Source organism: Sorghum bicolor, chromosome 4, assembly GCF_000003195.3.
Source record: "Sorghum bicolor cultivar BTx623 chromosome 4, Sorghum_bicolor_NCBIv3, whole genome shotgun sequence".
Lineage (NCBI taxonomy): Eukaryota > Viridiplantae > Streptophyta > Magnoliopsida > Poales > Poaceae > Sorghum > Sorghum bicolor.
In genome coordinates, this window is record NC_012873.2 from 53,920,203 (window position 1) to 54,038,101 (window position 117,899).

Consider the following 117,899-nt stretch of genomic DNA (forward strand, 5'->3'; position numbering starts at 1 on the left):
AGAACACAGCTGAAGAGTAATTTGAGAGATGAATCTTTTAAGTCTAATTAGTCTATGATTAGATAATAATTTTCAAATAAGATAAAACTGCTATAGTACCTATTAAATTGTAACACCTAAACCAAACACCTCCTTAGCCTTGGGGCTCGCTTGAGCTTATTAGCCGTTAATGAACAAGGATAAATGTTTGGATTGAAGGGACGGTTCATCTCTGGTGACGATGTTCTTGTCACGGAGTTGCGGTTCTTTCAGGTAGTCAATTCCTGCAGATGCAGGAGCTAGCATGGATGCAAACTGACGCCGGCGGCAGTGCATCAACTGCTGGCTTGCGCCCGTGGCCGTGTGAGTGTGACTGCGAGCAGCACGACGAGAGGCGACAAGGATGAGAGCGAAGCTGCGGGGAGCACGCTACAAATGTGTCGCGGTCGATGCCCGTAGATAAGCGCAAGCGCAACGCCAAGCCCAGGAGCTAGCCGACGGTTCTGGCATATGGTATGGTACTATAGTATGGTATGGATGGCGCCGACAGGGACGCCGTACTGACCATCCACCAGCAACTCTTCCATACAGTACCCTTCCTTCCTTGTTGCTTTGTTGGACGCACTTCGTTCGTGCATACACTATTACCATGTGAAAACACTCACTGCTGCCGTGCTCGTGCATCACCAGAGGGCAGAGGCAGAGGCAGGCGCTCACCACCGTCCTCTGAAAGAGAAACATTCAGAAATCAGGACTCAAAACAAGTTGATTTGCATGGTTGAGGTTGAGGCCCTGGCCTGTTTCCATCGCCGGCGTTTTAACCCTCTTCTTAAACAACAGATGTCAACATGGCAAATGCAGATGCAGCACAGCGGAAAGAGAAGAGGTCACTATGCCTTGTGGTTTGGTTCCAATCTCGAAAAAACTCCATGAGAACTCTACTGCATGCATGAAAATGGGTGCTGCTACAAGTTACTTAGGCCGCCCGGCCGTCTCCCCCCTACTCTGCCTCGCTACGAACGAAGCTGATGTGCTCCGGGCTCCGGCTCTGCTCGCTTCTGCTCACGAGATGGAGTTTCTCCACCTCCGCGGCTTCCTCGGCGTCTCTCCGGGCACGTGGCCGTCCTGCCCCGCCCCGTCGCCGCCGCTCATCTTGGCCAGCCTGCCCAGCTTCTTCCACCCGCTGCTCCACGCCGAGGGCCCCTGGCTCTGGTTCTTTCCAACGACACCAACCCCGCCGGTGGCCTTGGCCCCCACCGCGGGCGACGGCGCGCCGCCGCCGCCGCCGCCGCGCTCCACCACCTTCTGGAGCGTCTCCATCTCGTGCTGCAGCTCCAGGTACTTGGCCTTCATGCTCTCCAGCTCGAACTTGAGCGTGTTGATGTCCTTCTTCGCCGCCGCCCACCCTTCCTGGAACGACTGCGGCGTGCCGTCCAGCATCTGCCGCCGCGTCGGCGGCGCCACCATGACGGCGTCCGCCGCTTTGTTGTTGTTGCTGCTGCCCAGAAGCGCCGCGGCGGCGGCGGAGGAGGAGGACGCGCTGGCCGCCAGCGCGTTGCTGATCTTCACCTGCTCCGAGAAGAGCACCTGCACCACCACCCGCAGCGGCAGCCGCTCGTTCTGCGCCGCGTGCATGCACGCGTCCAGCGACAGCTTCTGGCAGTCCATCACCCTGCACAGACGCTTCCGCTCGTGCTCCGTCAGCGTCGGGTGCGCCTGATGTGTGATGATCAACAGCAGAGCAGTGCATCATCGTCGTCGTCGCCAAGATTACAACGAAGGAAGAAGAACCAAATCAACAGCAGCACCATACGAATTACCAAGCAGCTGATGATCTTGATCGATCAACCAGTTACCTGGCTACAACAATGCATACCTTGAGGTACGAGTCGACGGCGCGGTAGAGGCCGTCGTCGCAGGTGCGCGCCGACTCCGGGAGCGACTCGGCCAGCACCTGGAACTTGGTCAGGGACAGGTTACGGTCGCGGGACACCTCGGAGAGGTAGCTGTCGAGGAGCCGGGCGACGCGTGCCTTGGCGTTCAGCCCGGCCGACGCCGACGCGGCGGCGGCCGTCCTGGCGCCGTAGTACTCGGGCAGCACCGACGACGGCTGGTGGTCCCCGGCGCGGCCGGGGGGGCTGGACGACGACGCCATCAGCAGCTCCGTCTGCTCCTGCACCAGAAAGTGCTCGACGAGGCGCTGCACGAGGTCGACGTCGTAGGCGGTGTCGGCGCGGCCGTAGGACGGGATGAGCAGGTCGGCCAGCACGGCCTGCTCCAGCTGCATGCCCACGCGCTTCTCCAGCTCCGTCACCAGCGCCGGCGCCGCCTTGAGCATGATGGCCAGGCGGAGCAGGCGGAGGAGGAAGCCGCAGGAGACGCTGTCCCGCTGCGGCGGGATGATGCTGATCAGGCTCTCCACCACCATCCGCTGCTCCCGCGCCGGCGCGCTCGCCGTGGTGTCGTCCCTGCCGCCGCCACCACCGCCGCCGCCGCCGCTGCCGCTGGCGATGATCATGTGGAGCCCGCCGCCCGGGGACGCCTGCGCCTGAGCCCACGGCTCGTCCAGCGCGCCGCCGTGTGGCCCGTCCTTGGTGAGCCCCGGCAGCCATTTCGACGCGTAGTGGGTGATGGACGCGCCGATCAGATCGAACCGCATGCCTACCCATAAAGAGAAAAATTGTTTCAATTAGTAGTTTTTCACAGCTGATAATGCAATAATGTTCTGAAACATGAATAATTCCTCTTCATCAGTTTCATCTCTAAAATCAGATTCATACAACCCATCTCCCAACTCTCAAGTCTCAACTGATGCAAATTATGTCCAGGGTTTTGTTGGTTTATTAGTCGTGAGCAACTCCAATAGTTTGCTAAAACTCACTTGGCAAATCTATAGTTTTGCTAAGTCTCAAAACCAAATGCCAAGTGAAAAAAGAAGCTTTCTCCAACAATTTGTTATTTGAACTTGGCAAAAGAACTTGGCATCTTAGGATTTTTGCCAAAATCACAAAATTGAGCCTCTAACAAGTTGGCAAAACTAGTTGGCAAATTGGGATACACATAATGCCAAGTGATGGAGGACTTGGCATATTTGCCAAGTGAAGGGGGAATTTTACCAAGCTCACAAAATTGCCAAGTAGCAGTTTTGCCAACTTGTTGGAGGCTGTTTTTTATGGTTTTGGCAAAAATCCTAGGTATTTTACCACATAATCTCTGCATTCATCCAGCAACCAGCATGTCGCCAAGAGAATGGAGAGGACGATGTGACGACTTGTCAGTTGTCACTCAAAAAAGCGATGTCACGGCTCGAAACCAACATTCCAACATCACACGAGACCGCCAATGAAAACAACAGTTGGCGTAATTTGCACTGGTTTTCAAAGTAGTTTTGGCTTGGTTTTTCCGGAGAAGAAGATGGATCAAAATCGACCGTACCCTTTGGTTAATTTTACAGGATTCATCAAATCTAGCAGATAGAATTGCTACTGTCAATGTAACTTTTACCATGCAATTTCAAGAAGCAGAGGATATGTATGTGACTAGTGATTTGGTAAAAGGGAAAATATAGCTTAAAGCCGGGAACGTAACGGCCGGCTGGGTCACTACTGGGAGAGTAAAGTTTGATTTGTCCCTATCCCCCTGCAGGCCCAGCTTCACTGTCGGCAACTAATGTGATTGTGGCAGTGTCTTGGCACAACTTGAACAATGTACACTGTGCTTCACTGTTCATGACACTTCCATCATAAAATATTTTGTTTCTCTCACATGCACACAGCACACACAGATAAAAATGTTGTTTTCTCGACAGGAGGAGGAACATTGAACGAGACTAATAATCCGGGCGGGCTGCACTGCATGCACTCATGTAGCTGTGATCAGAACGTGCATGCATAGTAGTGTATCGTCCATCGATCTAATTAAGCACTGCTAGGGCTAGCTACTAATCACAGATAATCAACTAGGAGCAGTAGCATAAACAGTAGTAGTAATTGATGATAAAACCTACTACAGATACAGTGTGATTAAGCAAGCGGTTGGTATCATTATTGGTACCTTTGACCTTGATGGCGGTGACGACGCGCACGAAGTGGTCGATCCGGAGCACGGACACGTCCTCGAACCACCAGTCCGGCGGCGGCACGGCCTGCTGCCTGCCGGGGCTCGACTCCTTGGAGTCCCCGCCGCCGAGGTTCCACCGGGGGCTCGCCGCGCCGCCGCCGGCCCGGGGCGGCCTCCCACCACCACCACCACCGGCAGTCGCCCCTGCACCACCACTGGCGCCGCCGGTGTACGCCCACCGCACGCCGCGAGGGTTGGCGCAGGCCTTCCATGCGATGGACTCGCTGCATCGGCGCACGATCTGCAGGTTCTCGGCCCATGGCGAGAGGCCCTCGCAGGTCTTGAGCACCACGATGGAGTCCCGCCACGACGACAGCACCACGTAGCTGAGGAACGCCTCCGTCTTGAAGATGAGGTTGCCTTCCTCCAGGTCCTCCGTCATCTCCAGGTACTCGGCGGCGCAGCGGAGGCCCGAGATGTTGCCCGCCGTCAGGTCCACCGCCATGCCGTAGCAGAACCGCGCCGCCAGCTCGAACGAGCCCGCGCCGCCCGGGACGTCGTGCAGATCCACCACCACGGCCGCCGCCGCCGTGTCGCCCGCCGCCGCCGGGTCCGTGGACGACGACGACGCCGCCGTCTCGTAGATCGCGCGGCTCATCCGCCCGCTCCGGGAGATCATCGGGTACTGCATGGAGTTTAATTTGGGGGGTTAGCTGAATTAGTGTCACATGGCAAGCGTGTGCATATATGCATGGAATTAGTTTAGCTTCATCAATCCATGGCCCATTTCGTGCCAGAAATGTACTGTATGTATCGTTGTTGCAATGCAACCCGTACGAGAACAAATCAGGAAATATCAAAGCCTGTGTTTTTAGACAAAAGTAGAAACTCTACACTCCCTCAACTTTGAACGCTTAATTAATTAAGCATCATACATAAGTACTAGCTACCTTGTGAAGATGGAAGCTGACATCTCCAACTTTGACAAGCAAATCGCTGGGAATATCACTGTTAACATACCTGCTCAAATAATCATTCAGACACAGTTAATAAACTTATCTTGGACAAGATCGAGCAAATGATAATCAAATCAAACCAGGATTATACATGGATGGATGAAGGAAGTATGTGTATACCAGGACTGGTCTCTCCGAACGAAGCCGTCATTCTTGAGCGCCTCGTGCCGTCCCGACGAGCCGCCGCCGACGGGGACGAGCCCGCGCTCGCCGGCATGGCTCTCGCTCTCCGACTCCCACATCGTCTTCTTCTTTTCGATCTAGCGCTCGCCTCGCGTCGACTGAACGACGACAGAGCTTATATATGTATATATATAGCCACTCGCGTGCTATGTGTGATGATGATATTCATGAAAAAAAAAAGGATGGACACACGAGCAAGTTTATTAGCTAGTAGTACCACGTATGCATGCTAGCTAGTGCGATTTAAGAAATCTAGATGGTTGCTTGATAAGGAAACTGCGCGTAGTGCGTACAACAACCTTGAGCACGTACGGGGGAGGGGGGAGATGATGAAGGAGCAGCAGGTACTGCAGCAGTCCCTACTACTCTTGCTGTCGTCCTTGCAGCAGCTGTGTACGTACGTAGTACGCACTGATTGACGACACTGGCAGAGCAGTAGAGTACCACCAGCAACAGCAGCAGCTGCTAGCCGCTATAGCAGCGAAGAAGAAGAAGAAGAAGAAGAAGAAGAAGAAGAAGAAGAGCAACGACGATGCTGATGAGCTGGGTTAGCTTCTAGCTAGGCTTTCTAGCAGATAGGGAGGGGGGGCGGATGGATAGGCGGGGAAGAGGGAGACGGGGGATCGATGGTGTATGGGGCGGGGGGTCGTCAAGGAGCTAGCGATCGATCGAGACCACATGGGGTGTTTGCTCTCGGCGTTGGACCTAGCGAGCTAGTATACTCGGATCGATATGGTTACTCACCACGCTCACCAGCAGCTGCACCGTCGTCCGTGCCTGCTTCTCCTCCTCCTCGTCGCCGTCGTCGTTACCTGCAGACAAATAGGTAGCCAGCAGACGAGGCCTCGGATCAGCCAGCTAGCTAGCCTCGATTACCTCCGGTATATGCGCTCGGCCATACATCGCTAATCCGTTTCGCCTCTCCCAAGCAAGGATTATACTCGATCTTCATGGCTTTCGCAAACAGGATTGTATATATATATATATCAATTGCATTGCTTTGCTTTGTGGGATCATATCCATATCGATCGAGATTCCCTTGTCTCCTTCACATTCTATGGGGGCTCGATCTCATCGTTGCTGCTGCCTGCGATTGTACGTGTGCTAACTACACGTACACGTGTTACGTTCAATCGTGTTGCCGCCGGAATAAATTAAACAAGCATGAGTCAGATACTTGGCCCTTGTTTATTAATTAGGAGGGTTTCTCCTCACAAAACGCTTATGATTTCTACTTGCATTTGCTAAGCTATGTTACAGTCTCATCATCAATGGCTCTGGAATTCAAGTTGTTTATCAAAGAGGAAAGTCTCTTTTTAGTTAGCTCTGAATGATCGCCTAAGCACGAGAGAGCTCCTAAGAAGAAGGAATATGGATCTACCGAGCTATAATTGCGTGCTATGTCTCATTTGAATGCTGAAGAATCTTTACAACACCTCTTTCTAGATTGCCCTTTTGTAATTTCTTACTAGAACATTCTTGGACTGGCTCAGCTGATTCAGGATAATCTAATTGATACAATATCCCTCTTCAGATTACAGATTAACAAACCTTTCTTCATAGAGATAATTATTGTAATGTTCTGAAAAATCTGGTCTGCTAGAAATGATGTCATCTTAAGAAATTGCAGTCACTCTTTGCAAGTTGTTAAGTTCATCTTCAAACAGGAGTTAGCTTGGGTTAAGCTAATAAGAGCTAAGAAGTTTTTTAGTTCCTAGTGGCAGCTATAGCTAGACAACTTTGTGTAATCCTGATTCTCTAAAAAAAGAATACTCTGCACTATTTTTCTCTCTTTCAGAAATAGACTAGGAGCGAGAAGCAAAAGAAACCCTACCAAACAAGATCTTTATGTGTCCCCAACAGAGTAGCTATATGTCGCTAGCTCAGGGCTTTTTTTTTTGCTGGCCTGAAGGTGAGAGACTAAAGAAAAACAGGACGCTATGACTGAACCTTGTAATCCTGGTGTTATTTGATCAATAGAAGCTCATTGTCGCAAAAAAAAAAAGGAGCGAAGCGCTGCGGTCGCATACTGCTGATACTTTTAGTGTTTTGCATGCAATTTCTTCACTTTCTTCTTTACATCCTGTTTGCTTTATTTATTTTGTTTCACTGTCAACTCAGCTAGCTAAGTCTACAGACTCCAGCACTATTGAGGACGTCCTTGTTCAGGTATATTGTCAATACACGAAAAAGGAAAATGTACAACTCCTTTATTTGTTAACTTTCAATAGTATTTCAGGCGCATCCCCACTTCGGTGTTTGTCGGGTGTTTCCCCTTTTTTATTGAAATAGCTTATTCTATTATACTCCTATATAAAGTTAGGCTTTGTTTAGTTCCCAAAAATTTTGGGAAATCGACACTGTAGCACTTTCGTTTGTATTTGACAAATATTGTCCAATCATGGACTAACTAGGCTCAAAAGATTCGTCTCGTCAATTTCGACCAAACTGTGCAATTAGTTTATATTTTTGTCTATATTTAATACTTCATGCATGCGTCTAAAGATTCGATGTGATGGGGAGATGTGAAAAATTTTGCAAAATTTTCTGAGAATTAAACAAGGCCTTACTTCTTCTATCACAAAATAAATATTCATCACACATTTCGAGAAGTCAACTAGTCTCTTGTATGACAAGATTTCTCAAAGTAGTATCAAGACCTATATGTCCAAAAATAGTATCAACACGTGGCATGGTTAATATAATAATTCTTATTTGGTATCATACTAATTAATACTTTTTAATATATATCTAATCAAATTTGATATTGCTTGACTCTTGGAAATGTGAGATGTATTTACTTTTGTGAAGGAGGGAGTCTTCGTCATTATATGTGTCACATCACAACTATAAATCTCTCCCTCTTGAAAGGATGTCGTTGCCTCATAGTTGATTTTTTTTATCTGCAGTATATTAGTACACACCATACATAGCACTTGTACTCCTTTCTATGAATAAATCAATTCTTAAAGTATTCTTAAGTCATTTTTTCACATGTGATCAAGTTAATAGAATAACACAATAATATTTATGATAATAAACAAATTAACAAATTGTGAAAAAATATTTCATAATGTGTCTAATGATTAGTGCCATATAACTTGGTGCTCTTTCATGTAAATTCGATCAAACTTATTTTTTTTACTTAGACACTTATAGAAATTGATTTATTTAGAGACAAAGTGTAACACCCGGCCTAGGGTTTAATAGGATTAATAGGAGACTCATATTAACAAGTTGTAACTTCTTTTTCAGGAGCCTAACTCTAAAGAACTCTAAAGTTAAGCGTGCTTAGCCTAGAGAAATTTTGGGATGGGTGACTGACTGACAAATATTTCCCGGGTTGTAACACCCTAAAAATTCCCTATTTAATTAATTACTTTTCTATAGGAAAATCTTAGAAAATTCATATCTTCTCCGTTTTAGCTCCGTTTCGATCCGTTCAAGTTGTGTTAGTTTCATAATTTCATAAGCTTCGCGCTGGTACCATTGTTGTCTAGGTTCACCACTGTGAGGTTTCCTAGATAATTACAAGTCCGTAGATAGCCTTTGTAGTCCCGTTTAATGCGTAAATTTCGCGTCGTAACTCTGTTTTCCGTGAATTTCTCGTTGATGTGAACGTAGCAGCGTGTAGATGATTTTGGAAAACTTTTATTTACATTTATTTATTGCTGGTGTACTGTTCTAATTGTAATCTTGTTTGCTTCGTGTATGTCTGTCTCCGATTGTTTGTGTGTTGATGATCGATGATCGAGATTAGACAGTGGGCATTACTTCGGTGATCAAGATCAGAACCTTGGAAGCAAGTTAGATCAGCAGGACCAGCAGGAGCAATTGGATCAAGGCAAGTATAGCATTTGGGTTTTAATTCTATGATCATGATCTTGTGACTAGATTAATATAAAGCAACAAATGATAATAATGACTTTTTAGCAACTCGAGGATTTATTCGTAAGTGATAACCGGGATGAAAGTGCAACCATGAGGGCTATGATGGCTCTGGCTTTAGTCAAGTATGAGTAACTTTTCTAGCTGGTTAGAGGTTACCCGTGTGGCGCAAATGGGGGATAGCAAACCGTGGATTCCCTGCGGGGTAGAATCACACGGGCTGACTACCGAAACCAAGCGGCCCTAACTTGTTAGACGAACCTTTAAAAGACTTCATTGTGATCCCTGCCGGCCTCCCTTGGAAGGGGGTTAAGAGGTTAGCTACCCGGGCGAAAGGGTAAATCATGACTCATGGGTAAAGATGTACGACCTCTGCAGAGTGTTTAACAAACTGGTATACTAGCCGGGCTCACGATCACGAGCGGCCTTGGGGATTCTTACATTATGGGTGATGATTCTTGTTGTGTAAATATGCTCATGTTTATTGTTTAATGCTCTATATTATTTATGTCATATTGATCATGAGATTGTGAGATCTATACAATCTAGTTGTTATACTTGCGGAGTTCGTCTTGGACTCACTCTTGCTATCTCTCCCACACCTCAGGAGAAGTATTGGGCTTGTGATCAACCAGTCAGTTGGATCCTGTAGAATGAAGTTAATACCCGAAGTTTGGAGTCATCTTCCGTGGTTTGCTGCCTAAGGTTGTTTCTGATTTATTATGTACGCTATATAAATTATGCATTGTCCTTTGATATTACCCCTTATTTGTAGCTATATGTGAGGTTTGTCTTCTAAAACTCACATATGGTGCATATCTAATTTTGTCCTTAAAATCGGATGTTACACGGGTGCACATGAGTGAGGATAAAGTGTGCAGAAAAGACTCGTGTTGGTGTGTGAGGGCTAACTATGTCCTAGAAAAGCTGCCAGATGTAAGTGGACTCGGCCTCGTGGAGGCGGAACGTTACATAATGGTATCAGAGCTGACTCTCGTGGTTTCACGAACGCGTGTGTCACAGTTGCGTAGGCATGATGTGCATGGTTGACTCGTGTTGGTGTGTGAGGGCTGACTATGTCCTAGAAAAGCTGCCAGATGTAAGCGGACTCGACCTCGTGGAGGCGGGACGTTACATAATGGTATCAGAGCTGACTCTCGTGGTTTCACGGACGCGTGTGTCAACAATTGCGTAGACATGATGTGCATGGCTGGTGTGGACCCAGAGTGGGGGACATTTCTGGCTTGGGGTTGACTGACGAGGACGTCAGTCTCCTAAGGGGGTGAGGATGTAACACCCGGCCCAGGGCTTAATAGGATTAATAAGAGACTCATATCAACAAGTTGCAACTTCTTTTCTGAGAGCCCAACTCTAAAAAACTCTAAAGTTAAGCGTGCTTGGCCTAGAGAAATTTAGGGATGGGTGACCGACCGGGAAGTATTTCCCAGTGCACATGAGTGAGGACAAAGTGTGCAGAAAAGACTCGTGCTGACTATATTCTAGAAAAGCTGACAGATGTAAGCGGACCCGGCCTCGTGGAGGCGGGACGTTACACAAAGGGATCCGGCCTCGTGGAGGCGGGACCTTACACAAAGGGAGTACTATTAGTATTTCCCGGGTGCATATGAGTGAAGACAAAGTGTGCAGAAAAGACTCGTGTTGGTCTGTGAGGGCTGACTATATTCTAGAAAAGCTGCCAGATGTAAACGGAACCGACCTCATAGAGGCGGGACCTTACACAACGGGAGTACTATTAAACTTTGGACCGACTATATTCTAGAAAAGCTGTGAGATGTAAGCGGACCCGGCCTCGTGGAGGCGGGACGTTACACAAAGGGAGTACTATTAGTATTTCTCGGGTACATATGAGTAATGACAAAGTGTGCAGAAAAGACTCGTGTTGGTCTGTGAGGACTGACTATGTTCTAGAAAAGCTGCCAGATGTAAACGGACCTGGCCTCATAGAGGCGGGCCGGGACCTTACACAAAGGGAGTACTATTAAACTTTAGACCTGATGTTAAAACTGTCTAGCTTCCTTCTTCCACATTCAACCTGTTGTATCTTGTTTCCTTTCCCTCTTCTTCTTTCACCACCCTCTCTCTTCACCCCTCTTGTTTTCCTGCCGCCCTCTAGCTCTCTTCGTTAAATGAAGCTCCAACGGTTAGACATGCAATCTAGATGTAAATTTATGGACTTATTTTAGGTTATTCAATAATGGCAATTTCTGTAATAATTTTGGGTGTAGATTTAGAGTGTTATTTTATTTTTTTCATAATAGCACAAGTGGATAATTTAGATGAAGTTTAGGGGTTACTTTAGGTTACTTTTCACAACGTTAAATGTTGGTAATTTGTGTACATATTTAGAGGTTAATCAGATTATGGTGGATGTGGGTATTTTTATCTAAAAAATAGAGTATATTCCAAGACAATTGTTGTCAACAACAAAAAAATCGTTTATGGTGGCAAATAATAATACTCCCTCCATCCCAAAGTATAAGTCATTTCAAGAATCTTGGAGAGTCAAACCATCTTAAGTTTGACCAAATTTATATGGTAAAATAATAATATTTATGGTGTCAACTTAATATGATTACATTGTTCATTAATTATATTTTTTATATTATACCTATTTGATGTTATAAATCTTTGTAATTCTCTCTATAATTTTGGTGAAAATTGAGATGCTTTGACTCTCTAACATTCTTGGAATGACTTACAATTTGCGATGGAGGGAGTATATTCAAAATCCTCCACTCCCATCCATACCATAGCGGCACAGCCCTTTCAAATGTGTTCCATCTATGTACTATAGGAAACTTATACATATTAAGGCTTTGTTTAGATCCATTTTTTTTTTTTGGATTTTGATACTGTAGCACTTTTATTTTTATTTGACAAACATTGTCCAATCATGGAGTAACTAGGATTAAAAGATTCGTCTCGCTATTTACAAGCAAACCGTGTAATTAGTTTTTGTTTTCATCTATATTTACAGGTAAAACATTGTTCATGCATGTGCCGTAAGATTCGATGTGATAGGAAATCTTGAAAAGTTTTTGGTGTTTTGGGTGAACTAAACAAGGCCTAATAACTCATTCATATAATCTCACTCTACTTTGTTTGTTTGCGTATGCATATAGGTTGGAACGAAAAGTTTACTGAAACCAACATGAAGGTGTGTACCGTTGTACCTATGAATTGCCGCCCTTTTCATTCTCTCCCTGAAAATAAACGTTTTTTTTTTTAATCGCGTGTCTCTGTGTACGGCTGTAGTAGGCCGTACGTGAGGCAAGCAGAGGCCACACGGTCGCCCACACCGTCAACGAGGAGCATTGCAACGTAGCGCGCGGCATCGCCATTCCTCCCTCCCCCGGCGCAGCCGCCCATGACCGCGCCACATGGCTACAGCGACGTGGTTCCGCGCAACCCCAGTCCCCACCCCCCACCATCGGCGAAACCGATGGATCGGCCTCAAATATCTGGCGAAATACGACTGATGGCAACGGGGAGAGAGCGCTGTACGTATTAGCTTGACCGTCACCGGATGAAGAGAACGAAGCAGCAGTGACCTGAATGGGCGTCGCGGTCTGGAGTGAAGTCTGGCTCCGTCATGGAACTTCCTGTGTCTCGGCAAATGATTAGCTCCTAAACAGTACTTTGTCTTTTGAAGCTTTGTGGTCCTTGCAACTTTACCATGCTAGTGATCTGCTGCTGCCTGCTGGAAGTGTGGCTTTATCCTAGTGATAGATCGATGTGTGTTGCCACCCGCCATCTCCCAGCAGCGCCACCGTACGTCTCCCCATCGCAGCCACCTGCAGTCCCTCACTCTGGCCTCGTGTAGTTGCCGAAATGAAAAATTTTTGGCAATTGTAGCACTTTTATTTGTTTGTGACAAATATTGTTCAATTATGGACTAACTAGGTTCAAAAGATTCATCTCGTGATTTACAGACAAACTGTGTAATTAGTTTTTATTTTTGACTGTATTTAATGTTGCATGCATATGCCGCAAGATTCGATGCGACAAAAAATCTTAAAAAGTTTTTGATTTTTAGGTGCACTAAACAAGACCTCTCTTTGGGCACGGGGCACGGGGAAGAAGCGCCACATGTTCAGCGGTTGCTCCTGCACTACCTGCAGCATCCCCTCACCCCTCACGCAGCTACATGCAGTTCTCTATACCAAAAAAAAAAAAAAACAGCTGGGGCAAGTTGTCCCATCTGGAACTTCTGCAGGGAGAGAGAAAGACGAGCATATGAGGCCTTGTTTAGTTCCCAAAAATTTTTAAAATTCCCCATCACATCAAATCTTTGGTCGCATGCATGAAATATTAAATATAGATGAAAATAAAAACTAATTGTACAGTTTACCTATAATTTGTGAGATGAATCTTTTGAGCCTAGTTACTCCGTGATTAGACAATGTTTGTCAAATAAAAACGAAAGTTCTACAGCTAAACAAGGCCTGACAAAGGAAGGGCAAGAAAGACGGGATCCAAAGGGAGGTGAAAAATGGTACAACATGTTCGATGGAAATTATTGTTGGCTGATTTATTGTGAGAGAAAAACACTGCTGACTAGTAGAAAAAGTACGGCCGATAAGAGAAGCGAACAGATTGGAACATGAGATTTTTTTTTTACTATTCTTATATGGTTTTCCTGCAAATTTAATCAAATTCTTGAAGTTCCTAGTGAAGTTTCAGCATTAGAAACAAGTCTTTAGGGTTTTAGAGTGGTGTAAGAGGATTGTATTGTAATCGGAATGGTTGTTGGGATGCGCTGGGGTAGCTAGCACTCACTCTATTTGATCTCCTTGTTAGATTGAGACCTGGGAAATATGATCGTTCGGCCTGCTCGGTGTACTGGGCTGCATAGGTTTTTCACTATTTTTTCTTTCTATTAGTTGGCCTGTCAAGTTAGCATATGGGCTAATTTTGGCCCATCTTAGACCCAAATTTTGCACTGGGTTGAAAATTATGGCCCACATCCACCTAACACACTGATTCCATTCTACTCCCTTGATTAGACGCTAGCAGCTCCAATTAATCGACCCCCCCCCCCCCCAAAAAAAAAAAGGAAAAGGAAAAAAACTCCAATTAATCGATGGCGTGCCCCGTTCCTCTTCCATAGGAACTTTTTTCATGAAGTGCAGGTGGATACTTTTTCTTTTTCCTATACTTTTCTTATGAAAATTAGGCCAGGTTTACAGGAATTTCATGTAAAAAATGGAGGATTCCTTTTCCTATAGGATTCGACACTTGTGTTTAGCATGCAGATAAATGTACTAAAAATTGCAGATAGACAATATAATGGGGAATCTGTACTGGCATGACCATGATGCATGCTGCCTCGTATTTTTTTTCTCTGTATGCAATGCACACAGGTAGTTATTTACTAATAAATAATAATAAGCGCACGCACAAATGGCCTAGGAATAACAATAGTAGTAATCAATCATGACTCATGAGAGCGTGGGCACGGTGGCCGTCTCCTTGCTCAGTTCCGCTGGCCCAGGAATGGCACGTCGGCGTTGGCGTCGCTGCAGTAGAGGCAGGGGTGCTGCTGGAACCCCTGCTCGCCGAGCACCTCCCTGGCGCGGCGCACCACCTCCCGGTTGCTCATCGGCGCCGGGTGCGCCGCCAGCACGGCCTGCAGCGCGGCGGTGAACGCCCCGCACGCCGCCTTGCCGCCGCCCGCCGGCACGTCCGCCGACAGCTCGTCCTTCTGGCACCCGCTCAGCAGGATCCCGGCGTCGGCGTCGGCGTCGTCGGCGCTGCTGTTGCCGTGGCGGTGGAAGTGGAACTTGGCGCTGGCGTCGGCGCCGAATAGCGCCACGAGGTGGTCGGCGACGTGGTGCGACGCGCCCAGGCCTGACGCGCCCGACAGGTGGCCGAGCACCGCGGCGTACGGGAGGAACCGGCCGACGGCGTGGAGGTCGCGGTCAGCGGCGTCGGCGTCGGGGCCGATCTGCTCCTTCTCCTGGTCGATGAGGCCGCCGCTGTGGCACGAGTCGGACACCATGGTGAAGGTGGCGCCCCGCGGCACGCGGTCCACCAGCTCCCGGAAGTCCACGTCTGCCGTCCGGCACCGACGACGTCGCGCGCGCGAGCGTGCATGCATGCAATGCAAGCATGTCAGTCAGATGTCAGAAACGACGTCGACGCGCCCAGCCAAGCATGCGTGCATGGGATGTCAGCGTAGACAGACACAGACCTGTGATGAGGTTGAAGTCGCAGGGCACGATGGCCTCGTCGTCGTCGTCGCGGCCGCCATAGCCGGCGGCGCTGACTACGGGCGGGACGAGCGTGCCGTGCCCGCTGAAGTGGAAGAAGAGCACGTCCCCGGGCGCCGCGCGGGCCACCATGTCGGCCAGCGCTCGCCTGACGCCGGCGCCGGTCGGGAGCACGCCACCGGCGGCGCCGGGCTCGTCGGTGAGCACGGTGACATCGCCCGGCGCGAAGCCGAAGCGGTCGAGGAGGACGGCGCGGATGGCGTGGACGTCGTTGATGCAGCCCCGCAGCTCGTTCTCCGTGCCGGCGTAGTTGCACCCCACCAGGGTGGCCAGCATCTTCTTCTTCTTCCCCACCTCCATTGCTGTCTTCGTTCTACTTCTTCTAGCTCTAGCTCTACCCGTACCTCTGATGTGTGCTTCAGTGAGACAGAGACATCGATCTCTGCGGCCTCTACTATAAATAGGCTTGGTGATCACCAGTGTTCAGTTATGTTAATTGAGTACGAGCGTTGTTAAGGTTTATTTGTTGCTTGCCTAGTGGATGCAAGCTAGCTAAGGACAGGGATTTGCCTTTGGACTTTGTAGTAAAGCAAGCAGCTGGACTGCATGCAGGTGGTGGCTGGTTGGCTGGTTGCCATGCACAATTGCCATATCCCAACCGAGAGCTGCTGCGTGATCGGCATGCACTTGCAGACTTGCAGTCAGATCAGATGCAGATGGATGAACCATCACGCACAAAATTCATCCCAACGAGGCAAAGACGTAGAGATGTAAAAGCTTAAGAATGAATGTTTAGGCGAGAAAGATTTCATAAAGAGGACGACTCGTGTCGTACCGAGAAGGTACAGGATAACAGGAAGATAACGAACATCGACCGTCCGTTCATCCTAGCTGACCAGAGCCTGATGAGGACGTACGTGAAAAATGCAACTAGGTCGTCAACAATCGTTCTTTGAAGCCGGGGAGCTTGCGTGCAAGGATGATTGTATCCCAATACCTAAAGATCACTACCATAATATGCTTTATTGAACTTTTCATGGCTACAGTGTGAAACTTCTGTCACTACATTGGAGAGGGTCTGAGAATCTTTGTAAATCTTTATTGACCTCCTAGAGCGATGTGTGTTGTAGCGAACTTCTCCCCCTTAATATAATGATACGTAAATTTTTTGTGTGATTGAGAGAAAAAAACAATGTGAAGCTCCTTTTTGTAGGTAATAATTATGATTTGATTCCTCATTTAGTCATTTGTGAGGACGGAGGCGAAAATTGTTTTCCATCATCTAAAAACTATTATATAAATTATATAATGTTTTCTTTTTGAGAATATATATTCCTGTCATGTAATTAGTGTGAGACTAATGGTAGTTAGTGTCCTTGCCTTGAGTTTGCTTCTACGCCAGGCTAATCCATCTTTCTTCATTGTAACGACGACTAATAACTTAATAAGGTCTTGTTTGGGAGGCCTGGCCATGTTCCCACCGGCATTGACTTGTGTACTGTAGCATGCATAAAATAGCAGGTGCAGCCCAAGTCGAAATACATATTTTTTGGGGGAAAAGGTGCTGGGTGGCACACGCTCAACCTCCACCCCGCCTGTAACGCCATATCAGAACAACTATTATAGCAGGCTGTAAGCCAGCTAAATTCTGAGGTGGAGGAGAGAGAAGAGGAGAGAGAGTAAAAGCGGACTGTAAGCTTACAGCCGGCTTAGACACAAAAACCAAGAAAATCTGTAAGACAGACAAGTGGGTCATACATTAATAGTGATAAGCTAACCATTATATGAGTGGGCTGTAAGAAGGTTGTAAAGAAATCTTATAGCCAGCAACTGGCTGTATTATAATACTTGCTCTCACTCGGTGCCGCCGCCACCGCCACTGCAGCTCCCGTCCCCACTATCATTGGTCCTCTAGCATATCGCTGGAGGCCAAAGGGACCGGAGATACATTGTTTTTAGGCCCTGTTTAGTTAGACCCTCAAAAATTTTTCATCCATCCCATCGAATCTTTGAACAAATGCATGAAACATTAAATGTAGGTAAAAAATTAAACTAATTACACAGTTTGGTTGAAAATCATGAGACGAATTTTTTAAGCTTAATTAGGGAGTGTTTGGGACTGCTTCACAAACTCTGCTCCACAAACTCTACCATAGAGCAGCTCCACAAAAAACTGGAGTTTGTAGAGTACCTCTTTAGGTGCTTTCACAACTCCACCATTTTTCCTCAAACTGAGTGCGTGGAGCTGAAACTGTTTGACTAAAAAATGTGGAGCAGAGCTGAAAAATATGGAGCAGAGCAGTCCCAAACACCCCCTTACTCCATGATTAGCCTTAAGTGCTACAGTAACCCACATATGCTAATGATAGATTAATTATACTTAATAGATTTGTCTTGCAGTTTTCTGACGAGCTATGTAATTTTTTTTTATTAATTTCTAAAAACCCTTCCCGACATCCTTTCGACATATCCGATGTGACACCCAAAAAATTTTTCTCCACCATCTAAACAGAGCCTTAATAAATTTTTTCTTAGTAAATCAAGTAAATCAAATCTTTAGGTTTAAGGTCTATCTATACCAAGTTTCTTAGTTTTGGGGATTTATTTCCTCCTCCTCCTCCTCTATGACGACAGTGAGAGAGCAGGGTGGAATCGTTTTCTCCTTGACGGCTCTGTTGAAGATGACGGCAACAACTGCGATGTCAGCATCCTCACTGGTTTGACGACATGAAGACTTTTATATCGGACGGCGACATTAATGTGGAGATAGTGTCGTTGGCATGGAATAATTTTCTCTGGTCTCTTCTCCATTTTATTGTGGTTAGATCTGGTTAAGATGAAGGACTAGGGAGAATAAGTTTCAGATCATTCTTCCTTATTCATCGGTGACAGAAAGAAGAAGAAGGAAGGTACCAGAAAGAGGAAGTTTCTCAACTCCGCCTACATGAATATTGGCCATCGTTCGTTGGACATATGTTATCAGGCCTATTGCCGAGTGTTTGCCTGTGCGGTCATCCATACTGCAAAGTGTCATACATGTTTGGTTTTGAGATCTAGAGCTATTTACAGCATGGGCACAATTTAGATAAAAAACATTTTCTAGATATTTATGTAATCAAGGGTACTTGTAACGTGTTCATGTATCAAGCTATTATTTAATATAATTCTTCTTTTATCGTAAAAAAAGTTATTTTTAAGGAAAAAAAGGGAGAAAAATAGTTTCTGCTACTGTCCTCGAATAATTCTGCTGTAAATATGTGCGAAGCTAAAGCCCAGTTGTAGGCATGTCAAAACATACCTAATTAAAACAATAAATTCGCGACGCTCATTTCTCATGTAGCCAGCCTGCTAGTTGCTAGGCAGAGTTACTTAAAGGCCTCCTTCGGAACGCAAGATTCTCAAAACACAGGAATAGAAAGCAATAGGATTAGAATTGCATGAAACTTGCAATCCTATATAAATCTATAATGTAGGAAAAAATTTTAAATGTAATATTTGGATGAAACACATGAAAAACAGGAACTAGAAGAGAGACATAGACACAAATAGAAGTTTCCATGAGGTCCATATCATGTTATTTTCATACATCCTATGGCAACCTAAGGAATTTCATAGGGTTCAATCCTTGTTCCAAAGCGGTGTATAAAAATTTTTCCTGTAGGATTGAAATAATCCTCTCTATGTTTTTCTTTTGTTCCAAAGGAGGCCTAAATTTCCTCCAAGATACTTATGGATTGATCTATTCCATAGGGATGTTGTAGAGAATGACCATTCTTTTATTCCAAAGGGATATGTAGAAAAATTCCTATAGGTTTATAATCCTACAAAGTTCCTTTTATGATCCTATATTCCGGCCACTTCAGTTATCACTACACCTCTTAGTGTTTCCTTAAGAAGAATATTAGTAGGTAACAAAGTGTTAAACTGCAGCAACTAGTAGCAAGAATTGCGAACATTGGATTACATGTACAAAGAGATATCTTTTTTATCCACTTAAAAATAATGGTTCCTTCACAGTAAACTCCATGTATAGGGCCTTGTTTAGCTCCAAAATATTTTGCAAAATCGACACTGTAGCTTTTTCGTTTGTATTTGACAAATATTATCCAATCATAGACTAACTAGGTTCAAAAGATTTGTCTCGTCAATTTCGACCAAACTGTGCAATTAGTTTTTATTTTTATCTATATTTAATATTTCATGCATGTGTCTAAAGATTCGATGTGACGGGGAATCTGAAAAATTTTGCAAAATTTTTTGGGAACTAAACAAGGCCTAGATATCTTTCAACACAGGGATAAAAGGTTTCCTAGAAAGTTTGGTGGTTAAAGATACCACTTAAAATTAACTTTTTTTGTGTGGTTCTTACTGGTGTTATTCTAACTAAAGATAACTTAGTTAGACGAAATTGAAACAGGATCAAAATGTGTGCCTTTTGTTTTAAAGACGAAACAATTGAACAACTCTTCTTTGATTGTTTATATGCTAAATTTCTCTGGAGAATGGTTCATTTTGTACTAGGTTTGAAACCCCCAAAAGATATCTTTGATCTTTTTTATAAGTGGTACAAACAAGAGTGAGCTTCAAACCAATCCTTGTTCTTGATAGGATGTGCAACCATTTGTTGGAGGATATGCTTATAAGGAATGAAGTTGGTTTTGACAAGTGTTGATCTAAAACTTTTTTGCAAGTTATATCGAGAGAAACATACTAGCTAGGCGAATGGGCACAATTACAACAGGTTGAAGCCAATAAATAACATATTCTCCAAGTCTGTCAAGTGCTACAGGCAGCGGCAATAATTTTTTTTGCTTCCTTTGGATGGCCTCGTAATGTTAGAATTGAGTTTTGAGTAGAACATTTGTCTGGTTACACATTTTTGTAATAAGTGGTTTGATTCTCTTTTATACAAGAGATGAAATCAGATATATTTCCATATCTAAAAAAACGAGTGGGCTAAACTTAATTCATCTAGTCAAACTAGTTAGTGTCGGTACATGATATATCCAAGCAACACGTGACTAAACTTTAATCGCCTAAAGTTTATCTAAAATTTAGTTAGATTAACAACTAGTCTAGGTGATCTAATTAGGCCTTAAGAAGAAGTTTTTTTGGTTGAAACGTGCAGTCAATCCACGAGCTGGGCCTTTTGTGTTATTTTCTTTTGTTTATTTGTTTGTTTATTATTTAAGTATATCATAAGACCTGTTGGGCTAATTTAAGGAAGACTCTTGAAGATGTTTTTATTGTACCTTATTCTACATACCTATACCTATCCCTAATAATAAAGAAGTAAATTTTCGCCTATATCTTTTGTCCATCTATTTTTTTGTCTGTTTTTCTCTAACTGCTGGACAATAGAGAGTTTCTTCCTTCCAAATTAATAGAGTGTTTATACGAGTTAGAATAGGTAGAAATTCTAATCCGAATAAAACCCTTCGACCGTGAGTAAGCTGAATAAGAATCATATTCTAATTCAAATAGAACCTCTACCTTAATATTAAAGAGCAAAGTGTTTTTTCCAACCCACTTTTTTTATTTCTGCTAAAGTACTCTGTCCTTATTTGCTTTTATTACCTCTGCGCTTGTTATTTTCGCTTTTTCCAATTTTGCATCTCTTACCAATCTTTGTTTCCATCAATTCTTTCTTTCTAATTTGAGTTTTGTCTTTTCCTGTGTTTCATATTTTGGGATTTTATTTGTTGCACCTGGTCCGTTTTCTTGGTTTGAATTTCCCCTGTTATTTCTTACTTTTTCCGCTTGGTTTATTCTATTTCTGATTTTTACTCATATGATTTGTGCCTATATATTATAGATATGAGTTACAACAACTCACATATAGTGATGATAGATACAAAGTCCGATTTCAAAACTGATCATCTGTATCTTGTTTGTGACCTAGACTCATAAGTATGCTCATACGAGTTAGAACAACTTACACCTAGCGATGATGCATAGTCTGATTTTAATATGTATTGGGTTCCAATACAACACAGAGAGGTATTTGCAATCTATCCTAATATTATATCACAAATGTTTCTTTTGTCATCCTATTTCTATTCTTTTTTAATCTTTCTCGCGCTTCATCTCCGTTCCATCTACCTGGCACAACTCCTGTTGGGCGAGTCCGTTCAGGAGTTTTTCTGTTTTTCTGGATTTTTTTGTTTTCTATTCTGTTTTAATTTTTTCCATGCCTTCCCCCCTCCCTTGTTTTCTCTTTTCAAATTACATTTCATTGTCTCCGTTTATGTTTCCCTTTTTTATTTTTAAATTTTTGTCGTCTCTTTTCTTCTGGTGTTTTTCTATTTTCTTTTTCTTTAGACTAGAAAGCTACCAAGTTATCGTATAATAGGTTAAACATTTAGGTGTATCGCACAGAGTATTTTCTAATCAATTTTTCCTACTTTTTGCAGTACACCCTTGTACTTGTGTATATAATCAAGACTCACAATTCGTCTTCAAACAAGTTAGAACAACACGCGTATGTTGACAATGAGGAGTCTGATGTCAAGATGTGTCCAAAGATGGTATGAAGTTCACTTCTAGATGATAAGATCATTAAGGGCTCGTTCGTTTCGAACCGTATTAAGTCAGGATTCATTCCGGTTGATGGAATCTTATACAAATATAAACTAACTATCCAGCTAGAACTATTTCTGGATGTCGATACCCCAGAAACGAACGGACGAACGGAGCCTAAATAAATCCCTAGATTTTTTAGATAATGGATAACAATCCGGCCTCTACATCCGAGGATGTACACAACCCAAAATTACAAAACTAGGATCAAATAAAAAAAAAGAGAAAGCCACAGTCTTATAAAATGACCAGGACGCTAGTTCAGACAATATAAATATTTCCATCCTTTATTGGATCTCTAAAGCAATGACTTCTAATTTCTTGCTCATCATCGACAACGCGTCCTTGGCTTGCTCTTCATGCTGCAGTTGGGCGCAAAAGCGTTAAATAAATCTCTAGATGATTCAAATGAATATATAACAAAAGCATATATTATTATGTTGCAGCGCGCGAGTATATTTGTTAGTAAAGAATAAACATCGATTTTATATGGCTATAATTATGCACTTGTTTGAAAATTAAAACTAAGGATTGATATGTTAGCTAGGAAGCTGTGGGCCAAACCGTTTTGCCATTACCGGAAAAAGGAAAAATCAGGCTAGGAGATTTACCTATATGCCCCTCATGGTCTAGCCGTCCACGCACGGCACGGCAGGGTAGTCATCAGCCCATCACACGCTCTTACTTTCATGAGCAGTGACAAAGCCACCACACACATTTTACACGTATCGACGACACATCCCGACGTTAAAGTCTTCGGTTCCTCGTGTCATGCATGAAAGGTACCCTTCCTTCCAGCTCTCCTATCCTCTCCTCCTCACCTCTCACTCGTCGTCCGCGAGGACCGACGACCCACCCAGTGTGCAAGTCTTGAAGTCTATCATCACACGGCCATATCTCCGTCCACTTTTTTACTTTCACTCGATCTCATCCCATCCGTCGTCTATATCTCAGTGCGTCGTCTAGGCTAGCTCTAGCTCGACATTATATATATTCCTCCAATCTGGATCCTTGGTCCGATCCCATGTCGTCTCCCGGTCCCGGCTCCGACGATGGAGTCTCCGCCGCCGCCGCCGCCGTCGTCTGCTGCATGTGCGGCGACCATGGCCTGCCGCACGAGCTGTTCCGGTGCAACCTCTGCCGCCTTCGTACACAGCACAGGTACGACCATCAATCTATACTCCGATCGATAAATGAGACGGCCGCTCTCGGCAAGATTTATTTTGATTTTTGGAGGAGTGTCTTCCTCTGAGTGCTGACAAAGGAACGCACCCGTGGTCAGATACTGCAGCGACCTGTACCCGAGGGTGGCGGGGCCGTACCGGAGCTGCAACTGGTGCCTCAAGCAGGGCGGCGCCGCCGGAGGGGGCGACTCACGGTCACCGGCTAAGGCACCGGCGGCGGCGGCGGCTGGGACCAGATCACGGAGGATCAACGATTCTCGTGGCGACGACGACGACCGCGATAGTGACGAGAGCGCCCCCTGCTATGGGTGCTCCAGGTCAGCGTTCTCGGCGGACCCCGGGAAGCCGATCAAGAAGCCTAATAAGAAGGGCGGCCGTGAAAGAGCGGTGCAGCGGCCGGAGGAGCCGGTGGTGACGACGACGGTGGTGCCTAAGAAAAGACGACGGGAGGTGCAGCCTGGGACGCCGCGGTTCAAGGCGAAGGTGCGGCGGTACAAGCTCCTCGCGGAGGTGACCTGCTAGTCGTTTGCTGGAGAGTAGATACATGGCTATGCTGCCTATTATGCAAATAAAAGGCCAGCGACGATGGAGAACAAGCCGTCGTCTCGTCTGTGTTTAGTTAACTTGGTTACGTACCCACACAATGAATGGTGTTGATGCATAGACTGGGCAATGGTAATTTTTGTGTTCTAATTAAGGCCGAGTAAAAAAAAAGGTGGACCCTTGTTATTGTTGTACCCACAATGGCTATAGTAGAAGCTAGCACTGAGTGGGCCCATTTTCTAATAAAAAAAACACCAGCCATGTGCAGGTTGTACACTCTCCAATCCTAAAATATTTCAAAAATAAATGTTACAATTATTAGAAAATATATTTGTACAGAACTAATGTTTATGGAACCATATAAGTATTATTAGAAAGGGTGTATTTTATATACTCCTGGGAGTAAGGTTGAAAACAGAACGGAAATATCCCGAACCGAACCGCATCGTTTTCTAAATTTGACCCGATCGATTCCGTATTTTTCGGACAAATTCGGATTCGGTTCGAAATTCGGAGTAGTAAATTCGAACTCGGAGCGAAATCGGTTTGGGGTTTGTTCGACCGGTTTCCATATTTCTATATTATATTCGGAATTTGATCGAATTCAAATTCGGTCAGAACCGAATTTGCAAACCCAGCAGGCAGCAGCCCAGCCCACGAAAGCCCACCAGCCAACCCTAAACCACCCTCAGACCCTCTCGGTTCTCTCCTGGAGAGTGGTGGAGACTGGAGTCCTCTGTCCTCCTGGCGGGCGGCGGCGCATCCTTCCTGACGCCACCTCGCCCGCGTGCACCTGCCGCTCGCGCCTCGCGCAAGGCCGCCGCGCCCGCCCCGCGCAAGGCCGCTGCGCCCGCGCCCCCGCGCAAGGCCGCCGCGCGCCCGCGCCCGCGCTCGCCCGCGCCAGCGCCCGCGCTCGCTCGCCCGGCCGCGCGCCCGCGCTCGCCCGGCTCCGCGCCCGCGCTCGCCCGCGTCGTCCAGTGACCGGTAGATGGCGCCCTCTGGACATGGAGATGGTGGTTCTTCTGCAGTGAAGGGCAAGGCAACCAAGGCCAAGACAAAGAGTATCCGTCTGCTTCATGCGCCGCCGCCAGCAACTTCTCAATCTCAAGGTGCGGATCTGTGGTTCTTTAGTTATTTGGAACATTTTACAGATTTAGTAATGTACTGATTATTTGGTAATATGTAGGATCAAGAAAAAGACCTTCAGCTCAAAGTGTTGAATCTAGTGGAACTTGTGAAAGTCCAGCTACAGCAGCATCAGTAGCAGTCTCGGCGATTGGTTCTTCTATTCCAGTTCCAAATGTTGACACTAATTGCAGTGGGGGCAGTGGCGCTGGTGCACCAGCAACATGTCCCACTAACGTAGTGCCAATCAGTGTTGCTGATGATGGTGATGACGACGATGAAGAGCAGGCTCACCTTTCTGGCAAGAGGCATAAGAAATTGACATCATGGGTGTGGAAGTATTTCACCAAGAAAAAGGAATATATAGAGGTGCAAGGACAGGAGATTGAAGAGATATGGGGATATTGTAATTTCTCTAGGTGCAACCAGAGGTACAGAGCTGAGGGCGTCTGTGGGACAACTGCATTCAAGAACCATTTGAGGTCGAAACACAGTATTGTGAAGGGACAACAACAGCTTCAAGTTGGTAAGCAACCTGGTTCTGAAAATACTCTTGTGCAGCCTTTCAAATATGATCAAGATGTTAGCTTGAAGAAATTGAATTTGGCAATAACCATGCATGAATATCCTTTCAATATAGTTGAGCATGAGTATCTTGTAGATTTCATAAAATCTCTTCGTCCTAGCTTTCCAATAAAATCTCGTGTCACTGTTAGAAAAGAAATCATGGACAAATATCTTGAAGAAAAGGAAACTTTGTATGCACACTTGAAAACTATGAAGTGTCGGTTTAGTGCAACAATGGATATGTGGACCTCATGCCAAAATAAAGGATACATGTGTGTTACTATTCATTGGATAGATGAAAGTTGGTGTATGCAAAAGAGGATTATAGCTTTCTTCAATGTAAAAGGTAGGCATACTGGTGCAAAGTTATCACAGACATTCACTGAAGTTATGGTTAAATGGTACATTGAAAATAGGCTGTTTGCTTTGACCTTAGATAATGCTAGTTCCAATGAAGTGGCTGTCAATGATATAATTTCAGATCTGAAAGAGAATGGTAATGGTTCCCTAGTTTGTGATGGGATGTTTTTTCATGTTAGATGTGCCTGCCATATTCTCAATTTGGTTGCTAGAGATGGGTTGAAAGTCATTTCAGGGACACTCAAGAAGATTAAATCACTTGTGCTAGCGGTGAAAGGGTCTCCACTGCAGTGGGAAGTGCTTATGAAGTGTGCCACAGAAGAGGGGTTGGATACAAAGAGAGGTATTCAAATGGATGTTTCCACAAGGTGGAATTCTACCTACCTAATGCTGAGAGATGCTTTGTATTACAAGGATGCATTTGTTAGGCTAAAGTCTTCAGATCGCCGTAGGTATTCCAATATCTCTCCATCCTCTGCTGAATGGGACAATGCAAAGACAATTTATGTCTGCTTGAAGAAATTTTATGATCTCACTGAAATTCTCTCTGGCACTTCATACCCTACTGCAAACTTATTCTATAGAGGTTTTTGTGATATTAAGCTCATGCTTGATGATTGGTGTTGTGGTCAAGATGATACAATTAGAAAAATGGCAGTTGCTATGAATGATAAATTTGACAAATATTGGGACCAATCCAACAAAGCTCTTGCTGTAGCCTGTTTTCTTGATCCTAGGTACAAGAAAAGGCTCATAGAGTACTACATGAAAAAATTCTATGGTGATAATTATAAAGCTGAACTTGATGAGTTTGTGAGTGTCATAAAGAAACTGTACAACTTCTATGTTAGTGCTGCTGCATCATCAAGGCATACCAGTAAAGGGGCTGCACATGGACCTAGTACCACATCTGACATATTTATGGAAAATGTAGACCATGACCTAGAAGAATTCTTGTATGATGCAAATGAACCAGATATGGTTGAGTCAAATGAGTTGGATAGGTATCTTGGAGAGCCGCTGCTGAAAGTTGCTGAATTTGATATCTTAGCATGGTGGAAAAATAAGAGGGAACAATATCCTATCCTTTCACAAATTGTTAGGGATGTAATGGCCATACAGGTATCAACGGTAGCATCTGAGTCTGCTTTTAGTGCTGCTGGTCGTGTTATTGACCCATATCGCAGTCGTCTTGAGCCTGAGATGGTACAGGCATTAATTTGCACAAAGGATTGGGTTGCTGCAGCAAGTAAAGGTACTTATTTAATTTGTTTTTTTCATGTTGGACACTAGATATTGCAGCAGACTAATGCATTGTTTTTTTTCTTTTCATTTTTTTTAGATTCTAAAATGCTTGGATCAATTGTGACTGATCTTGAGGTAGATGCTTTGACTAATGTTGTGGCTAAACTCAAAATTGAGGTATGTTCATTGACTTGCTTGGTGCTTGCTATCCTTAACTATACTAGTTGCTACATCTAATTTTAATTAACTTTGCAATAGGAAAATAACGAGGAAGATGAGCACTATGCGGAGGACAGGGACAACGAGGAAGCAATAGACATTGACGGTGATGCGGACGTCATGAACAATGCTGATGAACTTTAGACATGTATTTCATAATAATTGTTCTAGACTTATATATTTGTGTATCGGTGTGATGACACTTGAGAGTTTATGCGGTCATGCACTTGTTTGGCTATTGACTGTTATCGGTATTCCGTATTAATCCCGTGTACCGACCGTGTTCGATATAATTTCGCTCGAATTGGTTCGTGTTCGAGATTCCGTATGTTCGAGTTCGTGTTCGGCTTTACCGTTTTCGTTTCCGTATTCGTATTTAAATGTAAAAATAGAAAACAATTGAGCAGTTTTTCGACCGAGTTCGACCGTTTTCAACCTTACCTGGGAGTAGTTTAGTCCATAATCAATAAATCATGTTGCGTATATGTAATAATACTCATTTATGAGTTTGGGTACGTTGATATACATATTAAGATACTCTATATCTTTACTACGTGATTCTTTATAAAAGACTCCATGTGTATTTAATACTATGACAATAACATATAAAATAAGTATAAACATATACTCTAAACATACTTGCATACTTGATATATTTAGTACCCTAGATGGTCTAATATGATGATATACTCCGTCTACATAATTAAACTTCGTCAGGCCATATACGCCATAAATCTAGAGATATACATACGTGAGTAACTACTTCCTAAGTAGGAAATAATTTCCCTTATTAAAAGTATGTATGTATATATATTATACCTATTTGGTCTCATAATGTTGATGCTCTTGTGTATACGTTTGATCAAATTTAAAATGGTTTTATATAGGACTAACCTAGAACAACAGTTTTTTGAGAACTGACACAACAGGAGCTCGGTCCTTTGCCGAGAGCCAGCAAAGCCAACTTTGCCCTCGGCAAAGGCTTTGTCGAGAGCTCCGCTCGGCAAAGGGCCATCGGAAGAGGTCCTATCAGCAGCAATTTCTTTGCTAAGAGTTGAATATCGGGCTCTCGGCAAAGTCTTTGCTGAGAGTCCAGTTGGCTCTCGGCAAAATCTTTACCGAGGGTCCAGTTGGCTCTCGGCAAAAAAAAAGACATCGTGACGGTGTAGACCCGTTAACGGCAGCCTTTGCCGAGAGCCCGAGATGACTAAGAAGATTTTTTTAGTTAGTTCTTTCCCTAGAGTCTAGATGAGGCCGTCGGCGAAGAGATTTTAATTCTTTTTAATAAATTCTTTGCGGAGAGCTGCCATTGGGCTCTCAGCAAAGATTTAGATTTGCTGAGTGCTGGGCCTCCTGAGCTCTCGGCAAAGCTAGGATTCTAGTAGCACAGGTGCCCAGCTTTGTCGAGCACTATGGTCATTACGTTCGGCAAAGCTGGGCTAATTTTTTTTGTTTTTCGTGTTTCAATCCAAACAAACATAACATATATAATATATCCATCACGAGTATAACACAAGTAGCACCACCATCACATATATATATCATGAGCGACCACATTTGTCACAGTATATCACAAACCGAAAGCCACAAGTTCAAATGTTGCGCTTAACAAGTCACAAGTTCAGAATCCACAAGTGCAACATATCACAGCCAACATAGAAACATATCCAAGCTGCTCATGGCGACGGTCCTGGTTGAGATGGCCCAACATGCGATCTGGGTGTCCCTGCTAGGTCAGAAGGCACCTCATTTTGCACCACCACTGACAGACGCTGCACAAAGTAAAGGAGATTGCATCTATGAGATAATATATCCAACTTGTACCACTTCTACTTCTACTACCCCACGACCACCACTTCCACCACCACCACTGCACCCACCGTCACACCACCACCATCACCACCACATCACCACCATCAGCATCATCGTCACCACTTCTACTTCAAATGTTGCATCGACAAGTAGAAGTCGGTTGGAAATATCTTCTCCAACTCTGATCCGAGACAAAAATTTTGCAGCACCTCTCCGTTGTTCTCCCGATACATGTCCTGGCAGGCAGAGCATATCTAGAGAACAACAGGAAGGTGATGTCAAAATTCTGTCTCAAATCGGAGCAGAGCATGGAAACTAACCCATCTATACATCTGCGGGCTATCCAAAAAACATGGACAATCTAAAATAGATACGGTCATAGATACGCAAAGACCTACATACCTCCAACCTTATCTCTTTCGGACGAGATACGACTAACTAGGTTACGCGATCTATGACCATGATACAAGGAGAGGGGTTATATCTAGGGTGGCAGTGGAGTCAGGCTAGCGAGGCTATAGAGAGTCGGTGCAGTGGTGAGGCAACACGGTGCAGGCAAACCTGCAACACCGAGAAAGACGATCAGGGTCATCGAGGTGCTCTAGCTCTGCTCCAAACAGGCCCTCCTGCATAAAAACCAAAGAGATTAGTTAAAATTGAAAATTTTGGTAGCATCTCCCCTACACAGGGAGGTTTCCAAACCTGCAAAAACAATGGCATGAAGGCCGATAATCACAATGGCACAAATGCTGACATGCACAACATCACGAGCGATATACCTTAAGCATGCTCGTAGCCCATGTGGTTGTGGCAGGGGAGTCAGTGGGACGGGCGCGCGAAGAACATGGCAGGATGGGATGAGGCAACAGTCGAGGTACCTCCCTTTCTCCTCCTCGTTCCTCCTTTCTCTCCTCCTACTTCTCTTCACCTTCCTCCTTCCTCCACCACCTCCTCCTCTACTTCCTCCTACTTCCACATCTCCTTCTCTTCCTCCTCCCTCCTTCTTCCTCCTACCTCCACCTCCATCTCCTCTTCTTCTTCCTCCCTCCCTCTTCTTCCTCCCTCCTCCTTCCTCCCTCCTCTTCTTACTCCCTCCCTCTTCTTCCTCCCTCCTCCTTTCTCCCTCTTCTTCTTCTTCTTCTTCTTCTTCTTCTTCTTCTTCTTCTTCTTCTTCTTCTTCTTATTCTTCTTCTTCTTCTTCTTCCTCTCCTCTTTCCCCCTACAACCAATGACGGTGGTGCTCTGGTGGCCAAGAGCTGGGTGGGGCAGGGCTGGGCGGGGGCAATGGTGCGGCGAGGCCGTGCCGGCACTGACACGGGTGGGTGCGGCGGCCCGGGGAGGGGAGCAGCTGTGATGGCCCAAGAAGGGGCGGTGGTGGTGAGGTGTGGAGAGGGGAGGGGCTTTGGCAGTGGTAGAGTGCGGGGGATGAGCGGCGCAGGCGATAGGGTTAGGCTAGGTGAAGGGTCGAGATGGCGGACTAGAGGGGGGGTGAATAGTCCTTTCTAAAACTTATCGCGCCTGCTAACCGAAACAAATGCGGAATTAAAACTATCGGTCTAGCCAAGACTACACCCCTCTATCTAAGTTCTCTAGCACCTTGAAAAGATCCTAAACAAGCAAGCAAGGTGCTACCTTAGCAAGAGCTCACCTAATCAAATCTAGGAGCAAGGTCACACAAATCTATGCAACTAGTACTTTACAAACCGAGGGAGCTCCTACACAAACTAGTGAGGCAAAGCGCGCAAAGCCTAAGCTCACTAGCAAGCTCAATAACAAGGCAACTAATGCCAAATTAGAGAGTGCAACTTACTTAGCTACACAAACTAAGCAATGTGACTAACAAGGTTACACAAACCAAATTAGTCACGTAAGGGAACTACTTCTAGCTACACAAGCAAGAAGGTAACTAGCAAGCTACACAAGCTATTACAAGAGCAACTACACAAGCACAAGTATATGAATGTAAGAACAAGCTTGTGTTAGGGACTTTGCAAACCAACGGGAAGAACAATGTTGACACGATGATTTTCTCCCGAGGTTCACTTGGTTGCCACCAAGCTACGTCCTCGTTGAGACAAGCTCCAAGGTTGCCGCCGGTCCTCTTGCTAGTGGTGACCCGCAAGTCACACTCTCCCACGTGGAGTGCTTACCACAAGCTCTAGCACTTGACCCGGCCGGACCACTTGTCGCTCTTCACGTCTCGCTCAACTAGAGTTGCTCTTCGCGATCCCCATGGGGTGAGCACCGTACCCCTCACAATCTCTTCTCCGGAGCACCGCACAATCTCCTTGCGTGCTTCGACGGAGTCACAAGCCACCAAGCCATCTAGGAGGTGGCAACCTTCAAGAGTAACAAGCACCACCAGCTTGCAACACGAACACCTAGTGCCACTCGATGCAATCTCTCAATGCAACGCACTAGAATCACTCACTCACACAATCGGATGATTACTATCAAGCATATGTGAGTTAGAGGCTTTACTAGCACTCCCCAAGCATGGACACTAAGTCCCAAGGGTGCTTAGCACCAGCCAAGGCTGCCACCACTTCTATTTGTAGCTCCAAGGGCTAAACTAGTCGTTGCCCCTTTACTGGGCAACACACGTGGGCACCGGACGCTCACAGGGAGCCACCGGACGCTCAACCCTCAGCGTCCGGTGCTCAGGCGTCTGCCACGTGTCACTAGCCGTTTGAATTCGACTGTTGCCGCCAACGGCTACTGCGCACGCGCGCCTGCACAGCACCACCGGACGCTCTACTGAGTCACACCGGACGCGTCCGGTGCACACCGGACCTGTGCGCAGAGAGCTCCGCAAACTTGCACGGTCACCGGACGCAAGCCACCGGACGCACCCTGAGCGTCCGGTGCTCACTGGACTCAAGCACAGAGAGGTTCGCCAAACCGCCCGCACACCGGACGCTGAGCACTGGACTCACTCCGGTGCGTCCGGTGCACACCAGCGCCACAGACACCACACCGGACGCTCTGGACCAGCGTCCGGTGCTGCCAACACCAGCGTCCGGTCTAAGAAACACTCCCGTGACTTCTCCAAACTTCCCACCGGCGCAATAGAAAATGTACACTTAATTTTCTCAAAAGCGCTGAATCCCGCCTCGCAAGCTCGGCGGGAGAGAGAGAGGAACCCACACCCCTCTCAACCCTAGGAACTCCACCTCTTTGTAAATGTGCCAACACCAACAAGAGTACACCACTATGTGCAAGTGTGTTAGCATTTCATAAATATTTTCCCAAAGGAGTTAGCCTCTCAACTTGCCACGCCACTCGATCCTAACACGTATGCAAAGTTAGATCGCTCAAGTGGCACTAGATGACCGATATGCAAACAAGTTTGCCCCTCTTAATAGTACGGCCATCTATCCTAAATCCGGTCATAAACTTCTCTACACACCTATGACCAGTGAAATTGAAAAGCCCTAGGTTATACCTTTGCCTTGCGCTTTCCATTCCATCTCCTCCAATGTTGATGCAACACATGCACCAACCAATCACCAAATGATATGATCCACTTCATATCATCACGTGACTGTATTGGTTCATCGATCTTCACCTCACTTGCTCTTCACCGTTGCCTCGGTCCATCGGCGCCAAGTCTTGCTCAAGCTTCACCGTCACACGTGGTCCCTCGCTTCAAAGCCTCCGACTTGCCCTTCACTCTTGCAACCGGTCCATCGAGCCAAGCCTCATCTTGATCTTCTCCACCTTGGTCACATGACTCCATGTCATATCTCATGTGCAATGAGCTCCTCCATCATCACATCATCACCTGTGGACTAATCCTCTATGTATCTCACATAAATACTATTAGTCCACCTAAGTTGTCACTCAATTACCAAAACCAAACAGGGACCCCTTTCACTAGGCCAATGCTGCGATGGGCCTTATTCAAATGGGGGGTGGGGGCCTTTGCCGAGCGCCCCAAATTTGGGCGCTCGACAATGCTAAAGTTTTTCCTTTGCCGAGAGTTGGCGGGTTGGGCCCTCGACAAAGTGCACGTTTGCCGAGTGCCTCCTGCCAGCTCTCGGCAAACATCTTTTTTTGTTTTTGGCCCCCAAACTTTTTGTGCACCTCTCCTATAGTAACTTGAGGTACTTGTCCAAATTTAAAACTTTTCTAGGATATTTTGATATATTTGCTTCATTTTTTGTTTACTTCAATTTATTTTTATAATTCAAATTTAAACTACAGGTGTGTCCATTAATGAAATTGAGTTATTCAAAAAATGATAGTCATACTTTTAAGTGTATTTTGAGTCCATGTCTAGGGACTGGTGCAAAATTACACACATCTTGTTCTCGAAACATGGCCACCAACTTGGGTCCACTTAGGTTTAAAATTATATAAAATACAAACGAAGTTCAAAATTCACAAAACTTGTTGGGATGTCATGATATCGCATGTGTAGGCTATGGTAAAAATTTGAGAACATTTTGTGAAAGTTATGATGTATGATGCTTAAAACCTAGATGTCGGTGTTTAGACTCGCGGCCCTATCACGAACTAGTGAATTTGTGTGTGTGTGTGTGTGTGTGTGTGTGTGTGTGTGTGTGTGTGTGTGTGTGTGTGTGTGTGTGTGTGTGTGCGTGCCCAGAATCTGGATGATGATGCAAGGATAAAAGTGATGTATACTAATTCAAGCCAAGAATGCCCTATGTCGAGTAGAGGTGGAGATCTTATATTATCTTGCACCAAAGTGCTTGTAGTAGGGGTTACAAGCTTACTGTGAGAGAGGAAGCTGGTCCCAGGTCTCGGCACTATGAGTAAGAAAGTGAGCAAATGTAGATTGCAGCGTTCGTGTGTTCTTGTTCTTGTGTCGCTGGATTGAGACCCTGCCCTTCCTTTTATAGTTTGCAAAAGGAGGCAGGGAATACATGTATGTGTGTTTTAGTGCTGCGGTCTGATCCAAGGCTGTGTCAGGGTATGGTGTCATACGACATAGGAATGGCCCTCGCATTCTTAGTGTTGTAGCTGGTTGTGGTCGTCGTACGAGGTGTGTCCGCCTCTGTGGCAGTCGCGCCGAGCCATGCCTGCACTATGGATGGGACGTCTGTACCTGTAGCAGTCATGTTGACCCTTGTTCATTGACCGACATGGAGTCCCAAGACCTCCTTCATCGTGGTCCATGTCCTGGCTTTCTGACGAGCACGTTGGTCATAGGAACTAGGATTGATGTTTGAGCGCCTCTCACGGTCTCGGTAATACCCATAGTGATGGGAGCAGGTGGCACAATGATGAGAGTAGATAGCATAGTTATCCTCATACCCTACTCTACAAGGCATGGGCATGGGCGTGGAGATTTGACTCATGTCCTATCCTGCCGTAATGTGGCCCCATGCGGATGACGTCATAGGTGATCTCAAGCACACCAATGGGGGAAAGGTGCCCGAGCTCTGGGGTCGGGCGAGGCAGAGATTAGTCGACCTCTTCCGAGGCCTTGACGCTAGACCTCGGGTAAGGCAGAGATTGCTCGGCCTCGCCCCAAGGCCTTGAGGTTGGGCCTCGAGCGAGGCGGAGGGAGCGGGCTGGTCTCGGTTCCACTCGAGCCCTTGCTACCAGGTCTCAGGCGAGACGAAGATTAGTTATTTGGTCAATCTGGTCTCTCGTTAAAGAGAGAAGATGAGGTTCTTAGCATTTTGCTTTGGGTACCTTGAGTTATGCTACCCGACACCAGACATCTTCACAAGTGATCAGCTCAACTTTTTGCCGACGGCTTAGCTCTCGACAAATAATTATTTGGCGATGGTTTCCTTTTGCCAATGGTCGGCTCTCGACAAATATTATCTTTGCCGAGAGCCCGACATTTGGCCGTCGGCAAAGGCCTGGGCTCTCGGCAAAGAGCATGTCTATAAAGGGAGTATACTTATGGGTGAGAAGGACAAGATGAGATGGACACATATTTTTATTATTCTCATAGTCACGTCTTAAGTTTGTGGCTCATCTTAGAGGCTTTTTACTCATGGTGTATCTCCATAATGGTTATTGCTCATGTATTTATTGCTTAAGGTCATCTTTTCTCAACTGTGGATGCCCAACAAATCTCAACCGGGCCAGAGCCTAAGTACAAGCATACACAATACAGACAATAGTTTCAAACATCATATTTTCTTTTAGATTAAAGTCTACTACCAATCCCTAAACTTGTGCTATTGTGTCATCCCGATTTCTAAACTTTCAAAACGCTTATCTACGTACCTAAACAATATTTGGGTTTGATTGCATTTCTATCAGATCTCCATATGTTACTCAAACTTGTTTAGTTATGTCATTCCAAGCCTAAACTATCAACCAACACATCTACTTGTCACCATCATCGTCGTCAGCCTCTCTAGTCCAGGGGATAGGGCAGCATCCACATGCGTCCTTGCCCTATGGATGTGGTGCACTTCCCATTTTGGTACGATAATTTGCTTCGGCACTATTTAGGTCCTGTTCAGATTCACTTAGCTAAACTTTAGCCCTTCAGGATCCGAGGACTAATGGTTCTAACTAGTTGCTAGTTGACTAGTCCATAGAACACAACTATATGGGGCTAACAACTAGTTAGTTCTAGTCTATAGAACCCAACAACTGGTTCAGTTTTAATAGACCCTATTTGGATGGACTAAGACTAGTCTTAGACATAGTTAAAGAATATCCAGCTAAAATTAGCCAACTAGTAATCCGAGTTGTTTAAAACCCACTAGACTTTGCTCGCATGCCTGCTCCCACGAAGGTCTAGTGCGTCGACACATTCCCTTGACGATTTTGCAACAGAGCTCCCTACATTTTTACAAACCAACCCGCAGTCCACAGTCACTCCAACAACCTCGCTCCTACACAAGGAGACTCCCACATGAGCGGCGGCTTGGGTTTGCCCAAACCCTAGCCGCCCTCTTCCTATCTCTCTCTCCTCTGACTCGCCATAAAAAGCATGTGCAGATCTGCGGAGGCGGTGGCATGCGGCCATGGAGACTCGGCGGTAGGCACGACGGTGCTCGCGTGGTCGGAGCTGCAAACCGGAGGCGCTGATGTGAACCGAGGGTACGACCGGGAAGCTTCTTCTTTCCCTCAGGTCCAGCTTCTTTCCCTTCTCCTTCCCTCAGGTTCCCTTGGTGTGGCATGTTGAGGGAGGTCTTCTGCATGGATCTCGGCGATGGCGGTTTAGACCCACAACTTGCTCCACAAGATCCAGGTGCCCGACGATGAGGATGAGGAGCAGCGACTTGCTCCACTTGATCCAGGTGCCTGGGAATGAGGATGAGAAACAATGTCGTGGCATACGGTAGAAATCTCCATGGATGGTGGCTTTCTACCGTAACTTCCCCTTCGTTGCCCCTCAAATCGATAGTCGATTTTTACCTTCTCTACATCTACACCCCTAACTTTTACCTTCTCTACGTTTACGGGTAATATTGAAAATTTTTAGAAACTAAACCAAGCCTTTTTAGAGGGGAGGTGTGCCTATAAAAACAAGTTGGATTATTTCCGTAAATCCTTTTTATGTACTATGTAGCGTGTCATCATCACCACTAGCGAAATCGTATATAGAACGATAAATATGTAAGAGGTACACTAGCTGGGGGGACTGTGAGTAAGAGCACGTATAATAATGGGCTTATAGCCAAACTAATGCTGATGTGGAGGAGAGAAGAGAGGAGAGAGATGATAGCTTAGCACTTATATAAGCACCAAGCTGGGCACAGATGCATAGGTAGTGGTGGGTCCAAATAGCAAGTGTTGTGAAAAGGAATAGGAAAGAGAAGATATTTTAGAGACAAGTATGAGATAACTTATTGTATAACTTGGCTCTAATCACTTGGCTTATAGCCAAGCACTTGGCTCTATTAGGGCACTCACAATGCAGACTCTATCATAGAGTCTAAAGTTATTTATTGACTCGAACAATATGGACTTAGAGTTTAAATAAGACTTGAAGTCTTATTTTTTCTATCTCAATTAATTATATATTATTTATGGTATTTTGCTGATGTGGCAGCATATTTATTGAAGAAAGAGGTAGAAAAAATAAGACTCTAAATCTTATTTAGACTCTAAGTCTACGTCTACGTCCACATTGTTCGAGGTAATAAATAACTTTAGACTCTACGATAGAGTCTGCATTGTGAGTGCCCTTATTGATCTTGCTCTAGGTAACATGCAAATAAACAGTGGCAGAAGTTAATCGATCGACTTGGAACTTAGTACTAATTAATCATTGCACTGAATTTTGCATAAAAAATTACTATATCTAGTTGGTTGACTAGAATGCCCACGAGTTCTCCCTGTAAACCTCCACCTCCTCTTCCACAGTGTAGTCGTTGACGATGCCAAACGTCTCGCGGATCTGGTCGATTGTCCTTCCCTTCAACTTATCCGCCACCGCCTTGCACGTCAGGTCGAACAGCTTCTTGATGTGGAGGTACTCGGCCGCATGTACCAGGTCGATAAGGGTGTCGTTGTCGACGTCGACGAAGTCGTCATCGAAGCGGGCGAGGGGGTGCTCGTCGCCGGGTGCGCAGAAGATGTAGTCGTCGGGCCGGCCGACGACGGCGGCGGCGTCGAAGTGCTTATTGACGTAGTGGAGAACGCGGGAGAGCGTGGCGGCGGTGACGTTCGGGATCGCGAGCGTGGTGGTGGCGGCGGTGTCCGCGCGGGACGGCGACTCCTCGTCGATCATGCCCTTGATCGTCACCGAGGCGGCGCTGATGACCTCCTCCGACACCTCGAAGGCCTCGCCGTCCGAGCTGCGGAGGAAGACCACCTTCTTCTCCGACGCCATTTATTCTGATCGACAATGCTATGCCGGGGACTATAGGTTTAGCCGGCGTTTCTTTCTTCTCTCTCTCAATGTTATATATATATGGGATGATCGAGAAATTGATGCGCGATGCGTGGCTGCGCCGCTTCGATAGACGGTAGGGTTTGCTCGCGATTTATACGAGACGCGAGGCGGAAAACTAGTCGGATACGATCTGCATCTGGCGCGGCCACGGCCGCCGCGCCATGGGCTAAATCCGTGGACGTGGACGGGATAATAAATTGTAGTATTGTGTAAACCACGCCCAATGAGGTCACTACAATGGTCCACATCATATACTCTGGGTAAAAAGAGAGAGATTTGAAGCTATAAAAAAGAGAGATGTGTTTTTTTATTTACATAGGATTTACTATGCATTTAGAATTAAAGTTTAGATATACACTATATGTAGTTATGTAATAAACATAATTTGAAACGAAGTACTGGTTGAGCTGATCTCAATCTTTCTGATTTACCAATTTCTCACTCATTTTCTTCCCTAAAATTGCACATTTGCACATGTTATCTGTCAGCTCTCACTGCCGTCCTCTCATTCTCTGCTCCCTTTCATTGGATCCCTATGACTAGATCTATTTCTACAATGAATTTGCATAAATAGATTTTTTTTAGAGCGGATGTTTAGCCCGTTTTTCATTAAGAAGGAGAGTAACCAAATGTTACATAAATAGATGTTATATACTACGGCACTTCTACTGCCTTCTAACTATTTTTTAATGGCGGTTGATCATTGATCTTTAACTGCAAGTGCCTCATTGTTGCAAATAAATGGTCTCCAAAACTATTCTATTTCTAGATATAGATTCATAATTGTCATTAAAAACGTTTTTTGGACAATCAATAATATTAATTGCCTATAGGGACCTCGTAGCGCCACGCTAGCTAAGCTCAACCACGCCACCACCACCACGGTGCCCACATAACCACCTGCCCTCATCAGGGGCCATCGTGCACATCAGCGTCGGTGGCTAGAAGCCACCATCACTCCTGTGCAGAGCAGAGAGAGAGAGAGAAGAGCAAAGGGGATAGAACTATAAAAGAGATAGGGGGAAGAGAGAGAGAGAGAGATTGTGTTGGGGGGTAAGAGAGAAAGGTAAGAGAGAGATGTGATGGCGTAATAAAGTGATGGACCCCATAATCATTTTGTCTTTAAATTATGCTCTTAGGCTGACTATTTTAGATTGACTCAAGAAATAGACCCTTATTTTTAGATATGGCTAGTATTTCCATCCATTCCTAAAAATACGGCTAGCTAAGGTATTCTCTCTATTTTCAGAGGTGACTATACTAGCAACCATGTTGAAAAAAGAAAGCAATGCACCTGAAAATCTTTTTTTAGTAATGCATCCTAGCGTTGCCTCGTAATTAAGCTAAACCTTCTTCTAAGCCTAGAACAAAGAGCCTCAAACCTATATATCTATATCTATATCTATATCTATATCTATATCTATATCTATATCTTAATGTATAAGCTATTTTAATATATAACTTTCAACCTCTTAGTGCAAGCTATCCATGTCACCTAGACTAAGTGCAATTACTATTTTCAATATGTAAGAAATATACAAAGCATCCATATGTTTCTGTTCGTTTATGGCCTTGTTTAGTTCCCAGAAAATTTTGCAAAAATTTTCAGATTCCCCATCACATCAAATCTTTAGACGCATGCATGAAGTATTAAATATAGACGAAAATAAAAACTAATTGCACAGTTTGGTCGGAATCAACGAGATGAATCTTATGAGTCTAGTTAGTACATATTTGGATAATATTTGTCAAATACAAACGAAAGTAGTACTATTCCTATTTTGTAAAAAATTTTGGAACTAAACAAGGCCTATTTGTTGTTCGATCTGTCATTTTACAGTTCAATCTAATACTAATATAGTTCTTTTATTGGATTCCTTTATTGTCCTGCCGATGCAAGAATATATAAATATAACTCATACATAAGTCTCACAACATCGCATAGGGTTATCCTTCTAGTTCCTCTAAATCCTAACCTACACTACATGTTGGACGAACTTCCTTTTGGCAATAGGTGCAGCCGCATCCACGAAAATATAAAAGAGAATAATTATGATCAAATTTTTAATATATATATATATACTCTATAATAAAATCATATGTACCCACAAGTATAACGCACTCCTCTTAATTTTGCTCTAACTCTGACACTGTTTCTAGGCGACGAAGAACATAGGTCAAGGTCTTTGCATTAGAGAAGACAGTAGCCGGTTGGGTACGGAGTCGATAAATCTGAACACATTATTACGTTGGGAAACATATATAGTACGGACATGATGTGTTAACATTAATTGCATTCCGCAGCACCATATTGTTAAGCTAAGGTCTTGTTTAGTTCTATTTTTTTTGCAAAATAGACATTGTAACAATTTCATTTGTATTTGATAAATATTATCTAATCATAAACTAAATAGACTTGTTTGAGTCTTGGTCCAAATTGAGTACTAAAAGATATAATACATTGTTGTTAACAGCAGCATCAGCCTTATTGTGGGATATATGGCTAACACGGAATGAAATAGTTTTTGACAAAGGCAAACCTAAATCTCTTTTGCAGGTACTCTTCAGAGGAACTCACTGGCTACGCCAATGGGCGAGCTTGCAGCGGCATGATGATCTCAAAGATCATCTTATCTCAGCAGCAGTCCACCTCGAGACATCGGCTTTAGCTTTTTTTTAGTTCCAATGGTTGGCTCGCACATAGACATGTTGGTTGCGTTTAGTCGAAAACTTTTTTCCAGTGATTTTGTGGGGCTGCTTCTTATACAGTCGAACTTACGGCACTTGGTCGGTGTAATAATTGGCCTGTTTCTATCTTCGTATAGATGAAGCCGGATATTTTATCCATTATCTAAAAAAGACTAAATAGACTTAAAAGATTCGTCTCACAAATTACAGTTAAAATATGCAGTTAATTTTTATTTTTATCTATATTTAATGTTTCATACATGTGCCGTAGGATTCAATGTAACAAGAAATTTAAAAAACATATTGTAAAATTTTTTGGTAGGCCTGAAATCCTCACGATTCTTTCTGGTATGAAATAGGCAGTGGGGAGTAGGACCACTGGATGGCTTGCTTCCGATGGAATTACGTCAGTACCCCTCTGACTCTTGACTCTTGACTCTTGACTTGTTGAGTCCGTGGTCTTGCTAGGCGCCCAAGTCCACGGTAGTAGTCACTAGCCATGACGCACTCTAGGACGACTTTCTTTAGCAGCCACTCCATACGTACACACACTCAAAAGTCCCCAACCCGTGCACGAGCGCGCGTGGTCGTCTACTCGGGCCTTGTTTAATTCTTAAAATTTTTTTGGTTTCCGCAACCGTAGCATTTTCGTTTTTATTTAACAAATACTCTCTCCGTCCATTTATCTCAATCGTTTAAGCAAAATTTTTTTTTCCAATTATCTCCATCATCTTGAGGTGACCGGCTATAATCATGGTTACTTGCATGCATGCTGGCCATTCATCGGGTGCATGCACACGTATCCATGGAGGACCTAGGCCATCTTGGCTTCTCCTTGGTTGCATGCAGGCATGCACATTAATTAGATTAATTGGACCACAATAATTTATTGAAAAGACATGAATCATTCATGCTCTTTGGTCTCTGTGCACAAAGCTTAAACGAAGGAGATTAATGGACGGAGGGAGTATTGTCCAATCATGGACTAACTAGGTTTAAAAGATTCGTCTTGTGATTTACAGGTAAACTGTATAATTACTTTTTATTTTCGTATATATTTAGTGCTCCATGTATGTGCTATAAGATTCGATGTGACGAAGAATCTTTAAAATTTTTTGAATTTTAGGAAACAAGGCCTCGCTCGTTTTCTTCCGACCCTCGCGTCACGAAAGCTGCAGCCCTGTCGTCCGTGATGACTGATCCATCTCGCAGATAGATACTATACGGCGGCCGCTTAATTACAAGTTTACGACGTACGTACGCCTATATATCTTCAACCTACCAAGGCCAAATTCAATCTATTTATATATCCTTCCAACTCGATCTCGTCGAGCCCATGGTGTCTCCCGGCGCCGCCGCTGCAGCCGCCGCCGCCGTCTGCTGCATGTGCGGCGACCAAGGGCTGCCGGACGAGCTCTTCCAGTGCGCCGTCTGCCTCCAGCGGCTGCAGCACAGGTACGAACAACATCCATGATCGACTGATCGTATCGTATACACGGATGCCTTGCCTGCATATGTACGTGTTACTGTAATTGATTCCGATTTGCCAGTACTACTCTTTAACTGTCCTCCGGCCGATTCGTCAATCTTGTACTGACTGGACGATGCTTACAAATGATGCAGATACTGCAGCGACCAGTACCCAAGGATGGCGGCGTACTCGACCTGCAACTGGTGCCTGGGAGACAAGCAAGTCGGCGAAGGTTCGCCGTCGCCGTCGCCGGCGGCGGCTAAGGCGCTGACGACGGCGAGGGCAAAACAGAGAGCGGCGGCGTCAAGGCTGAACGGTTCTCGTGGCCATCATGGCGACAAGCTAGGTTGCACCGATACGGGATACGGATACGGCGATACCGATACGGCGATACGTTGATACGGCATTTTTAGAAAACAAGGATACGCCGATACGGCAAGTATATAAATATATAAAAAAAAATCAGAATACTTCTATTAAGAATAATTTTTACTCTAGTAGAATAATCAACAAATAGAGATGACAAAATATAGACATGGCTAGTACAATGAAGCATTTAAGATACTTGGTTTCACACTAGCAGAAAACTAAATATTGTTTTTAATATCCTTACAGCAGAATAATAAATATTAGGATACTATAAGTTTTAGGCTAAGTTCGCTACTACATCTATTGTGTACGTGTGGTGGCTAGTAGAGTTTTAGTGTTGTGTAAATGGACCACAAAAATGAACTGCTAATTTGATGGACTTCAATTTGAGAGGTTATGGGCTGGAAAGTATCGGGAAGGTATCGGTCTAGTATCGACAAAGTATCGGATTTATTTTATTTATTTTTATTTCTCTATTTTTCCGATACTTCTCCGATACCGTATCGGCGCCGTATCGGATACGTATCGCGATACCGGTACGGCGATTCAGAGAAGTATCTGGGTAACGCAGGCGACAAGGATCGGCCCTGTGGTGGTGGTTCTGGAGGATGCTCGTCGAGGTCAGCGTTCCCGGCGGAGCCCCAGCAGAAGCCGGTCAAGAAGCACAAGAAGAGCCACGAGAGGGCGGCACAGCGGCTGGCGACAGCAGCGAAGGGGAGGGAGGTGCAGACCGGCGGCGGCGCTAGGACGAAGCCGCCGGTCAGGGCGAAGGCGCGAGTCCCGAGGTATAAGCTCCTAACAGAGATGATCAGATGCAAATAAATAAACAAGGCGAATAAAGCATCGGTGAATATCTCGCTTGCAAGCCAGCATATACTTGTACCTTAGTATTAGCTTGTGTATAGTACAGGCAGACACGCGTGGTGTTGACAGATCGATTACTGCCGTACTCCGGCGGCTCAATTTACCGAGTAGTTCGAGATGAATAACAAATTCGTGAAATAATAAAAATCAAAGCCACCCAAAACTCTCTTGACACTCGAGATAGCCTTGGACAGAAGTTTTTTAAGATCACTTGGATAATCTGGTGATCGCCGGAGGATCTGGTGGATTGAAGATATAAAAAAGAGTACAAGGAAAAAAAAAGCTCTATAGAACAACGATCCGATCAGAATGTCCGGTGCTTAGACAAACATGGGGATATACCAATGGATTCCACATTGATCGACCCGCGGTAAAGACTATCCGCGTGGAACAGGAGTGAGCAGTAATTATATTTTATTTAATTGTGCTAATTAAGATTCGAACTCGAGACCTCTGGCTTTAATATCATTTTAAGTTACATGCACCAACCAGTTCAACCCAAAAACTTAACCTGATGAGGAGAGGTGGGCAATTCACTTATATTCCAACAACAGTTATTACTAAATTTAGATTATATTCGGTACTTGAAGTTGACGTTAGTGAAGAGTCAACTTATGCCTTCTCCGCGGCTACTTTACACGTAGCTCCAAGGTCAATGTAGGATCCGACAAAAAAATAGATACTCGATAGTTATCATAGTGGTCTGCAGAAGCTATATATACTTAGAAAAAGAGAAGATGGTTCATGCTAAAAAAGAAGAGAGAGAGAGGAAATAAATATGAGGCATGATGAAAGAAAAAAGTCTATGCAAACCACAAGTAGTGATAGTTTGTATTATGTGAGTAATAGCCTTAACATTTTTTTAGTATATATGGATCACTTTGTTTGTACTAAAGCCACTATGAGTGGTAGCCTACATTGCTCGTGTCGTTAGAGAGGTTTTTTTTACTAAAGTTTGAAGACATCGCCATCAGGCACCAAGGGAGGCGGTTGCATCTGGTGGAGAGATCCTGCGCCAAACACTAGCACCGAAGAAAGCCTAGGAGAATGTGAGGCCCAAGAGAGGCCCGAAGCCCAACTCAAAATACTTCGCCATGACTAGAGATCCAAGTGGGAGCACAACACAGAGACATGTCATGTGTTTCTACCCTGACTAGAGATCCAAGTGAGAGCCCAACGCAAAGAGACGTGTCGTATGTTTTGTTTGAGAACCAAGTGAGTTTGGTTGGTTCTCACCCAGTTTTTTTGGATGGGATGAACTCATTTCGTGTTTGGTTAAAGGAATAGGTTGAACTCAGTATTTTGTTTGGCTGGAAGGATGAAGAAGAATGGGATGAATGACATGTTCACACCATTAACACTAGCTATTAGTAGGGGCTCACAGGTCATCTCTTTATTTCATTTGGTACGTTAATTATCTTCTTCCTCCATCTGCTTATAGAACAACGATCCGATCAGAATGTCTGGTGCTTAGACGAACATGAGGATATACGAATGGATTCCACATTGATCGATCTGGTCAAGAGCATCCGCTAGTTATTACTGGATTATATTCGGTACACGTCAGTGAAGAGTTCAACTTAGGCCTTCCCAACGTAGCTACTTTACTAGTAGCTCCAAGATCAGAGCATCTTCGCTTGGCTGAAAAGTTATGACCGAAAGAATTGTTCGTTGATTTATTGTAAGAGAAAAACATTGTTAAATAGCTACAGATTCGGATTCGGGATATAAGCTCAAACGAACAGGCTTAAAGTAGAATTGGAGAAAAAAAAGTAGACACTCTATAGTTGTTATAGTGGTCTGCATAAGCTACATATACTTAGGAAGGGAAAAGATGGTCCATGCTAAAAAAAGAAGAGGGAGAGGAAATAAATGTGAGGCATCATGCAAGAAAAAAAGTATCTATGCAAACCACAAGTAGTGATACTTTGTATTGAGTGACTAGTAGCCTTAATATTTTCTAGTCTACATGGATCACTTTATTTGTACTAAAACCACTATGAGTGTTAGCCTACATTGCTCATGCCCTTAAAGATGTTTTTTTACTAAAGTTCGAAGACATCACTGTCAGGCACCAAGGGAGGCGATCGCATCTGGTGGAGAGATCATGCGCCAAATACTAGAACGCCTAGGAGAACATGAGGCCCAAGAGACGCCTGAAGCCCAACTCAAAATACTTTGGCCCTAACTAGAGATCCAAGTGAGAGCCCAAGCTAGCAAAGAGACATGCCATGTGTTTAGTTTGGGAAGTGAGTTCTGTTGGTTCCAATCTAGTTCTTTAGGATGGGATGAACCCATTTCGTGTTTGGTTAAAGGAAAAGGTAGAACTCAGTTTTTTGTTTGGCTGGAAGGATGAAGAAGAACGGAATGGATGACATGTTCACACCATTAACAATAGCTATTAGTGGGGCCCACATGTCATCTATTTATTTTATTTGGTATGTTATCTTCTTCCTCCATCTATTCGAGGTCGCATGCCACCTGTCTGCTATCCCCGAGCACATCATCAGGCACCGCCACCCTCCCGAGGCCGAGGTCGCTCACTCTGGACGTTGGTCACTCGAGCCCGTGCTTGCCTCAGGCCACGAACTTCTAGCTCCACCATCTCTAGCCCATTGGAGGTCCGCCATCTTCGCCGAACCCGTGTGAGTTCCCTCGCCCTGGAACTCCTGCTCCACCTGCCCCTACTCCGCCATCTCCATGCGACCATGTCGTTGCTCCGCCATCTCTGCCTGGCCTTGCTCCGCCTCACCCGCTTGTGGGGGGTATGACCTCCGGTACCCACAGAACAAGATGTGACCTGCAGCATCAGAGATGGCTCAACTCGGAAGATCAAAGCATGCGGTGGGCGGCACTGGTCGGCGTGCAACGCAAGGCTACAAGATGTGATTTATTAGATATCCTAATACCAAATAGGATACTTTACTTATAACTTTATCGCTTCAGAGTAATAAGGAGGGGCAGGGGTCCCCTAGTCGATACCTCAACCATACACGATCAATAGAAAATAATAGAGCACAGGACGTAGGGTTTTACGTCACACTAGCGACCTGAACCTGTATAAATCTTATGTCTTGTGTCTCTGTTACCATCTAGTTCCTAATCATGCGCATCTCTACCAATCAATCTACCATCATGGGGATCCCCTCGGTGGACCGTCGAGCATCATTAGTTGACATCGTTGCTCCGCCTTGCCATCTCCCAGCTCTGTCAGGCCCTGTTACTTCGCCTCACCTCGCGCCAGTGGCCCACGCAAGTCTGCGCCCTACGGTCGCACCCATGAGACCATGCCCTGCGCCAGCGCGTGAGACGGAGACGACATGGTGTCGATGTGGGTGAGCGCGGCCCTCTTGATTTGGTGGAAGTAGTTCAACCTGCATCTACCAAGCATATTCCCTAGAGTATGGACCCAGATCCACTCAACCCATAAACCAAACAACACACTATCTTGGGGCGGACTCGGGATATCCCAATCTGACCCCAATCCAAACACACGGGTGTAGAAGTAGAACATTGGAGAGGGAAAAAGATAGGAAGGATCGAATAGGGAGACGATTGGCTACGTCCGGAAAACCAGGCGGCAGGAGCCTCGAGCCTCGTTCTGTAACCGAGAGATCCTTTACTTCTTCTTAGCCACCTTATGATGGTAAACTAAATACAAGGTGTTGGAGTGAATCTCGGTTGAGGTTCATAAAAATTTAGTACCAGAGCAATTAGATCCTTGGCAGTGATGATTTGGCCATAACTAGGTGAACAAATGCTACGCTGGGCAGGGCCGCCGCCGTCAAGCACGGCTCCCGCATTAGGCCAAAAAGTACCCGCGTCAGGAAGGACCGTCGTGCCGGCCAGGAAGCACCAGCGTTAGGGTAGGACTACCGTGTTCGGCCAGGAAGCGTCGGCATCGAGGCTCACATGCTTGCGCGTGGAGAAGGAAGAGGGGGGGGGGGGCGTTTGGGTAGTCAAGTAGGATCCGCAAAATGGATAATAAGAGGGAGAAAATAGAAGTCCAACAAATTGGGAGGGAGATCTAGTAGGGATTATGTTGGAGGCGGTTTTTTTTTTTTTGTCTCCACCATCTGAATTGGAAATAGGAGGTGCTACTGAAATAGCGGAGTATACAGAAAAGAGAAATACATTTCTCTGTATCCTGTGGTGCACCGTTGACGTTGGCCTTTTTTTTTCCACCAAGCACCAAAAATTTCCTGCTTTGTCAGCCGCTCAGCGCGGCATATATAGGCCTTGTTTAGATTCAAATTTTTTTTGGATTTTGACACTGTAGTATTTTCGTTTTTATTTGACAAACATTATCTAATCATGGAGCAACCAGGCTTAAAAGATTCGTCTCGTGATTTACAAGTAAACTGTGCAATTAGTTATCTTTTTTATATATATTTAATGTTCCATACATCTGCCGCAAGATTCGATGTGATGGGGAATCTTGTAAAGTTTTGGAGGTTTGGGTGTATCTAAACAAGGCCATAATAGTATGACAAGTAAACAGTTCTCCGCACAGCTTCCCCTCCCGCTCGAATTCTCAATCATCACACGATAAAAAGTGGTGTCAAGTACAGTAGTTTGCTCGCAAAGGGCAAGAAACTCCTGCAGCTAAAGCCATCAATCCTTCCATTTCATTAGCTCTGCCTCTGCAGTCAGCAGTCAGCACACCCTCCATGGCCATCCCGAACGCGAGGCGGCCAAACCCACTTGCCGCCCTCTATCTCCTCCTCGCCGTCGTAGGTGCTTTCAACACGGTCACCGCACAGGCACAGGTGCCTCCACCACCGCAGCTGCAGCTGCTCAGCGAAACCACCGGCCGGACCGTGCCTACTACCGTCATCACCGTCGCCGCCATCGTCTTCTTCGTCCTCGTCTTATTCTGCGTCCTCATCAACCAGTGGCGGCGTAGCAGCAGCTCCGCGGACGCGGACGCCAGCGCTGGAGGATGGCAGGCTTCCATCAGGTGGCGCAGGCGAGGGCTCGACCCGGCGGCGGTAGCCTTGCTCCCGATCTTGCCGTACGCGGAGATCAGGAAGCACAAGAGCGGCGGCGGGGTGCTGGAGTGCGCCGTGTGCCTCACTGCGTTCGACGACGGCGACGAGCTCCGGCTGCTGCCGCAGTGCTCCCACGCCTTCCACCCGGACTGCATCGACCCCTGGCTCGAGGACCACATCACCTGCCCGCTGTGCCGCGCCAACCTCGAGAGGCCCGTGATGCCGCCGCCGGCGGCGTCGCTTTCTTCGCCTGAGACGAAGCCGCTGCAGACGACGCTGGAGGCGGCTGGCGTCACTGTTCGCGTCGTGGAGGTGGAGAACGACGACGAAAGGAGGAGAGAGGCACAGGAGGAGACCGTGGACCTCGTGAAGCTGCGCGCGCGCGCGGCGAGGATGATGCCGCGGTCACGCTCGACGGGGCAGCACTCGGCGTCGGCGTCGGCGTCGGCGGTCGCGGCGGAGACGACGGGAGACGACCGCGAGAGGTTCACTGTGCGGTTGCCGCCGCACGTTCTGGAGGAGGTGCTCAAGTCGAGGCGGCTGCGGCACGCGACCAGCCTCGTCATCAGACTAGGCGGCGCCTCCAACTGCGAGGGGAGCTCATCGGCGTGTGGCGAGAGATGCCACGGCGCACGACGCCGGTGGCCGTCCTTGTTGGCCAGGACGACGTCGTGGGCACAGAGCGTCGCGGAAGTGTCGGCGCGGTGGGGAGGCGTGGGACCCGATGCAGGCGCAAGGAAACCGCCGTGCGGTCATGTGGTATGCTCCACGGCGGCGCGGTGGCCGGCCAGGTGCAAGGCCAGGAATTTGGCTTGACTTTCTTTTCTTTCCACATGATTTTTCTTTACTTTTTTTTAGTTTGCTCTCTCTTTGTGTGAATTTGTATCTTTTCTTTCGGTCAAACTTTTTTTTGTGATTTTGACTGACTTCGTAAAAAACAACATGGGCACCCACTACACATCAGTTAGGACGGCGTGAAACATGGCGTTCCTCCCCTATTGAGTCCAAATAATGTATAAAAAACGGGCTTGTTGGGTTGTGCCTAAGAGCAACTCCAGCAGATATGTTATCCATATTGTCTAGACTATTTTTATATTTTTAAAGCAAAAGTTAAACTCCAACAGATGTGCTATCTGGTTTGCTAAAATAGCAAGTTTGCTATTCCTAAACTTTCGCTTGTCATATATAGCATGTCGTCCTCACTAGCTATCTTATACAAAGGCTGTTGTGGAACTTTATGCTTTAAGTGAGTTTTTTATTTTATACAATGGCTAAATCTTGTAATTTAGAATATAATTTTAGCTAGTCTTTTGGAGATGCTATTCAACATACATATGTGAAACGGCTTGTAGTATATATCACTGTTGCATAGCTATCATTACATGATCAAAATACATATGTGAAACATGCAAATGGGAGTCCGCGTAAGAGAATCATAAACATTAGAAAGATCGTAAAATTAAGTTAAGCTAATTTTCAGAGCTAACTAAGAGTGTGTTTGGTAGGGATGATCTAAAATTTTGAATAAATGTTTTAGATCCAAATTCCCTCAAGAGGTATTTCTGGTGATGATCAGAGTCACATTCGTGAAACCGTTCAGTTGGTAGTCTAGATTCTGATTCAAGAAATATATTTTTACTAAAAAATAATGTAAATGAAAATATTATTTAAAAATTCTGAACTTTTGTGGACAAAGAATAACATAAACACAACCTATTTTAACTCATTTCACTTTAAAAAAACAAACTAAAAAATTATGGTTCATATACAGAAGGGGGGCAAGAATGAGAAATGTGAAACCTAGCTAAGAGGTGTTTCTCCTTACTAGGCATAAAACTATAAACATTTCTAATGATTCTCGAGTGAAACTTTTCTCATCTAACTCGTTTGACAATAATTCTACCAACTCTCGCAAGAATCCGAAACTTTTCTTGTTGCCAAACGAGGCCTAAGCTGGATTTTGGGCAATTCCATGTACAAGTTATAATTTAATTGACATAGTTTTGTGAGGGATTGTAATTGTACATTGAGGGTAGGACCCTACTCAATAAATAAGTAGCATGCCAGTCGTCCACCTTGTGATCTTGTGTAGCTCAGATTTCCATCCCGAATTCCTGATACACCCAATTAGCATGCCAGTCGTCCACCATGAACATGAAAGAAAGTCTAAGAAGCCAAAGACCTCATCAAAATTTCCTAAACTTAGTGCCAAATGATGACTTGATTAGTGCCCCCTTGTGGAGAGGTGCGGCCAAAAGACAGTGTGGCGAAGCAGAGGTGCGGATGAAGTGGCTTCGTAGGTAGTAATAACACCTCATATGTGTAAGTCGCAACGAGAACTTTCTGGGCGGATGCCGGCTTCTCTAGCTCCTGTAGCCACGTTACTGTAGCTCTTCCTTCCCCTCCAGATCTCCTTAATCTGTATCTAAATCCTTCCCGATTTGTTTCCATAGCTGCGATTCCTCATCTGTTCTTGTGGTTCTTTGGGTCAGATTTGCTTTGGCTGTTGCTTTTCCTCTGCAAATCTGCTAGCGCCTCTTTGTCTCTCTGCTGGCTCTTGCTTTGTCACTGTTGTGCCTGTCTTGGAGGTCTCTGTGATTAGTCCATGCCAAGGTAGGAGGCAGCTTGCAGCAGTTCTAACTTCGTTAAATCTTTGGTCTTGCGGTGGATTTGTGTTCCGTTGAGTTCTGCAGCCTGGTTCCTGGCGTAGTTGACTCGCGGTCGCGATTTTCTGGGTCTGCGGCTTCTGCGTGCGTCAATCTATTCGCCCGCCTCCCTCCGCGCGTGTGCAGTTTCCTGTGCTCTTTCTTGCCTCCCGTCCATCCTCTCTCCCGTGGGTGCCTCTTCAAGTGCCTGGCGAGTTGTCCGCTCTCGTCGGTCGTGCAGTTCGCGCTCCTCCTGTTCGAGGCTTTGAAGAGTGTTTCTTTCTTGGGCGCTCTGTGAGAGTTCTCTGCGGTGATCTCAGCCTCCACCGGGTTCTCAATTTCCAGTTGCTGATGTAGACAGCTGACGCGATGAGCTTCCTAGCATGGAACTGTCGAGGCTATGGTGGTAGCCTCGGTAGTTCCAAAATGTTGCATCTCGATCGCCTCATAAAATCTACCAATGCTCAGGTAATTTTTATCTCTGAAACTAGAAATTCTAGAATTACTAATACTGCTCTAATAAATCGTTTTCAAGTTGATCATGCTCATGTGGTTCCATCCCAAGGCCAATCTGGGGGGCTTTAGTTACTCTGGAAGCAAGTAATAGATGTTCAAATAATTTCCTTTAGTCAGAACTATATTTTTTCTCTTTGTGTTCATAAGCAATCCATGGTTAAGTTTGGTTTAGTTTGCGTATATGGGGACCCCCACCACCTTAACACTGCTATGATCTGGTCTGAAGTGCAAGCTTTTATTGAAAATTGTCCTAGCATGCCTATGTTCTGTATGGGGGATCTCAATAACATTATGAATGCTAATGAAAAACTGGGTCCTAATCCTGCTAATGCTAAACGCATTGCCGATTTCTGTTGCATGGTTAAGACTTGTGGCTTATTTGATTTGGGTTACAATGGACCAGCTTACACTTGGACTAACAAGCGTTTTAGTTCTAATCCCACTTATGAACGTCTAGATCGTTGTTTAGGGAATGTTGAATGGTGCTCTGCTTTTCCTAACACTGTTGTTTATCACTTGCCTATGATGAAAAGCGATCATGCTCCGATCCTTGCCATGCTCAATACTAAAGTTCACAAATATAGCAGAAGTTTTAAATTTGAGAATTGGTGGCTACTTGAAGATGACTACGAGCTCACTGCCAAACAGAGTTGGCGCAAATATTCTAGGCGTCCTTTCCATCTCAAAACTCATTACCTGGTTAAGGACTTGAATAAGTGGCGCAAAAGTATACCCAAGATTTCTGATCAGCTTAAAACCATTGAAGACCAAATCCTCAACCTCCAAATGCGTCCTCCACACCAACAAAGTCCTAGCTTGCAAAAAGAGTTAGCCTTCCAGCATGAATCCCTTTTAGCCAAAAATGATGTCTACCACAGGCAAAGATTCAAAAAGAACTGGTCTATCGTTGGGGATAGAAATACCAGTTTCTTCCACCAGTCTATTATCAAGAGAGCTAGGAAAAACACCATCACCCGCTTTCATAATCCCGATGGGACTTTCTCTATGACACAGGAGCAACTTGCCCGTACTGCTAATCAATACTTCATGGAAATTTTCAGTTCTCAAGATTCTAACAATGCAGGATCAGAAGAACAAGATTGGCCCAATGATCTGGAACAAAATTAGGTAATCATAGATGACTCTTTTACTAATTCAACTCCCGACATGCAAGAAGTACACAGTATCATAAATAATATGAGATCCAATGCAGCGCCGGGACCAGATGGTTTAAATGCAGCTTTTTATAAGGCCTCTTGGGATTGGATTGCTAATGATGTCTATGATCTTGTTGCATCTTTTTATAGGTCTGGTTATTTGCCTGCTGAAATTAATTATACTCATATCACTCTTATTCCAAAAATTAATGCTCCTCTTACTCCCAAAGACTACAGACCTATCAGCCTTTGTAACGTGGCCTACAAGATCATAGCTAAGTCTCTTGCTGATAGAATTAGAAATCATTTGCCTCACATTATTCACCCTTCTCAAACTGCTTTTGTTCAAGGAAGATATATTGCTTCTAATATTATCATTGCTCAAGAGATTATCCACAGTTTCAATCTTAAAAGTTGGAAGCAAAAAGCTTTTTTCCTTAAAATTGATCTTGCAAAAGCTTTTGATAGAATAGAATGGAACTTCATTGTTAAAGCACTCAAAAGACAAGGCTTTCATGATCATTTTGTTGATCTTATTTACAAATATATATCTACTACGACTCTTTCAGTTATTATCAATGGTGAGTCTACTCCTAGTTTCCATCCTCAGCGTGGTTTAAGGCAAGGTTGCCCTCTATCACCCTACCTCTTTATTATTGCTGTAAATGAACTTTCTATTTGCCTGCAGCAACATTCTGATACTCATAACATTCAAGGTGTTACTCTCGGACCAAATTGTCCTAAAATTCACTCCCTCCTCTTTGCTGATGATTTGATTATTTGTGGTCAAGCTACTCAAGAGGAGGCAAATAAAATTAACTCTATCCTTCAGAACTTCTGTAATGTCTCTGGTCAGACTCCTAATTTAGCAAAATCCTCTATCATGTTTAGTAGGAATGCTGACAACAGTAGTAGGGTGGCTGTTAAAAGTGTGTTTCCTGTTCCTGATCTTACTCCTAACACTATTTATCTTGGCCACCCACTTATTTTCAATCACAATGACAGAGCTAAAGCTTATGATTATATTCTTAACAAATTTAAGGCAAAGTTAACTATACTAAAAGCAAACAAACTCAACCATGCTGGTCATCTTGTTTATATTAATTCGGTTCTAGCTTCTATTCCTATTTACTACATGTCAACCATTCTTTTTTCAAAGGCATTCATTTCCAAAATTACTACTATAATTCGGAACTTTTGGTGGGCCGGTGCCCAAGAGGACAATTCTACTTCTCCTTTCCATTTCAGATCTTGGAGCGATATTTGCAAGCCAAAGAAAGAGGGCGGTTTAGGAATAAGAGATTTATTGATAGTCAATCGTAGTCTCATTCTTCATGCTGCATGGAATGTTGCGACAGGTAAAAATCCTTTTCTCTCGAATATCCTCAAAGCTAAATATTTTCCCAATGACAGTTTTTGGACAGCTCGTGACAACAATATCAAATCTGCCTTTTGGTCCTCTATTTGGCAAATAAAAAATATTTTGATTGATAATTGCACTGTTCAAATTCAGAAGGGTGATTTCAGTATTTGGTCTACACCTTGGTGCTCCATCTGGAAAGAAATTCACAGCCACCTAAGACTACCTGTAACTGTACCAAACTTGCCACACAATATTTCTGAATTGTGGACTGCTAATTCACATGACTGGGATATTAATTTCATCTCTCAGGTTTTTGATACTGCTGCTACAACTGCAATAAGTAATGTTATCACCGTTCCTTCAAATGACAAAGATGAGATCAAATGGAAACCTGCTCCCAAAGGCAATTGCACTTCAAGAGAAGCTTTTAAGCTTCTTAACTCTCAAATGCAGGTACATCTTCCAACACAGGGTTCCAGGAGTGTTACCACTCAATCCATGGAGATTCTAAGGAGGGTGTGGGCTCACAAAAGTTTATCCCCTAACATGAAAACCTTTACTTGGAGATTGATAAGAAGAGCTATTGCCACGGGGGTCAGAGCTGGGAGTCTTTCCACAAAGATTAACAAGAATTGTGAAATTTGCAATAAGCTAGAAAATGACTCTCACCTATTCTTTCACTGTAGCTTTGCAAGGGCGGTTTGGTTCTCTTCCAAAACCCCCTTGCGCACCTCTTTACTCCCCTTTGAGTAGGATGGAATCCAAGAAATATTAGCTTCTATCATCAAAAGGACCACTACAGATGAAGATCTGAAGCGAATCATTCTAACTCTCTGGTATATCTGGAGAGCTAGAAATGATGCAAGATTCAAAAAAAGGAAATGGTCTGTTTTGCAGGTTCACTGTGCTATTGAAGCAGATATTGATGTTGCGGCCGCCTGTACTCGAGCAAGCCCCTCTACTGGAAAATTAACAAGCCCCCAAAGTGTCAGACAACCAATGAATTTGCAACATTGCTACAGTATCCAAAAACCAAAAATTTTGTGAACTAAACAAGGCTTAAGTCTTTGTGAGGAGGAGGGAGAAAAACAGCTTCATCCATGAAGTTATTTTGAAAATAAGTGTTTGACAAATAAAACAGCTCATGAATGTGAGCTGTACCAAACAGGCCCATTTATAGTGGCTTCTGAAGAAGATCCTGTTTAAATTCATATGAGTAGAGGACAAGGGATTTATCCTTCTCACTTGTACCGCAATATACCGTAAAATGGAAGGGCACATATGTCAGCAAATCGATTCGATTAAAATTTCTTCGTTAGAAAAAAAAACGGATGTGTCCTTGTTCTGGTATCTTTTTCTCACAATGTCACATAGATGGAATGAAAATAGAATGAACAAAATTCTGCAACACTGCATTATCAACCTACATCGGCTCAAGTACTCTGCCAAATCAGTGGGATATTCGCTCACATGTTTACCCCGTTCCCACATGTTCTCACAATCTCACAAAAATGGGGTCAAAAGAAAATGATCAAAATCCGCAACACTGCATCCTCAAGCTACACTCTGAAGCTTCAATCCAAGAAGAAGCATCTCTACTGAAAACAGACAGATGGAATCATCAGAAGTTTGGAATCGAATTGAGATCACAGAGTACTTATTTGGTGCTTCACCAAGGTTTTCTCTCCCCCTGCCTTTTGCCGATCAGACGCTTCTCTTCTCTTCTCCCACTGCTCCTCTGGACGAGTTGTCGCGGCGGCGGAGAGACGACGCCCCAGCGGTGGCGTCCGCCTTGCCGGACTTATCGTCGCCATCGCCCTTCCACCCGGCGCCCGGCGCAAAGAGCGACGACAGCAGCCTCGCCATGGCGCTCCTGACGCTCCCGCCCACCACACTGCTGGCGTCGTGGGCGCTGCCCTCCATGACGCGCACGGACGCCACCGCGCTCGTCACGTGCCTCAGCCTGTGCGACATGAGCAGCTCGAGGCGCACGTGCTCGGGGAGCCGCAGCGCGAACCGCTCCATCCCGCCGTCGTCGCTGGCGCTGTGGCCCGTCGAGTTGGACCGCGGCAGCGCCTGCCGCCCCGCCGCGCGGCGGTTCCTCGCGAGGCGCTGGATCGTTGTCCAATCCTCTTCATCCCCTTCAGCGCTTGCGCTTGCGCCGGCGGCGTCGCCGATTAGCACGATAGCCGCGGGAACGGGCGACGAGTCCGGCGTTAGCAGCGGCGGTGGCGCCGTCTGGTGCTGCGCCGCTGCCGGAGCTGGTGGTGGTGGTGGCGCGTCGAGGACGCTGGCGCGGCACAGCGGGCAGGTGGCGTGCCTCTCGAGCCAGAGGCCGATGCACTCCGGGTGGAACGCGTGCGGGCACGTCGGGAGGAGGCGGAGCGCGTCGTCGTCGTCGAACTCGAGGAGGCAGACGGAGCACTCGAGCGCGTCGTCGCCGCGCCCGTCCACGATCCGGTGCTGCCTCACCTCCCGGAAGAACACCAGCGGCAGCGCGGCGATCGCGGCGGCGTCGAGCCCTCCCTTGCGGCTGCCCCCGCCGCCGCGGGGCCACTCCGTTGCCGACGCCGCCGCGTCCGGAGCCTGAGGGTCGTCGTCGGGGGCCCGGAACAGGCGGAGGCAGGCGAAGGCGAGAAGCACGACGAAGACGGGGAAGAATACGGCCATGAAGACAGAGATGCTCATCACGTCGGCGATCGTCGCGTTGTCGCGCGGCTCCGGGGACTGCGCCGCGACGACGCATGCCGCAGAGGCCGCTGCCAACACAGCGGCGGCGTACATGGCGTCGTCCCCAGGAGGCCGGGGCTAGGGATTGGGCGGAGACGGCAGGTGCGGCGGCGGGTTTGATTAGCGGCCCCGGGAGGGTTTAGATGCCGAGAGCCCCAGATAGCAGACCAATTGCGTGATGACAAATAAGAAATAACCCAGCAGATTTTTTTTTTTTTGCGAATTAATCCAGCAGAATTCATTGGCGTCGGCTGTACGCAAGGAGGACAGTTCGGATATTTCTGTCGTGCGCCGAATTAATTGCTCGTGCCGCGTTAACCAAGACAAGAATGGTTGGTAAATTTCGCATTTTGGAAAAAAAATCGTACTCCGTTCCTTTGAGTCACAAACAACGCAAAATTTAACCTTTGAATGTTAATATCTCCTTTGAAATATTACGAATGTTGTTCGATGCATCGGGTCTTTCCAGTGAAAAACGGGCTTCAAATCAGTTCTACCGACTAGTTGATTAGTGCTTGATGATTTTAGAGTCACGCGCTACCTAATTAGGTCACGTGTGACCTTGGACTTGTTGGACTTTACTGTTATGTGATCCGAGATTCAATTTAGCATCAACACTATACAATGAGAATCATATTCTAGAAGCAATTACAATGACATTTCTAATTTGCAATTTTCATGTAGCAAATCTACGTGCTTTAAACGAGAGACGATAGGACAGCTAATAAAACAATGGAGATATATACTAAATCACAGAGGAAGAATAAGAAGAAATAACTTACTGTAGCTTAGTTTATTAATATATATATATATATATATATATATATATATATATGTTCATCATGATAATCTACTCATGTACATAGGCTTGAACATCTAGCTCTTCGCGAGTATATGAGTGCTCCCTCCGTAGCCGTAAAGAAAGTTTTTTTAGACAAGTTTTAAGTTAAACATTGAGAATATAAATTATGAATATTTTTTAAATTGTTGAGTTTAAAAATGTGAAAACCATATGAATAAATTTGTCTTGAAATATACATATACCACTTTTTAATATATTTTTATAAAAATAAGGAGTCAAAGTTAGATTAAGATTGTGTCATTATCGTAAACGACTTTCTTTACAGATATGAAAGAAGTATTAGCAATTCTATTTCAATGGCAGATGACATGCTCTCTCAACATTCAACAACGAGGTCTGCCATTAAGGAGAGAGAGAAAAAAAACAATGTTGTCCACGGTGCACAATTGATAATTAAATGGCTTAAATTATCTGTATTTTAATATTTTTATAAAGGTGAGTGTCCGATTATGCTTGTCTGATTGGTTGATAGACAAATTTGGTTGCCAAAACTTAGACAAGCCAAGTTCATGGCCTTTCTTTGGTTGGTTACAAAATTTGCTAATACCTCTCATTTAGTTTGCCAATCTGTGGCAAATATTTCGTCCGATTTTTATCAACTTTTGGTTGCCAAATCATCAACTTGGCAAATTTTGAAAGTCAACCAAGCAAGCTCATAGATATGCACTACTGGTTTTCTTTTTAAAAAATAAAATGAATCAGATGAGTTCAAATCATATTTTAGAAATGGCTTGATTGGGGAAAACACAAAATCTTTTCCAGAATCCGATTGAGTCCTTCGCCTATTCAAGTTGTACCTCATATATATGCCTTCAACAAATTTGCACAACCGCGCGGCCCGCCCTGTCCAACACAAGTCATTTTCATCTGAACGGACTAATCAGCCCAACAGCTAGCATTCTTTTTATTCCATTCCGCATTCCAGGCCCTGATGCTTCCGTGACACGGACAACATCATGATTTTTTACGACACCATAATGAATTGAGGCCTTGTTTAGTTTCTAAAAAATTTTGCAAAATTTTTTAGATTTTCTGTCCTATTGAATTTTTCTGCATATGTATGGAGCATTAAATATAGATAAAATAAATAAATAATTACATAGTTTATCTGTAATCTGCGAGACGAATCTTTTAAACTCAATTAGTTTATGATTAGACAATATTTGTCAAATACAAACAAAAGTGTTACGGTGTTTATTTTACAAATTTTTTTGAAACTAAACAAGACCTAAATGAAGGAATGAAAAAAAAAAGGTTTGGGTAGGGTCTAGTATCGTACCGAAATTCATCTTCTGTGCTCGCGAATCAGCTCGCGAGTGACATGCCCCCATACTCATCTATATTTTTGCTCTTTTCTCCTTCTTTTATTCCTTGTTCTCCTCCGACATATCCCATTTCTTACTTTTGTCTGTCCCCTTCCTTCTTTTTATCCTTTTTCTAGTCTAGTAGACAAAAAGCATCCGGCCGCATTAATTTTGTGTTTTTGGATGTTGTACTTGTAGACATTTTCTAGGAAGTTTTTTTTTTTACAAAATTTGTTTTCTCACTTATCATATCTGTTATTTTTTGCACATCCTTTCCTTGTTAATTATTTTTTCTCTTATATACATCTTGTCGTCTTTCTACATATCTCTCAAAAATAGTTTTGAAAACATTTATATATGACCACGAAATATATTCAAATAAGTCTTCACAAAAATTGTTTTGTTAATTTTACTCCCTCCATCCCAAAATAAACGAACATTCACTTTTCGAGAAGTTAAATAGTTTTATATTTGACTAAGTATGATAAAAGATTAATTATGTTTGTGATGTGTAAGAAGTATCATTAGATTGGCATTGGAACTTACTTTTCCATAATAAACTTATTTGCAGATACAAACATTGATATTATTTCTATATTTTTTTGGCCGTTAAAAGAGTTTGAGTTATTGAGAAACAAGTGTACACTTAATTTGGGACAAAGTGGTGTATGTTTTAGAAAGTTTTCAAGTAATACTTCTCAAAAAGTTTTGAACAATGGTTCAAAGCTGTTTTTCAAAGAACCTTTGTTCGAAGAAATATGCATGGAAATTGGAAAGTCCTACCAAGGAAATCGAGATATTCTCTACAAACGCTCCCATAGTCATAGAAGTTATCACTAAAAGGTTCTACTAAAAGTTGTTCATGGGATTCTCTTGAAAAGTTACCAGGACAAATTGTCCATAAAAATCCTTGAATAACTTTTCACTTTCGGTATCTAAAAAACGCTGAAAAGAGAAAAAATGTGCTTGAGCTCGGTGCTCGGATTAAAAAAGAAAGAAATACGAGTAGATGGAGTTTCAGTTACAGGAAGAACATTTGGATTTTTTATACAGCAGTCCAGGCATTCCTCTGAAGCTTGCAATGAACAAGCTTATTACTACCAATCTACCATATAAACGAGGTGTACTGTATACAAGTGTTTCTCCAGCGCAGCGAGAGTTTCATTTTTCTGTACCTGTCTGAAATGCATGTGTGACTGTAGAGCAAAACCTCTGCGCTCAACTCGCAAACTGTACAGAGTATCAGCAGAAACAAGCGTGATCACTGACAGGCAAAAAAATCCATCCTTACGCAGCAGATCAGGTAGAGATCCCCGTTCCGTCAGAGCGGCAGAAGCGAGCTGCGCGTGCGGCAATGCCGCGAGAGGAGCGTCCACCGGCTGCTGGCGGACAATGACCTCTTCATGGCGGGGCGATTCAGCTGGCGGCCAGGTCCTGGTGACACCTCGCAGCAAACACAAACAGCACCGCCTGTCCCCTGCTGCTTCTCGCCACCGGCCTGCTCGTCTTCAGGCGTCGGCGGCGCCGGCGAGTCCATGGATGCCACCCGCCGAAAGTTCCGTGCCCGTGCTCCGGGGCGCGGAATCTGCCGACGTGGTCGTCGGTCCAGTTCCAGCGACAGCGAGCTGGAGTGGTGGGGCTGATCGATTTGGACACGCAGCTCTTGCTGCTCGTTGGCCTGCTGGCCGGGCCGCTCCAGTTCCATGGTCTGGGTATTGCTCGCGGACTGTTCGGCCGAGGCGGCGTCGGCAGCATCGCCCCCCGGGGGATGCTCGGCGTCGGCGCCCGCGGCGGCGGCGGCGGCGGCGGCATGGTCCACCATCACGTCGGCGCGGCAGAGCGGGCAGCTGACGTGGGCGCGGAGCCAGGTGTCGATGCACTGCACGTGGAACGCGTGGGCGCACTTGGGGAGCAGCCGGAGGAGCTCGCCGTCCTGGAACTCGCCGAGGCAGACGGTGCAGTCGGAGGCGGCGGCGCCGAGCACGCCGTCGCGGTACCGCGTGAGCGCGATGGACTCGATCGCCGCGTCGTCGAGCCCGACGGTCCGGATGTGCCACGCGTGGTGCACGACTTCTCCTTCTCCCCCGTCGCCGTCGTCGGGGAAGGTGCCGGGCGCCGCCGGGGCCAGCGCGGCGGCTTCGAGGAGCGCCTCTCGCCGCAGCCGCCTGCGCCGGACGAAGATGAGTATGGAGAGGCAGAGCGCGAGGAAGGCGAGCACCGGGACGGCGATGATGAGGGCGGTGACGAAGGTGCTCCGGCCGTGGGAGGCGGGGGAAGGAGGAGGAGGAGGAGGAGGAAGAGGGTAAGGCAGCGGTGAAGCTGGAACGTCATCAGGCGGGCACGAGGGATCTGGGCCTTGGCCATCGTCGCAGGACGAAGTGTTCTTGGGGTCTGGTTGCGGAAGCGCACCCATCGATGCAAGCCGGTCAGGTCAGGCCGGAGACGGTGGCGGCCGGTGCGCGGCCCGGTGGCTCGTGGGCGACGGACGGAGTGTGAGAACGAGGAGGAAACGGCAGGTCTGTAACGCCGCGGAGGGAGAAGAGAAGGGCGTGCAGTAACTTCTTGGCTCCTTCGCACGCCGCATTAAACTTTGCCCGACGGCCGACGCGGTGCGTGTGGGGAAGGAAAGACTTTGCCCGCGGGAGCGCGACGCGAGCGCGCGATGGCGTCGCGATCATGACGACGACGCGTGACTTTTGTGTCCGCAGACTGCAGTCTGGAGTCTGGACTGAGTAGTGGCTGACGGAGGGCGAGGCGGGTGTTTTCGGTTGGCTCTTTGCTACGGTGGCTGGCGTAGACACGCAGGCTACGCCGGGGGTTGTTAAGAGTCGGCGACCGCCGGGCCACTAGGCTCGGGTCGGGCCTTCTTTAGTTCACTATCAGAATTCAAAAACTTTTCAAGATCTTTTATTGTATTAAATCTTATGACACATATATGGAACACTAAATATAAATGAAAATAAAAACGAATTACACAATTTATCTATAATTTACAAGATGAATCTTTTGAGTCTAGTTAATCTACAGTTGGACAATAATTATCCAATAAAAATGAAAGTGCTACAGTGTAAAAATCCAAAAACTTTTCATAACTAAACAAGGCCTCGATGTCAGTCGCCTCACACAGCGTCACACCGGCTCAGGCCTTGTTTACTTTCACCTAAAATCCAAAAACTTTTTCAAGATTTTCCGTCACATCGAATCTTTAGACATATGCATGGAGTATTAAATATAAACAAAAATAAAAACTAATTGCATAGTTTGGTCGAAATTTACGAGAATCTTTTGAGCCTACTTAATCCATGATTGGACAATAATTACCAAAAAAGCGAAAATGCTATAGTGTCACGAAAAAATTTCGGGAAGAAACTAAACAAGGCCTCAGCCTCACGTCGATCTGACGAGGTCGGTCACCGGATTAGTCAGAAATTGCAAACGAGTTCCAACTTGCGGCTGACAAAATTTACATGACGAAGAGCTTTGCGTGGATCATTCTCTCAACTTCAGCGAACGAACTCACAAGATCGCATCGCAAACCAACGGGGGAAATCATTCAGCCGAGCACAGGTGGCTCGAAAAAATCTAATTTCTCTTCACAAAGGCAGAGGCTGTACAGGTTTTCCACCCAACAAAATGTTTGATGTTTCTACTGACTACTTTGGTAGGATACTACGCGTTGGAGTAGGGGGTTAGTTCGCATGTATTCACAGTGACAAGCCCAACATCTCAAATAACTATCATTTCACCTCGACGAAACCACTCATTCTATGGTTTTTAGCTGCAAAAGGGCAGCGAAAAGCCACACCAAATCTAGAGTTATTTCTATGGATTTGTTAGCCATTACGCTATGGACTTATGGTCCAATATATTTCTTATTTGCATTAGAAATTTCTTTTGTACATGGAATATCCTGCTGCAAAATCTTGGCTGCGCCACAACTCCATCGGGACAACCACACCAAGGCGACAAAGCTCAACACCAGACAACTACAGCATCGACGACAAACTCCGTGCATTTCATTATTAGCCATCTTGAAACCTACAGTTACAATTGAAGAACAAATCTACTGAAATATCGCCTTCTTTGCGAAAGAATCTACAGAGATATCGGGGGAGACGATTTCAGGAACTCCCCAAAAGAAGAAACCATATCACTCTTTGTGCCACCAAGCTGGAATTGGGATGGAGACCGTGCTTTGTTGGGCCTAATGCTTCTCTTCTGTGCTCTGGCTGCCACTTGGTTGGTTAGCCTGCACATTAGCCAATCCATATACATGTCCCATCTTTGTTCTTTTGGTCTCCAGGTACTTACGGTTCTCACTGGTAATTGGCGTAATCAAGGGCACCCTGCCCGCAATGCTCAGTCCATAACCCTTCAGACCACTATATTTTGCAGGGTTATTAGTCATCAGCTTCATTGAACGGACTCCTAGATCCCGTAATATCTGCAAAGTAGTGAAATGTCAGTGACCTACTCATTACATGATAGGGTTACTTCATTCGATGTACATTACAGTTTCAGAACTGTAACAGACATGAAATTCTTCAGCACCTTCAAGTAAATTCAAGTTGGACCTCTAGAAAAATGTATGATACAACTTTCCTATAAGAGCAGACTTCAGAAAAAAAAAAAGGGAAGTTATAGGCAATCCCACGATAACTTGGGAGATAATTCAGTCTTTACCTGTGCGCCAATCCCATATTCCCGTGAGTCCACAGGAAGACCAAGTTCCTCATTAGCTTCCACAGTATCACGCCCATCATCCTGTAAGTTATAGGCACGAAGCTTGTGGCCCAGGCCAATACCCCTTCCTTCATGTCCACGGAGATAAACTAATACACCCCTTCCAGCCTTCTCAATCATCTCCATTGCCATTGCAAGCTGGTCACCACAATCACATCTCGCTGATCCAAAAATGTCGCCTGTGAGGCACTCAGAGTGCACCCTCACCAAAATGTCTTGGCCATCGCCAATATCACCCTGCCGATCATTTGGGTATGTGATTGATAGTTAGATCAGGTGTTCTACAAACAGTAATACCTCACTGAACCAAATTCTACAGAGGCAAAATAGTACTGCAGTGACTTACTTTCACCATGGCAATATGCTCTATGCCATCGATAACAGATTTGTAGCAATAGGCACGGACATTGCCCCATTTCAAAGGCAAGCGCGCAACAGAAGCACGTTCAATTAGCCTGTCTCGTTTCCTCCTATACCTGCAACAGATAACCAGCAACAGCACATAAGAATACTGAAGAGGCACGCACATAGCCAGCCATAGGGACTAATATGATTCTTGCAACCATATTAAGTACATCACTTTGAATCATATGTTACAACTAGGATAGAGAAAAGAAATGTAGGCCTCTGGCTGAAAACACTTTCAGATCCTTTTCTTTTCTTTTCGTTTTTACCAGCAAACACTCTTTCAGCATAATTATGAAATAATCGAAGAGAAAACCGTTAAATGGTAACTGAAAGTGGTACTGACACATTGATGTATGCTAGCTAGATGCTGACTACTGTCTTAGTAGCAGCATGTCAAGTATCAGAAGCTGAAGTTTTGGTAATTCAAACTCACCTAATCAAGTCAGCAATAGATATAATCTTCAAATTCTCCTTTTCAGCAAAGACACGCAACTTTGGTAGGCGAGCCATGGAACCATCTGCATCATCCACAATCTCACAAAGGACAGCAACAGGAGGTAATCCAGCCAGCATGGCAAGATCAACAGATGCCTCGGTGTGTCCAGCTCGTTTCAGAACACCTCCTTCTCTGTATTTCAAAGGGAAAATATGACCAGGGCGGTTGAAGTCCTCAGGCTTAGAGTCAGGAGATGCAAGAGTCATGACTGTTTTTGCCCTGTCCTTGGCAGATACCCCAGTAGTTGTGCCCTCTTTTGCATCCTGAGAAGCAAAAAAATACAGATATAGCTCAGTAGCAGCCAAAAAAAACATCAGAGAAGTTTCATAGGGACAAAGTTGGATAAATATTTCCCTGAATCATTGAAATAGACATCTATAAGCATAGTTAACTTAGTAAGCCTAAACATAAAAAGAACAGAAACTTAGCTCACTTTAAAATTCAATTCAATAGAATGTAAGCGTTGCAAAGTAATTATCTGAACAGAACAGTAACGTAAGAGCAAACTAATCATGTGACGGAACAGTAAACAACACATTGTCCAAAAAGAACACTATAGAATTATCTCAAACTCATTGTTACATAATGAAGATAGCAGGAACAGTAAAGAAAGAAGTTTTTCTTTCGCCTTTTACGAAAAACAGGTTCCAAGACAACAAATGACATACCAAAACTGAATTCAAATGGATAACATCCAGCTGTTCAAGAAATCTAGGCGTGAATAAAAATTACTCAATCAATGCATCGAGTATTTCAGCATGTAATGAACAGCAACATCTCCTGCGTATGAGCTTTTTTTTTATAAGGAAACCAATCGTGAAGACAACAAGACTACATGTACATACTTCTGACAAGGAACAACAAAAGATTACCATATCAACAGCAATTGTTAACAAAATAGTGGTGGCGGGAGAATAATGATGACAATATCATACCACTGTAACAGTGAAAGCAGTGCATAGCTTCTCCTCGTTTTCTTTTGTGGTAACCATCAAAGGAAGGTTCAGTCTTTCCAGATCATCTTCTTTCATGCTGACACAAACAATTCCTGTCCCATGCCTTACTATAAAAGCCATAGCCTCTGGGGTAACCAAGTTGGCAGCCATTATCAGATCTCCTTCATTTTCCCTTGATTCGTCGTCAACAACAATCACAAGCTTCAAGTACAAACCAATATTAGCAAAGTATTAGATGAGATGGAAGTACAAGATACCATAAGAAATTTTAAGATATACTAACTTTTCCTTGTCGTATGTCCTCAATGGCATCTGCAATCGATGCGAAGCCCTCTGTCGGGCTATCCAAATCAAGTTCAGTATCTGTGTCATCATCTGAGAACTTCTCCACAGCACGTGCCAAATTAGTAGAGAGGATTTCTGGCGTAATCATGGAATCCAATGGGAGTACAGGGTCAGCAACCGGATGGTCCTGGCCACGGACGGATGTGCTTTTTGGCAATAGCGTGTCGCCATTCCCAGAGACACCGCCAGCTGGATAACTGCCATCACTTCTGAAGGATGATGCTACTCTCAAGCCCACTGATTTCACCTTAGTGCTGTTTGAATTTGCAGGGAAGAAACTGCTGATAGGTCCCTTTGTCTCCTTGGATACACTGCACCCTTTCAAGAACTGCACCCTGCATTGTCACAAACAGGCAATCAGAAACTAAAAATCATTCTCAAACACTGAAATTGAGCCCGGCCTTATGAATGAACATTAGAATTCTTGCAACAATTTTTCTCTAGTTCAGTTTGTAATCCAAGTTCATTTTGTAATCCAAGTGAAAATATATATCTAAGTTCATTTTGTAATCCAATTGCAACTATGATCTACTGCGCTTCATCAGTTACTCAGTTTACTAACTAGTCGTCATAAAATTCATCAGTTATTCAGTATATCAAGCATACAGAAACGTGGCCTTTCATGTCGATTTTTGTGCTCCAAAGCAGACCAAATCGAAGACGATCAACAAACCGATGGAGACACAAAGAAATGTCAGCAGGGTCAACCCCCTCCCTCCTTTTGTTTCCTAAAGAACAAACCGAGCCAGCGCAAACACGCGAACAAGCAAAGAGCACGCGTGGTGTGGAGACTGGTGAGGGAGTAGCACAGGCAGGGGAGCAGCTTCTTACGGTTGGCGGGTGAGGGCAGCCACGGAGGAAGACGGGGGCGCAACCGAAGCCATGCTCGCCCTGGGCCGCCGGGCCGGACGATGAGGCGCAAAGCAACCTGCAATCACATGGGAGCGCGCGCACGGATTAAAGCAAACACGACATCGAATGGTCAACCAGCCTCGAATTTCACAATAGGAATCGAGGAACATGGGGATCCGAAGAAAAACGGGGGAAGCCTCCCGTCGGAAGAGCGGGCGGGATCTGGTTACGGGCGGAACCGAGGCGGCCGAGCTGGCGATTCCTCGCGCCCAGAAGCTTTAGGAGACGACGGGAAGGAGCGGGCTGGGGGCGCGGGAATGTCTTACCGTCGGCGGCGTCTGGCTGCTCCGGCCGGCGACGTCGGCGATTGTCCTCGGAGGACAAGTGCTGTTTGGGTTTTGGTTTGTTTTGGGGGTGATTCGGCGGAGGGAGGAAAGCGGGGGTTGGTGCTGCGGACGCCGGGACGCGGGTGGGTAGGAGAGGCGTCGAGACGGAGCGGGTGAATTTATAACGTGCGGCCACGGACGCGGCAGGTTCCTCCTGCACCGGGCTTCGGGTTGCACCGGCGTTAAACCGGATCTGGATTCGCTAACAGAGAATGAACAGGTGGATGTGTGGATCCGGGCTGGATGGAGCATGAACGCCCTCGGGAATCCGATAACAGAGGTGGGGGCGAAGCGCATCGCGATCGCGATTTCGCGGGGGCGTTTCCCAGCAGGCAAAAAAGGCTGGCAGGCATGGGGCCCCTTGTGGTTGCAGCAGGAGCAGTCGAGCACGGGAACGGTGAGGAGCAACGGCCGACTGGAGCCACCGGGTCTGGATGAGATTTGACAGACCCAAGTGGCGCAGTTCGACGGGCGGGGCCCACCGGACCCGCAGCACCTTCGAAGGTGGTCTGGTCAAGCAGCCTCGCCGACGCAGAGAGAAAAGCCGCCCCCGCTGCTGACGTGCGGTTGGATTCGGGTGGCGTCGACGCTGACGCGAGTCAGTAGAGATCATGGCCGTGATTGGGTGATCACATGAGAAATACTAAGCGATCGTTTGGTATACCTCATAACAGTTTGCTGTTTTTTTTTTGCCAAACACTTTATTTTCAAAACAGTTTCATAGGTGAAACTGTTTTTCTCCTCCTCTCACAAAAACATAAGTTGGGATGAAACTGAAAAAAGTAGCTTATTACAGCTCTCTCCTTCATTTCTCTCTCAACTATGCATGAAGTAGTTGGTGAAGCTATTTTGCCAAACTTTTCCCAAAACAGCTCAACTTCATCTAGAAAGTCACTCATGAAGCTATTTTCTAAAAAAACAGTTTTACTAGTGAAGTTGAGCTATGCCAAACAAGCCCTAAATGAAAATTTATGAGTCTTATTATGCAACTCTGCTCTTATATAACTCATATTAATTCGTCTTATTAGTTCTTAATATTTATTACATTTCATAGGAGCTAATCCTGCGCTAACGATACCATTGGTATTAATGGGTGATGTATTTGCATGGGACAAGCTCCATGGTTGGACTATTTCCAACAATGCGACCTTAAATTCGAGACCCATTACAAGGTACTAGAACATTAGGCGCCCTTCGGACGCCCTATCTTGACCATCTGGCTAAATTTTTTAAGTACTAAAGTATTTAGCCAAAATTCTAACAATAGTTTTCTTATTTCATAAAGGACAACACTAATATATATATATATATATATATATATATATATATATATATATATATATATATATATATATATATATATAAACACAGATTCTTGCACAATCAAAAATAAATTAAAGCTCGAATGTCGTTTCAAACATCTTTGAAGACTTTTGCATCATGCTACACTTTTAAGGGCTAATGAACAGTCTTAGAGATCAATTTAGGGGGTGAGATTTGAAGGGAAAAAACACATCTAAGTAGGAAGTGTACATGCAACCACAGTAAACTCAGAGTCAGTCCCAAATTTGGTAAAGAATAGAAAGAATCTCTGGTTGAGGCATCCTTAACACCAATTTGTACTAAACTCCTCGACACCAGCTGGGCAAGGAAGTCATTGACAGCGATAACATCGGCACTGATGAAGTAGAGATCCACATTTCCTCTAAACATCATCTTTGTATACCTGCCGAGAGAGTCGCACCAAATCAGTAGTCTTCATCTACTATGGAGGAAAGCAGCTACAACAATTGCACCAACTTGGATAGGGCTGAAAATTCTTGACTTAAGATCAAGACCGGTAAAGAAAAATTAATCTCTATAGACAACCTTAAAAAAACATCTTACAAGATGTCTAGCAAGTTAGCTTTCCTGCAAGCTAGTCCAAAATTAGAGGTAAGGTCACTATAATGTTATATGGAGTTATAGACTGAGTAGCTAAATTAACATTCTGAAGAAGACAGAGGAATGGACCATACTGTTGCACATCTTCCTGAGCTTTTTGTTGGTTTGCTTAATTTAAAGGAATATATTAAAAGTCAATCAACTGAAGATACAGGCAATGTAGCAACAAAAATAATGTGCTGATTACAAAATACTAAAGAATGCCTACCAGATGGTTTATTAAACAAATAGCACGAGCAACAAATGGTTGTTGCTTCCTTACAAAATAGCATGAGTTTGTCTAGTGTTTTGGGTTTTTTTTCCTCAAATACACAAAGATGTTGTGCATGGTGTAACTAAGAAGTAGATTTTACCATACAAATGGCATGCTTCTTGCAAGCTCCCTAGAAGGTCTACATGATGACATACGAGTTGCATATAATCGAGGTATGCGCAGCGATGCAATCTAAAAGACCGGCCTTGTATCTCTTACTGCTATGTGCACGACCCTTTCTCGACGTCTAGAAAAAGCATGTCCAATGCTTCAATGTTGGAAGCAGTTAGCTTATCATCGAAGAGTCTGTCATAAGTCCTTTGTTTCAACACGCTTGGCATTGAAAGACCCATGACAAAGCTTATACGTTGTAAGACAAGGACCTCACCTTGCTTGGAAGCAAGTACTCTAGAGAGGCTTTGAGCCGCTAGCTGCTTGCTCCGCAACAGGAGCGTCGGCTTAGCAAGTGACGGCTGCTTGGCAGTCGATTTTCTTCAGCACTCACTTGGAGAAGCTCTTGAGATGGCATGCAACGAAGTTGTCGCTATCCTCGAATGAAGGGTCGTCGCGTGGCAGCGTACTGAGCAGGCCATCCTCTATGGACTTGGCAAGGCCAAACCCTCGTGCATTGGCCGCCTTGTCGTTTGTAAATGCATCAGCTTCTGACTTGGTGGTCTGTGCCACCTATGATAGTGTGACCTGTGGTTGCCCCTGCTCGGATGACATTAGGGCTGAGACCATTGCCACGTGAGTGGCCATGAGGGGACGACACACATCGTCAGCCTACTAAGTGGACACCTGCGGCCTGCCCCTGCTCGCACGACATTAGGGCTGAGACCATTGCCAAGTGAGTGGGCATGAGGGGACGACACACATCGTCAGCCTACTAGGTGGGACCTGCAGCCTTGCGGGCCGCAGGTGCACACACAGGTGGCCTCTGACTGTGCTCAGTCTTCTGGAAAGGTTGTCGTTGGAGTCGAGAGGGGAATGGCCGGCTAATAGAGACTGCAAACTCCTCCAACATTAGTCTTCCAAGATGTCGCGAGCTGCGTGTATGCTTATCTAGAGACCCACGCGGCATGCCTCGCATCCACGCACAATGTTTTTTGTTTTAATGGCCATCATTTTATTTAATATCCTTGTAGTTGGATTCCTAGATTCTACAAATAATTGAAAGATCTGGGTACTAGTCTCTTGATGCCCTATTTGGCTGCCAATAGTTTTTGCCAAATTTTGAGAATGTGGCTTTTGGAAACTGGGTGGGATTAAACAGACTAATTTTGGCCGCTAATTTTTACCGGATTCTTAAAAACTAAAAAGCTATTGATACTCAGCTTTTGCTAGTTTTTATGGCCCTACGAGCATTAAATGAAGTCGAATTCTTACAAACTGGAGGATCCAAATATTTCTACTAGTTTTTACCTAGAATCTAGATTCTAGAAACTAGAGGCAAAAATTGGCTTTTAAGAATCTAAAACTCATCCAAATACGACCTGATGCTCCAATCTAGTAGTACACGGTCTATCAACTTTTGTGAGGATTAGCAACTTTTGATTTGTCGTTAGTGTTAGACTTGCACGGCTGGCCGAGATCAGATGATTGTGCCCACGAGAAGCGCGAGACAGTAACATGTGTTCTGGAAAACAGGCAAATAGTGTGCCGACGTACAAAAAAGAAAAATGAGCTTAGCCCTTGTTTAGCAAAAACAAAAAACTTTTTAAGATTCTTCATATCAAATTTTACGGCATATACATAGAGTATTAAATATAGACGAAAATAAAAATTAATTGCACAGTTTACCTGTAAATCATGAGATGAATTTTTTGAGTCTAGTTAGTTTATAATTAAACAATGTTTATCAAATAAAAACGAAAATACTAAATACCGAAATAAAAAAATTATAAATGTTTTACACGCCGTGCCGTGAGCGCGCACACACGGGACACACGTGAGACGTGACAGCTTGCAGCACGCGCGACCCATGGACACGGCGGCGATGTATAATGCAACTCTGACCAGGCCGTGTCAATCATGCACGGAATCATACAGCGGATAAGTACGTGCACCCATGCGCGGATGATGATGGGCACATGATATCATCACTGGCGAGCGACGGCATGGGATAATAATGCTTAGGCCTCGTTGAGATCTAGGCCTTGTTTAGTTCCAAAAAATTTTGCAAAATTTTTCAGATTTTCCGTCACAACGAATCTTTAGACACATGCATAAAGTATTAAATATAGACAAAAATAAAAACTAATTGCACAGTTTGATCGAAATTGACGAGACGAATCTTTTGAGGCTAGTTAAGCCATAATTGGACAATATTTGTCAAATACAAACGAAAGAGCTACAATGTCGATTTTGCAAAATATTTTGGAACTAAACAAGGCCCTTTTTTTTGAATTTTGATTTCGTCTGTATTTAATAATTATTATTTAACTATATACTAACTAGGCTCAAAAAAATTTCTCTTGTAATTTCCAATCTAACTATGCAATTAGTTAATTTAACCTATATTTAATGTTTTATACATGTGTCGTAAAATTCGATGTGACAGAAAATCTTAAAAAGCTTTTGAATTCAGAAGGGAACTAAGACCTTGTTTAGCTGAGTTTTTTTTTTTTTGATTTTGACTACTATAGCACTTTCGTTTGTATTTGATAATTATTGTTTAATCATAGACTAATTAGGTTCAAAAGATTATTTATCTTACAAATTACAGCTAAACCGTGCAATTAATTATTTGTTTATATATATTTAATACTCTATGCATGTGCTGCAAAATTTAATATGACAACGACACCTAAAAAATTTTTAGGTTTTGGATGGAACTAAATAAGACCTTAATGCGGACAAGTCTGTGTATATGCATGGAAGTATACATTAAAAGGTAAGGCCATTCATTCAGCAAGAATAAAGAAAAAGAGAAGATGCTGGTGATAAAATAAGCAGACTCGATACGATTCGCACGTAGAGATAAAACCAAACGGCACGTACACCACCACTACGAGAGATATTCTTCCCCTCAAAGGAAGCTCACGGTGCCGCGCCGAGTCGCCGCCGATGATGCTCTCTCCTCATCAGTTTGATGACATTACTATTAACTAAACTGTAGTTGTACCCCTTGTCCTTGTGCCATTGTGCGCGGTCGCCGCCGGCGGCGCACGGAGAAAACGTTCTTCCATGGCAGGTGGCAGCACCAGCGTCATGCTCATGCAGGTAGCAGGACCGCACCAGTTTCCTCGAAGACGCAAGCGGGTGAGACCATAATAAGTGGCCACGCAGCCCGTGGCCCGGTGGCACAGTTCATGGCCCGATGATTTAGTCCGACCTGAGCGATCAGGTTGTTACTGGGCGGTGGCTCAGGCACACGGTACGGCACGAGTGTGGTCCGTTCCAACAGTCTGCCCTGGTAGCGATTTAGTGAAAATAAACTGTTGATGTACTTATGACTTGTATATATGAGTCACTACTTGTTATATTGATAAAAATGATGAACAATTATGAAAATAACAAAACACTTTAGGATTTGGTGAAAATGTTGATAAATGAGCTATTATCAGTTTGATGGACCGTGAGCGTGACATGGAACGACACGTTTGACGGGACAACACGGTACGAAAACCGACCCATGGGCTGTGCCTTAGGCTAAAAGCTAGGCATGAAACCAATGACCCGATGACCTGTAGCACGGTCCGCCCCGGTATGGCACGCCCCGACATATATAGGTGAGACTCACACCGACTTGACTTTGATGCCGGCGTCCCACTCCCACTTCGACACACTTTGCTACCGCCCAGGACCGGTAACTCCATACATGGTCTGACCGGCCCTTTGATATTATTTTTATAAATTTAGTCATCTTCGACAAGGATCCTAGGAAGTAGAGTCTCTACTCCTTACTCTATTTTTTAGTGCGAGATCAGAGAAAAAATAATCTATTATGGCTCCAATTGGAGTTGCTATTTTTATGTAGCCCTCAAAATTTCCCCCATCCACTTAGCCTATCTTCCATGGTGCCTAGTGGGCTTCCTACTTTTTAATGAAAATTTTCTTACTCCAAGTCCCTCACACATTTCTTTTTTCACCTAGACTCTCTTTCTTCTAAGAATTATACAGTACAACACAGACACTCATAACACACACATACTTACTCCTATAAACACATGTATGCAAGCCTTATCTCTATAAACACCTCCGAAGGATTGAGCTGCCAGATCACAAGATTCACGAAGGTACCACAAGTGTCTTGTTATCGATAGCCACCTTATTGTCAACAGACACGTCGTCTACCACTGAAAGCATAGCGTTATTAAATTTTAAAACAAAATCCAAAGGCCAAACAAACCCTCACTGTGTTGCCATCGAGGCCACACCCCACACCTCTTGTGTGGTCCCTTCCCCGTCATGCTGCCGTTGAGGCCAAGCCTGCGCCTCTCGTCAAGGCCCTCCTCCCTACCGATCCACTTGTATCCTAGTGGCAGGGACGAAAGCTAAAGAATAAGAGTGGGAAAAAATAATAGTAATATGACTTACAAGTAGATAAAAATAGCAGGAACCCTAATTTAAACAAGGGTTCATCTAGTAAACAAGGCTCTTAATGTAGAAGAAATCTTTAAATCCTAATGCCTTCTTTAGTTCTAGCGTGTAAAGTTTTGGGATATCACATCAGGTGTCACATATGGGTATCATAAATAAATTATAGCTGTCAGTAATTCACAAGACAAATTTATTAAACATAATTACTTCATCATTAGCATATGGATTATTATAACATATTTATTATCAAATCATATACTAATTAGATTTAAAAATTCACCTCGCAAAGTAGTCATAATTTATATAATAAATTATTTTTTTAGACAAGGAGCCTCAGGCCCAATCCGTGCCTAGCCAGCCAACGATCCGCGCCCTCCGCGAAACAGCCCATCACAGCGGGCACAGCCGCCTCGATCCGCGTCTGCGTGCCCTGCGCCGTCCGATCCGATCCACCTGGCCCTGGCCGAACCCCACACACACGCCTCTCGCGCCAGCGGTTCCCACCCTCCAAACCGTAGCGCGGCCGTCTCCCACTCGTCGCTATAAAGGACAGACTCCGCGGTCAACGCGGCTCTGTCCGGTCTGTTTGCGCGAAAAAGGTCAGGAAATCCTCTTCTTTCCGTTTCCTGGCCGCCGTCGTCGTGTCGCTCCAGATTTGGGGAAGGAAGTCCGGCTAACCGCGAGTCGAGTCGAGTCGAGAGGTGAGTTTGCCGTCCCGCGCCTTCTCTTCATCCCTTGTCTGGAAAGTGGAAACTGTAGTTTCGGGTGACGTTGGTTAGCCGCGCGCGCTTGTTGGAGGTTAGGGTTTGGTTCGAATCGCTTGATGCGACCGATGATGATTCGCGGGGGGCATCCTCCACACCCTTTTTGTTGTCTGTTCGGTCGTGCCTTTGCGTGTACTTGCTATTTTTTTTTCTGCGATTTGCCGTCCTATTATGCTTTCTGACGTGTTGTCGGCACTGTAATGCAATACGACGTTTCATATATGGATTCGAGGATTAGATTCGAATGTGCGTTCTTCGAGAGCGGCTGTTGTCCCTGATGGTTAGGTTAGGGATTCCGTAGTTCCTTGCATCTGGGCTGAATCATTCTGTGGGTGCTAGATTTGCGTTGTGTGTTGAAATTGCTGTCTATGTTTAATTCTGAATTGATTGGTAGATTCTGCCACTTTTGGCTTGCAACATTGCGCTTCCATCGTTGCTTAGGCTGGGCTGCAAATTATGCTTCTATTGTTGAAATTGCTGTCTACTTTTAGTTCTTCATATTCTACAACCAGGGTTTGTTAGGGGGGCCCAACAGTAGTAATGTTGTTTGAATGCTGCTGTGCTGTGGGAAAAATCTAGGACCCTAGCTAGAAAGTTGACATTAATTTTCTTATCAATGATTATAAATGAAGCTGAATGGGTGGTGTTCTACTTGTGCTTTTATGCTGAGTGCATGTTCTGTGAGCAACTGAGACAGGGTACCCTGTTTTTTTCCTATTATTGTTATGCTAAATAAATTATGGATGGTTTCAAAATTTGTGCATTCAGTATTTATTTGAAGAGGATTCTGCTATTGTTATAGTCAGGATAGCTGAATAGGAATAGACTATTGATCCTCACTTGCAAGTTAGCTTGCTCTGAATTCTGAAACGTCAGTTTTGTTCAGGTCATTACTGGGTGAAAATGTTGTATGTTTTGTCTGGAAACTACCTTTGATTCTTGTCTAGGCACATTTGTCGTATGGAATATGCAATTTTAAACTCTCAACTATTTGAATGAAACTTCTGGTTATTGCTTTACATCCTGTGTTTATTATTCAAGCCGCTAATGTACTTACAATCTGGTGTAAGACACTTAGGTTTTTTATGTCTTTGGCTTTGATAACCATGCATTTGTTTTATTGGTTGAAGCATAGAAGATTTTGCCTGTAGCTTCTTTTCTTAAAATACTTTATGCGCACATGCACCTGTTTTTTGGAAAATATTTCACTGATGTTGAATAAGTTAGTTCATGTGACACTGCTGTTGCTATTTGTACATTGAATAATTACAAAGTTTAAAATCAATACTGTGCGCACACAACCAAGTACATAACTAAATAAGAGATGCATTTATTTCATGATTGTGTGTGCAAAAGCGTGAATAAACCAAACAAGATCTGTTTATGAACTAGTTTTTGTAGCCAGCTAACCCTGATGCAGGGTAAGGTTGTGAGGAGAAATAGTATTAATGATGATAGTAGAATTCATTATATGTTGAACTTGTTAGACTTCCCTTTTTATTGAAACCTGCAACCATGCTTAATTGTTTAGCTTTATTTACAAAACTCATCCTGTCTGTAACATCTGTATACAGCAAACAGTTAGGTAAACTAGTAGCTTATGCTTATGCATGGATGCAACCTGCTATAATGGTAGATGGAAAACTTCCATTCCATTGGCTTTTTATGCATCACCTTTTCTTTTCTTATTCTTGTGGAGTAACTGGAATTACTTTTTTTGTGGTTCGCCTTTTATTTTCATGTTATTGTGGAGTACCTGTTATTACTTCTATTTATTACTTTTTATTATTTTAATTTGACCTGGTCTTTAGATGATATACTGTGATCGTCAAATAAAAATAAAATATGTCTTGATTCTTCCATTATACTGGGTGTGAACTAACCTGAGTCTTGTGGACTGTGTGCTTGAATCTCTTTTGGGAAGATTTGTAGACTTTGTGCATGATCTGTAGCCAGAGCTTCATTATATATGCTCATTTCAGTTTGCAGTTATTTTATAATTCAGTCTTTTGTGTAGGACATCATTTGCTAGATGGCTTTACCTAGCAGACTGCTCGCAAGTCCACCGGAGGAAAGGCTCCTAGGAAGCAGCTCGCTACAAAGGTTCGTTGGTTGTTCAGTTTAGTGTATGTGTATGTGGTGTGCCCACACAATCATGCTTTACAGAACTGATGGTTGATAAACGTTGTGGTTTTGTTTTGACAGGCAGCCCGTAAGTCTGCACCCACAACTGGTGGAGTGAAGAAGCCTCACCGCTACCGCCCAGGGACTGTTGCTCTTCGGTAGGTGCACACAACGATCTTCACTTGATACTATAAATCTTTTGGTTGAAGATATTCTGCAAACGCTTGTCCCATAACTTCTTCCTTTGTAGTGAGATCCGCAAGTATCAGAAGAGCACTGAGCTGCTGATTAGGAAGCTGCCATTCCAGAGACTTGTCAGGGAGATTGCTCAGGATTTCAAGGTGAAAGCACTAAAATCTTACATGCTGACATTTACGCTATATGGGATAATATCCATGGAAGGTCTGTAGAGTTTGTTTGAGAACGTATTCTTATTTCTTTTCCTGAACTGCCTTGCAGACGGATCTGCGCTTCCAGAGCCATGCAGTGCTTGCTCTGCAGGAGGCGGCAGAGGCCTACCTGGTCGGTCTCTTTGAAGACACCAACCTGTGCGCCATCCATGCCAAGCGCGTGACCATCATGCCCAAGGACATTCAGCTGGCAAGGAGGATCCGTGGCGAGAGGGCGTAAGTCTGTCGATGTAGGAAGAAAAGAACTCTGCGCACGTTCTGTGTTTGTCTCGTCTTGGTAGGTTATGTGAAAAGATAATCTAGTATAAACTGTACTGGTCAGTCTGACTGTAGCCGTAGTGGCATATGCGCATACTATTGGCAGTTCTCGTGTCTGGAGTCTGCACGGATCTTTTGTTCATTTAGCTTTGGAGTGTAGTCGGGTGTGTCACCACGGTTGCTGAACGTGTATCCATGCCCCTAACTGTGGATTTGGTTGTCTGAACCTCTGAATATTCATCCTATTCGTCTGTTTGTCATCAGTTTTGCGCAGTTTCTTCAACTTCTCTGGCGGCCCGTTCCGGGGTATCCATTGCGATTTCTTTTTTGAAAGGGACATTGCGAGTTAAAGCGGGCTGAAATGTTTGGAAGTGAATATCGGGTGGCTATGCTGTGCACCGCAAGATCAGCTGCTGAGCCGACTGAGCAGTGAGCTCCATGGGAGGGGGGAGCCCAATCCAACAAATGTGTAGTTACGTACTACTTGGGACTCGTGATTAGGTTGGCATTCACACAGATCCCCCACCCTACCTGAGTCCTTGACTCCTTGTCCTTGCGCTGCTCTGCCTTGATGTCGCACCGTCAGTTTGTTCTGGTTCTCCTGCCGCCTTCACTGACTGGTTTGATATCATTGCTCGTCAGGCATCGCTGTTGCCATTGCTTTCGAGAGCGCGTTCGATTGCTCGTACAGCCGTACGTACGTACAACTAAGCAGAGTGCTTGTCATGATGATCTCGTTCGTTTCGTTGGATTGCCAGTGCGTGTCTACCTGAACCGGCCAGCCATCCCATCTTTGCTGGCTGGGTACGAGCCCACACGCCCCCGTCGGGCGTCGGCCGTTGGGTTGCCTTGCATTGCGTAGCCTCTTCATGACTTGCGCAAAAGGCGCTGGAGCTTTCATCACTCCCGCACGACTGGACAGGCCGATGCAGCTTGTTGTTGTGCGGTGAAAGAAACCGTCAAATGGACGTACGCCGACCACTTGCCATCGGATCCGACGACGGCGTGTCACTGTGGGAGCAACAAGTTTATCGTGTCAAGTCTAGCAGGTGAAAGGGTGATGCGAGCGAGCACGTCGAGTGGTCCGGCGGCCATCCAGATCCAGTGGGATGACGCGAACGCAACTGCCGCTGCTCGACGTCGCTTTTCGCTGACGCCGCCGCCGGCGACTGCTCGGCGCTCTACTATCTTTGATTGATGGCCCTTGGTCCGTCACACGGAACCAGCCTCCTCCTACCCCGCTCCCCGTGCTCTAACTTTAAAAAGTTTGACCGGCACGGATTCTAGGAATTGATTCTTTCGTACATTACTTGTACACCTGATTTGGTGATTGGTAGACGACATTTTCCTGAGTTTTCAGCCAATGCTAAGCTAACAGGGGTTTTGAGAGCCAAGGATTGACGCTAGGTATATACGATGACCTCACCTAATCGTCCCTTAATTTCCTTGGCGATATTATACATATAATATACTAAAACAAAGCAAACCTTGACAAAAACCTATCCACCATATTTTCCCTCTTGTTATTTCAGCATCCGGCGCTGTCACGCCAATACCGACCCGACACATCAGGGGGCCGGGGACGTCCGCGCTCAAATAATGTGATGTGCGGACCGCGTCCGACGCATCAGGCGCGTCGTCACTTCACCGCCTTGGCCTAAAACAAACAGGCCTGATCAAGAAAGGCGATGCGGTATTATTGGCGGCTCTCGACAAGCGACCTGTCCAGATTAAGGGCTTTGTTTGGTTGAGTGCCATAAAGTTAAACGTTCGTCATATTGAATGTTTGGGTAATGGATAAAATATTAAATATAAATTATTTACGAAACTAAAAACACAGCTATAAAATAATTTACGAAACGAATCTTTTGAGCCTAATTAGTCAATGATGGACACTAATTGCCAAATAAAACGGAAATACCACTGTTAAACTTGAACAACCTCAACCAAACACCTCTTAAGATTTATAGAAGTACATTATAGCGGCACCTTAGTAAACAGATTGTCAAAGCATATCACATGTTTTGTCCTGTATAGTTTCATGATGTTGTTTCCAAGATATACATAAAATAAAACACTCACTCTAAATATAAAGTTTTATTGTATAGTTTTATAAGCATTTAATTCCACGACTCATAAAGAACCGATAATCGTGTCACGAGACATGAAACTCATTTCTCCTCTCTCTTTTTGACTACATTGTTATATCATTAAAAATTACCAATGTATTTAATACAAATACAAATCAAACTCAAGTAAAACTGACAGGCGGAAACAGGGTACTACTAGTACTAGCAGCCCATCGTCATTGGATCACGCGCGCATACCAGATAACCAGTAGTCATCGGATAATAAAAAGTAAACAACAACAACAACCCGACGGTGGGCCTGGGATCACACACGCAAAGTACGTACGCAACGCGACGTGTTGGAGGTCAAGCCCTGCGTCTCTTTCTCAATCTCACCTGCTCCAAACCTCGAGCTGCACAGCTCAATTCTTGTATGTTTTCATTTTCCCCGGTTGTAATATTCTGTTTATTATATAATCTCTCACCTTCACTCTCATACCATTGTCAGTTGCCACCCACTTCTATAAAATCTGCCCCGTGCTTTTGTGTGCGAGTACTCCAACTAGAGAACGGACACGCCGCACCTCGCTCTCCTCCCGGCCGGGTTGCCAGGAGCCGATCGATCGATGCAGCCGTCGTCTTCCAGGGCGAGGTGAGAGTGAGACAGAGGCAGAGCATTCCGATATGATCCCACTCTGAAACTGTGAATTCTTGACGAGTTCTCTTCCTCGCGCGCCGTGCAGATCCAGGTCCTGGGGTTCCGGGCCGTGGACCACTACTCCTCCTCCGCCTCTGTCTCCTTCTCCCAGGCAGATGAAGCCTCGGCACGAGCGCAGCAGGTCCACCACCTCCACGTACGCGCCACTCGTCTCCCAGGTGAGCGAGGTCAGGTGGAGGTGCCCACCTCTCTGTCTACTGTTGTTGTTATTACGGAATGCATGGCAGTAGCAGCTGTAGTAAACGTCTCAACGTGAACGGACTACTCATCGATCGCAGCAGCAAGGTCAGGCTCAGGCCGGCGGCGACGCCAACGCCAACGTGACGGAGGAGCAGGAGGAGGAGGTGGTGGTGGCGCTGGCGCAGCCGGACGAGAGCGCCCGGCCGACGACGACGGCGGAGATGGAGGATACGTCAACGCGGGTGAGCGACGGCGCCGCCGCGGCGAATAAGGAGCGCGTGCGGCTCCTGGAGAGAGAGGCGGCGTCGGCCAAGCAGCGGGAGATGAAGATGCTGGAGTCGCTGGTCCAGCAGACCAAGGAGCTGGAGCAGGCCAAGATCGCGCTCGAGGAGGCCAGGCTCGAGGTCGCCGCGCTCCGACACCAACAACAGCAGGGCGAGTCCGCCGCCGAGCCGGCCGCGCAGCCGCAGCAGCAGCAGTGGAGCGTGATGGACCTCATGTTCGGCGGCGTGGACGAGGAGATCAACGGACTCCGCGCCAGGCTCCGCGCGTCGGCGCAGGCGGAGGAGCGGAGCCGGAAGGCGGCGGACGAGCTGACCGCGGCGCTGTCCGCGGTCACCATGGAGGCGAAGCAGGTGAAAGCCTGGCTCATCGACGCGCGGGACGAGGCGGAGGCGGCCCACGCCGAGCGGGACCGGCTCCGCGGCCTCCTCCAGGGCGCCGAGGCGGAGCTGTGGTCGGCGACCGAGCGCGTCGGCGCGCTCACCTCCGACTGGAAGGACGCCGCGGCCGGGTGGCGCGCCAGGGAGAAGGCGCTGCTGGCGCGCGCGCGCAGAGCCGAGGAGGACGCCGCCGTTTCGCGGAGGGAGAGCGCCGCCGGACTCGCCGCGCTCGGCGACGACAACGCCGCGCTGCGGCGCGCGCTCGAGCAGGCCGTCGAGGAGGCTAACGTGGCCGCCGAGGCGCTGGAGGTTGCCACCGGCGACAGCGCTGGCTTGCAGGAGGCCGTCGCGGAGAAAGAGCGCGCCATGGAGGACCTGCGGCGGGAGAACGAGGCACTCAGGGCCAGCGAGGCCGCCGCCAGGGAGCGCGCCGAGGAGCTCCAGGGCCAGCTCGCGGCGGCGAGGAAAGAGCGGGAGGTCCCGCTGGTGGAGAAGTGGAGGCGCGAAGACGCGCAGGGGAAGCTGAGCGCGGCGTTCCTGGACACCGGGAGGCTGGGCCGGAAGGACCGGATGTTCGCGTCGCTGAGCAACCTCGCGGAGCTCAAGTCGGCGGCGGCGGCCGCGGCGGCCATGGACGACTACGGCTACGAGTTCGACCACCTCGACGTGGCGGGCCAGTACGGCGACGACGCCACGGAGCACGACGGCATGAAGCAGCACAAGATCAAGCAGAGGCGGTCGATCCTGCGCAAGTTCGGGGATCTCTTCAGGAGGAGGAGCCTCTACAAGCCTAACCTCGCGCCGGTGCTGCATAACCATTACTAGAAGCCGTCGACGACGACGTAGAAGAACCTAGACAGGCCAGGCCGCCATAGCCATAGATGCTCGATCGCGAGGTCGACGATGCTTGCTTGCTTTGACGATGTAGCAGGAGGTTGCATGGAGATTATGCTGTGTTGTTCATATGCTCAGGATGGATCAGTATTTTGGTGGTGATGATTTTTAGTTATGCGTGTCGATTACTCGAACTTGTTTCTTCTTTTCGGTTAAAAGAAGGGGTCATCAGTGAATGCACTTGAGTGGTGCCACGCGCTGGAAACAGCGTTGATCAGCAGTGACACGGACACGCGATTTGAGCGACCAGGATTAGTGTACTGTACCGATCACTACCCACAATGATCAGCAGACTAGTGGTCAGGTAAGCCGTCAGATCTGGTGTTGTTTCTAGCTGTAAGCAGTTACTACAAACCGGCCGTGCCCGTGCAGATCGCCAAATCGGCGTGTGGTTATCATGATTTCAGCTGCTTCTGGCTGCTGTGATAACAGTTGGGCTTGTGTACCTTTTATTTGCTCCGAGAGAAGGAAACGCCTTACACTGATGGGCTGACACTTCAATCCATTTATGCTGATGGGCTTCTTCTTCTCTATGTGGGCTGTTTAACTTGGAATGGCAGATGATGACCATTGTGTTGGCCTCCATTTTTTTTTATTGAAACAGTGTGTTAGCCTTCGTTTCATTGCAAGTGTATACGGTCTACAAGAATTTTGGTTCCCTAGATTTCATTTGTAATCCAGCGCTTCTTGAGTCCATGTGACCATGCCGTGTGTGGCATTTGAGGATGCACCACTGCACATAATGTGGTGGTGGGGGGGGGGGGGGGGGGGGAATCATCAGCGGCCCATAATGACACAACCCATGATGCACCACCACTTCTCCCTCGTCTCCATCACCGGCAGCTACCCGCCTTCTCCATCTCCAGAGGCATTAGAAGAAAAGAGCTTAAGAGCAACTTCAGCCCTGCATGCAAATTAGGCCCCTACCTTTTCCATTTGCATGCTGATCTGAAAAAAAATAAGGACCCAAAATTTATTGTAACTCCAGCCCAACACCCAAAATTTTCATGCTGTTGAGCCGTCCTCCTGCTAGCCTCCGGCGCCATCGCCTTCCTTCTCATCTGCCACCGCCTAGCCGCCCTCCACCGTCGACCCTCCGTAAACGCCGACCCAGAGGCGCGAGCTCCAGCAGCGCCTCGTCATCGTCAGCCACAGCCAGCGGCGGCGGCGGCCAAGCCCAAGCAGCAGCAGCAGCAGCAAGCGTTATTAATAGCAGCCGTCAAGAAAGAGGCGCAGCAGCAGGTGGAGGCGCTGGCCGGCGGCTTCGACGAGGCGGTCGTGGTGGGCCGCGGCGGCTCCAGCACCTGTACCTCGCCAGGCTCATGGACAGCTCACCTGTCGCTGTCAAGGTGCACCGCTGTTGCTGGATGTTGGAGAGGATCCTATTGCTAGGGACTCAAAACTAAAATTTAGAAGTGCTTCTAAAATGAGAGCTCAAATAGGAACTCCATTGAAGTGAATTTTTTTACTTAAGTCTTTAGATTTAGAATAGAAACCTAAATAGGGGTTTGGGCTGGAGTTGCTCAGCCTCCCATAACAGGAGGACCAGGGACCAGCGCCGGAGTAGGAGAGCTTGAAATTAATAAAGTGATAGTTGTTAAAAAAAATTAGAGCCAGCAGAAAAAAAACAGAGAGCGAGAGAGAGGAGCATCTAAAATGAAATTTAGAAACTGGAAAGCAAAAAGCTAAACAACAGTAATTGTTTTAAACATCGCCAGCACCACTCGACACATGAATTATTTTTTTTCTGGAGATGATGAAATTAATTAACATCACGAGTTCTCGACACCATAATCGGAAAACAAGACCATCAGCACTAACAACGAATCCAATGCTTGTGCGCTGCTATAACTATAAGAGAAGGAAGCACCTCGTTAGCTAGCTTCTCCAGATTTGCCCAAGAGGAGCCACCTGGTCGTGCCGCGAGAGCGGCCTTCTCCTTCCACTCCGCCACCGACCTCCTCAGCTGCTCGCCCCGCTCCCCTCCCATCACCTGTCGTATCGCCGTCGCCACCTCCTCCCGCCTGGGTTCCTCGCCGAGCTCCACGCCGACGCGGCACTCCGTGCACGCGAGCCTGCTGTTAGGCTGCTGGTCGCCCGCGAACGGCCAGCACAGCATGGGCACCCCGGCGCAGACGCTCTCCAGCATCGAGTTCCACCCGCAGTGCGTCAGGAACGCGCCCACCGCCTCGTGCCGGAGCACCGCCTTCACCAGCTCGTCACGCAGCATCTCCCCTCCGTCGTCTCCGCCAAGAACTCCGGCGGCAGGACGGCGGCGGTAGCAGTTCCGCCGTTGGCCAGCAGCTGCTGCTGCTGCTGGTCGCTCCTGATCACCCACAGGAACTCGTAGCCGCTGTTGGCCAGCCCCCACGCGAGCTCTACCAACTGTTGGTGGGTGAGCTTCACCAGGCTCCCGAAGCTCGCGAACACCACCGAGTTGGGATGCTTGCCGTCAAGCCAGTCTAGGCAAGCGCGGTTCTCCTTGGAAAGGCTGCTGGCGCTAGAGCCTGCCGACGCGTCGTCGTCGATGGCCAGATCACCGCCGCCGGCACCGGAGAGGAGCAGCGGTAGCGGCCCGATGGCGTAGACAGGCGGCAGGATGGCCGACTGTAGGATTAGGATCAGGATCAAGGTGTGATTTTGGTGGCTAAACTAGAAGAACGCGAGATCAAATGAATAAACACGATCGAGGACACAGAATTGAGCACGAACTGGCGACTGTCCACAGGTTGACAGTGCCCTTTTCACTATTGAATGGTGGTAAATACAAGGTGCCTAAATCCGGCAACTCAACACACGCACACTCCCTTACAACCAGGGGTTTATCTAGTGCTAGCTAATTACATCCATTAGCTAAGAATAGAAAACAAGAGACGCATTCAAAGTAAACAACAGAAGCGTTCAAAGTAAACAGAGGAATGGTTCAAAGTTTATTCAGACATTGGCTCTCCACCGCTGTCTGGCTCCTGCTGGGTTTGAACCCTGCTTTCCCGCGCCACCGCTGCTTTACAGCTGACACGTACGCAAGCTGGATTAGCCCAACACCGACAACGCGCTCAGGACCTGGCTCTCCATCTCCTCCAAGGTGTGGAATATGACCGCGGATGGGACGGTGCGATGGCACTCCATTGTGCGCAGGGTGATGGCGAGCCCCGCGTCGTGGTGCGGATGAAGCTCGGGAAGTCTCTCAGGCGCATGGACGCCGGCAACCCCGGCACCCAGTCGATCACCGTGCTGTCCAGGTACCCATTCCTCAGCTGCTCAGCATCTGCGTGCGTGCGTGCAGCAACTGTTAGGTTTTAATTTGTCCAAGCAAGCTGGAAGCAAGTGCTAGCCAAGATATTATTACCTTTGAGAGGAACAAGGCCTTTGGCAACGAGCTGCTGGCATTGCTGGAAAGCCATGAACGAGCTGGCGCTCGTGATCCAGAAGTTGACGCAGGGCAGGCCGATGTCCTCGGCGGCACGCAGGATGTGGTCGACGTCAGAGATGAGGCAGCAGCAGCAGCTCGCCGTGGGGCTGGGGAGGAGGAGCTGAGACTGAGACAGCACGAGCTTCTTGAAGTGCGGGACCGCCGTCGCGAGGGAGAAGTGCAGGGCGGGCATGTCCTGCGCCGCGTCCTCGTCGTCTGACGCGGGCAGGCCATCAGGGACGGCGGCGAAGCGGAACCCGGGGGTTCCCGCCAGCGCGTCGGGGCCGCGCGCGTGGAGGAGGCGCCGGCGGTTGTGCTCGGTGTGGACGAAGGTGACGTCGAAGCCGTGGCACTGGTGGAGTGGAGGAGCGTTGCGAGCTGGAATGCCGGGGTGATGTGGCCCTGCGCCGGGAACGGGAAGAACACAAGGTGAGGCTTCGATGGCGTCGCCATGGCCATGCCAGCCCCGCTCGCTCCGACGTATACCAATGCTCTGCCTCTGCTCGCGCGCGCCTGGAGCAAAATCGCAACGGAGTTGGAATTGGAACGGAGCAATACGACTGATGGAGTGATAGTCGATCTAGACAAGAAAGTAGCACTGGAGAATGATGAAATGCCATTGCTTGTCTTTAATCAGTGGACCACCAGCTGATCAGCGATTCCTGTCACTGCCAGCAATTCCTGTCTACGGAGTAATGGCTAGGGTTGACATTTTTATCACAGTTCCGTCCTTCCGACTGACGACAGATATGTTGCCCCTCTCTGCTCCAATATACAGTAACAGGTACAGTAATGTTCAATAACTAGCAGAAGCCCCGCGCGTTGCCGCGGGTGCAACAAAGCAAGTTTGAAAGAGGCAAGCAGTGCGATAGATTTATTTTCCAATAGGCTGGCAACCACATAATTCAAATAATAGCGTTGTAATGTGCAGCATATAGATATGTGCATGCAAGACTGCTCATTGCACATATTGAAATGTGACTGCTAAGCGGGACCGATAAGTATTATTAGGATGTTTTGTTCCAGCATAGAAGCGATTATGCACAAAACATTCGGCGTTCAATTAGAAGCGAATAATAGGGAGGAATTAATGCCTAACTTAAAAAACCCAAACATTCGAGCGATCTACAGGCATGCAACTGTAGAGGAACGGCGAACAATATGATTCAAATAGTATTATGCTCATATGGCCGGCCGTAGCTACAGGGCAGAGGTCGTGGTAAGGGCGCGTGTAGACAGAGCAACGCGGGGCCGAGGAGAGGATGGCCGCGGGGCATGGCGGAGGAGGATTTTTTTGTTCTCTGTATGAGACAAGGCCGAAGGGAAGAGGTTGGACATGCATGGTTTGCCGAGGACTGGGATGTGCGCCGGCGCGCCGCTGGTTCGGGAAGGTCGACGTCAGACGCGTGGACGACATCGGATGGGAAGGCATCGAGAGGGCGTAGGATCGGACGGTGCTGGTGGTTGCACTGTTGTACGCACGGGAAGATGAGTGGAGGCAAGGTGAAGTAGGAGGCGTGGATGGCTTTGGTGCTAAGGCCAGGGATCCGACGGTGCTAGATTGGTTACTGTACTTACAACAGTGTTATGTGAGGAGGTCCTGTTGATCTGCAGTGATCTGTGAGAGGACTCTGCTTCTCCAGCTTTAGGAGTATAGTATAGATGTGGGTGGACATCACCGATCATGTAACGCCTTGTTTAGTTCCAAAAAGTTTTATAAAATGGGCATTGTAGCACTTTTATTTGTATTTGACAAATATTGTCCAATCATGGCTCAAAAGATTCGTCTCACAACTGTGTAATTAGTTATTTTCTTTTATCTATATTTAATGTTTCATGCATCTGCCGCAAGATTTGATGTGACACGGAATGCGAAAAATTTTACAAATTTTTTTGGCCACCCAAACATTTTTTAACTCATCCCATCAAATATTTGGACACATACATGACACATTAAATATAGATAAAAAATAACTAATTACACAATGTGCATGGAAACTACGAGATAAATCTTTTAAACATAATTAGTCTATAATTACCCCTAATTGCTGTCGTAACACACATGTGCTAATGATGAATTAATTAAGTTTAATAAATTTGTCTTGAGGTTTCCATACAAGTTATGTAATTAGTTTTTTAATTAGTATAAAACATATGACGTGACACCCAAAAACTTTTTCACTCACAAACTAAACAAGGCCTAAAATGAATCTAATTCTAATAATTGAATTCTAATTCTAACTCCAAGTAGAATTGAAACGAATATGGTTCAATTCTAATTTTCTTGTTTGGGTGCACCTAGAATTATTTTCTGGTAATCAGATTGTAGGGTCCGCTTTGTTCGCTAATCATGATTGAAAATATTGTTCGCTGATTTATTATAAGAGAAAAATATTGTTAAATGACTGACAAATTCACCGAGATAAATCTGAAATTAGGCTAGCTGCTTGGGCACCTAGAGACGCCGGCGGTGGCAGCCTACGTAGCCTCCATAAGACCAGTCTCAATGCATAGTTTTATGGTACAATTATCAAGACTATAAACTAGGTAACCGAGCCACATGAGTTTTATGAGGATGAAACTCCTCTTTCATCTGATGAAACTCCTTCACTTAATGACCCTACCAAGTCAGTAATTTTTGCTTATGTGACACTCTATTAAATGTGCATCACACTCCCATGAAATATGCATTGAGACTAACCTAAGGCCTTATTTGACTGCTGTTATATTCACCTCAATCTACATAAATTTAATTTAAAAAATAACTAATTTCTATCATAATTCACTCCAAAGCATTGTTGGCTGATTTATTGTGAGAGAAAAATAATGCTGAATAACTGACAGATTGAGCGGATAAACCCGAACGAACCACGAGTCTTAGGTTCTTATCAAGCTGCTTTATTCCATTTGATCGCTCATGCTTATCCGAAAGCTTTATTGTTCTTAGGATCCGGATCCGTTATTCATTCAATGGAACCTCTTGTTGGATATTCACAGATAAAAGTCAGAATATGGTTCTTATGGGTGGTTTAAGAAAATACGTTCCAATTACAAGAACTACTTTTTTTATGTGTTACACTTTCTCTTTGCGGTATTCCACCTCTTGCTTGCTTCTGGTCCAAAGATGAAATACTTAGTAATAGTTGGTTGTATTCACCCTTTTTTTTTTGGAATAATAGCATCTTTTACTGCAGGATTAACTGCATTTTACATGTTTGGGATATATTTACATACTGAATTGTTGCTTACGTACGAAGCAAACACCAGCTAATTGCATACACTTGTCTTGTATAAGCTATTATGTATAGCTTTATGCTGGCAACCAATTGAACCTATGATCATGGCCTTGTTTGAATGTTGTAATGGGAACAAATTGCAGTTTTAAAGCCTATAGTCATGCAAAAACATGGTTTAGAAAAAAGGGGGGAAAAAATTGGGTAGGCGATGGGTCCATCTCACCACTGGTGCACCCCTATGCTCGATGGTGGACGCGTGGCTGAGAAACAAATCAGACGCTGACAAGAACATGGCTCCTCACGAAGCATCTCTTGGCTCCTCGTGTTCGCGTACCGGTCAGCGGGGACAGCGGCTCGGCTTGGCTCCACGTTGAGTCCACGACGCACGCCGACTCAACGTCGCCGAGAGTGCCTGGCCGCACCACGTCGCCACCGACACGCGCTTCCGCAGCACCACGTCAAAGCCGCCCAGCTGCCGCTGCCCGTTGCATTGCCGTCGCACAGACCGGCAATCTCCTCGGCGTGGCAGCACCATGTACGTCTTCCCGAGTCGCAGCATGAACCGGCGGTTCGCAATGAGCAGCGGCGAGGATCCGGTGAAGTTCTCACCATGCGCCTTTAGCTGGATGCATGCCTGGATATGTTAGCTGTTGCGCCGCCGCACATATCGGCCACGACAAGGCACTCCGGAGCCAAGCCAAGCCACTGACCAATATGCTAACACGAATGTGAAAGAGCCGAGAGATACGTCGGGAGGAGCCAAGTTCCCTTGAGCGTCTGATTTGTGTCCACCATCTAGTGTAGGGGTATACCATAGGTGGAATGGACCCATCATCCACCCATTTTTTTTTCCGAAAAAAGAGGCATGAAGTTCATAGAGCTCAAGAGAAAACTACAATTTTGGCAGTACTATGAATTTCAAAACCATAAAGTTTGTTGCATCAAAACACTTCCTGGAACTCTAAAACCAAATCATTTCACAAAATCATAGTATTTTTCTAAAACTCCCCAAATACTCTGCAGCAGCGCACAGGAAACTGGTGTAACCGTTTTCCTGCAAGTTATCCTTCCTCCGTAACCGGTAACTCCATGACCACACAACGAAGGAGAACGCTTACATAACATAACTCATTTCTCCGCTATATTACCATTAACGGGTAACAGATAGATCACAAATTCACAGGATAGCATGGAAACAACCGAGAATGGCAAGGGAGAGGCCCAAGTGAACAGAAACTGAACAACATACGCACCATACCATACAAGTTACTGGTTAGAACGAACGCACAAACACAATGGTAAAGAGAAATCCTACAAATTAAGACTCCCGAAGCACCTCTGTTCATTACTATCACCTTTCTTCAATCTTCATTGATCCTCCTGGTCACTTGATGTAAGCTGATGTCTCTTGTCAAACCATCTACAGGAGTATGGGTTTCATAATCAGAATATATATAAAACATGATTGTATTTAAAAAATTATCCACAAAATGAATTTAGTACATTCATATGCTAAACAAACACAAAGGATTTTAACTCATATTCCTATCCATTGTAAATCGAACACACAATCTCTTGAGACGTACATGAATCCTTTACATTTCCATGAGGGAAAGCAATCCTCATTTGGGCCTTTTTATTGTGCGAATCTGGGCATGCAATAATGGATAAGAGCCAGACTAAAAATTAGGTTAAAAGTAAAACTATAATCATGAAATGCATCATTGAGCCACAATGAGAATGCAAGGTCCATAATAAGTTATGCTAACAAGCATTATGATGATAACACATCTAGAGCTAAAGAACAAAGATGGTAACAACAAAAACACTAGCTTCCTTGTGAAGAAAGCAACAGAATGAACATAGATGCTCTTCATAGTAACATTGCGGAAAAGCGAAAATGAGCCAACGGAGGTTCAATACTTGGCATTGCTGGGTGAGAAAAAACTAGACAACAACTGAAGTAAACCCAAAGAAGATCTCCAGTTGTAAGCAGAAAGATTCATGATAAAACCTATTAAATATTACTTTATGAAACTCACAATTCAGGCTACATGTTGTTCATGCGAGTCAGAGTTCTTGGCAAAAGTTTAACAAAAAAGTTTCATCTCCTGATAATAGTACTAGACTCATTAGTCATTTACATTCTTTCACAATAGGGACAAATTATAATATTTATCACCTCAACCATGAACAAAGTATACGCGGTCCAAAATAAGACGATGAAGAAGGGACTGAAACAACCATCTTATTCATATCGCATTTAAAGGGACATAAGATGTCCATTACCGGTCAAAAAAGAATTTATAGTTGTAAAATACCATGTTAAGGTGCCACTTACCTAGCCTACCTAATATAAGAGCCTCTTCAGAAATGCTACACACATAATCATCCTGTCCACAAAGTTATGAATCAGGGCATACAATAAACGGCAGAGTTAAAAAATAGGTGAAAAGGAACCAGGAGTGCACCAACTAAAGAAAGACAATTTTCCCTCATAGTTAAATTGCCCAGTTTGATTCCTTACCTATTGCTGTGAAATACAAGGCTCACAGATTCATCCTAACAAAGATTTACATGAATAACTTTCCTTGCAAGCGAATTACTCTCGCATGCATTGTAAAAGAGAAACTGTAAGCATGTAATCCATTGTCGAGACAATGAAGACATACAGGGTGAAAACACTGATACTAACATGCATTATGATGACAACACATCTAGAGGAAAGTAACATATTATATAATGAGAAAACTCTAGCTTCCTTATGAGAGGAACTGACAAAATACTAGCATAGGTGCTCTGGATGGTAACATTCATTGCAGAAGAGCAAAAACAAGCCAATAGATGTTCAAAATTTGATACTACCTCCGTCCCAAAATATGACAAAATACTAACATAGGTGCTCCGCGTGGTAACATTCATTGCAGAAGAGCAAAAACAAGCCAAGAGATGTTCAATATTTGGTACTACCTCCGTCTCAAAATAAATAAATTCCTAGAATCACGCTAAGTCCCAAAGTCAAACTATCTTAAGAATTGACCGACTTTATAGAAAAGGGTATGATACCAAATAAGTTAGTCAAAGCTAAAATAGTTTGACTTAGATAGCTCTAGAAGTTGATTTAATTTGGAACGGAGGGAGTATTGCTGAGTGAGAAAACTGTCCGAAAAAAAGACAGAAAACCCCTGAGACAACCAAAGTGAATTCAGAAAAGATCTCCAACAATTCGGAGGACGAAAACCAAACTAGTAGATGTTCAATACTCTAAGCATTGTTAGGTGAGAAAACTACCTTGTCCAAAAAGGAAAAAAATTAGGCGACAACTGAAATTAAATGAAAGGAGATCCTGATTAAGTCAGCAGAAAGATTCCAGAATAAAACCTATTAAATATGGCACCAGTCGGAGTTCTTCGCAAAAGTTCAACAACATGAAGTTTCATTACAAGTCGTCTGATTAATCACGATTAATCATCCTAATCAGTCCCTGGTGACTGATTAGGGGTACCGTCGACTTGTACAAGTCACCCGATTAATCGTCTTGGTCCCATGGCGACTAGGTTCGACTAGACAACTTGTAAACATTGTAACATATCTAAATAAACGCCCTAAACTCATTAGTCATTTACATTCCATCGAAACAGGGATAACAAAATTATAACCTAAACCATAAACAAATCAAATGTGGTCCTAGGGCCTGTCCAAAAAAGGGGGGAAGAATATGATGAGGGACTGAAACAATGATCTAACTCATACTCCATTTAAAAGGGACCAAAAAGAGTTCATTGAGGTATAAGAAAAAGGGACCCATAATTGTAAAAGACCATACTGCCCTAACCTAATACATGAGCCTTTTCAGAAACACTACATTCATAATGATTCTGACCACATGAGAGTTCGATATTGTATGAATCAGGGTATACGATAACAGCAGAGTAAAACTTTGGTGAAAATAAAACTGTAATCACGTAATGCATCGTGAGCCACAATGAGAAATGCAAGGTGTACAATAAGTTATCCTAACAAGCATTATGATTATAACACGTCTAGAGGAAATGAACAAAGATGATAACGACAAAAACACTAGCTTCCTTGCAAAGAAAGTCACAGAATGCACACAGATGCTCCCGGTGGTAACATTGTGTAAGAGCAAAAACAAGCCAACGGATGTTCCATAATTGGCATTTCTGGGTGAGAAAACCACCTTGGCCCAAAAAGGGAAAAACTAAACAGCAACTGAAGTCAACCCAAAGAAGATCTCCAGTCAAAGATTCATGATAAAACCTATTAAATATTACTTTATGAAACTCACTTATAAGTGCACCCTTCATTGAATTCAAGCTACATGTTGTTCATGGCAGTTCTAGGCAAAAGCTCAACAACAAGTTTCATCTCTTGATGATAGCCCTAGATTCAATAGTCGTTTACATTCTATCACAATAGGGAAAGCAAATTATACTATTTATCACCTGAACCATGAATAAAGCATATGTGGTCTAAGTACTAGTCCAAAAAAGGATGATGAAGAAGGGGCTGAAACAACCATCTTATTCATATCACATTTAAAGCGCCAAAAGATGTCCATTACAGTGAAAAGTGAATTTATAGTTGTAAAAATACCATGTTAAGGTGCCACTTGCCTGGCCTAACCTAATACAAGAGCCACTTCAGAAATGCTACACACATAATCATCCTGTCCCCAAAGTTATGAATCAGGGTATACAATAACTGCAGAGTTAAAAACAGAAGCAAGGAACCAGAAGAGTGCACCAACTAAAGAAAGACAATATTCCCAGTTAAAATGTGCAGTTTGATTCCTTACCTAGCGTTGTGAAATATGAGGCTCACGTGTTCATCCTAACTAAGAAACTAACTTACGAGAATTTCCATAAAAGAGTGTAAGATACCCAAACTTACTAGACAATCGAGTTGACAAATTCATAACACCACAATTCACAACTAGGTTGGTTGGCTTGCCGAATGGTGCTGCATGGCCCAGTTGCAATCTAGCAGAGAGAATCAAGTCTCTCAATAGTCATAGCATCATAGCATAGTATATTTATATGCGTCATATCTTGAAATTTTGATATGCAATCTATGATTCAATCATTATCAGGATCAATCAAACTCAAAGCTGGATGCCTTTATTTTTAATTTTTGCAAGAAATACTATGACCGAATATACCTTTATTTTTAATTTTAGCAAGAAATACTATGACCGAATATTCCTAATTTGCAATTGCCAGTAGTCACACATATGTTATCATCATTTCAGGGTGTAATATACCCAAACTTACCTGAATCTTACACATTTGAGGATGACTTACTAGACAATCAAGTTGACAAATTCATAACATCACAATTCACAACTAGGTTGGTTGGCTTGCCGAATGGCACTGCATGGCCCAGTTGCAATCTAGCAGAGAGAATCAAGTCTCTCTATAGTCATAGCATCATAGCATAATATATTTATATGCATCATATCTCAGAATTTTGATATGCAATCTATGATTCAATCATTATCAGGATCAATCAAACTCAAAGCTGGATGCCTTTATTTTTAATTTTTGCAAGAAATACTATGACCGAATATTCCTAGTTTGCAATTGCCAGTAGTCACACATATCCTATGTTCTCATCGTTTCAGAGCTTGTTGCACCAAATAATCACATATAAAAAATCAAAGTGATAACAACGGCAGGAAGGCTGCCTTACCCAATTAGCCCTCACAACATTGCTATTGTCCGGCTGCCGCTGGTCCAGGCCAGTTGGAGCCACTAGCACCACCTCTGAGCTCCTCCATCCACTCCTTGAAGAACTCTGGATCATAACCACCCTCCTCATCCTCCTCCCGGTCAGGATTGCCTTCTTCAAATCCCCCTTCCTCCATAGCATCAATGGTGGACTCTGTAGGTCCTGTCACCACATCCTTGTTTGGCTTAGTGATTGCCGGCGTGTGGCCTTCAAAGAGCGCGAGATGACCGAAGAGCTTGTCCTTGCGGGAGAAGGTGGTGCCGCAGGAGCAGCGCCACTGTGCCTCCTCCCCACAGTGGCGGAGGTGGCTGCGGAGATCGGCCAGGACAGCGAAGCGCTTCTTGCCGCCACAGCGCTCGCAGGCGTAGAGCTTGGGGCAGTGGCTGCGGCGGAAGTGGTTCCGCGCGCACACCGCCGACTTGAGCGGGCGGAAGCGGCGGTGCGCGCGGTTCCTGTTGCAGCCGGCGAAGGGGCAGGAGAAGCGCACGTTGCTGCCCGCGGGCAGCTTGGGCGGCTGGCCGTGGCCGTGGCCAGGGCGGGAGAGCGCGTCGAGGGTCTTGAAGCGGTCGCCGTGGGCGCGCATGTGCATCCTGAGGTTGGCGTCGCGGCGGAAGCCCTTGCCGCAGATCTCGCAGAAGTGGACGTGCTCCGCTAGCAGCTCGGCGGCGTCGAGCTCCACGACCTCGTAGCCGCCGCCGTCGCCCTTGGCGGCCTCCAGGGGTTGCTGCTCTTGGACGGAGGCGGCCACAGCGGGGATCTCTCGGACGGGAGCGGGAGAAGGAGCGGCGGAGGGAGGAGGTGGAAGTGGGGCGGGGAAGGGGACGGAGCAAGCGAGGAGCTCCGCGGCGTTGAGGACGACGAGTTGCGCGGCGGAGGAGATCTCGGAGGAGACGGATTGGATGTCGGCGTAGGAGAGGGGCCGGGCCTCGCCCGAGATGGAGGCGGAGATACGGCCCCGGACGGCGGCCATGCGGTCCCCGAGGGCAGCCAGACGGAGGAGGGCGGCCCGCGGGTCCCCGTCCGCTCCGCCGCCGCCGCCGCCGCCCATGATGGCGTCAGCGAGTTCGCCGCCCGGCATGGTCAGCAAAGGCGGGGCCGTGGCAGCAGCCCTCGACGCGATGGTGCTGCTGCGCGTGCCGGCGACCTGGTTGCTCCTTGTGGAGTCCATCACCAGCCGCCACTGCCAGCGAGTTGGATTGGCACGACACGACGCGCTTTGCTGCTGCTGACTGCTGAGGTTGCTGCCTTTTGCGTGCAAGCCCTCCTCCACTTGTGAAATTCACGGTTCCGGTGGGCACTCGGGACACTTTCAGTTTCCATTTTTTTTATTAAAGGTGTCGCGTCACAAATGTGAAGGCCTTATTTACTTTCCAAAAAATTTTGTAAAATTTTTCAGATTTTTTATCACATCGAATCTTTAGACGTATGCATGAAGTATTAAATATAGACGAAAATAAAAACTAATTATACAGTTTGGTCGGAATTGACGAGACAAATCTTTTGAGCCTGGTTAGTCTATGATTGGAAAATATTTGTCAAATACAAACGAAATTGGTACTATTCATATTTTGCAAAAAATTTTGAAACTAAACTAGGCCCAAAAAGGATACGCTTTGGTTTGGCAAATTTGACTTTGGAGCCCATCCAGTCTATTTTTTTATTATAGGAATAGGACTATAATGATTATATTTATTAAGGGCTTCTCGACACATTAACACTAAAAACTAGCAAGCTAATAATTAATACTTCCTTTGCTCTAAATTATAAGTTATTTTTTATTTTTTTAATACTTAGAATTTGTTATGTATCTAGACATATATTATATTAGATACATAGTAGAATATACGAACCAAAAAAGTCAAAATAACTTATAATTTAGAAAGAGGGAGTAGTTGCTAATTTCTAGATGGCTAATTTTGAGCGAAGGACTGTTTGTAGCCCGAATAGGTGGTTGGACAATGAGTTGCGGGTATATATGAACTATTAGTACTTATTAGCAACTTCAAACTTGCTAATGAAACTACTCGCTTCGTTCCAAATTATAAACCGCTTTGACTTTTTTATATATAATAAAATTTACTATGTATCTAGACATACTCTCTCCATAATTGCAAAAAAAGTTATTTTGGACAGTAATACGGTTTCCAAAGTCTAATTGGACTCCTTGTTTTTATAAAAATATTTATAAAAAATGGTATATGTATATTTTCATGAAAATATTTTTTTCAACACAAATATATTAATATGGTTTTCATATTTTTAAACTCAACAACTTAAAAGTTATTCTTGATTTATATTTTCAATGTTTGATCCAAACCTTTTTCAAAACGATTTTCTTTATTTATAGTAAAATAGCAGCCCTCCCGTTGATAATCAACACGTTTATTAATTATTAGTGGATCTGTTTGAATCCCTAGTATTAATTTTAGTTGCTAATTTTTGTGCTCATGAATGAAATAAGCTTTTATTCTATGCGGGAAATGGAGCACTTTTTTTTGGTGCATAAGAGTATGGGTTGCCCCAAAAGGATAGTTTACAACATGAAAGTGTAGTTTACAAATTATGACATGTAATACCATGTCCGTGTTTTTTTTACAATTTAATACCTTATCTATATTGGGATTTCAAGCTCTTCTAGGTTATTTTTCTCATACATATCATCTGTAGTATTGCATAAACTAAATTTAAACTTATCAGCTAAATATATTAGCCATTTATTAATATTTTTTATAATAATTTAACTAATGATATTTTAAAATAATTTATCAGTCAAACCAATAAAGTTGCGGCAGAAAATGCCAGGGCCGTTCGGACAGCAGTCGGTGCGTGAAGCTGAAGAGATGTGGCCGGACCGGGAGTGCGGAAGCGAGGCGGTCGTAATCGAAGTCAACTTGCCGCATTCCTTCTCTGTACCTCACCGACCCGCACAACTTATCAGTCACTGACATAGCGGATCAACAAAAGTCTGCCCCACATGTCAGTGGAAGAGTTCTTGAATATCGGCAGTGAAGGTTTTCCTGCTGGGCCGCGTGCCGTGTGCGCCTGTGCGGCCAAGTCACGTGCAGTGGACCAAAAAAAAAAGCACCGGGTCGGTTTGGAGTTGGGTCACACCACCTCCTTCAAGGCCTTGTTGAGCTCAAAAAAAAAATTACAATTTTTTTTAATTATCTGACACATCAAATCTTGTGACACATGCATAAATATTAAATATAAATAAAAAATAATTAATTGTATATTTTATCTATAACTTGTGAGACGAATTTCTAGAATCTAGTTAATTCATGATTAAACAATATTTATCAAATACAAACGAAAGTGTTAGAATATCTAGGAGTATTTTAAAAAAAGAACTAAACAAGGCCTAACATTTCAACAATTTCAAATCGACGGAGTTCAAGGTCCCGTCGTCCCGTGCATGCTGACCAGAAAGCATGAACGCTTCAAAGTGTTTTTAACGTGACCGGCACCATAGAATGCTAGCTAGTAATTCCCAGTGCATCCAGTAGGAGAAAACAGTTTAGGGCCATGGTAATGGTAGCCAATCCATTTTGTCAGTGTGATTTGTTGGGTTTTTTTTTCAGTGTATAAAAAACCTTAATTCGGTGCTGGAAAACTGAGGTGAGAGCTCCCCACACCCACCCGTACCACCACCACACACACACACGTTCGGCCCTCGGTTCTTGGGCACGGTTCACCGAACACAAGTGCAGCACAATCACAAGTATCTTCACCGGCAGCATGTTTGCTTGATATTTTTTCATAACAAATTAGTAAATATTACTTTTAGTCATAATTTATCAACTAAGCGAACAGGCTACGACCATGCACCTGCTGCCTTGTATTGCTCAAAAATTAACGTCGTGCCATCAGAGCCATAACTGTTCGTTTGTCTTATGAGCCATATTTTTTTATTTCTATAAGCCAACATTGTTTTTATCTCATAATAAATTAGCGAACAATATTTTCAGTTATGACTTTTCAGGCCAGCGAACAGGTATATCGTGGCCTCATTGCCTTATTTTATGAGTATTATTTTTTTATAATCTATAATCCAGATTGCAGTATTTAAAATATTATCCAAACGTTTTGTAAATATTTTTTCTTCTTCTCATACAGCATAGAGTACTTAAACAAAATACTAGACGGGTAGGCCCATTTGAGTACAATACACGTAGTTATTAGTTGACTCCTTGGAGAGGAACATTGGCGGGATAGAGCACATCGCATCATCAAGGCAAATCAAAGAGAGAAAGAAACCATGGAACTTGGAGATGGGAAGATTGGAAATTGAAAAGCAAAGGACTAAGATGGGCCTCCGTTCTTCGGGCGTCCCTCTCGAAAGGCACCTAAACGGGCTCTGACATCTACATGCGGGCCTTGCCCCTAAGGTCTAAGGGCTTGCATGCACCTGAACGGCCAAAAATCCCAGTTTTGATTTTTGAAACACGTAGTTTGTGTCGCTGCCGGTTTTGCCGCCAGGCCGGGGAGGTTGTTGCTTGCATTGCATTGCGTATAGTACTACAACGTCTGTTCGATTTTTTGTGTGATTCGAGTGAAAGCTATAGACGACGTTTGTTTGGAAACATTATTGGGATTTGGAACGTGCGTTTGGATCGGGTTTGGTTTAGCTGGATCCGTCCACCTCCGATCCCTCCAGGACGCTCCAGCAGGTCCCGGTCCCGGGGCAACTTGCGTTGCGTGTGCGGCGCACCACACGGGACGTGGGTGCGGCATGGGCATGGGTGGGGGGTAACCAACAAGCGAAGGGATCATGCATGGGGCATGGTTGGCCCGCGGGCGCCACGGCTGGTTAGGTAGGGCATCGTTTACTTCTAAATTTTTTTTTAAAATATGAATAGTGTCACTTTCATTTGTACTCCCTCCATCCCAAATTGTAAGTCATTCCAAGAATCTTGGAGAGTCAAAGCATTTTCACGTTTGACCAAAATTATAAACAGAAATACTAAGATTTGTAACGTAAAGTAAGTATATTATGAAAATATAATTAAGGAAGAATCTAATGATATTTAGTTGGTATCATAATAATTATTATTTTATTATATAAATTTGGTCAAACTTAGAAAAGTTTGACTCTTCAAGATTCTTGGAATGACTTAGATGGAGGGAGTATTTGACAAATATTATCTAATCATAAACTAACTAGGTTTAAAAGATTCGTCTCGCAAATTACAGATAAACTATATAATTAGTTTTTTTTTTTATCTATATTTAGTGCTCCATGCATGTGTCACAAGACTCGATGTGATGGAAAATGTGAAAAATTTTGCAAAATATTTTAACAAGGCCCTAGGGTCGGGGGCGACGGCGCGCAGGGCGGCCCTGCAGCTCCGCATTGATCCTTCCATTCCATTCCACGTGACCAAGCATGGCGTTGACGAGTCGGTGACACGGCAGCGCGCGCCATGGCCATTCCTTGCATTCCCATGCGATACGCTGCGACTGCCGCGCCGCGCCTCCAAGCAAAGCAAAGCACCGGATGTTGGTTTTCTGAAAATAGAAGATACAAAAAGGAAAGATCGGTTACGCTTGGAACGGAGATACTGGCTCACGGCGCGCAGGTCACGGCCGGCCCCGTCACGATGGACTGTGGAGTGCTGTCGTGCAGGTGCGCCTCCGCCTCGACACTCGAGGAGCAGCAGCTTCGCCATCAGTTTCCTTCCCCACTAGGCCACTACGCATTGTTCGTTTGACTGATAAGCTATGACAGAAAGTATTGTTAGCTAATTTATTGTGAGAAAATAATACTGGTGAATGACTGTCAACTAAGCACCCTCTAAGGTTCTCTTTGATCACAAACCTGACGATGGAGATGTTTTTTGACGACGGAGATGTTAACCTGACCCACACCGGCACCCCCAGGCCCAAAGAGTAATGAAGAACCTTCCTTCAGGCTTCCGCACAGGACTTTTCTGTTGGGTGCCACTGTTCAGAGCCTGCCGTTAACCCGGGAGCAACTTCAATGAACTTGAGAAGCTTTAATTGTGAATATCTAAGAGCAAAGTCAATAATAAACCAAGTGATTAACTATAAACTTATATAGTAAGTTGTCTCATACTTGTCTCTGAGATATTTTTTTTCCTATTCCTCCTCACAACACTTGTTATTTAGGCCCACCACTACCTATGCATCCGTGCCTAGTTTGGTGCTTGCATGAGAGTCAAGCTATTATCTCTCTTCTGTCTTCTCTCCTCCACATCAGCATTAGCTTGACTATAAGCTCATTATTGTACCTGCTCTAAGAGAGCCTTTTAAAGTCACTCTCTCATAAACACTAAATAAACTGATGTAACATAGTATTAATAAAAAATATGATAAAATATTTGTAATAGAAATAAGTTCATGGAAATGAAACTTATTCACACTGTTTCTAATTTAACACATGGGAGTTTTGAAACAATGTCATAGAAAACACATTAAGATTACCTAATTTAATAAAACAGCAGTACATACTTCCTCCTAGCATTTTTTTACATTTCTAGGTTTTTGACAAGTCAAACTTTTTTAAGTTTTGTCAAGTTTATAGAAAAAATATTAATATTTATGTCTTCAATTAGATTTTTCATGAAAATATATTCTATAATTAACCTAATGATACTTATTCGATATTATAAATGTTGATATTTTTTTATAGATTTGATCAAACTAAAAATTGTTTGACTTTTTGGAAAGTAAGAATTACATTTTTATAACTGAGATAGTACTATTGGGGCAACTACAATGTAACACCCTGGCGGGACGTTACATACAAACTAGTCCAAATAGTTGGTCCAGTGTCAAGTATTCATATAGGAGTATATGGACTACTTTGCCACAACGTAGAGACCAGTAACATGGGGTTCACTTATAAATAAGAGCTAGTTTAGATCTATTTTTTTAGATTTTGACACTGTAGCACTTTCGTTTTTATTTGACAAATATTGTCTAAATATGGAATAACTAGACTTAAAAGATTCGTCTCGTGATTTACAGGCAAACTATACAATTAATTTTGTTTTCATCTATATTTAATGCTCCATGCATATGTCGCAAGATTCGATATAACAGAGAATCTTAAAAAGTTTTTGGTTTTTGGGTGAACAAAACAAGGCCTAAGAGCAAGTATTATAGTGGGCTGTAAGCCGACTAAATGCTGAGGTGGAGGAGAGAAGAGAGGAGAGAGAGGAGAAGCAGGTTATAAGCTTACAGTCAGCTTAGGCACAGGAACAAGAAATTTTATGAGAGAGATAAGTGGGCCATGTATTAATAGTGAATAACTAACTATTGTATGGGTGGGCTGGGAGAAGGCTGCAAGAAATCTTACAGCCAACAAGTGGGCTATATTATTAAACTTGCTCTAAGAAGCCAACCGTGAAAGGAAGAGAGAGAGAATAGTGTGTCCTTATTTTTTATAAGTAGTTCATATTTTCTAGGTATCTTTTACTATTGATTACTATAGACCACTTCCATAATGTTTTAGCTAGATGCATGGTAGAGAATATTTTAATCCAACGTAACTATGAAACTAAATGAAAATGGGTGGAAAAACCCTCTCTCGTTTCCATCTCTATATTTATTTTTGTGGAAACAAAATCAAGATATGTTGGTGTGCAAAAACAACCAATATATGACTGTATGAGTTCACCACACAAATCACAATCACACACAAAAACTGGAAAGTTCATAGGTAAAACCTTTTGCAAATGAAAAATAAGTAAAACATGAATTGAGATATTAGACACACATGACAAATGACAAACTCATGTCTAGCTAGAAGACTAGAAGACGAGATGTGAGAACGCTAGGGGTTTACTTAGGTTAGGGAAAGCTTAGATGGGCCGTTGTGGGCCGGGTCTATTTTGACTAATAAATACGCAAATTCCACAAATATGGCCAGAAAAAAATACGTGTTTATTTATTTCATAATACTGCAGGCTGAGCAGGGAGTAGAGTAGTTGCTTGGAATGATCGGTCGGTCAAGTGCATCATATCATGCAATGCAACTGCAACACGATCGATCACGCTCGCAGGTCACTGGAACGAACGAATCGATTCGTGAGGATAAGGCAAAGCCACGGAACTAGAAGTCGACGACGAGGGGCCAGCGGGCGCCGAAAAAGGCTCCAGTCACGCCGTCACGGTTTACCTTTTGGCCTGGTCAGGTTCAACTCCGATCACCTTCAGCAGGGCCTTCAGGCCCGGTTATTTTTGCTAGGTCGCGCCGGATGCATGCATGAATGATCCCAGCTATATAGATATGCTTGTAGATAGATAATAGATTGAATAATATGGCACGTCAAATGGATAGACCTCAACATTTGAACAGATAAATCCACTACTGGGCTTGGTTTCTTAGAATCCTGAGCTTCTTCGGCAGCATCCAGCAGGGCACCGTTTTCACAACAAATTTGAATAAAACGAATACTCAAACAAGAAATCTAAAAGTCAAACTTTTAGTGAGACGGGGGAGTACTACATAGCACGTCTGAGCTAGCAGTTACAGAGGAATGTAATATTTTTTATATTAATTTGATCAAACTTCGTATCGTTTGACCCAACATTATTCTAGAATTATATTCTTTATAGGATGGAAGTATTAGTAATAAAATTATAAAAAAAAACTAAGGATAGCTGCATGATGGGGCTGCTTAAATCTGAGCATCTCTAAGGGACTTTGCAAATGAATTTTGTATTTGGCGTTGTTTGCAAAGTCCCAAACTCATTTGTAAAGTCTAAAAATAGTCCAACTCCAAGTAACTTTGCATTTAGACTTGGCAAACCCAAAGTGTGGACCCCACCCCCGAATTTTTTTTTCACCGATCGCGTCCGCGCGTTTTTTTCCTTCGCGTCATTTTGACGTACGTCATGCGTGCTAGTCGCCGCCCAGCCCAGGTCTTCGCGTCAGTCGCCGCCCAGCCCAGGCCGCGTTCGTCGTTCGTCGCCGTCGTCGTTCGCGTCAGTTCGGCTCCGTCCACCTCCGTCCTCCTCCGAGGGAAGGCCCACCTCCGTTCCCGCGCCGTGGCCGCGTACGTCGTCGTTCGTGGAGAGCGGACGGGCGTAGAGAAATCGCGCGGGGTGGGGGGGGGGGGGGCGGGGGGACGGAGTTCGACGTGGAAGGCCGAAATTGTAGATGCAAAGTGGTGGAAAGGTTTGCATATATGCAAAGCCTCAACCTCTATTTGCAAAGTTAACCAAATTGCAAACCTTATTTGCAAAACTATTGGAGGGGTATTTTCTACTCTTTTTTGCAAATAGGGCAATGCAAAGTTTGTTTGAGCATCTCCAAGGGACTTTGCAAATGAATTTTGCATTTGGTGTTGTTTGCAAAGTCTCAAACTCATTTGCAAAGTCTAAAAATAGTCCAACTCCAAGGGACTTTGCATTTAGACTTGGCAAACCCAAAGTGTGGACCCCACCTCTGAATTTTTTTTCACCGATCGCGCCCGCGCGTTTTTTCCCTTCGCGTCATTTTGACGTACGTCGTGTGTGCCAGTTGCCGCTTAGGCCAAGTCGCCGCCAATTGCCGCCCAGCCCAGGTCTTCGCGCCAGTCGCCGCCCAGCCCAGGCCGCGTTCGTCGTTCGTCGCCGTCGTCGTTCGCGTCAGTTCGGCTCCGTCCACCTCCGAGGGAAGGTCCCCGTGAGTGAAGGTCCACCTCCGTTCCCGCGCCGTGGCCGCGTACGTCGTCCAGACGTGGCCGGGGGGACGGAGTCCGACGTGGAAGGCCGAAATTGTAGATGCAAAGTGGTGGGAAGGTTTGCATATATGTAAAGCCTCAACCTCTATTTGCAAAGTTAACCAAATTACAAACCTTATTTGCAAAACCATTGGAGGGGTATTTTCTACTCTTTTTTGCAAATAGGGCAATGCAAAGTTTGTTTGCAAAGCCCTTGGAGATGCTCTAATAGATGGTTAGATAACATAGAGAGTTAAAGTTAAATATAAACTATTAGTACCTATTAGCAACTTCAATTCTGCTAAGAGCAACTCCAGCAAGACCCCTACTTGAGCCCCTATAGCTAAATATGGGTGACCAGACAAAAAACAGCACTCCAGCAGGGCTCCTACTAGAGCCCCCAATTTGGGGTGGGCACTCAAATCTTCCCTGCAGACCCTATTCTTGTTGGCCCAATAGCCCAGCCCCCATCCTACGTGGTGTGGCAATTACCTCCTCACACCGAACAAACGCAGCTTCGCCCATCTCTCTCCAACGCTGATTTTCACTACCGCGCTCCCTCCCTCCACCTCCGACCTCCACCGTTGGGCCTCGCCGCCATCCCTTCCGGTGAGAGTGGCCTCTCCTCGATGAACGGGAGCAGCTCTAGCCATGGTTATCGCGAGCGTCGAGCCTCCCCTTCTTGTGGCCATGCGGTAGCGAAATGTTTAACCCAATAACGAGTGGGTCCCACATGTCATTGTCTGCTAGTTTGGATTTGGGGCCCTTCATTTAGGTGGTACTGTTGGAGTGGAAGCAAAAATTTTGGACACCTAAAAGTAGAGGGAGCACCCAAATAAAAAGTAGAGACCCTGTTTTGGAGGCTACTGCTGGAGTTGCTCTAACGAAACAAATTTATTAACAGATTCGTGTGGATCCACTAGTACTAATTTTACCTACTAATTTTTAGTGCCAAAGATCCAACGCGTCCTATTTTTGTGCACACCTAGCTATTACAATTTGGTGTTACAGTGTCTTTAGACGTATGCATGGAGTATTAAATATAGACGAAAATAAAAACTAATTGCACAATTTGGTCGGAATTAACGAGACGAATCTTTTGAGCCTAGTTAGTCCAGTTAGTCTATGGTTAGACAATAATTACCACAAACAAACGAAAGTGTTACAGTGTCGCGAAATTTTTTTCCTTCGAGAACTAAACAAGACCTCAGTAGTGTTTTTCTCTTACAATAATCAGCCAACAGTATTTTCTATCATGACTTATCAGCCAAGATGATTATCCGAATCTAGCCGCCGGCCGGCTGTGCAAAGCAAAGCCAAAAGGCTATTTTGCTGCAATGGACAGAAAGTCATGGGGAGAGAGGAACTAGGTAACAAAACATGAGAATGGACGTGCAGGGGCGGACCCAACACTAGGGCAGCCCAGGCCATGGCCCTAGTCGCGGCCCAAGTTTCCAGGGAGCAGGTCTTCAGTTTTGGCCCAAGAAGCAGTCCAAATCCAACACATGAAGCCCAGCTGACCAGAGATAGGGACAACACACAACAGAGCGCTCGCCTCGACGCCTCCCATCGGCCATCGCGCGACTCGCGCCTGCGACTCGCGACCGCCGCCGCAACGCCCCCTGCCGCACCGCACGCCGACTCCTGCGACTCGCACTCGCCCATCGCCGACGCCCACGCGCCACGCAGCCTCACCGGCTCGCCCATCGCCCACGCAGCCACGCTGCCAAGAGCCAGGCGCCGGCGGCCCTGTGCTCCGCGCCCCACGGCGGACGCCGGACGGCGCGGCGTTGCCCACGCCGTCGGCTCGGCGGCCCTGCTGAGTTCACGGCGCTCCGATCTAAGCCGCGGGGCGGATCTTCCTCAGCCAGGCGCCAGGCGCCCGCCTGCTGCCGAGAAGAGCGAGCATCCGAGCAGTGACAGCAGTCCCCTGCATCTGAGGGCTTAGGTTGGATCTAAAACTGATTTTATTCCAAATTTCCAATTTTCAAGTTCCTAATTTTGATCCTTTTGATTCTAATTTCTCATTACAGTGTACAAGATGAAGAGGACAAGGACTTTAGTTTCATATTTCTCTCGAGCAATTCCTGAGCAACAGGGAAATGCCGAACAGCAAGCTACTCCACACGCAGCATCAGAACAGCAAAATGTCCAAGCTCCTACACCGCAATCTCAAGGTACAGAAGTTACAATTATGACCAAAGCTAGTGTTGCACAAGCACAGAACCAATCTGAGAAAGCTACTACTAGTTTGCCTACAATTGACTTAATCCAACCTCCTATAGAACAAACTAGAAATGAAAATGTTGATTTTGTGGAGGAGGAGGGCAATTCCAATCATGTCCTTGATCCTCAAGATATTATTGCAGATCCAGGTTGTCGAAAACCAATTGAGGAACTGCATCCAAACATTAGGGATGATGCAAAAAGGGAGTATATCTTGTTAGGTCCATGCCAACCAAAAGGCCATGCATATCCTAAAAGGAAAATATATGGTCACAATAGGAGTTTTCATGATAAGTGGTATACAAATCGTGCTTGGTTGGAATATAGTGTCTCCAAGGATGCTGCCTTTTGCTTCTATTGTTATTTATTTAAACCATTGAGAGTTGATAACTTTGGTGTTGAATCCTTCACAACAAATGGGTTTACTAATTGGAAAGATGGACCAAAATTATTTGATGATCATGCTAATTCTGTGCTTCACAATAAGGCAAGAAAAGATTATGAGTGTTACAAAAATCAGAGACAAAGTGTGTCACATGTAATTTCTAGGGGAAGTCAGAAGGAGGAAGAAGAATATAGAGGTCGATTACTCATTATATTGGGAGTTGTAAGATTTCTTCTACTACAAGCACATGCTTTTCGTGGACATGATGAGTCATCTCACTCAAGCAACAAGGGAAATTTTTTAGAAATGCTAAACTGGTATAAGGGAAAAGATGCAAAAGCTGCAAGGTTACTTGCTAGTGCTGCTAAGAACAACACAATGACTTCTCCTAAAGTTCAAAAAGACTTGTGCAAAGCTTGTGCAGAGCAAACTTCGAAAGCAATTGTTGCTGAAATTGGGGATAGAAAGTTTGCTGTTCTTGTTGATGAGGCACGAGATGCATCAATTAAGGAACAAATGGCTGTTGTATTGAGGTAATGAGGTCTGTTTTTTTGCTGAATTCTTGTTTGAACTTCATTGCTGATTTTGTTGCTCTATGTGACTCTAGGTTTGTCGATGCACAAGGCCAAGTTATTGAGAGGTTCCTTGGTATGAAGTGTGTTGCTGATACAACTTCATCATCTCTGAAGGAAGCTTTGGATGGTATGTTTGCTCGTCATGGTTTATCTATGTCTAGAGTGCGCGGTCAAGGGTATGATGGGGCATCTAACATGAGAGGACAATTTCATGGGCTTCAAAGACGGATACTAGATGATAATCCATATGCTTTCTTTATACATTGCTTTGCACATCAATTGCAATTAGTGGTTGTCTCAGTAGCACAGTGTTGTGGTTCAGTATTTGATTTCTTTAATATCACCTCTTTGATTGTCAACACTGTCAATGTTTCTTGTAAGAGAAGAGATCAATTGGCCCAAAAACACCATGACAGCATTGTAAATCAGTTAGAAAATGGTCAAATTTTTAGTGGTAGAGGGAAAAATCAAGAAACTAGCCTTGCAAGGGCAGGTGATACAAGATGGGGTTCCCATCACAAAACCTTGTGTCGCCTTTTCCATATGTGGGATTCAGTCTTAGAGGTATTAGAAAATGTTGCTGAAGATGGTGTTGGAGATAAGAGAACAACAGCTTCAGGCTTGCTGTTACAAATGGAGAATTTTGAGTTTGCATTTATATTACATCTTAAGATGAGATTATTGGGCATAACAAATGATTTATCACAATGCTTGCAAAGAAAAGACCAGAATATTGTTCGGGCTGTTGGGTTGATTGGGATCACATTGCATAAAATTAATGATGTAAGACAACATGGTTGGGATGAGCTGTTTGAGGAGGTAAAGGAGTTCTGTGCAATCCATAACATCATTGTCCCAAATATGGAGGAGAACGTAACTGTTCGAGGTCGTGCAAGGGGCCGTAGAGGGCAGCAGGTAACCTACTACCATCACTTCAAAAATGAGATCTTCAATGTGGTGCATGACCAAGTTATTGTTGAATTAAATAACCGGTTTGCTGAAAGGTCTACCCAATTATTGAGATGCATTGCATGTTTAGATCCACGGAATTTATTTGCCAACTATGACCGTGAGAAACTAATAGAACTTGCTCAGATTTATGATGTTGATTTCTCTCAATATGATCACGATCGACTTCCACAGCAACTTGATAACTTTATTGCTGATGTGAGAGCTGATCCTTCTTTTGCAAATTGTACTGACCTTGGTGAACTTGCTATAAAGATGGTTCGAAGTGAAAGGCACACAACATTTCCATTGGTTTACCGCCTCATTGAGTTGGCCTTGATTTTACCTGTTGCAACTGCCACAGTAGAAAGGATTTTCTCAGCTATGAAGATTGTCAAGACAGAGTCTCGGAATAAAATGGCAGATGAGTGGTTGAATCATAGGATGGTATGTTATGTTGAGAGAGCTGTGTTTGCAACCATCCAAAATGATGACATTTTACGGCATTTTCAAGAATTGAAGACCCGAAAGAAGAAGTTACCTAGTAGGAATACTTCTGGTATGTTACATGTCTAATAAGTTGCTCCTTTTCTTATTAACTTTTACTTTCTCATTTTATTATTGACCTTTTGCTTGCTCCTTTTGTGATTAGGAGTTGTTATTGAGGACATGGAAGTGGATGATGCGAATGCACCAAATCGTCAGTAGACAATATCACAATAGGTATTTATTTTTAATGGTCTATGATATTTTTTAGCTATTGTATCGCACTATTAATTATATAGATGCAGAAATTCTCTTGATTTGCAAACTTTGTTTGAGAATAATTTTTTCCTTATTTATATATATGGTCCTATAGACTATAATGTAGGCCGTAGCTTTTGGATTTTGCCTACTAAAATTTGGCCGCTAGGATTTAGCCTTAGTCTTAGCCAAATCCTGGGTCCGCCACTGTGGACGTGCGTGTGCATCACTCCGGGAAACGAGTGGTCGAGCTGCAAACAACGCCGCCATGTGGTCCTGACGCGCGCGATTCTCACCACACACACGCTACGAGCTGATGGGGGACGGAACGGGGTCGGGGTTAGGAGAAACTGATTGAGACGCTGGCTGGAGTGGAGTGATCGGGAAAGCTTATTAATAGCACACTCTGTTCTGATCTCAGCTCGTACGTGGCTTTAATTTATTATTTGTTTCCATGGTCAGTGACAGACAGTGAATGAACAATGAAGAAGCTGGAAGCATTTCACACCACGTATGGTCAGTGGACTGAACAAATTAAATCGAATTATTCACCACAGAATCAATTCACACTGAACTGAACACCAACTTGCAGTGTCAACCTAGTTCATCCTAGTTCATCTCAAACAAGAATTGAATCAATCCACAAAAATGGTTCACACTAGCAGTGTCAACCTAGTTCATCTCAAACAAGAATTGATGAACTGATGAGGGTTCAATAGCGAAACTGAGGTGAAACAGAGGTTCAGTTTTCCTCGTGAAGACATTTCCAATCTCGAGATTTTAAGAAAATTCAGTATTTAGATGACACTTTTTTTTAGAAAATACATACATGCAGAGAACTAGTCATCACAACTGCTGGCTGGTATGAAAAACTAGAAATGGTGTCATCTTCGACTTCGATGGAAAGAGCTACAACCTACTCAGCCGGAAATCCATCTTGAAGGAAGAGCTTGGGTTGGTTTGCATCAAAACCAAGCAGAAAATCAGAAAGAACTGTTGGTTGATTTGTTGTGAGAGAAAATCATTGTTAAATGGCTAAACCATTGTTAAATGGCTGATGATAAGCTTAAGTGAACACACTATTAATGTGTACATGTTTGTTGGCTCCAAGAGCCTTGTAACATGTACATATTATAAACTCCTTTTCACATATGACTACAAAAACTAATGATAAATGGAACAGTACCACCACAGCTGGCTTGTTCACATTAATAAAACCATCGCAAAGTGCACATGCACCTAAAAATTATTATTTTCATATGTTTTTTTATTTGATTTTGAATCTCAACTTTTATATATCAGTACATATATATATGGATGCACTATGGATATAGCAAGTTTTAAATTTTTTGAAAGACCATAGTATGATTTTTAAAATAGTTTGCATGATTACATTTAAGATGTGGTTTACACCGAAATCCCTCTATTTTTTTACTTTTACGTTGGTCAAGATGTGAAGTAAATGAAGGCCGTAGTGATTTATGGTGTCTTCCAGTGGGCACTTATTTTTGAGAGAGAGATTCTAGTGGGCACTTACTATCCCACACGTAACTTAATCTTTCTCTAGTAATTTCTCCAAAAGTCCACAATTGACACATCACTTTTTTGAAGACGTAGAAGCTCTTTCTCTAGTAATTTCACCAAAAGTCCACAATTCACATATCACTTTTTTTGAGACATACTCCGTAAATGCTACACTTGACATAGATAACGTAGTTAATAGATTTATTTAGGTTTGTACATGTTAAATTTATGCTTTCTTTATAACTAAGTTATACATGGTTCAATACATATGAAATTTCTATTACAATTCAAGCATACAATAATAAATCCACCATAAAAAATTTCACTATGATTGAACCATAGAAGTTGCAGCTATGAATTATTTCTTTTAATTACAGGAAAACATAAATTTAAAACTGTAACAAAAACTTTGTACTAAAATATACCTTATTATATATTCATTGTGTAGAGCTACCTATGTAGAGTTCTACAAAATTAGATTTTCTATTTTATTAGTTTTTTGTGATTTACTATGATTTTTAAAGATTTGGTATAAATAAATAAATAAAGACAAAACCACTGTTATAGTAGCAAAACCACCGTCCAAAACTGCTTGGGGGAGGGGTTATTTGACCGTTTTGAAAAATCCAGAAAGTAGAAAATCTGATTTTATAGTTTGGAGGCTAAAGTAGTAGTTGGGGGTTATATAGAATTTTTTCAAAATAAATAAATAAAAGAACCAATAGATGATCAGTTGCTAAAGAAGATTCATAGATCATTGGTCGCTAATTTCCCTTTAAGGCTTGTCAGTCGAAAAACACCAATGTATTATCTTAAAAAAGGCCCAAACTTGGATTGCCGCATTACTTTTACCATCTCACATGTGCAAATTTAGCCCCACCCACCATTCTGTGAAGCCATAGATTCATTTTGCCGTAGTCTCAAATCAGCCACCGTTGCACCCTGCTCTCTCCTGCACTACTGCGTGCGAAGCACCACCGCGTTCCCAAAATCGGAGGTGTCCCTCACCTCCTCCTATACCCATGCTCCCCTGCCCTCCTCTCCTCTCTGCGCCGCCGCAAATTCGGCCGGGCTCTCGATTTCAAGCGTGTGTCCCTCACCGTACTCGAATTAGCAGTCAAATTTCATGCCCCCTCACCCCTCAATCCTTTTTACAAGAGCTTCTAGGATTAATATCATCTACCTAGTGGAGATTTATCCCTAACATGGAGGCTTCAAAAGGTGTATCCAATCAGGAGTAGTAAGATTATTCCGGGCATGAGATAGACCACAACTAGCTACAGTATCCAATTATGGATATGTAGCTAGGGCCTTGTTTAGATCCGATTTTTTTTTGAATTTCGTCACCGTAATATTTTCGTTTTTATTTGACAAACATTGTCCAATCATAGAGTAATTAGGCTTAAAAGATTCACCTTACGATTTATAGACAAACTGTGCAATTAGTTTTTATTTTTATCTATATTTAATGCTTCATACATGTGCCGTAAGATTCGATGTGACTGAAAATCTTGAAAAGTTTTTGGAGCCTAGGTTCTGAAAGTCCACAGCTAACTACAGTATCCCGAACAGCAGCTGCAGGTCTCTCGATCGATCTGGATGGATCGTCGCGAGGAATGGATCGATGGAATCGTCTTGTTCTTGTTCCGTAACAGATTAATTAATCACTAATCAGCCATCCCAACGGCGACAGAATGAAAGAGATAGCCAGTGTCTATCGCGGGCCAATAGTTTTTCGTTTCCTTTTTCCAAGACAGGACAGCTGCGACGAAGACCCAGAAACATGTGGTAAACTTTTCCTAGTACTGCTAGCAAACGTGATGGGGAGCTCTCGTTGTTATAAATATTTATTTTGCTTGCTCGTGTCAGCAGCGAAGCCAGAAATTTTTAGAAATCCAAACGTTTTTTACTGTACATAAATAATATTAAAACTACAATATCTGTCTACAGTATAAAGAAAATTTTTCTTTACACTCTGTTTGGCGAGCCCGGGCGATTGCCCAGGATCACCGGGCGGCGGCTCCGCTAGTACCTCACATGATGTTGTTCATGATGAGAGAGCAATTTGTGTGATTTATGAATAAGAATGAAAACGGAACGGAAATATCCCGAATCGAACCGAACCGCTTTCTATATTTGATTCGATCGAATTCGTATTTTTTTGTCCGACTTTATCGTTTTCGTTTTCGTATTTTAGATGTTTCGTATTTCAAATGTAAAAGTAGAAAACGGTTTTGACATTTTTTCGACCGTTTTCTACTTTTTCTACTTTTAATTTGAAATATTTTGAATTCAAAATTTAGTTTAAACCGAATTTAGTCAACTATAGGGTCACACTACACAGCCCAATTACAGACTACTCACTATGCATCTGCGTTCTTTCTACTGGTGGCTAGTTGCGTTCCTGCTAGCTATTAATTGCTTATTCTAGACTTGTATTTATGTGTGGGCTATTGTATTAAATACCTAAGACCAAAGATTATGTACTTTTTAATTATTATATGCACTTAAACTTGATCCTGTATATACTTAGTCATGTACTTGGTACTATATATCGGTATTTCATATTGAGTTTTCGTATATCGACCGTGTTCGACATAAATCCGATCGAATTCAAAATTCTGATATTTCGTAAGTTCGTGTTCGTTTTCGTGTCCGACTTTATCGTTTTCGTTTTCGTTTTCGTATTTCAAATGTAAAAGTAGAAAACAATTTACGAGTTTTTCGACCGTTTCCTACCGTTTTCATCATTATTTATGAAACGCCATTGCAGAACAATAATAGTTAGACACACGGCAAAATTCTATCCAAAAAGTTATACTCTCTCCTCCTTCCAAAAGAATCCATGCATATCTCGCTTCTTGAAAATCATTTCTTTTAAAAAAACGAACTAGCTAGATTTACATATAGAAATATTTGTAAATGGATTTATTATAAAAATATATTTCATGATTAGTAATCTAATAGACTCATTAGATAACAAAATATTAGTAATTTATTATATATATTTAGTCAAACTTAAAGAATTTGATTCTTTATTTAAAATCCATTTTTAGGAGGGAGTATATGGGACTGTTAACTGTTTGTTTGGCTGGTGGAAATTAAACCCCTGAGGGCTGAGGTGCAGTAGACCAGGCAGAGCAAGTCTCGCTGAGGCCTTGTTTAGTCCACCTCAAAAACTAATTTTTTTTAAGATTCTTCGTTATATCGAAACCTATAGCACATGTATGGAGTATTAAATATAGATAAAAATAAAAACTAATTGTACAGTTTATCTATAAATTGCGAGACAAATCTTTTAAACTTAGTTACTTTATAATTAGACAATGTTTATCAAATAAAAACGAAAGTACTACCCTGTCAAAACTCAAAACATTTTGGATCGGCCTGAATCGAACGTCCTATCTAGATCGCTGGAAGCAATGAACTGATCCATCTGATTTGACACGTAAATCTTATCCATTTATTTGCCCCTTGGATGATAGGATCACGTTGCCAGCACAGAATGCCGCCCAAAAGGCCAAAGACTATACGATTCCAATTAACCTGACCAACTTGTCGGTAAAAGCAAACCTCCCGAATCCTACTACCGGTTGACCAACTGCTTGGAGTAGTGAGAGTGAGTGCCGACTGCCGACTAGCTAGCTAGCTAGTGGCGATCGGTCCAACCGGCCGTTCTTTGCGCGGCAGCAATTGGTGCGGTAGCGTACCACACGGTCGCCCTCGCTCCCGGCAGCTAGCAGTATAGCAGGGATGCTCACGGGTCACGCAACTCGTTTCATTTCACCGGTCGATCGACTTGGCCTTGTTGAGTTCCCCCAAAAATTTTACAAAATTTTTCAGATTCTCCGTCACATCGAATCTTTAGACGTATACATAAAGTATTAAATATAGATGAAAATAAAAACTAATTGCACAGTTTGGTCGGAATTAACGAGACGAATCTTTTGAGTCTAATTAGTCCATAATTGGACAATATTTGTCAAATACAAACGAAAGTGCTACTATTCCTATTTTGTAGAATTTTTTGGAAGTAGTTTAGTTCAGAAAAGTGAAAAGTTTTCGGAACTGTAGTATTTTTATTTGTTTGTGATTTGTGACAAATATTATCTAATCATGGACTAACTAGGATTAAAAAGATTCGTCTCGTGATTTACAGCTAAACTGTGTAATTAGTTTTTGTTTTCGTCTATATTTAATGTTTCATGCTTGTTTACTTCCAAATTTTTTTGCAAAATATGAATAGTAGTATTTTTGTTTGTATTTGATAAATATTGTCCAATTATAGACTAACTAGGCTCAAAAGATTTGTCTCGTCAATTCCGATCAAACTGTGCAATTAGTTTTTATTTTCATCTGTATTTAATACTCCATGCATACGTCTAAAGATTCGATGTGACGGGGAATCTGAAAAATTTTGCAAAATTTTTGGCGAACTAAACAAGGCCCTTGTTTACTTGTAAAATATTTTGCAAAATGTGAATAGTACCAATTTCGTTTGTATTTGATAAATATTGTCCAATCATAGATTAATTAGACTTAAAAGATTCGTCTCGTCAATTCCAACTAAACTGTGTAATTAGTTTTTATTTTCGTTTGTATTTAATACTTCATGCATACGTCTAAAGATTCGATGTGACGAGAAATCTGAAAAATTTTACAAATTTTTTTTAACTAAACAAGACCGGTTGGTGAAGTAGCAAGAATGGGCCTTGTTTAGTTCCCAAAAATTTTGCAAAATTTTTCAGATTTCCTGTCACATCAAATGTTTAGATTATGCATGAAGTATTAAATATAGATAAAATAAAAACTAATTGCACAGTTTGGTCGGAATTGACGAGACGAATCTTTTGAGCCTAGTTAATCTATAATTGAACAATATTTGTAAAATACAAACGAAAGCGTTACTATTCATATTTTGCAAATTTTTTTAAACTAAACAAGGCCCCAGAGGCAACGACACAATTTCGTGTAGTACTATGCACGCATGCAGGCACATGTGCGATGAAAAGCTGGCATATTACAGTTAACTGATTATCTGACAGCAAGTTTCATCTATCGAGATGTACGTCCTACAGGTCTACGACCCATGTTTGGTTAAGGTTTAATTTGAAGATGTGGTACTGTGCTACACAAAACATTAAGCTCGCGACAGATACTACTCAGCTTCTGAATATTTTAAGTGCCTCACACTGTTCTGCCACATGTGCTGGCCGTAGCAACCGATCAACTGATGAGCAAGCTCAACAGCATAGTGTGGATCGTTGTTAGATGTAAACGTGTGGTTCAGCTTGCTCAATGAACCATCAATGTATATTATACGTATGTACATATAGGTCGGTGTAGACTAGGCTCTATTTGGAATTTGGATCCATTAGCTGCTAATATATAGTTAGCTAGCTAAACTATTAGCTGGTTTGATCCAACTAATAAGATAGTTAGCTAGATATTCAATTAACAATTAGCTAGACTACTAATTTAGACCCATTTAGATCTAAAAGAAGTTAATTATTAGCGACTAACTATTATTCCATCTATTCTAAATTATAATATGTTTTAACTTTTCTAGATACATTGCTTTACTTTGTATCTAGAACTGGTATATGTCTAAGTGTGTATCAAAAGTTGTGTATCTAGAAAAGCTAAAATGTCTCATAATTTAGAATGGAGGGAGTAGCCCTATATAGATGCAAACAGAACCTTAGTAATAAGAACAAAAATAAAGGTCATATCAGCATGGCATGCAATCATAATTGAAGCACTACCTAGCTAGCTAGCTAGCTATAAGTGCTCTAAATAACATAGAATCATATCAATCATAATAATAAACAAAAGACTACAACTAAAAGCCATGTTGTGATTCCAATCGTGGCGGTGACGTACTTGATGTACTGACCACATAACCGGTGTAAGGAAAATCAATTCTATGGGCCATTAAGTTGGATCATGGTGTTTTGATGAACAACATGACCATTAGACTAACAACGTCTGCTAGTATATAAGGATTATCAATAGTATGTAATGTTGACTTGGACCAAGACCAAGTTGTGATCCGAATGATCAACAGCTCAAGAAAGACACTAGAAGTTTTGTTGAATACCTACAAGACATACTAAGAACCTCAAGACACAAAGAAGTAGAAGCATGGACTAAAGTATGAAGAAGGGTACGCAAGAAAGGAGCTTGGGCTCCTACTGAAGTCCTCACGGTTGAATAGGCCATAGGTGGTTGTTGGACCACCAGGAAGCAAATGACATGTGGGTCCCCGAGTGTAGGTGGATGAAAGTAGCCGTTAGGGTTGCTCATTGTTGAACCGCCAATACTCGTGGTTGGACCTCCAAGAAGAAGCTGCTAACTTGTGGGGTCAACTGGTCCACTTGGTTTTCGACCATGGAAGGAAACCGCCAACCTTGGTCGTGAGTTTCTCCATGTGGCTCGACTAGCGCCCTAACCGATATGAGGAATACTCCCTTGGAATTTGTTAGGTACCTAGAACCTAGCTAACACACGAATAGAGCTACAGAGAGCTAGGTCTTGCCATGGCATTGTTCCCTTACCCTTGCGAGGTTGTGTCAACCACTTTTGGCCTAAGGTCACGCCCTGTGCATGACACATTGTGACAAAGAACAGATATGTGACCATCACTTAAGGCTTCCTAGGCCCGCAAGTTAGTATCCCTCTGCATACAGCCATGCCCTTGGCATGCGACAGATGCCACAAGAAGAATCCTGACACGGTACAATGACAAGTTTGACTTATGACGGTCAGTTCCAAGCACCGACAGAGGATATCAGGGATGGTTTAGCGCTTTCGACCACGACATTGATGTGGGACAACACCTGGAACCTCCACCAACGGAAGACTACTACACAAAATCCTAGACCTCTATAGAACCATGATTCGTGTATCACCCTCGGGTATATAAGGCTAGGCATGATTTCCTATAGAAGGGATTGGATCCAAACCGAGCGATCAAACCCTAAATCATTAGCATAGCGCTCTCCTATCATCTTTCTTTCTGTCTTCTCTCTCTCTCTCTCTCTCTTGTAAACTCGATTGGGCATTCTAACATGAAAACACCACTGCTAGACGTTCGACTTAGAGGAAAACAACTAGTTTAATTTGAGGCCTATATATACCACTCCAAGCCAACCATTTGGGTGATGTACGAGTTGGGAGACGTATCTAGAGAGTTGAGGCTTCACTTTAGTACTCTTGTAACCCATGTTAGTGCTTAAAGAATCACTTGCTGAAGACCGAAGGGGCTTGTAGTCTTGTGAGACCATACCAATCGTGTTTGTGGTGTGGGCGCCACCACGTACCGGAGGGAATGGGGCCCGCGGTGGCTTGGCCAGAAGCTCGATAATAAAGACGGTGATAAGCGACCCTGGAGAGGCTCTTACGGAGACCCCATTGGCGTGGAGAAGACCTAGGGCTATCCATTGATTTACCTTACCGGAGCTTGGCTCTTGCGAGGGCATCCTTGCGAGGAGCTCCAACAAGGATTATGGTCCTGTCTGTGAGGCCACTAAAGGCACTCCCAATGCGCAAGCAAGCATGATTTCTATTTTTGTTAATTGTCTTGCTAAGGCATTTTGCTGCTGTGACATAATTTATTGAGGGAAGAGAGAG

The 117,899-nt window shown here is 44.5% G+C and overlaps 12 protein-coding genes and 1 pseudogene across 21 annotated transcripts; 5 read left to right on the forward strand and 8 right to left on the reverse strand.

Moving 5' to 3' along the window:
* Positions 749–6,289, reverse strand: LOC8068928 (coleoptile phototropism protein 1). Of its 5 annotated transcripts, XM_021460048.1 has the most exons (7): positions 6,139–6,282; positions 5,982–6,049; positions 5,175–5,383; positions 4,989–5,058; positions 4,033–4,723; positions 1,856–2,640; positions 749–1,695 (listed from the first exon to the last, which is right to left on the reverse strand). In XM_021460048.1, the coding sequence occupies exons 3-7, from the start codon at positions 5,294–5,296 to the stop codon at positions 1,042–1,044; spliced, it is 2,322 nt and encodes a 773-aa protein (XP_021315723.1). In that variant the 5' UTR covers positions 5,297–5,383; positions 5,982–6,049; positions 6,139–6,282; the 3' UTR covers positions 749–1,041. The 5 variants fall into 5 exon arrangements, with proteins under 5 accessions (XP_021315723.1, XP_021315722.1, XP_021315724.1 ...); XM_021460047.1 differs by having other exon boundaries at positions 5,982–6,289; XM_021460049.1 differs by lacking the exons at positions 5,982–6,049; positions 6,139–6,282 and adding an exon at positions 5,550–5,975.
* Positions 14,434–15,849, reverse strand: LOC8072610 (metacaspase-9). Its single transcript, XM_002453994.2, has 2 exons — positions 15,340–15,849; positions 14,434–15,200 (listed from the first exon to the last, which is right to left on the reverse strand). The coding sequence occupies exons 1-2, from the start codon at positions 15,716–15,718 to the stop codon at positions 14,623–14,625; spliced, it is 957 nt and encodes a 318-aa protein (XP_002454039.1). The 5' UTR covers positions 15,719–15,849; the 3' UTR covers positions 14,434–14,622.
* Positions 22,769–23,940, forward strand: LOC8072611. 2 transcript variants are annotated; one of them, XM_021458522.1, is made up of 2 exons: positions 22,769–23,098; positions 23,229–23,940. In XM_021458522.1, the coding sequence occupies exons 1-2, from the start codon at positions 22,962–22,964 to the stop codon at positions 23,641–23,643; spliced, it is 552 nt and encodes a 183-aa protein (XP_021314197.1). In that variant the 5' UTR covers positions 22,769–22,961; the 3' UTR covers positions 23,644–23,940. The 2 variants fall into 2 exon arrangements, with proteins under 2 accessions (XP_021314197.1, XP_002452315.1); XM_002452270.2 differs by having other exon boundaries at positions 22,776–23,098; positions 23,220–23,940.
* Positions 37,164–38,081, reverse strand: LOC8072612 (SKP1-like protein 3). The gene has a single exon (XM_002453996.2). It carries the CDS (start codon positions 37,766–37,768, stop codon positions 37,250–37,252), a length of 519 nt encoding a protein of 172 aa, XP_002454041.1. The 5' UTR covers positions 37,769–38,081; the 3' UTR covers positions 37,164–37,249.
* On the forward strand, positions 41,850–42,649 carry LOC8072613. Its single transcript, XM_021460550.1, has 2 exons — positions 41,850–41,974; positions 42,143–42,649. Exons 1-2 carry the CDS (start codon positions 41,856–41,858, stop codon positions 42,387–42,389), a joined length of 366 nt encoding a protein of 121 aa, XP_021316225.1. The 5' UTR covers positions 41,850–41,855; the 3' UTR covers positions 42,390–42,649.
* On the forward strand, positions 47,689–49,506 carry LOC8068930 (RING-H2 finger protein ATL32). Its single transcript, XM_002452272.2, has one exon. It carries the CDS (start codon positions 47,894–47,896, stop codon positions 49,028–49,030), a length of 1,137 nt encoding a protein of 378 aa, XP_002452317.1. The 5' UTR covers positions 47,689–47,893; the 3' UTR covers positions 49,031–49,506.
* Positions 55,287–57,238, reverse strand: LOC8068932 (RING-H2 finger protein ATL38). Its single transcript, XM_002453997.2, has one exon. The coding sequence runs from the start codon at positions 56,677–56,679 to the stop codon at positions 55,600–55,602; it is 1,080 nt and encodes a 359-aa protein (XP_002454042.1). The 5' UTR covers positions 56,680–57,238; the 3' UTR covers positions 55,287–55,599.
* Positions 59,744–61,580, reverse strand: LOC8072614 (E3 ubiquitin-protein ligase RING1). The gene has a single exon (XM_002453998.2). The coding sequence runs from the start codon at positions 61,202–61,204 to the stop codon at positions 60,113–60,115; it is 1,092 nt and encodes a 363-aa protein (XP_002454043.1). The 5' UTR covers positions 61,205–61,580; the 3' UTR covers positions 59,744–60,112.
* On the reverse strand, positions 62,645–67,077 carry LOC8072615 (probable bifunctional riboflavin biosynthesis protein RIBA 2, chloroplastic). Its single transcript, XM_002453999.2, has 8 exons — positions 66,918–67,077; positions 66,571–66,667; positions 65,678–66,074; positions 65,374–65,595; positions 64,376–64,701; positions 63,881–64,010; positions 63,475–63,771; positions 62,645–63,235 (listed from the first exon to the last, which is right to left on the reverse strand). The coding sequence occupies exons 2-8, from the start codon at positions 66,621–66,623 to the stop codon at positions 62,996–62,998; spliced, it is 1,665 nt and encodes a 554-aa protein (XP_002454044.1). The 5' UTR covers positions 66,624–66,667; positions 66,918–67,077; the 3' UTR covers positions 62,645–62,995.
* On the forward strand, positions 67,329–77,535 carry LOC8072616 (histone H3.3). The gene is made up of 6 exons (XM_002452274.2): positions 67,329–67,374; positions 72,293–72,396; positions 76,527–76,583; positions 76,686–76,762; positions 76,855–76,945; positions 77,064–77,535. Exons 1-6 carry the CDS (start codon positions 67,329–67,331, stop codon positions 77,232–77,234), a joined length of 546 nt encoding a protein of 181 aa, XP_002452319.2. The 3' UTR covers positions 77,235–77,535.
* On the forward strand, positions 79,511–81,929 carry LOC8068933 (auxilin-related protein 2). Of its 2 annotated transcripts, none has more exons than XM_002452275.2 (3): positions 79,511–79,993; positions 80,085–80,217; positions 80,341–81,929. In XM_002452275.2, exons 1-3 carry the CDS (start codon positions 79,968–79,970, stop codon positions 81,724–81,726), a joined length of 1,545 nt encoding a protein of 514 aa, XP_002452320.2. In that variant the 5' UTR covers positions 79,511–79,967; the 3' UTR covers positions 81,727–81,929. The 2 variants fall into 2 exon arrangements, with proteins under 2 accessions (XP_002452320.2, XP_021315610.1); XM_021459935.1 differs by having other exon boundaries at positions 79,512–79,993; positions 80,338–81,929.
* LOC110434664 lies at positions 83,558–86,971 on the reverse strand (annotated as a pseudogene).
* Positions 89,558–95,596, reverse strand: LOC8068935. Of its 4 annotated transcripts, none has more exons than XR_002452284.1 (3): positions 94,156–95,596; positions 90,785–90,836; positions 89,558–89,863 (listed from the first exon to the last, which is right to left on the reverse strand). XR_002452284.1 is itself a non-coding variant. In XM_002454001.2 (2 exons), the coding sequence occupies exon 1, from the start codon at positions 95,360–95,362 to the stop codon at positions 94,178–94,180; it is 1,185 nt and encodes a 394-aa protein (XP_002454046.1). In that variant the 5' UTR covers positions 95,363–95,590; the 3' UTR covers positions 89,558–89,863; positions 94,156–94,177. The 4 variants fall into 4 exon arrangements, 2 of the variants coding, with proteins under 2 accessions (XP_002454046.1, XP_021314916.1); XR_002452285.1 differs by lacking the exon at positions 89,558–89,863 and adding an exon at positions 89,897–90,092; XM_002454001.2 differs by lacking the exon at positions 90,785–90,836 and having other exon boundaries at positions 94,156–95,590.

What these genes read in the sequence shown, in the direction of transcription:
- LOC8068935 (XM_002454001.2), bottom strand. Translation starts at nt 95,362, where the DNA reads ATGGACTCCACAAGGAGCAACCAGGTCGCCGGCACGCGCAGCAGCACC.
- LOC8068928 (XM_021460047.1), bottom strand. Translation starts at nt 5,296, where the DNA reads ATGTGGGAGTCGGAGAGCGAGAGCCATGCCGGCGAGCGCGGGCTCGTC. An exon ending in GTTCGGAGAGACCAGTCCTG is followed by an intron (nt 5,059 to 5,174) that starts GTATACACATAC and finishes TTATTTGAGCAG; the next exon opens with GTATGTTAACAGTGATATTC. An exon ending in TCAGCTTCCATCTTCACAAG is followed by an intron (nt 4,724 to 4,988) that starts GTAGCTAGTACT and finishes AACTCCATGCAG; the next exon opens with TACCCGATGATCTCCCGGAG.
- LOC8072610 (XM_002453994.2), bottom strand. Translation starts at nt 15,718, where the DNA reads ATGGAGGTGGGGAAGAAGAAGAAGATGCTGGCCACCCTGGTGGGGTGC. An exon ending in CGACTTCAACCTCATCACAG is followed by an intron (nt 15,201 to 15,339) that starts GTCTGTGTCTGT and finishes GCCGGACGGCAG; the next exon opens with ACGTGGACTTCCGGGAGCTG.
- LOC8068930 (XM_002452272.2), top strand. Translation starts at nt 47,894, where the DNA reads ATGGCCATCCCGAACGCGAGGCGGCCAAACCCACTTGCCGCCCTCTAT.
- LOC8068933 (XM_021459935.1), top strand. Translation starts at nt 79,968, where the DNA reads ATGCAGCCGTCGTCTTCCAGGGCGAG. An exon ending in CCGTCGTCTTCCAGGGCGAG is followed by an intron (nt 79,994 to 80,084) that starts GTGAGAGTGAGA and finishes CGCGCCGTGCAG; the next exon opens with ATCCAGGTCCTGGGGTTCCG. An exon ending in ACGCGCCACTCGTCTCCCAG is followed by an intron (nt 80,218 to 80,337) that starts GTGAGCGAGGTC and finishes CATCGATCGCAG; the next exon opens with CAGCAAGGTCAGGCTCAGGC.
- LOC8072612 (XM_002453996.2), bottom strand. Translation starts at nt 37,768, where the DNA reads ATGGCGTCGGAGAAGAAGGTGGTCTTCCTCCGCAGCTCGGACGGCGAG.
- LOC8072613 (XM_021460550.1), top strand. Translation starts at nt 41,856, where the DNA reads ATGGTGTCTCCCGGCGCCGCCGCTGCAGCCGCCGCCGCCGTCTGCTGC. An exon ending in CTCCAGCGGCTGCAGCACAG is followed by an intron (nt 41,975 to 42,142) that starts GTACGAACAACA and finishes CAAATGATGCAG; the next exon opens with ATACTGCAGCGACCAGTACC.
- LOC8072614 (XM_002453998.2), bottom strand. Translation starts at nt 61,204, where the DNA reads ATGGGTGCGCTTCCGCAACCAGACCCCAAGAACACTTCGTCCTGCGAC.
- LOC8072616 (XM_002452274.2), top strand. Translation starts at nt 67,329, where the DNA reads ATGGGGCCCCTTGTGGTTGCAGCAGGAGCAGTCGAGCACGGGAACG. An exon ending in AGCAGTCGAGCACGGGAACG is followed by an intron (nt 67,375 to 72,292) that starts GTGAGGAGCAAC and finishes ACTAAACTGTAG; the next exon opens with TTGTACCCCTTGTCCTTGTG. An exon ending in GGAAGCAGCTCGCTACAAAG is followed by an intron (nt 76,584 to 76,685) that starts GTTCGTTGGTTG and finishes TTGTTTTGACAG; the next exon opens with GCAGCCCGTAAGTCTGCACC.
- LOC8072615 (XM_002453999.2), bottom strand. Translation starts at nt 66,623, where the DNA reads ATGGCTTCGGTTGCGCCCCCGTCTTCCTCCGTGGCTGCCCTCACCCGC. An exon ending in GCTGCCCTCACCCGCCAACC is followed by an intron (nt 66,075 to 66,570) that starts GTAAGAAGCTGC and finishes GTGACAATGCAG; the next exon opens with GGTGCAGTTCTTGAAAGGGT. An exon ending in TCTATTGCTGACTTGATTAG is followed by an intron (nt 64,011 to 64,375) that starts GTGAGTTTGAAT and finishes TATCTGTTGCAG; the next exon opens with GTATAGGAGGAAACGAGACA.
- LOC8072611 (XM_002452270.2), top strand. Translation starts at nt 22,962, where the DNA reads ATGTCGTCTCCCGGTCCCGGCTCCGACGATGGAGTCTCCGCCGCCGCC. An exon ending in CGCCTTCGTACACAGCACAG is followed by an intron (nt 23,099 to 23,219) that starts GTACGACCATCA and finishes ACCCGTGGTCAG; the next exon opens with ATACTGCAGCGACCTGTACC.
- LOC8068932 (XM_002453997.2), bottom strand. Translation starts at nt 56,679, where the DNA reads ATGTACGCCGCCGCTGTGTTGGCAGCGGCCTCTGCGGCATGCGTCGTC.